Here is a 127,062-nt window from a genome sequence, read left to right as displayed (position 1 = left end):
TCGGAACTTGGGTTGGGCCCGGGTCTGATATAAAATTTTACAAACCATACCCGAATTCTAATGGGGCCTTCTTATTTATCACTATAGGGTTTGGTACGGGTCAAACCCGACCCATTGAAAGCCGTTGCCGACCCATGAAACACTGTTCTCAATTGCAGACCCGTGTTTCATGGGTGTGATTTTCAATCATTCTGATTCGAAATCACAGGGCAACCTGTGAAAAAGTGATTCTCAAAGCCTAAAATCTCACGTTCGGTTAACATGAGATTGCAGTTTCCTTTTGGAACCCTTGAGAGAGTGATTCCAAAAGGATGTTACCCAACGTGCCCCTTGGTGAGAGAGTCTTACTTTCTTAGATTGTTGCTGGAGTTTTTTTTTTTCGGGCGACTCCTCCTCCGACTCTATCCATCCGTTTAAGAAGGGTACAATAGTAATTTCACTGGTCACATGCTGCTTAACATGGATGAGCGGCCATTTGTGAGAGAGTTTCCTATGTAATTTTGAAACATTAGGCATGTGTTTGTAAATACGCCAAAGGTTGAGCGTATTTTTGTAAATTGTTCAAAAAACAACTAATCCGACTTAGATGTGTGAACTTGACTTTGCAAATTGATTTTGAATTTTCATCTCTTTAAAAAAAAGACTTTGTAGAGTGATGATGCTAAAATAAAAGAAAAAGAGGATACCTAGCCTGATAAACAATTACCGTTCAGATTTGGTCCTTCTTTAAGCCCTGCCGATTGATGGGCTGGTAGGCCTGGTCAAAACAGTCCGGGCCCAGGTGGGATGAGCCGCAGCTCAGTCGTCCAATGACAGCCCTGATATAAGCCTGCCAATTGCACACCTAACCAGGTATGGGCATGAAAAATGCTGACCCAAATAAGCTCGGCCTGAGTCATATGTGGGTCGCATTTAGATTATTATTTTTTGCCAGATATCATATGATGTTGTCAAAATCATATCGGCTATCAAATCGTTTGGCCAACTATTCAGGTGAATTGGCGGATACCAACTCTCAAGTGAATCGTTTTGAATTGGCTAAAAATAATAAAAAATATTCTGTGTACATCAATACATGCACGTATTAAAACCATTAAAATACTAATAAAATAATATTTATTTTAAGCAATGTTTACATTTATTAAAAGATAGCCAATTCAGGTTAGTATCGTATCAATTTTCTACTCGATACCATACGAATCTGCCAATTGAGGCCGATTCGCACTGATACTGACAACATTGGACTTAAGTGTTTTATATGTATTTCTAGTGAAAATAAGCTGTTGAAATTATACGAATCTTGGTTTGGGATTTCATTTTCTTGACCAAACCTGAACCCGGACCCAAATCTGACAACGTATTAATAGATTTGGGCCTGAGTCGGATATGGTCGCAGCTAACCCTGTGGGTCCAACTGAGCCCGACCATACCATTACTAATCATATGGCAATAGACGAGAGAGAGATTGCATGCCTGGTCAAGCAGATGCAATATGCCTCTGTTCTTGCCAGATTGACTCTCAGTCTCTCCCTTCTTGCTTTTTGAAAAAGCTGGTGCACTTGTTGAAAATTTTAACTCATTTTTTTTTTCAAACGCACCTAACTTGCCGAGAGAGCAGATCAGGTCCAAGGGTCCTTGGACAGAAAACTGTTCAAGGTACCCTGGATGTCATTTAAAGATGGTCCCCCTCTTAGATGGGTCTAGGGATGCAAACCCGAATCCGACTTATCGGCTTTGGTATTGAATTTTGCAATGAAACCCATCCTGAATTCGATTAAAATCTGAATCCCACTAAAACCTGAACCCAATTAAGTGTAAATATCGGATTTTAAGCAAGTCAGATCTGGAATTGGTTTTAACTTTTCCATCCAACTCCAACTCTGAATCAGAAACTGATTAGGTCAGATCTGATTCCGTATTAGCTTTTTCCATCCGAATCCTACCTGTTGACATCCCTATATGTGTACGCCCAGATGCCGTTCACATTCTAGATAATGGCATCAGTGGTTAAAAAATAGAAGGTTGAGATTTGTTCAAAACAAGAAGTTTTTGATGGTTCTTGGGTGCCATTCTATTTTGATTATGTACAGCATTCAAGGTATTTTGGACGGTTTTCTGTCAAAAAACAGTTGAACCTAATATGCTCTCTCTCTCGTGGAGGATACTTAAAAACATCCATGTTTTATTTGAATTTTTAAAATGGTGCCCAAGCGGATCATCACCACCTCTGAAAGCTACCGAAACACCTGTGCGGCAGCAGGATTTGATCAGGAACAATTCAGTATTCCTTCATGTGAAGTCTAATTACCACACGATGGCTTTGCCATGTTTGGCCAAAAAAGGGATGATTTTGGAAAAATGAGATGGTTTGGGTTTGCCTTCAAAACAAGAAACGGTTATTGAAAAAAAAAAAAACGAAATCAAAATTTTGACATAGCTGATTGTCAGCTGAAGCAATGGTGTTTGATGACTGTTGCTTCAGTCAGTCTTCAAATACACCTTTCTCACGCAACCAGACCAGCATATATATAATGTTCACTACAATATGAGAATTAGAAATATGGGCATTTTCAATATTTTTTTGCAAATCTAACCATGTAGATGTGCATGGTGAATTTGCTAGTAATCAACCATTGGATCTTGTATTTTAGATGAAAATTTTCAATTTTTGAATGCTTACATGAAGATTATGAGCCATTGATTTTAAAGCCTTAAGAAATTTTATTTATGCATCAAAATCGGATTATTCAAGAGCGAGTTTTTTATAAAACCAAACATGTATATCACATCCATGCTGTTAGATTCAAGAGAAAAGAAAAGAAAAATCCATGAAAATAGTGGTTCACACATTAGTGTGTGCACATATTTCCCGTTATCATATTCTAGTGATTCTCTCTCTCTCTCTCTCTCTCTCTCTCTCTCTCTCTATATATATATATATATATATATATATATATATATATATATATATATATATATATATATATATATATATATATATATATATATATATACGCGCTAAAAAATAACCCGTCACCTTTACACACACAAATCAATCATAACACACATACACTGATCAAACATGATTTTTTTTATTATAATATTTGCATGCATTTTTTTGAATAAAAACAAAGTTTTTAACTTTTAATTGCAATTCAAACTCATGTTGTCAGTCCGTTCGTACCCGCATCATTGTGACATAGGCACTTGCAAGGAAACCAAACCAGCTGCAAGATATAGTAAAAGAAAACAAGGTTCTGTCTTTTAAATCAATATATGCCTTCTGATTTAAAGCTTCCACTAAATTCAAAGAAAGAGCTGATGCACCCACTGGCTGTTGTACACCAACATAATTTATCGTGCACTGGTTCTCTATGAGCGACTTCCTATTTGGTAGCAATTCGACGAGATCACTGAATCTTTTTGGACTTGGGTGTAAGACCTAGGTCCATGTGTAGGCAACAAGGTAAAGTAGCGTTGGGCTGGGTTCCTGGAAGACATAGGTCATGCCTCATCCCCTCAGTGCTGTTTTCAAACAATGCAGCTCCTCTGTGTCATCTGGGTATGGTACGAGTACACAGGGTAAGACAGTAATTTCAAAAAAATGTAGATAAAGGGATACGGTTATGTATATAATATATCGTATAAATATGAAATAAATTTAAAATAAACTGAATATAATCTAAATATATATGTTATATACTGAAAATATAATTATAAATTATAAGTTGAATACAAACTTGTATATACAAGGGTAAAATGGTATGTCAAGGTGTCCACTTGTGTTGACGCAGGAACACGCATGTCCAAATGGGTAAAGAGGGCAAAAATGGAGTGTCCAGGTGCCATAATATCTTCTTTGTATACTTATGACATAGGTAAAGTAGTGTTTGTGACATGTGAATTCTAAAATTTTAGAATTCCCTTCAAAAATTTATGGAATCCAAACAAAAGAACTCTACAAAATTCACATGAATCCAAATGCACCTCAAATGGTTTAGTTTATCAAAACCAAGGATCTACGTCAGGGCAGAGAATTGTAAAATCTACACTGAAAAAATTAATCAGAGGGCTCACCCAATGTCTGGTCTCCGAATCCAAAATATCAACTCGGTTCCACTCATTTTTTATGTCATCCTCATCATCATACTCCATATGGAATCTCATTGATGCAAGTTGTTTAGATCTAAACTGACCTTGTAATACCTGCAAAATTTTCATAATTATTTAATGAATATGAATGAATTTTATGTCTCAATTGTGGGCTGAATTTAATTTGAATTTATATTAGAATTAGAATTTACATTTGAATGTGAATCTCAAGTTAATTTAAGTTTGAATCTCAATTTGATTTGAATTTTATTTAAAAATTAGTTTCAATTTGAAGTTAATTTCATTTGAGATTTAATTTCAATTTGAGGGATCCCGCTGCTGCAAAGCACAACCTTGCCAGAACGGTGTTTAGAGGCATCTCGCTGCAGCCTGCTCTCGTTGCAGCACCATCTCACCGCGGATACATCACCAGAGCGCTGTCTTGCTGCAGCGCCATCTCGAAATTTACTGTATGGTTTTTGCCCAAACAGTCGGATCCTTTGATGATTCTTGCGCAACCTTCTCTTCCGTCGACTCTTTAGCCTGCGTCTGCCATGTCCTGATGTGCGTTGGTCTCATTCTTGAAAAGACCATTTTGGGTCAACCCCAACAGAAGAGTTTAGAGTTTTTGGGTGCTTGTGAAGCGAACTCCCCTTTCACTCATCTTTCGTGGTGGTCGTCCTGAACGTGCACTGCCGTGGAGATATTCTAGGTGGGGAGTGTTGACCTACCTGAGGTGGGAAGTGGGAAATAAAGGAGAACCTGCATTTGCCAACGTAGCATCACCGGAACTAAGCGGCTTCTTTCCTTGCTTATATCTAATATTTGTTGTTCGTCTTTCTATTGATTGTTGAATCTTGAACTGTTGCATCTCTGTTTTTCTGATTCTCTCACGGTTCAAGGAAAGGAAAAAGGTCGAAGTTGTGTATACTCTTTGTTGAGCTAGAGAATCTCAAGGGTTTTACTAGCTCGAGGTCACACAACACTGCATAAAAAGAGGGCTCTCTTTGGGTCTCCGACTAACAGTGAAGCAAAACCCTCGACTACCGGATACTCTCTCTCTCTCTCTCTCTCTCTCTCTCTCTCTCTCTCTCTCTCTCTCTCTCTCTCTGGGCCGTGTTTCAAAAATTTGGGACCTATCATTCAAAAGAATGGAGAAATTGATGAAGATGTAAATCATATGATTAAGGTTGGGTGGATGAAATGGAAAAGTACAACTGGAGTGTTGTGCGATCGTAAAATGCCATTGCGGTTGAAGGAGAAGTTTTATAGGATGACAATTAGACTCACTTTACTATATAGTACGGAATATTGGGATGTCAAGAGACATCATTTTTCAAAAATGAGTGTAACTGAGATGCGTATGCTTCAATGGATGTGTAGAAAGACACTAAAAGATAAGATTCATAACGAGAAAATACGTAAGAAGGTAGGCGTTGCACCCATTGAAAATAAGATGAGTGAGAATCGTTTACGATGGTTTGGGCATATTCGACGAAGGCCTAATGATGCTTCGGTTAGAAGGATGGAGAAATGGGAAAATATATTAGCTAAAAGAGGTCGGGGTAGGCCTAAGAAGACATGGATGGATTTGATAAGAAAGGATATGAAGGCTTTGAACCTCACCGAGAACATGACATTAGATATAAATAATTGGAGGATAAGGATTCATGTGAAGGACCCAAAATGATTTTCTTTTTGGTTCATATCGCCGACCCCAATTGTTTGGGATGAAGGCGTTGTTGTTGTTGTATTTAATTTCAATTTGAACTTGAGATTTCATTGAATTTAGGTTTGAATTTAATATGAATTTGAAATTGAAATTTATTTGAATTTGAATTTGATTTGGAAGTTAATTTGGATCTAGATATAGTTGATTTTATAATTAATTTAAATCTCAATATGAAATTAAATTAGAATGAAAATTGATCTGGAATTTAATTGGATTAAATTATGAAAAATAAAATTAATTAAATAATTAAAGAAACTTGACTCTATAGGGTGGGACTAGGGATGGCAGTGGATCGGAGCGGGGGCAGGGGACAAGGTCTCCACCCCCACCCCATTTCAAAATCATAACCTTCATCCCTGCCTCCATCCCCGCACGGGGATGGATTTTAACCTCCATCCCTGTTTCATGTCCACCATCCCTAGTCCAAACGAGGGTGAGGCGGGGCGGGGCTCCATTTCCCCTCAGTCTCTAGTCATTTCTTAAAGGATTGGGGATGGGGCGGGGGAAAGCGTAAGTCCATCCCCGCACGGGGATGGATTTTAACCTTCATCCCTGCCTCCATCCCCGTTTCATGCCCTCCATCTCCGGTCCAAACGGGGTGAGGCGAGGCGGAGCCTCGTTGTCCCCTGGTCCACTGCCATCCCTAGGTGGGACCCCCCACCCCCGCTTTGTGAGCCCTCTTGTGGTTAGAAATAGATATGACAAGGACTCTAGTAGGTTCCCGAAATCTCCTATTTTGTATTAAAGTCAAAATATCTAATAAGTTTGTTAATTCAAACATAAGTCTAGTTAGTTAATGGGTTAGAAGTTTTCTAATTGTTTTAGAAGTTCTAATTAGCCTAGGACGTCTTAAATGTACATGAGATACAATTAGAATTAATTGGGATAGGATCTAGATGATTTTTTTATTGAGAATAGAAAATATCACTAGCGCTATAAAAAGGGAGACTCAAACCCCATCCCTTTTGAACTCACTTTCGTTTCTTTCTTGTTCTCTATCACGCGCCCCTTATTGGGTGGTGTTTGAAGGTATTTGAAGGTTGCATCTTGAAGTTGTACATACATAGGAGAAGGTTTGTTGGTATTCACGATTGTAAGATAACTTGTTTTTTATTATTTTTTTTTGAATCTGAGGTAGGTGCACACTAATTATATGTGTATATATGATGCTAAGAAGTATGAGCATGTTGGGATATGATTCCCATATATATATATATATATATATATATATATATATATATATATATATATATATATATATATGTCATAATTGGTGTATAAGTGATGTTATACAATCTATGAAGTATTAAAATCTTTAAAACTATTTTTACGAAAATTGTTTTTGAAAGTTGTAGCATACAACAAGTGATGCCTTTGAAAAATCGTTTTATATGATTCTTGATCTATGCATTGTGTTAGATTGATTCATGTATTAATTTATGTTTATATCAGACTTGATATTAATTTTTATGACTGGTTTAAAATTCAAGAATAAGATCCACTTATATGAAACCAATTATTTTGGAGAAAAATGTGTTTTTCTAGATATGTACATTGAATCTTGTATTTGCTTTATGATATGAATTAGATTTTTGTAACTCCAACATGCTTAGATGCGTACATACATGTATATGATATATTTATGTTGAATAAAAAACATTTAATGCATATTTTGATGTTTTTTTTTGTGAAAATCACAAAATTCTTTATGTGCTTTTTAAAAATGTATGTTCTCTAGCTATATTTTATTCTAACCAGTTTTGAAGAAAAGTAAGGTTGGGAGATACAACCTCTGTAAGTCAATACAAATTTTTTGTCCTAACAAAAATTCTGTGTAGGTTGCACATTTTTATAAATTTTACTTCTCCCAAACTATTTAAGAATTAAGGTCAATATTTTTATGTATGTTAGTTTATATATTAAAAAATACATGATAAAAAATCTTGCGCACTGGTTCATTATGGTTTGAAAATTAAAAATCATAGAAGTTTGATATAGTACTTGAAATTTCTAAAGAACAATCTATTAAATAACAAGAATAGACTGTGATGCGTGATTTTTAATTTTTTGTTGGGGTGAAGTTTAGTTCTATTTTTTTTTAAGCTTATGTCAGATACGTCAAGCTACCTATAGTCAAAATTATATAATTTATTTCATTATGTATAATTATTAGTTGATGTTTCTTTGAAAATAATGAACCAGTCAAGTCTATTTTGTTAATAGAAAGTAAGTTTCACTTACAAAATTATTATTCTCTGGTCCAAAATGAATTTGGGTCTAGGTTTTTCCTGTGGACAGTTAACATGTACTTGTGTATACAATAAAAATTCTAATTTTTAATTCATTGTATATAAGTCATAACAGAACTTTTAAGGACTCAGAATTTTTGTCCGTACAGTTCCAAATTTGGAACTTGTTGTTGAAAGCATGTCATGATTTTAAAAATGAACCTATGGGACATGGTTGAGTTTTAGATGTGAACCGAATGGGTACATGATTTGTAGGTGTACCATATGCATGCCTAATGCGGTTGGACAAATATGCCATCATTTATGAATAATTATTGAATGTTATGATGAAATTTTATGTTATAATGCTCTAATAAGTTGCATGATGTGGTGATATGCATCATGATATGTTAAAATATAACATAATATGTTGATAATGTAACATGATATGATGGCATACAATATGATGTTATATGTGGTTATGTAGTGCTATAAGACATGTATCATATGTATGTACTTGATGCTCATGAATGAACTTGTGATTCAAGGAACCAATGTGGTGCCTTGAGTGCACAAATTTGACATATTGTATATGATGTGTTTGCAATTCAAAGAAACCAATGTGGTGCCTTGAGTACACAAATGTGTATATTGTGTGACACATGGTGATGATGTGTTATAAAGCATTTAAATCATGCATGCATTAGGATTGCTCATGAATGAGCAAGGGGTTGATGAGAACTTATGGGGTGATAAAAGTGCACCAAGTTATATAATGAATATACATGTACACATAATAATTTGGGGATATACTTCACAGGCAAGATGCTCAACTGATTTAAATGTACTTGAATATTCTAAATAGGTTATTAACATGTATAAACTAATATATCTGTATAACTACTCTGAATGGATTGTATGATGCTCATGTCATGAATGACAATATAAAAAGCTAACCTGGAAGAGTACTTGAGCTATTGAGCCTATAGTGATGAATGATAGTTGCACATGTGATAAAAAATAATAAACATTGTTTTAATAAAAATACTCAATAACCTATTTAGACTAGGCTTACCTTAGAGATGATAGGTGGTACAAATTCCGTTAGACCATTATTATGTTTTGAGAGCAAGAGCATCTCATTAGTCTTCAAGTCATTAGAGTTAGGAGACCGAACCATTAATTATGTTATAGGTGGTAGGTTCATGTCTTCTGTAAAAGTATTAGGATACATCATATTTGTTGTCGCTTGTGGGATCTTTCTTGGTTATTATATCGCCCTCAGTGAGAACACGCCTGAGTAAGTCACTCGTGAAAATTAAAATACATAACATAATAAATACCCAAGTGGTCTTTTTTGTTGTGACTCGCAAGCATGGTAAAAACAAAAACAAAAACCTCATACTTAGCACATTTATTCTATGAAAACTCCTGTGAAAACATGCCCTAATAATTCAGATGCATATTCATATACTTGTTCTTATTATGTGACACGTTGTATAAAAGCGTTGGCTATGCATGTTCAGTTTAATTTCTTGTAATGATTATGTGTAGTATACATGTTTTTAATGATGTTAGTATCATGTATTCTTAGTTTCTATGTATTGATACATTGTTATTGTGTTCTTACTGAGATTTGATGAGTCTGACCTTTATTATTGCAATTTTTTAATTAACTAGAGCGATAATGGAATACTGCAGGTAATGGCCAAGAACCAACAATTTTGGACATGAGATTAATCATGATTTATAAGGACTTGTTAATTTGTCAAACAATTGTTTAGAGACAATTCATTTGATGTATGATTTAAATTGATTTATGGAGTGTGTGCATCTTTTATGTTTCGAATTTGGATTCTTGAGTTAGAACCAAATTATGTGTTGAACTTGGACTTAAGTCCAATATAGAAGTTAGTTCCAGTCCTATGCTAAGTCATCATACTTATAACCTGCCCGAAGTTTTTAACCAAAACAAAAAATAGATGTTTTCAGTTATATTTTGATTTTTTTTTTTTATAAAAGGTTTTTTATCTTTCATTGTCTTTTTCATGAACTGATTAAATGCTAGTTCTTTTGTATACAGTGACTCTCCGAAACTTAGTCCGGTTGGAGCAATGTCATAGATAAAGCCTTGCATAAAAAATTACATATTTTTGGGTTAAAATTTTACGGCGTTACATACCCTATACATGGATTCAATATGCCCCGTTTAATCAAATTGATCCATGAATTGCATATTTTGACAAATGTTGATATTCACTAAAAAGAACCATGTAAATCACATTTATCTGGTCAGATTTGATCAAAACAACTTACGCCAATGAGATTACAAGATGAAATACGGTGATAGGGAATACAAAGAATGAATGGAACCCAGTCGTTCAAGACTCAACCCTTAAGACAAAGATGACCCTGCACGTCTTTGGATGCTATGTGCGTCCATGCGCACCCACACAAATGCAGGATGCATGTACGCTTGCTGAGTGCGTCCTGCGGATGCTAAAACAACATCCTCCACTGTTCTGTGCAGGATGCGAGTAAAAAAAAAATCGAGGGTGCTGGACAGCACTTCCTGTCCTGTCCACGCACGTCGGCAAGTTAACGGCCCCTATCTAACTTGGTCATGTTTGTCCAAGGGGTCAATTGGGTTGGGTCCTCCTGCCTACCCTACTCAGGCCGGTTGATGTTGAGCTGCGTCGATTCATTGAAGGGTGTCATCTCGAGCCTAGACCCATCCCTTCGCTTTAAACCCCAATCATGCAAACGTTATGCTGCTGGGTTTCGCCGCTTGGCTTCCGTACGGGACGCGCAATCCGTTTGATGAAATGCCACAACGAAAAAAACTCGGCGCAGTTTTGGCTCCTTTCGCTCACTAAGTCACTGGATGTCGTGCACATTCTGCGAAAAATTCTGTGACAGATTACCGCGGGTTTTCATCCAGAGATCTTGTAGTCTTCACAGAAGTGAGTTTCTATATCGATTTTGATGGTCTTCTTCCTTTGAATAGGCCACAATCTTCATGATCTGACTTGATGGGTAAGCGAAAACATCACGACCTTCTCCACTTTGAATCGATGGGTGTGCTTAAACATCACAATCTCTAAGGAGAAAAGAATGGCGAGTTCAATTACTAGAGAAAACGAAACGCATTTCATTAGGTGCGTCTGTTCTGTGTTTTTGAAGGGTAACTGGAGCGGTTTATCCCATCCCCACATCAGCTCTAGGTTCACTCCCTCAGTGGTGAACTGCGTTTTGCTTAAACTTTCCAAAGATGTCTCTGACTCTTCAGGGGCTTTTTTCAAGTGGGTCGAATCGCTTCCAAACTATCAGCACTCCATACAACCATGCTGGACCATGATTCATATCCTTACCAAGAGAAAACACTTCAAAGCGGCACAATCATTGGTGAAAAGGATCATCTTCAAGGATTTTCTTTCGTCGCCGGCTGTTCTGAACTCTTTGTTGGGCAGTAACAGCGATCCTGAGTCCAACTCTGAGATTTTGAGCTGGCTCATCATCTTCTATGCTCAATCTAAAATGATACAAGATGCAATTGAAATCTTTCATCAGATGGGGAGCCATGGACTTAGCCCGCATCTTCACGCCTGCAGCGCACTGTTGAGCGCACTAGTGAAGGATAGAGCTACGGCCGCAGCCTGGAAAATGTACCGTGAGATGCTGCAGATTGGAGTAGTTCCAAATATTTACCTTTTCAATGTAATGCTCCACGCTTGTTATAAGTCAGGCGATACGGAGAAGGCAGAGAATTTGATGAATGCAATGGAGCGAAGGGGAATTCTTCCGGATTTAATATCATACAATACCTTGATAGCATTGTACTGCAAAAAGGGAATGCATTATGAATCACTCTGCGTACAAGATAGGATGGTGAGGCAAGGTATTAATCCAGACATTATCACATACAATGCACTTATTTTTGGGTTTTGTAGAGAAGGCAGAATGCGAGAAGCATTGAAGCTCTTTAAGGAAATCAAAGGCGCTGTACCCAACCAGGTGAGTTACACGACATTAATCGATGGTTTTTGTCGAACCAACAATCTTGACGAAGGATTAAGATTGCGTAAGGAAATGGAATCAAAAGGGATTTACCCAGGTGTTGTTACTTATAATTCAATTATTCGTAAGCTGTGTCAAGAAGGGCTGATGAGAGCTGCACATGATCTTTTGAATGAGATGAGCGACAAAAGTGTTGAACCTGATAGCGTTACTTGCAATACATTGATCAATGCATATTGCAAGAGGGGGGATATGGGATCGGCATGGAAGGTTCGAAATAAGATGTTGGAGGCAGGTCTTAGCCTTGATACATTTACTTACAAAGCACTGATTCATGGGTTCTGCAAGGTCCAGGAAATTGATGAAGCTACAAAGACCCTTCTTGAGATGTTGGATGCAGGTCGGTAAAACTGACCTGGAATTGAGTAATTGACGCAACACAATTTTGAGTCGTTTGTTATTTTTGTGTTACAATTCACAAACAACTCCTTTCAGGTCTTCAACCAACCATAAAGAACTTGTTTGAACTCTTAGCATGATATTTGTTGCAGTCCTTTCCTTCTTTGTTTCATACGAACTGTTTAGGGGTCCAACTTCAAAGTCAAGCATTGGACATGACGTCTAGAGAAGCTTGTCAAACTTGCTTATGAACTCAGGCAACCACATAGTATTAAGTAGTCGATTTTATAGTTTTAAGTGTAAAAATTGCCTGGAAACGTGCCTAACATGAGAAATCAGTATTATATTATTGATCATTTACTTGCTTCGAATGCAGGGCTGTCTCCAAGTTATAGCACCTATGCATGGCTTGTAGATTGTTACTGCAATCAAAATAATGCAGAGGCAGCCTTAAGGATACCTGATGAGATTGCTAAGAGAGGCATAGTGGCCGATACTTCCGTTTATAGGGCAATCATCCGAAGATTCTGCAAGAAAGGAATGTTGGATTCTGCGCAGAGAGCATTTCGTCAGTTGAAAGCAAGAGGATTAGCCAGTGACAGTCTTCTGCATGCTCATCTGGCATATGCACACTTGAATGCTGGAAAACCTCTGACTGCTTCAGAGTTTCTTAATGACATGACCAGAACAGGGATGGTGATCACTGTTAAAATATACACCAACCTCCTTGCTTCATATGGTGGTGATGGTGATCATGAACTGGACCTGTTTTGGAATCATGCAATGGAGAAAGGCGTGCTTGCAAAGAAAGTCTGCAGATTGTTGCAGAAACCCCAAGTCTAAAGATGTATGAAGTTTATTAGGAAGCAAACAACAAGAGTTTTTTGACCTGAAGACTTATCTTACCAAATGCCAATCTAACTGTGCTTCTGATTAGGTACTTGTAGTAAGAAGATAATTGAGTTATGCATATTAAAGCAATACCTTCAATTTCTCATTGTATTGCAGGATGGATACATGGACATGTTCATGACTCATCATCTTGTTACTTTCTTGAAGTGTCCAACCAATTGGTCAAAGTCGTTGGAAATTGCAACCCTTGTCTGCACATGCTTAGTGGTGGTGCATTTTCATTGGATGAAGTGTGAGACTGAAAGAAAAGCCTCTTGCTAAATCCTTTTTTCAGGGAACTCGCGTTCATAGTGTATCTGTGAGGTTTAATTTTCTTCTCTTCACTTTTTTTTTTCTCCCCCACTGCTTTCTGCCATTTTCTGATGGTGGCCTTATTTCTCTGTCAACAGGCATGATCTCAGCTTTTGCAGTGTCCATGTGAATGGCAAGGCAACGAGTTGTAGTTTCTTGTTTGTAATAACAATGAAGCCAACCGAGCTGATGAACCTTCACGGTGTGGTCTCTAGCATGTCTTAAAGTAGTGACTGCAGAGAAATGTTACAGCTTCATTGTCCGTTTCTGAATGTAAATATAGTGCTTCCAACGATGTTTTGTTTCATGGCTTGTGCTAGTGGCCACAGAAAAGTTAGCTGGTTATGTTGAAAACTTACAAAGGTTTCATGTTCTTTAGTAATTTTGTGTTCTCAGTGTCTATGTTTGTCCTTGCAGTACTTTTCTGGTACTTGTCATTAGCGGGCATTCATGTTCGTGTTGTGTCAGCTGCATGTCTCAACAAAGGGGTTCTCTGTGTGTTGCAAATGATAATCAACCGACTAAGAATATAGGTTTGGTTACAAAAATAATGTTGACCATAAACTCAGATATTATGTATTTAATTAGAAACTCTTGTAGGAGCCACAGGGTGGGCTACCTGGTATGACCATGAAGTCGCCAAATTGTCTGTATTGATATATTATGCAGGAAAACATAAGTGGCCTAAAAGTGGGGCAATCTTTCCACTCTTCTGATCAAGTCCACTCAATACTATAGTATAGTGCGAAAGCGAATTTGAAGTGTTGTATCTCATCTCTTTAATTTGAAGCTTCAAGTGCAATCTCTTTCTTGAATCTCAAACTTTTGAACCAGCAGCAAGATTTCAATGAGGCTGGAACTTGCAGCAAGTTAAGCATGTTCATCCACACACACACACAGCCCAACTCTGGGTCTCAGCATGGATCCAAATTCTGGGCCAAAGCCTGATTGATTTATATGAGTCTACAACCTCCACCATGTAGATATATGATTGGACCAGGCTTGCTCGGTCTCAGTCTGCAGCTGTCGACTCCACCATGAACAAATAATCAATGGTGAGATGCTACATGGTTTGGGAAAGGCCACGGCACATGTATTGATCAGATCTATCACTTTGTTGCAGGGGCATTGGCGTGTCCAGAATACATTGCCACAGGGTTCTTGTTAATCCTATTGGGAATAATAATCACAAAGAGATTCAAAATCATGCAGACTAGCTGAGTTCCACAAAAGAAACCACAATATAAGGTTGTGCTTTGAATCTCATTGGAGCATATCACAGATGAACATCAAACAAAAAACAGAAACAGAGTGAAAGGCAGTAACGACTATGGAGGAACATATGAATTGACTGGTCGCACTTCTTAGAGGATGTCATGACTCATGATCGGAAGGCTGAGTTGAAGGTCGACAACCCCGGCTGCTTCCCGCTTGGCATTTCCCTTTACGTGTATGTGTCTTGCATACAGCAGAATTAACTGGCTGATCGAATTTGTTTCGAGCAGGTGATGATGATGCTGGCGGGAGGATGCTGGTGCAGTAGGTGTCTGCTTATGATGAACAGGAGGAGCCAGCGGAATCTGTGCTTTCCCTGGTAGTACATCAATCTACAGGACAGTTAAAACTGGTGAATGAGATGATTCATCGGACTCCGGCGCAGGTGATGTGTTTCTGGGTGGGGGCATTAACAGCCAGCCTATTCCGTGAACAGCCAATTTTCCATAAACAGGTGATGTGTTTCTGGGTGGGGGCATCAACAGCCAGCCTATTCCGTGGACAGCCAATTTTCCATCAAAGTAAAGATTTGGCAAAACTACAACAATGTCGTTGATGGAGGCCTTTGAATGGGTTCTAGATACAAACGCTGGTAACAAAATACAACTCGGCAGAAAGGATAAAGTTCAGTATGTTAAAAGATAAAAACAAAATGAGTGCAAGGGAGGGATGAAACCGAATCAATGTGCAGTAAATGTGAAATGGAAAAGGAAGAGGGTCAGGATGAGCTTTCTAAAATGAAGGAGAAGGTTAGTAAATGTGAAATGGAAAAGGATCAGGTAAAACTTAAGACCACAAAAGTCAAATCAATGGAAACCTGATCAACTTTATCATGTTTCGCAGGATGAGCTTCCTAAAATGAAGGAAATGGTTCTGGAAGTCAAGGATAAACTGATTCTTTCATTTTGAATTCAAATGTTTTGGCGTCATCTGTTTTGACTGCCTCTATTGTTGTATTTATTTGGGCCATTTTCTCTGAAATAATACCTGAAGAGTGTGAGTGTTAGCCGTGGACGTAGGATCTATCAATTTGAACTACGTTAATCTTGTGTCAGTTTTCTCTTTTTCTTTGCATTTCTTTTCTCTTTATGATATCAAAGCCATCAAGGTGATTTTGTTGTCTTGTTTCTGTGGCTTTCACTGCGTCTAAGCCCTTAATCAATGCTACACTGAATGTGTTGAATTTTGTCTCTTTGAAGCTATTTCACTCCGAGTTTCTAACCATGATGCATAATATAAAATACAATTAGGCATTCATACATGTAATAATGTATAAAATTTGGATCTTTGTTAACTTGATTTTGGAAAACCCACAAAAATTCTCAGGAACCAAATTTCACACTCTCAATTTTACTAAGATTGCCCACATATCTTCGAAACATAGTTCAAGAAACAAAACCGAAAAATTCATTATAATAAAATAAAAAACATTTCAGGACTAAACATTGTTTAGAAAAAATATAATATAGATCCTGTCAACTGTAGAAATCCATCCCGGTTTGGAGAATTTCTCTGGATCTACAGAAAAATCTTTTGACAAAACCTTTTTTATAGGATCTTCTTATGCGCGTTACCTTTCACCAAGAGTTTTTCAATTTATTTTGATTAGTCTCGGTTGGGTCTTTAGAACCATCGAAATCATTGGTTGTAACGGTTCTACGGACAGAGCAGAAAACATGTGCTCTATTGCAAATGACGTTTTGACCTCAATACTGATCCAAACAAAACAAAACAAGATTCTAAATTCAAGTCCTAGATGCGTAGAACATTTCCGTATTTTTATTTTAATTTATTGATTTTATTTTTGTAGAAATATTTGTTTTTTTCTAAAACAGGTCAGGATAAAAAAATAAAGACAAAAAAGCCAATATTCAAACTCATACAAGATTCATTAAGCAATAACAAGATTCAAGGTAAAAATTCACACAATTACAATTTTTGATGCTTTAAATATATTCTCATCATTATGTAATACATATTTGCTCGATTCATGTTAATATTGCTAAAATAATAGCATACATCATCCAAAAATCATAAAACCTTCAAGAAATATCTCAAATATGATTTCATTTATGCAAAAATTATAAGAAACCCTAAATAATTATGAAGATATGATTTCTTTATACAATAACATGTTGTTTAATCATGCTAAACATGAAATAATCTACCCTATATGCTCAAATCAACTTTTTTTATCAAAAACATCAAAACCCTAAAAACGTTTTTTACCAAAACCTTTTTTAAAATAGTTTTTCACATACAAGAACATGAATTTAAGCATATATCAATTTTTTAGAATTTATAAAACTTGTATTTCAGCAATATAACCTAAGATTAATATATTAAACATGTTGGAACAAATACGATCTAGCAAATAACAAGAAAAAAGCTTTTCCCGAATCATTTTTCACAATAGAATCATGAAATCATCCAGTTTCGAAAAACATTTTTCTTTTTTATTCTATGGTAACAATGATCCATAAAAATGCGTTCTCCAGATTGAAACTCAATCTTAGAGAGGTATTTCAAGGTCTCATCTATCATTAGTTTAAATTTGAAAATTGTCTCACGCATATTTCATGCATTTGAAAAAATCTATGCCTATGCGATTGATGTACTTATATTAATCGAGTTCTCAAATGTAGATCGACCTTATTCTTCAGGTTTCAATGATTGAGGAAAGACTCTAAGAAGGAAGAAAGAAAGAAGAGGAAGAAGAATAAGAAAAAAGAAGAAAATAAGACTCATCTTTTTTTTCTTTTTATATTAGAAAAACCCACAAAGGAGGAGGGGTGTCCCCAACTTGGAGTCCAAAACCAACCTCATACTAATTAAGCTGATCCTTAAAAGTCCTATTCCAAAAATATTATAACTAATTCCTTAATTAATTAAGTAATTAATTTGATTAACTAATATTTTTAATTAATTACTAATTAACCAATTTAATTGTGGGATGCACTAGGGGGGCGTCCCACCCTTTCTAGAGCCCTCTAGGGTTTAAAGACCCTTTTAATGAAGTCTCTAGAACCTAAAGTGGATCTTATTTGGGTTCAAATTCGAAAACGATCTTGATCCAAAACCTCAATTCATATCCAAAACCCAATTCAGATTCAATCCTTAGTTAAGTTGGATCTATAAACCAAACAAAAAGATCTAAGTCTAAAATCAAATTAAAGATCCACATTTAAACACAACATCCAAAATAATACTGGATTTAAACTCAAGTTTGGATCCTAACTAAACCCATCAAAGATTCAAATAGCCCTGAGTCATCCTTGAACCCCTACGAGACACCTTAACTATACCTGGCACCCCACTGGGCTGGGTGTGACCCCTCTGAGCCTTTCATGGACCCTAGTTTAAGTTCAAAACACTGCTTAGTCAACTTAGACTCTCAATTTTTGCTTGAATTAAAAGTCGCTTTCAACACGAATTTAAAAGTTAAACTAAAATAAAATTGCAGATCTTACAAGTTGCATATTGACAACATTTCTAAATAGTTTTTTTGAATTCATAGGTTCTTTTAATGAAAAATGAAAAAATGCAAAAGAATAAATGAGATCCAAGATGGGATCCATTTTTTTTAATCATATACCTGACCTGATTTCAATACATATAGCCAACGGGTAGCCCGTTAAACTGTGGGCTGACCTGGCCTGACCCGAGATTTTGTCGGGTCGGGTTAAGTACAGTTTGGGTTGGGCCTTCTTCAAAAAACTAAGCCCAAGCCTGACCTGTTTGGGCTGGGCCATGGGCTACCCGCCGTTCCATTGCCCAGCCACACACACACAAATTGGGCTAGCCTGGGCCAGCTTTTCAGAGCCCGGCCCAGCCAACTGGTTCACTATTAGATCCCGTCTCCAATAAATTGTTTTGTTCCAATGCCGGTTGGACATCGGGTCGGGTCACGACCCATGTTCCCAATCTCATCAGGACTTTGTCCATTCGCACCCAGTTGGGATTTTCAGACATGGGATCACTCATTTTACTTGCAAAGAAAAGGAAAAAGAAGAGGGCCGTTTCTGCAAATTGGACAAGCCGCTGCCTCACGCATGTATCCGACCGAATGCCACGCCAGTGATGTCTTTCGGAAGACCTGAAATAGGAGAATGAAGATGAATAGCGTTCCTTCTCTCTTCTATTGCTAGGCGTAGTACAATTCAAAAGCTACAAGCGTGACTCGTTCTCTCTCTCTCTCTCTCTCTTTCGCATGGCTTCTACGCAGCTCAATCTGTGGGGTACCCTTCATCCAAGGTTCCTGCCAAAGGGTGGTAATCCTACCAAAACCCCATTTCCTCTGAGTCCATCATCGGTGGAAAGGTCGCCTGCCCATTTGGTCTTGAGAGCTCGCAGGAAGGATGAAGATGCATCCCTTACTTCCAATGCCAACAAACAGCAGAAGGAAACGAAGGGAGTGGTTGAAGAGGAAGAGATGGAGGAAGTTGAGGAGGACCTTCCGTGGATACAGGAGAAAGCAGCGAACCTCGTGGAGTTCACCGGAACGGTGACTCAGGCGATTCCGGGCCCGAGAGTTGGGCAGAGCTCGCTCCCGTGGTTTCTGGCCGTGCCCTTGGCCTACGTCAGCGTCTCCTTGGTCGTCGCCGTCGTGAAGACGGTGAAGAGATTCACTTCTCCGAAGGCGGAGAAGCGTAGGCTTGTGAGTCTCCCTTTCTGGCCTTTTTCTTAACAAGGAATTGATGGGAGGTACTTCATTTCTGAATAGCAATTTATTCTTGTTCTTATGTTGGGCATCCTTTTCTTTCTTTTTTTCTTCTTCTTGGAATTTGTTGCTTTCTGCTATTTGCAATGGTAGGCTGGGTGGTGTTTTTTGCTTCTGTTGTGAGATTTCTGTGTTATCCAATTATACATTTTACGATTAGTGATCTTTTCTGTAACGAAATAACAAAAGAAATGACGAGAAAAATGTCGGATATCAAGTACCAATGCAATGGTAGGTTTAGATGATTGAGGTCCATAATGCATATAGGATTCTTATAGGTTCTCTCAGATGTGAAAAAATTTGGTTTCCATAATAGTCCATGATGATACTATCAGATCTTGGTCTTTGAACTGGGTATAAGTTTTAACACCTCGTGCAATTTCAACCTCTTTTGCAAGTGAGTGTGATTGGTACTACATTTCACATGGAACTCAGCCGAGTTCGAATTGTTTCATCTTGTCCAGAGAACTTGATTTTGATTGGCACTATTTCATGTCAATTTGACGCGCACAAGATTTATTCTAGGCATTTCACTTGAATGGTGTGGAAGGGCCTTCTATTTAGTATCAAGAACGGTCACTGTTTGTTGTGGTTTATCAATACTTTTAACTTTTAAACCCAGATGTACACCTGATTTTTCTTATGTTCTTTTGTAGGTAAACAAGAACGCTATGTTATGCAAATCAATTGATGAATATTTTGTCAAGGGAAGGAATAAACTGCAACATTCAGCTTTAAAGGACCTAATGAAAAAGGTAAATTTTGTAGGATTTTGGGATCATTTCATTCCCCATCTTTTTAGCTAGGCTACTGAGAGTGAGATTTCACCGTATGTATGTGTACATGAATATATCCGTGCAGCTTGTATTCTGTTTTCTACATTTATTTCATTCTCCATTATAGTTGACTGTGAAATCGTGAGGAATGCAAAGGAAGGGAGAATGGTGCTATACCATATCTCTTAACACTTGACCATTTATGTCTAATACTAGCCTTTGGGTAAGGATTAATCAATTATAGCCGTTTCATAGTTCATACACAAAATCACAAACACCTACTGATTATTGTAAGTTTTGCAATTGTTCCGCTAGTACCTTTCTAACACTGATTTCATATTAATGCTGTGGATAGCGCTATTAAAGTTCAATCTTGGGAAGGCCTATTCACGTGAGGTGGATTGCCATGATACTGAAATGGTTCCTGAGCCTTGAGTTGCTAGTTTTCTTAAGTGGATATGTCTTGGGAACGGTTCCATCGAAAGGGGATAGTGCTTCTCTTAGAACCATCCATCAAATGAACATGCATGTGCATCGGTAGCAACTGTAGAGCCAGTTATGGTGAATGAGTTAACCTGACATGTTTCAATTAGGAGATGTGTTAGACTTGTATCTGTCCATGGCTTGGGTTTTGGTTGCAAGTGCTTAGTATGGTGTTCGGACTATGTGGCCTTAATGTTCAATTGATTTTGGCTAGATCATTGTTAGTTAATTTCTCTCATGGTGACCTGTTGTTTTAGGAATTCATCATCTGCTGTCTGTTTATTATGCTAGGCAATTTGTTGGAATAGGATTGACCGAGAGTTTCCTGGTGCTAAGCTGATGGTTTTAGCCCTTTATGAGTCAAACTTGTATTTTTGGAAATTGAATTTTGAAAAGAAAAACTTGGTGTATCTTTATTCATATTTATAATAAGTTTGCAGAAATGGATTATTTGAATTGTTCATTGGCGTATCCATATCTTTTGATGAATGATGTGAAATTTGTGTGTTGCATGTGGTGTGTATTTTTCTGTGATCTGCTCCTCGCATGAATTCCCTCCCCCCCCCTAACACGCTTCTTTAGGCTGATCTTACTGCAGTTGATGTGAGTTTTTTCTTACTTTGTGGGAAGTTATTTCTTTGTTTTCTTATGCAATTTATAGTCTTATTGGAAGAATCTTATTGTATATGCTGCAATAGAGTCGTGATTCTTGAAGTGTAGACATTGTTTTTGTTGCCCAAGTACCGCAATCACAATGAATATATTTATGAGCAGAATTTTATTTTAAAAATTAGCTTCATATCCTTATACACAAGACTAAGACAACAAAGTGAGGAAAAAGGCGATGGATGATGTACTTGCTCCTCAATATAACTCTGGTTCAAGTTAGAGATGTGAACTGTTAAAATATGTATTTTGGTGTATATATATACTTATACATATATATATATATATATACATATATATATATATACATACACATGTATATGTATATGAATACATATATTTTATGTATATATAATATTATATTTTTATTTTTCTTATTTTAGAATGTATTTTTTTAGGTTTTTTGTCCTTTTATTTCTGGTTAAGGGCATAATGGTCATTTGACCATTATAGCTCCCAACGGCTATAATGGGCTTCTCTCTCTCTCTCTCTTGTTTTGTGTATAAATATGGGACCTATTGTCCCTTGTATTTTATGCATTTTAAGTGCATTTCAATATTATTAAAATGATTTATTTTTAATTGTTTATATGTCCTCTTGTTGACCCTTAGCGGCTCTTATGCTTATGCCCATTTGTGGCTTGTGTTTGTGCCTCTTGTGAGGTGTGTGGGCCCATATCCTACTTCATTACATGGTATTAGAGCCTTGGGCTCTTGATTCTTGTGGACAAAGTGCTCGTGTGGGTGTGGGCGTGAGCTCATGGATCGTGTGATCGTAAGTTCGTGGTGTTCAAAGGAGCTTTGTTATCCACTACTCTTTCTTCCTCTACCTTGTTTTTTTGTTCATCATCATGGAGGAGAACCATGAGACAATTACCACCATTCTCGTAAAGCTAAATGACACCAATTATATGATGTGGGCTTATATTGTTAATAGGGGTGTCAACGAGTTTGGTTTACTCGAACCTGACTTGGACCAAACCCTATAGGGTCCAGGTATGGTGATAAATAATAAGACCTGATTAAGACTCGGGTCCGGACTCGAAGGTTCGATCAATACATGGATTTGGGCATAGTTTGTGAAATTTTATACCAGACCCGGGCCCGAACCGAGTTTCGATTAAGATTCACAAATTTTCAATGTAAAAATGATAAAAAAATATTTTTTTACCGAGTATGGTCCGGGTCTGGTTCATGTAGTTCTTATCGGGTTCGGGTACGATTTCTCTTATAGTGGGACTCGATTAAACCGAAGTTTGGACCCGATACCATACCCGAAAATTGGGCCCAAGTTTGGTTCTACTTGGGTCCGAACCAAACCCGACCCATTGACATTGTAATATTTTGTATTTTTTCATGATTTTAAAGTCAAAAAATATAATTTTTAAATTATATATTAATATAAAATTGATAAAATCGTGGGAAAATACCTAGAATAGAGGTCATGTCAGTTGGGTCTGGGCATGGCCCAAAGTCCACTGACCAAATTGAGTTAAGTATAATTTGAGAAATTTTCAGTTTTTAACCTTTAAATTCGAGCAAAATTCAGGTTAAATTCAGGCGAAATTCGAAAGCAAAATCCGTGTATGACCACCATTAGATTCACTTCGGAATGTAGATCACGTAGGCGACCTGTTTTTTCCAAAATCAGATTACGGTTGACCCAAAAAATGCATTTTTCAAAAACGACCGGCCTCTATTTTGGAACTTTTTCTAGATTGTATCGGACTGAATCCACTCCATTTGATCCAAGTTAGTATGGATCTAGACCTAGTCCAGGATCCATATTAACTGGGACTTGATCCAGGTCGAGATTCATATAGATTTGGATCTTGGATCCAAATCTGGATCCGAATTTAAATAGAGTGCGAATGAGGTAGAGTTCATAAGAGCCTTCCGGAAGGGTGCGTCACCCCCCGGAATATTCTTTGAGAATATAAGATAATAATAAAAATAAAAATTTTAAAAGGATAAAATTATGTAGATGAGAGTGTCGAGTTCTACACATAGTAGAACTCTACTCTCATAAAGGATCATCTAGAGGGGACATCACCCCCTCTCTAGAAGACCTTAAGAAAATATAAAATATGGCCTAGAGAGCTCTCTCTCTAGAACTCATGTTCTAGAGAGAGAGTGTGATAGAGAGAGAGAGAGAGTTGAGAAAAGGAAAATCGTGAGAGGGAAAAGAAAGAAAGGAGAGAGAAAGGAAAGAAAAAGAAAAAGAAAAAGAAAGAGAAAAGAAAGAGAAAAGAAAGAGAAGAGGGAAAAGAGAAGAAGAAAGGAAAGAAGAAAAAAATACATTCAAGCGTCCATCAATTTTTCTAGTTTTTTTCTGATCTACGATTCAAGGTATGAGTTTCTCTCTCAATTTGCACGGGAAGGAATATGTATAAACTAATTTGGGCATAGGTTTAGAGGGGGAAAAAGGAGAAAATCTGATTTCAAAAGCGATATATGTATACATATCTATACATATATATATTTAATGCTTTTATGATTGTCTATTTTCCCTTGTGTATCTAATCTGAAAAATATGCATGTCAATGTTATAAAGCATGCATCTAAATACATATCAATTTTCTTGATCTTGCATCTGAATATGCATGTAGTTCAGGTTATCGATTTTTCCTGCTTATGCATACTGAATATATATATATATATATATATATATATTCAGTTTTGTCGATTTCCCTGTTCCTACACTCTGAATATATACACATATATTTCAGGTTTGACGAGTTTTCCTGCTCGTGCCTCTGAATATATATCTATGTATATATATTTCAGGTTGGTCGATTCTTATAAATCAGAATATATTTTGTAATTCAGATTTGTCGATCATGCATCTAAATATATTTTGTGGTTCAGATTTGTTGAATTCCTTTTTCTCATGCATACTGCATATATATGCTATATTCGGGTCAATTTTGTTGAGTTTTCATGTTCACGCAATCTGAATATACATGTATATATATATTCCAGGTTATCGAGTTTCATGCTTATAAAATCTGAATATTTATTCATGTATATATATTTCAGATCTGTCTATTTCCTTGTTCATGCATCTAAATATACATGCCTGGTTCAGATTTGTCTATTGTTCATGCATCTGAATATATATTTGTTATTTTCAGACGTATAGAGTTTTATACTCATGCATCTGAACATATATTTGTTGTTTTTAGACTTATGGAGTTTTAGTACTCATGCATACCACATATATACATGTTTATATTTGCAGCCAGCATGCTGTACATGCTAGGACATGTTTATTTTTGGTTTGGCCGACCCATTTACATGATTTTGATCATGTACATAGATCAGCCAGCATGCTATACATGTTGGTATATGCTTATTTTTGGTCTGTCTGACCCATGTACATGATTTTGATCATGTACATGGATCAACCAACAAGCTGTATACATGTTTGTACAGGTCTGACCGACCTATGTACATGATTTTGGTCATGTACATGGATTAGCCATACAACTGTTACATGTTTACTTTGGTCTGGCGACCCATGTATATGATTATGATCATGTACATGGATTAGTCTAGCTGACTGCATACATGTTTATTCAATATGATCGACCCATGTACATCTTGCTAATCATGTACATGGATCAAACCAACTGCGGTTTATGTGTGCATTCTTGTCTGGCCGACCCATGTACATGATTCAGACCAATTGTGATTTGTTTACCTTTTAAGTGGTCGATACATGTACATGATTCTGGAGTCATGTACATGAATCTGATCATGTACATGAATCTGACTAGTAGTAGTAAATTTACTGCAAAGTCGATTGTGTACATAAAAATTGAGTATGTACATAAATCTGGTTGGCACTTGAATTTTTTTTGCATAGTCAATTTGCGTACATGAAGATGGTTATGTACATGTTTGTGATTGAAATATGTATTTTCTGAGCTAATACATAAATCTGATCCTATATTGATTAGTTTGCAATTGTGCACATCATACGCGTGAATCTGAAAATAATTTGATGTTTACATGACTATGATCATTTGCATGTTTGGTTGATTATATGCATGAGATTGATCATGATTTGTGTGGTCTGTGAGCATCGTATTCACATGCTTATGTACTTGGCTTAATGTGCATTCATTTTTGGGTTTTAAATGTGTATTGTGAACATGTTTGAAAACTGTGTATGTTGTATGTTCACTGAAATTTTGCAATTTGCATAAATCACTTTTGAGATATGGTAGTGGTCAGATGTGAACCACTGTGGGCCGTGTAGGCCAGGAACATGTGCTGCTCCAAATGTTGTTGATTTTATTTATGCATTGCAAAATCTATTTCTGGAAATTTATTGGTTATCCAAATTTAATTACACTGTTAAATTGTGAGGGTCAGAGCCTGAGATTTGTTTTTGCATGTTGATTTGTAAAGCGGTTCTTGTGTAAAAAACTTAAAATTTATTTGAAATGATAAAAGAGACCAAACAATGTAATTAATCTCTTCCTTAATGTCCCTTCTACAGTGGGAGAATCTTGGATGACGGTTATGAGGTATCGTGAGGATATTAAAACTTCGTATGTGATTGTGCCCCAGAACCCGATATGGTGGTTTACCTCCCGACCATGGTTTTAGGAAGATTTCAACCACTTTTCCTTTGGGTGTTGTTGTTGACTCAACTGTAGTTATATTTGTATACCAAGAAAAGTGTGGATGTTGATTTTCCTGATGCCCCAACATTAGATGTTGATTTCTAATATTCCGATGGATGATGTTGATTCTTGATATTTGTCGAGGAACACGTGTGGAACCTAGTAATAAAATACAAGTTGTGTGTTAAGATACGACTGAGAACCTAACGTGAACTTCGAGAATTGTGCCCGTTTTGAGTATCCGCGGGTTTAAGGAAAAGTTAAAATTAAATTTATGTGCATTTAATAGGGACATGCATGCAAAAGCAACTCTGATAAATAACTTAATAAGTTATTATGCAGGTGCATTGAATCATGAATATTTTACTCTTCAACATTAGTTTATGCATTTATGCATATTTGGTTTTGCATGATATTTGGTTGAATGCTTGAATAGTAAAATAATTGTGGTAAGTTATTGCTTGTGATTCCTCTGAAATTTATGCATGAATTTGTTTATGATATTTCCTTTACTATTTGGATTTTTAGAGGAATTTGTACGAGGACTTCATTTTTTACCCTTTTTCTTAAAACTGTTTTATAGGTACATATGCTCAGTGATGTCTTGGACTGGCGGGAGACTGCGAAACTTGTGACTGGTGTTTGAGTTCTGACAGAATATCATGGATTTTGATATAGTCGATTTTTGTGTTCTTAGACCTTTTAACTCTTTTGATAATTTAATAAAGTTTGATTTATTACTTCAACTTGATTCGATACATGGAATGGTGTATGGTTTGGTATATTAAATCTGTGATGTGTCCCGGATCCTTGGGAGAGTTTCCGTAATTGTTAAAAAAAAAATAAATTCAACTATTTTTACGAGGGTCAGTTGGGGTCGTTATAGACACCTCTAATTGTGAAAAACCATATTTAGAGCAAATGGCTATTGGTATTGGTTGATGGCTCTGAAAAAGAGCCAAAATTTGTTCTCACCAAGAATGGCAACAAAAAAGAGGTTGCACTTTAAGGAGAAGATATGAACAAAGCCATTGTCGATTATGAGAAGTGATGGAAAGAATGAAAGATTCTAAAATCATGGCATGACTCATCCATAGTATGAACATCAAAAAGTGTGTTTAAGCTTGGCGAAGTTTGACTATGCAAGTTATACATGAAAATACCTTCAAGATATATATTCCTTAAAAGATATTGCACATGTATGCAATGCTCAAAATAAAATAAAGACTATTACCCAAGGGGATATGACCATACGTAAATATTATAATGTTTTATCCCTCTTTTGGGATGAACTAGCCCTACTTGAGCCCAATTGGCATTGTCCCATGGACATAGAGCTCCGTGAAAATCAAGTAAAGGCAAAGCATTTCTATCAATTTATTAATGATCTTAGACTCTAATTTGAGGGTACTAAGTCCGTTATCCTCCATAGATGTGGTGTTCCCTCTAATGTTGAGACTTTTGAAGAACTAACTATGGAGGAAAATAGGCTAAAAAATCATACCTCCAAAGATAGGATTCTGTGTTAGCCATGTCTAGGCTCGAAAAACATACAGGAACCTATGAGCCTCCTCATTTTGGAAGATCTTTCAATGATTATGAGACTAAGAAGAAGATAATTTGTCATTTTTGCAACAAACTCGGACACATCAAACCCTTTTGCCCAACAAGGAAAAAAGAAAAGAAATGAGAAGGAAAGTGGCGTTTGTAGGTCCCTCATTTGAAAAAAATGAGATTAACGAAGGCTCCAAAAGCATTGGATTAATGTTTCTTTCTCAATTAATGGAGGCTTTATAACCACTCTTCAAGAATCAATCATCTTCACTCTCCGATGCCGAGGTATCCACATGCGTGGATCTTGGTAAGTCTTTTTTGATTCTTGATTTCGATGCTTCTTTTCATATGACTTCTAATGTAACGACCTCAACTTATCCTCGTGAAAAATGATTTTTTTTAAATAATTGCTGAAACTAAACCCAATGATCCGGAGTCTCACAAATTTAATAATTACCAAACCACAAGAGATAGTGCATTGAATCAATTGAATGAATAATCAATTTTATTAACCAATATAATAAATGTCATAAAAGCATAAATAAATAAATAAATAGTCTATAACATAGAGTTACTCTGTCAAGAACATCAGAATATGGCATACAAACTCGCAGGCTCCATGTAGCAGTCACCCCATCACTGAGCTCTCGGTCCTGAAAAACATTTTGAAATAAGGGTAAGAACCAGAGTTCTTTGTACAAAGTCCTCTAAAAATCCAAACAGAAAAGAAAAAGCATAAACCAAATTCATGCATAAATTCAGAGGAATATAATAACAACAATTTTATAATCAATTTACCATTCAAGGATTTAAAACAAGTACCATGCAATAACAATTTTCATGTGAGACAGTAAGTATGAATGCATGAACTAATGCAGAACAATAAAGATCCATGATTCAATACACATGCATGAATAACTTATTAAGTTATTATCAAAGTTTCTTTTGTATGCATGTCTCTTTTAAATGCACACAATTTTAGTTTCACTTTTTATTAAATTCGTGGATACTAAAAAAGGGTACAACAATTCTCGAAGTCTAAGTTAGGTTCCCAGTTGTAGCTTAACACACAATTTGTAATTTATTACTGGGTTTCACACTTGTTCTTCAACCGATATCTTGAATTAACACCATCGATCGACACATTAGAAATCAACATCTAATGCCGGAACATTAGGAAAATTAACATCTATTGACGTCACTTTCTTGGTATACTAATAACACCACCACCCCTAGGCAAAGTGGATGAAATCTCTCTAAAACCGTAGTCGGGAGGTGAACCACCATATCGGGTTTAGGGGCACAATTGCACACAGAGTTTTAGTATCCTCACATTTTTTCCAAAACTTTCATCCAAGATACCCACACTGTGGAAGGCCATCTAGGAAGAAATTAATTACATTGTTTGTCTTTTTAAACAAATTCTAGTTCTTAGCACAAGAACCATTTTGCAAATCAACATACAAAATAAACTCGGGCCCTCGTCCGTCATATTTTAACAATGTAATTAAATTGAAAAACCAATAATTTCAGAATAAATTTTGTTGTATAAAAATAAATTTTGGAGCAACATATGCTCCTAGCTCACATGGCCTGCAATGATTCACAATTGACCACATAAGCATCCCAAGTGATATATGCATCTCATGCAAAATTCTTAGCGAACATGCACACACTTGATCCAAACATGTCCACAATGCACATTCCATTGCACACAACAAGAATATACATATAAAACAATTTGCATACGCGTGCGAAATATTCCATCACACACAACAAGAATGTACATATAAAACAATTTGCATACGCATGCGAACAAATGCTTGCAACATTCATTAACATGGTCCAATTTATGCATAAACTCTTAAACATGCACATGATCCTATTCATGCGAACATCAAAATGAATTTCTAATTTTTCAATGTGTATGACATGAGCACTCACAACATGATAATTGAATGGATAATATATTCAACATAGGTACCTTGCAATCCATACCAATCAAATCTGAACATAACTACATTGTTTAGAAAAACATAACATACCGAACATTGCCAATCCGATCAAAATCCATGTGCCACACACCATGGAAATCTAATCAGATTGCACAATAGTCGAGAAGGGGCAATCCGGTCCAAATTTTTACCGGATCGAGCACCAACCAACAGGCCCTACCTATGTCGCATTATATGCGCAGCAGCATGCTGCCGCTGGGCAGTGACATGCTGTTGACAATATGTTACTGCTACAGAAATATGCGGCAACATGCTGTGGACAGCGGACAGTGTTGCACAAAAATGTGCATCACTACCATGCCCTACAACAATCTACATTAACACATAAGTACAACATATTTTTCAGCATTTATGACAGTTCATATGGCAACATCGAGAACAGTTTAATATTCAGCCAACATGACATCATAAAAAGTATTCCAACATAGTGTTAGACAGCAGTCCACAAACACAACATCAAAACTGTTTTGATGCCAATCCACATGGCAGCATCAAACAGTTATGATATCAACCATATCATTGATGAAAAAGGACATCAACAGTCTGCTCATAGCCCTCACAGAGGTCAGTTTTATGAACTCAGGCTGTCAGGCAATAACAACAGTAATTTAGGAAATCAGCTCTAATGACAAGTATAAACAGATTTCTTTTTCTTTTTCTTTATCAACAGTCAACTGATTCACCTATATACAAAATTTTGAACAGTCCTCGTACAGGGAGAGTTCAGGTGGTCAAATTAGATTAGATTTCCTAAAACCAGATCTGATGAGAAACACACATTAATGACAGTCGGGCAAACATCATATTTAATATAATCTGATTAAATCTAATATCAGCCAAAGATATGACCAAAAAGAATAAGTTCTACAACGGTCCACGGATGTAGGTAGCATATCAAATCTGATTATCAGCTAATGTTATGACAAAAAGGACGCGTTCAATAACAGTGCATAAACAGTTTGGTAACTCGTAAAAAAAACAGGATTCCAGTGGTCAATGTGTCGACATCAAAAATAGTTTTGACATACATAACGGCATAAAAAACAGTTTTGATATCAAACAGTTTTGATAGCATCAAAACAGCTTTAATGTCAAACCATAATAATGCCGGGAATTAAATTTGATATTCGTCATAACAGAAATCAGATTTTGTTTTTAATAGCCAATGATTTCAGCATATATATATATATATATATATATGTCTTGAAGGCAAATTTAATCATAGTCTTGTGGTAGGTCTTAAACAACATACTAGGGCCCTGCGGCAGGTCTGGTTTGGATCAAATCTGATCCCAAACTATAACCATCTATATTTCTATCAAGAATCTCGATGGATCATCCAAATTCATGGTCTATCTATCTATCTATCTATCTATCTATATATATATTCAGCATGCTTTGCTAAGAAGAAGAAATCAACTGGTTAGACATAGGTTTATACATGCTTGTTGAGAATAGGTGGTTTTTGGTTAAGTTCTCCTATATTAGAGGTTTTCTGAAATATTATTTTCATAAGGACTTAGATGTAATTTTTCTGTTTTGCCTCTCTCTATTTAATATAGAGAGAAGCCCTAATCTCAATTAACGAATTCTATTGTGCAGCCGTCTCTCTCTCTCTCTCCCTCTCTCTCTCTCTACACTCACAGGTGGCTGTACAACCCCATCTCATTCTACATGGTATCAGAGCATTCGATCGTGGGAGCGTGATTTTCATCAAAAGGTTTTTATTTTTCATCAACGAGGAGCAACAACCCTACGCCTTTTTAAATCAGGTTCGGTGGGGTTGACTGGGGAAGATCTGATCACAGATCTGGGATGTTACCCAGATCTGTCGTCAGATCTAAGGAGAAGATCCACTGCGACCGAGTGTTGCCGAGACTTGTTTCTACTATGACGTGATATTTTTTTTTCGTGAGTTGTCGAGGTGTGTTCCTGCTGTTACAAATTTTTTTGTGTTGCCGTGATTGCTGAGTTCTTGTCGAGGTGTGTTCCTGCTGTTTGGGAGCAGCAGAAATTATTTTTTTTGTGTTGCCGCCTATGCTGATTGCATGTTATCAGAATTCTGCCGTGAATTCAACTTCCTTTTCTGTGCTGATTTCTTGTGATATTACTGGATGTCGTGCCTTATATGTTGGAGAACAACAAGTGTAGTGAATACTTTGGTTTGCAACTGCAGTCTCTCATTTATCGTGATGTGTTTGGGCCATTCAATGTTCGTGATTTCTGTGCTATCAACAGGAACTGAAATTTAGTTGTTTCAATGGATTGGTTTATTTCAGAATGTGGCTGCTGTGTCGAGTTTTTTTTTGGAAACATGGTAGCTTAAGTTTCTGTGTCGTGGAAAGTAGCAGGTGTGATTTCCTGCTGGACTGAATTTTATTTCGTGTGTGGGCTGCTGTTTGCTGTGGAAACAGCAGGTGTGGTTTCCTGCTGAGTTGAAAAAAAAAAAATTCCTCTTGAACACTTGCTGTTCAAGTGAGTTATTCTGTTTTTTTTTTCAGTATGGCTGAAAATTCGAAATGTGATTCCAAACTGGAACATATTGGGGTGTATAAGGCTTTTGCCAACCCATTCTCATATGGCTCTTCCGTAAGGTTGAATGAAACCAACTATGCCAGGTGGTCCAGAACTTTTATGATGTCGGTATCTGGACATCGTCGAAAACATATTTTGTTGGAAGGCGAACCCACTGAGAAATTGGGAAAATATGTCACTTGGGATGAAGATAATGACATAGTTATGTCATGGATCATGAATAGTGTCGAACCCCATATTGCCGATGGATTGATCTACTATAATACAGCCAAACTAATGTGGGACAATCTTCGTGATACATACTCACAAGAAACGAATGTGAGTCATATCCTGCAAGTTGAACAAGAAATATATAACTTGCAACAGGGAGATCAAACCTTGGCCCAGTACTATGCCTCTGTCAAAGCTGCGTTTGAAAGACTTAATGCTCACAGGCCTCTTTGTTGCTCGAAGCAAAAGGATCATCAAGAACAAACCATGGTTGCTCGTTTTCTTACAGGTCTTTCTTCAGATTTCTCTGTTGCAAAAGTTCAAATGTTGACTGGTTCAGATGTTCCCACTCTTGCTGATGCTTACAATCGTCTGAGTAAACTTGCGATCTCTTTGCCACAATCTCAGCCTGTGACTCAGTGATCTGCTCTTGTTGTCCCATCTAGTTATGGGCGTGGAAATATTCAAAATATCAGAGGATGAGGACGTGGACGTGGTATGGGAGGCAGAGGAAAGCTTCAATGTACATTCTGTGGAAAATCTAGACATTTAGAAAATCGTTGTTGGGATAAGCATGGTCGGCCAAACTCTTCTTCATCAAAGTCATATAACCCTAAAGCAAATGTTACTACTATTGAGGCAACAAATGCACCAGAGACTATCACTGCAAATGAAAGTAGTATCACCCTTAGTCGTGCGGAATATGATGAGTTGATTGCTCTTCGACCTTTGAGTTCCCCCACTCCTATAGCTGGGGTTGCCTTTTCAACCGGAAATCATCTCCATCCGAATGATAGTAAGTGGGTTATTGACTCTGGTGCATCCAGACATTTGTGTGGAAATTCACGTGTTTTCTCAGATCTAAAGGTCATTAAGGCTCAACTTGGAGTCTCATTAGCCGATGAGAGCTCCTCCCCGGTTGTTGGTTAGGGAAATATTTCTATATCCTCCTCATTACAGTTGAAAAATGCTCTTCATGCTCCAAACTTTCCTCAAAGTTTACTTTCTGTTAGTTGCCTTGTTAAAGAACAAAACTGTAGAGTAATATTTGATCCAATGGGTTGCCATTTTCAGGATTTGCTGACGGGGAAGAGGATTGGTGGAGGCTATGAAGAAAATGGACTTTACTACCTACATCATCCAATGGGTTCTGTTCATGCTGCAGTGGAACATTCATTCAGTCCTGTTCAGTGGCATCATCGTCTTGGCCATCCTTCATTGTCAAAGCTTCGGTCGGTCTTTCCTTAGATTCCTTCCACCACATCATTTCAGTGTGAAGCATGTCAGTTGGGCAAGCATCATCGAAGCTCGTTCCCTTCGAGTCAGAGTCAGTCTAGTAATAAAGTTTTTGAACTTCTTCATGCAGATGTATGGGGTCCTAGTAAGATTCCTACTAGGACTCAGTGTCGTTATTATCTTGTTATTGTTGATGATTTCTCTAAGTTATCATGGGTATTTTTAATAAAAGAACGATCTGAAGTTCCAAGTCTTATCAAATCCCTAATTCTTGAAATAAAAACTCAGTTTGAATCTATTGTCAAGATTGTTCGCACTGATAATGCTCTCGAGTTTAAATCAAAAGGTCTGTTACAATTTTACCAAGATCATGGCATCCAACCCCAAACTTCCTGTGCCTATTCATCTCAACAAAATGGGGTGGCTGAGCGAAAACATCGGCACCTCCTTGATGTTGCCCGAACCATTATGATTCAATCAAATGTTCCTGCCTTATACTGGGGTGATGCGATTACCACTGCTTGCTATCTGATCAACCGCATGTCTTCGTCTTCTGTGGGTGATCAAATTCCATTACATATCCTAAAACCTGATGCCCCACTTTTTTCTTTCTCACCAAAAATATTTGGATGTGTTTGTTTTGTACACAAACTTGGCCCTGACCGTGATAAATTAGCCTCTCAAGCTACAAAATGCATATTTATCGGTTATCTAAAAAATCAAAAGGGCTATCGATGTTATGATCCTATTTCTCGCCGAGAGTATATCAGTGCGGATGTATCTTTCTTGGAATCTTCTCCATATTACTCTAGTTCCGGTTCCCCGCTGCAGGTTGATCCAGCTGAATCTTTTCCATTACCTATCCCTCCTTTTCCTTTGGAATCTGTGCCCTCCTTACCGGACCAAACTTTATCCTCTTCCAGATTTAATAATCCGCCATTGGTATATGTGCGTAGAGCTCCATGTCCGCAAGAGCCTTCATCTTCTTCTTCTCCTGAGGTAAGTTCTACTGACAATAGTGATCTTCATGATGATGATAGCAGGCCTATTGCTCTACGAAAGGGGACAAGACAATGCACCTTATATCCCATATCTCATTATGTCTCCCATGCCAGAATTGGACATCAAATGAAGTCGTTTATTTCAGCCTTGTCTGCTGAAACCATTCCTCTGAACTATCACCAGGCAACACTCGATAATCGCTGGAAGATAGCTATGCAAGAAGAAATGACAGCTTTGGTCTCTCAGCATACCTGGGATCTAGTTGATTCCCCAGCAGATGCCAACATTGTTGGATGTAAATGGGTATATACAATAAAGTACAAATCTGATGGTTCTATTGACAGGTACAAGGCCAGATTAGTCGCGAAAGGGTATACTCAGACATATGGAATTGACTTCTTTGAAACTTTTTCTCCTGTGGCACGGATGAGTACCATCCGTCTTGTTCTCTCAGTAGTTGTTCAGCATGGTTGAAGCTTGTGTCAATTAGATGTGAAAAATGCATTTCTTTATCGGGATCTATCTGAGACCGTTTACATGCAACAACCTCCAGGTTTTGAGGTTGAGGGGGAGTGTCAGAAGGTGTGCAGATTGAGAAAGACGATTTATGGCTTGAAACAAAGTCCTCGTGCATGGTTTCAAAAGTTGTTTGAAGTGATGTCAAGCTTTGGCTTTAATAGATCGGCAGCAGATCATACACTTTTTATAAAGAAAACTAGCTCTGGCATAGTTGTTATGGTGGTATATGTGGATGACATCATTCTTACAGGAGATGATGTGAAAGCTATTGAAGCCACAAAGGCTCATCTTCATAAACACTTTGTTACAAAAGACCTTGGTTCACTCAGGTATTTTCTGGGTATAGAAGTTGCTAGAAGCCGTGAAGGGATGGTTTTGTCTCAGCGGAAGTATGTTCTTGACTTATTAAAGGAAACGGGCATGTTGGGAGCTAAACCAACAAATATTCCCATGGACCATAAAGTTCAGTTGTTTGAAGAAGGGTCAAAACCTGTTGATAGCAAAAGCTATCGCTCCCTAGTAGGGAAGTTATTATATGTAACTGTGACCAGACCAGATATTGCTTTAGCAGTAAGCAAAGTTAGCCAGTTCATGGACAAACCAACTGAGGTACACTGGAATGCAGCCATAATGATTCTCAGATATCTAAAATCCTCTCCTGGAAAGGGGTTACTGTTCAGGAAAGGTGAAACTCTGGAGATAGTAGCCTATTCTGATGCTGACTATGCTGGATCTGTAGTAGATAGAAAGTCTACCACAGGATTCTGTGTATTTTTGGGAGACAACTTGATCTCATGGAGAAGAAACAAAATGTAGTTTCCAGGTCGAGTGCAGAATCAAAATATCGAGCTGTGGCCCAAACAACTGCTGAATTGATATGGGTTCACACTGTTCTTAATGATCTCCAGGTGAAGGTTTCCTCTCCAATGACCATGATGTGCGATAACAAAGCGGCAACATATATAGCAAACAATCCTGTCTTTTATGAGAGAACAAAGCACATTGAGGTTGATTGCCACTATGTAAGAGATATGATTCAAGCTGGTCATATCACTACAAAATACCTAAAGTCTGAAGACCAAGTTGCAGATATGTTTACAAAGCCTCTTGCTAGGCCAAATTTCTCCAGATGTTGTGACAAGCTGAGCATGATAGATATCTATGCTCCAGCTTGAGGGGGAGTGTTGAGAATAGGTGGTTTTTGGTTAAGTTCGCCTATATTAGAGGTTTTCTGAAATATTATTTTCATAAGGACTTAGATGTAATTTTTCTGTTTTGCCTCTCTTTATTTAATATAGAGAGAAGCCCTAATCTCAATTAACGAGTTCTATTGTGCAGCCGTCTCTCTCTCTCTCTCTCTACACTCACAGGTGGCTGTACAACCCCATCTCATTCTACAATGCTTAAATAGTAAAAACGAGTAAAAACGATGGCATGCTTTCATCAAATCAAATTACATGAAATTGTAAATCAAGGCATGTGTTTGAATGTTTTAAAATCAGTTTTTTATTTTTCCATCTAGAATTTCACATGAATCTGATTTAAAACTGTTTCTCCCCATTCAAATCTAGAGAGGAACCCGTACCTTAGATTGGATGTGGAAAGACCGAAAAACAATGGATGATCGGTGAGAAAGATGGATTCTTTCTCTCATTCCTCTTCCTTTCTTTTCCCTTTTTTCTTCTCTCTCCCTCTAAAAAACGAAATTTAGAGAGAGAGACGAGTTAGACCCTTATAATTTTTTTTAGGATCCTCTAGAGAGAGGGTAACATCCCCTCTAGAGTCCTTTCTATAGGCGATAGAGTTCTACAAAATGTCGAACTCTATCTCTCTCTAACTACTATTTATCCTCTTATTATCTTATATATATATTAATTAATTAGATATCTATCTAGAACACCTATCTAGGTAGAGTTCTACTCCATGCAGAACTCCACCTATCCAATAAATATAAATTTCAAAATTTAATTAATTAGTATTTTTTATTAATTATTAATTATTTAATTATTAAATGATTAATTTTTAGAATATTCCAGAGGGTGTCACCCCCCTCTGGAAGCCATTTTATGTCAGAATTCTCTCTTAATTTAACCTTTAAATTGATTTTAAAGTGTTAAATTGGTTGTACTTGGATTTCAGATTCGAGTCTGTTTCTAAGATCCAAAATATATATCCAAAATCCATATGGATCCAACCTGGATCAGATCTTAGTTAATATGGGTCCTGAACTGGGTCTAGATCCATATCAACTTAGATCAAACATATCAGATCCGATCCAATCTTAAAAATGTAAAAATAGAGGCGGGTCATTTTTAAAAAACGCGATTTTCGGGCCAACCGTAACCTGATTTTAGAAAAACAAAATACTAATGTTCTCAAAATTACAAGACACATCTAACGTTTTACTTACATGATTTTTGTTTCCAAATTTCACTCAAATTTTACTTGATTTTAAAGGTTAAAAAAGAAAAGTTTCTCAAATATTATTCACCTCATTTTGGTCTTTTTAGTGGGCCCTGGGCCACTCCCAGACGTAGCTGACGTCACTTATAATCAAAGTTATTTTCCATGATTTTTACCAACTTTATAAAACACTTAGCCATATTTCACAGTTTTCGAATTTAAAAAGCCATGGAAAACACACGATATTACACCTAATGGGTCCATACTATTCAAATATTATGATAACTCAAGGTTGCCAGACTAAGAAGCAGAAACGAGAAATGCTATGAGAAGCTGAAGCTAGAAGCAATTTATTTGAAAATGTATAGGAAGCGGGAAGCGATAGAAATAAAAAAAAAGTAATATAAGAATTGAATGAGAATCAAAATGATACAGAAATAAAAACTCAAACAAAAGTGACTTCTTAAATTTCATGATTTCTTAGTGTAATTAAATTTTAAACAAAATCTAAAAATGATGACTGCCGGTTTAGAGAAAACACATGGAAGTGAGTAAGAAGCATGAGAGGAGGATACACATAAAAAACATGAAAAGTAGAGTTAGATAATATATAAGAAGAATAGATGAAATGTGTGGAAAGCATAGGAGAAACGTGGGAGAATCAAGATTCTCATCAAGTGTCAGAAGCCAGTTTCCGAGAAGCGGGCTTTCCACCTGTCTAAGAAGCTTCCGGTAACTTTGTGATAACCCTAACGGTGCTTATGCATCTACCACCGATGAAACTTCTTTAAAAAATCAAAAGTTTATGATTTTTCTAAAAATACTCAAAACTTTATTTTTCAAATGTTAGAATAGTAACACATTTAAATTTAAATCTTTTATCAGTTTCTCAAATTATCAATCATGGATGTAGGATCTCCGTTTTATCTAGTGGTTGCTTGGTGCAGGATCTCCAGTCTGGAAGGCCGATTAGGCGAGGCTATAGAAGAGGGGATCTCTACTTCATGGACAATCTGTACTTACCAAATCAAACTTTTTATAATTTTTTTGAAAAGAAAGGTATAGAGAATTGGCATAGGAGATTAGGACATCCCAGTATGTCTAAATTACATTTGTTTTCAATTCTTGAAAATTGTAGTGAAAATGATTTGATTTGTAAAAATTGTATTATTAAAAAAGTGCAATCCCTACCTTTTGGATCTAGCAATTTTGTCTCTAAGGAATCTTTTGAGTTAATACATTTGGATGTCTAAAGGAGTCTCATATTATGTTATATTTGTTAATGATTATAGTAGACACACATGAATATATTTTCTTATACTCAAATCCGAAGTATTTGTTTATTTTAAAAAATTTCACAAATTTGTTAAAAATCAATTCAAAGCTAACATTGAAATTTTTTGATCAGACTCTAGGGGGAATTTTTGTCAAATGATTTCAAAAACTACCTTGACCATTATGAAATCATACTTCAAAGATCATTTTCCAAAACTCCACAACAAAGTGGTCTAACCGAAAGAAACATTGTCACATTATTGAAACTACAAGGACCTTATTTCAAAAAATGTTCTAAAACCTTTTTGGGCTGAAGCCGCTCTTATGATGGTTTACTTGATTAATAGCTATGTCACAGGGATTCGGCTAGCAGGGTGCCGCACCCGCGTCGACGCGACTCGACGCGGGTGCGTGTGCGGGTGCGGCACCGGGTGCGGTCAACCCTATCCTGGGTGCGTTGACCGCACCCAGGATCATTTTGGTCCATTCTTGTTTTGGATTTATTTTTTTTTAAAAAAAATTGCCCAAATGGGCTGCGAAATTTTTTAAAAAAAAAGTAATGCTGACAGCTGCTGACAGCAGCAGCAGCTGTCAGAACAGCTGCAGCAGTCTGCTGACAGCAGCTGCTGACAGCTGCTGTCAGCCGCAGCAGCTGCTGACAGCTGCTGTCAGCCGCAGCAGCTGTCTGTCAGCTGCTGACAGCTGACCCCCTTGATATATATATATATATATATATATATATATATATATATATATATATATATATATATTTACATTTTTGCCCCTGCCGCACCCCCGCACCCGGGTTTTTTGGAAGTGCCGAATCCCCGCACCCGCACCCGCACCCGCGCCCGCACCCGCACCCATGTGACATAGATTAATAGAATACCTTCAACTACTCTTAAAAATATTTCTCCTGTAGAAAAATTGTTTAAAGTTTCTCCTTACTACAAAACGTTAAGGATTTTTTTGTTGCAAATGCTTTGTTATTACTAATGTTGTGAAAAGCATTTAGGCGTAGCGTCGCGCTCCACCAAAAGCTGAAGCGAGGCGTAAGCCTCAAGGCATAAAGCGTAAGCCTCATTTTTTTAAAAACTTAAAAAAACCTTTAAAAATATCTACAAATAAAAGAAATAAAACAAAACAAATGCTTTATTGATGAAGCAACAACCAATAAGAAATAAAAAATCTCAAATAAATACCAAAAAATATGAGATTAACATATAAAAGTAACATTAGTGCAACAACTTGATCTATGTAAGTATATTAGAAATAAAATATGAGCATTCAATAAAAAATAAAGTAACAAAATCACTAACAATCAAATTTCTTAACATCATGTCATCATCAGAAAATACATATTAGCATTAACAACCAAATGTTAGTGTATTTGTCCAAAACTCTCCGTAATGAGAATATTACATATTTATAACATTTACAAGTGCAAATGAAGGACCAAAAAAACATAGTCATATAATATAAATTAGGGCCTAGGCTTTTGTGTCTCATCATCATCATCAATATCCAAGCCTTCAATGTCATCATCTGGGGAATCTATATAAACAAGTTCTCCTTCATCCTTATTATTTTTCTCTTCGTCATCTGCACTTTCTTCCTCTATATCTTTGATCACTTCTTTTCCTTTAATCTTTCTTCAATAAAAAATTATATATTAAATACTTATTGCATATAATAAAAAAAGTATATTTATATTCATAACAAGTAAAAAGAATATAGCTTTACCTAGAGCTCTTGATGACTGATCTTGCTTCGAACCACTTTGTGAATTATGATGTGAAGTGGCTTCTTCAATAGGCACATGCTCAACGACGTTTATGTTGAAGTTCGGGTCCAACTATGAATCCTCCAACCAATTAGGGTCGCTAGGCAATACTGGATCTTCCTACTCAACTATCCACTCATCATCCAAGTCTATATGATCTAAACATATAGGGTTTTTGGTAGCCTTTCTTCTTATATTTTTTTTCCTTAACTTCATATGATACATGACAAAAACCAATGCATTCATCTTCTTTTGTTCAAGTCTATTCCTCTGTTTTGAATGAACCTATAATTCTAAATCATTGATAATCAATTATAAAATAATTGAACTTATAAAAATATATTTCAAAAACAAAATATAAAGTCATATACCAATGAGAAGGTACTCCAATTTCTCTTACAACCCGATGCACTACTTGTCAAACTTAGAATTCAAATTGCAAAGTTCATTAATTCAGGATTTTCGTGCCCAAATTAACTCCATAAATCATTTGCATTCAAACAAAACAATAAAAGAATGATAAAAACATTAAAAATGTCACAATCTCTTTGCCTTTTTAAATCCATCGATTTAATAAAAAAATGATAAAAACATTGCAAACTCACCAAGACTTTTTAGTTTCCTTGTTGTAATGACGACCTCTCTGCCAAACAACCCCTTTGCTTTTTTAAATGCATCGATCGTGTTATAATTTTCAATCGAATATTTGCATCATAAACCAATTTTTCAACATAATTATAAAAACCACTCATAACTTCTCCATCTGAGTTAAGTTGTCAGCATAATAAAATAGATGATTTAAATAATAGGCAACTACGTGGAAAGGTTTATGGAGTTGCAAGTCCTATCATCTGTCAATCATGTCCCAAATAGGTTTATATTTGCTTTTCACATTACTAAGATTCAAAGCAATTTCCTCCTTTGCTCTATCCATTGCATCATAAAAAAAGTTTCATAGTAAACTCATCTGCATTCACTAATTGCAACACTTTTATGAGAGACTGTGTAACTTTAATTGCATAAGATATGACAATTCAAAACTTATGATCATTAAAAATAATATGAGCAATGTTTTTAACATCTGTCTTCTTACAATAATTAGATGATCTAAAATTTGAAGACAAAAACATCGATTTCAACTCTTTCTTGTAATATCCAATACTATGAAGCGTGAGATATGATGTGGCAAAACGAGTGATGGCTGAACGTAGTTATCTTTTTTGTGAACTTTCTCATTAAATTCAATACCCATGCATGACTATAAATATATCTTGTAATTTTCTTTGACTTTTCTATTGTATCTTAAAAAAATGATATCTTTCCAATATCAGATCCATGCAATGTGCTGCACATGGTGTTCAAAATTATGTTTTACTTGCTGTCAATATTTTTTCAGCTGCCACATAATTTGATGCATTATCTGTAATGAATTACACTACATTCTCTTCATGAACTTCTTTAACAACTTCTTCAAACAACTTACACAAATTGTCAGCTATTTTTGCCATGTCACTGATGTCAACTGACTTGAAAAATACTGTCCCTAATGAGCTGTTCATAAGAAAATTAATTAAATTTCTTCCCTTTCTGTCTGTTCAACCATTTGCCATAATACTGTAACCAACTTTAGGTTATTCTTTTTTAAACTCTTTTAACATTTCTTGTGTAGAGTCTACCTCATCCTTCAAAATTCATGTTCTGATCTCGTACTAAGAAGGTGATTTGAATCCTCACCCATAATTTGCAACACTTTCTAACATTGGACCAAAATATGTACGGTTGCAAAGATTGAATGGTAGCGCATTGGCATAAAAATTTTTCAATGGCAGGACATACATCTTTTCTCTGATCCCTTTTTATGTCATATTAATTATGGTTTGTCATGCTTCTTAGTTCATAAATTGGTCAATGGGAACATCTGTGCATGTTCTTGCCAAAGTATTTAATCCACTGACATTCACATTATCGGTTGTTGATGATGTCAAACCAAAATAAACACTCCTTCCCATCTCTAACTTGCTTTGTTCCTCTTTTTTTTTTTCCTTATGATCCCTTAGATGTTTCTGAAAAGCCTTACCACATCAGGTAAAGCATCATGTCATGTACTTACACCATGTTTTGTGCAAGCTAAGTGATGTTTTAGTCTTGAAATGCTACCTGAAGTCTCTCTTTTACAACATTTGCAAATTACATATCCTACAAGTTTGTAATCTTTAGTAGGATTTGGAACTTTAGTTCCATGATCCCATCCTACATCTCTTCCCATTGTTCAACTGCAAAAATTGCATATAAGAAAAAAATAAGACAAAGAATCAATTACAATTTACATATAAAACATAAACAAAGAGTTATAAAAATAAACAAATGAACAATCAATTACAATTACATATAAAAACACAAATAAGGAGGTAGATAACAAAAAATAAATTAAAATTAAAAAGAATTTCATATGCTCAATATTTCATAGGCCTATAGAGTCAAGGAATTCAAATATCACAAAATAAAACTGATAACAAGGCTGCCCAACAATGGACCATATCAACCAAAAAGTTTTGGGGCCAATGCCTCGCTAGAAAACTATCAGATATAATTTTTTTTTTTAATTTCGGGTTTTTTTAACAATAAAAAACCAGAATTTCCTAGTTTTTACAACAAAAAACCAGGTTGTCTTGTTTTGGGAATCCACACACACAAAATATAAGCAAATGTCTTTTCAACCAATAGGTGATGTAAATATAAGCATCCAATAGCAAAAACCAGTGAGCAAATGAACTTGCAAAGAAAAAAACTGTATATACACATCTCACAGAGATAAGTAGGCGCTAAACAATCTTATCTCATAATCTGCCCTAAACAACTTCAAAGGGCAAAGTTTTTTGGAATTTGCTTAATTTGAACTCACAAATATATTCTCTATATCTTAGCAGGAAACATGTATTAGTTTAGGCATTTTTCATGCATATTATCTTACATGAAACTTGCAATTCCAGCATTGCTAACATAAAAAAATTGGCTAATTGTACTTGTCGATGGAGAGAGAAAGTCGAGTTTTCACTTCTTCTTCTTAGAGACGAGATGTGAGAGAGAGGGAGAGTCAAGAGGCAAGAGAGGATAGGGAGAATCGAGATGCAAAGAGAGAGGGAGAGGCGAGAGAGAAGAGGCAGAGTCGAGATCCAAAGAGAGAGGGAGAGACGGGATGCAGAGAGAGGGAGAGTCGAGAGGTGAGAGAGAAGAGGGAGAGTCGAGAGGGAGAGGGAAAGAGAGAGGGAGAGGGAGAGGGAGAGGGAGAGGTGAGAGTCGAGAGAGAAGAGGGAGAGTCTAGATACAGAGAAAGGGAGATTTGAGAGGCGAGAGTCATTTGTAAAGCCATCTTCTTTTAATGAAACTAATAACCAACAAGAATGAATTGAAGCTATGAACAACAAATTAGAAGCCCTGGAAAGAACTAAAACTTGGAAAATTCAATCATTACCCATAGGATGTAGATGGGTCTACAAAATTAAAACCAAATGTGATGGATCATTCGAAAGATACAAAGCTAGGTAAGAATATGAAATAAACTATGAAAAAATATTTGCCTCGGTAGCTAGGATGATTACTGTTAGAACACTGATAGTCATAGCATCGATTAGGAAATGGTTTATTTATCAAATGGATATAAAAATTGTCTTTCTTAATGAAGAAGTTTATATGAAGCCTCCTTCAAGACTAGAATTGATACATGAAAAGGTCTTTTGCTTGTGCAAAGCCTTGTATGGCTTGAAACAGTCTCTTAAGGCATGGTATGATCATTTTAGCAATGTAGTGATTCAATTGAGATTTAAATAATGTTATACTGACACAACCTTGTTTGTTAAATCCTCTTATGTAGGTATAGTGATTCTACTACTCTATGTTGATAACATGATCATCATAGGGGGGTGACAAACAGGGAGTTGGTCGTATCAAGGATATCCTTAAGGCTAGTTTTGATATGACAAATATTGACTTTCTTCGTTATTTTCTTGGTATTCAAGTAACATATTCTCCTTGTGATTATTTCTTGTCATAAACTAAGTGCACAACTGAGATAATAGCTCGATTGAGAATTACTGATGAAAAGAGAGTTGATACTTCAAAGGTCATAAACGCAAAAATGAAAGAAGACGATGGAGAACCTGTAAAAGATCCAACTTCATACAGACAAATGATTAAAGCACTAACTTATCTTTCTATTACTAGACCCGATACTGCACACATCATTTATTTTGTTGGACAATTTCATCATTCTCCTAGTATAGTACATATGAGTGATGTAATGAGGATTATTAGATATATTAAAAATACTATTAATCATAAATTATTTTTATCATCTTCCTCCCCATTGAAAGTAATTGCTTATTCAGACTCTGATTCAGGAGGAGACGTGAATGACTAACGCTCAACCTATGTCACATGGGTGCGGGTGCGGGTGCGGGGATTCGACACTTCCAAAAAACCCGGGTGCGGGGGTGCGGCAGGGGCAAAAATGTAAAAATAAATAAAAAAAAAAAAAATATATATATATATATATATATATATATATATATATATATATATATATATATATATATATATATATATATATATAGAAGGGGGTCGGGGTTCAGTTTTTTTTGCTGGTGTGTTTGTTTGAAGACTTGTTACCCACGTTCTGCTTGTTGTGTACTTTAGCTCAACGGGACAAAATTGATGAACCAAAAGGATTGGCAATCTGATCGACCCAGCCTGCTGCGTTCTGCTGACTGTCATGATTCAATCATGTCTGAAACTCCCTGGTCTTCACGAAAAAAAATATAAGCGAAAGGTTTGATGTGGTTTGTTGGAGAGAGAGTCTTCACGAGGCCTACGGCGCCACTGCCTAGGGTTCTTCAAATTTCATTTTATATACAGTTGCACACAAATGACAGCTAAAAAAAATTTATTGGATTTGACATGTGGAAAAGAGAGGTCTACACAAGGCTACGGCTAGAGCACCCATCTCGTCAGGAGAAAAGTGAATACTAATAGCCACCAAGGCTCTACTCTACCACTACCATTATCATTTATTATGGAGAGAGAAAATCCTTGACGAAAAAGGATTTGGTTGGTTGAAGCATAAAGACTTTAAAAGGCTCTTGAATTTTGGTTTTAATTTTTGAGGAAGATGGATCATCATTTCCAAGTTACCAATATGTTTTCCAACACTGTGAATTAATTGTTTGGAGGCAGGAATAGCATGGGATGCCAACAAAGCTCGTCAGATGTTGTGGACACAAGTGCCCCTTTATAAAACAAGAGCAGCAGCAACAACAAGCAACTGTCCAGAATTTTTTTTTTTAAAATTCTGCAGCCCATTTCGTAGGGCAATTTAAAAAAAAAAAATCCAAAAAAAAGACCAAAATGACTCTGGGTGCGGTCAACGCACCTAGGATCGGGTTGACCGCACCCGGTGCCGTGTTAGAAAGTGAGTTGGAATACATTGGGTTCAATAATGAACCCATACTTATGCACGTGAAGTGCAAATATACCCATTAAAGGGAAACAACACAAGCACATAATGTGCTAACCCATAAAACCCATAAAAAGGGAAAAATATGACATAAAGTCATAAGTTGCATATCATTGAAGAAACAATGGACAAGGGGTAAAAACCCCATTACAATGGAGCATAAGCTCCCTCAAGAAGTAAGAAATACAAAGGGGAGAGCCCCTATTTATAACAACAAAAAGGAGCCTTGGAGGGGCTCCACACATAGACGTTGGAGCCCCTCCAACGGTCACAAATGTGACCGTTGGAAGGGGCCCAACGTCTATTTGAGTGGGTCCCCCAAGGTACCTTTTGGTACTTGAGAAAAAAGAAATAAAAAATAAAAGAAAAAGAAAAATAAAATAAATTACAATCACATTCATAAAGTGAATGTGCGTAAAACAGAGGAAAAGACTAAAATACCCCTACGGCTAAACAAAATGAAAATATATATATAAATAGGAGGATACATATACATATATACCATATATGTATATGTATCATCTTTTATATATATAAAATATATCTAATTACAACAATAGATGGGTACATTTTAACATGCCGTACCCGCGTCGAGTCGCGTTGACGCGGGTGCGGCACCCTGCTAGCCGAATCCCTGTGACATAGCGCTCAACCATAGGTTTTTGTATCTTTGTAGGTGACTCCTTAATATCGTGAAAATGCAAAAAACAACAAAAGGTGTCCCTATCCTTTACAAAATTAGAATACTGGGCTATGACAACTACTACTTCTGAGCTGATGTGGTTGAGACAACTGCTAGAAGATTTGGGAGTTCACACAGTAGAACCTTCAAAATTATACTGTGATAACAAAAGTGTAGTTTACATCACGGGCAATCACATGTTCCATGGGAGAACAAAGCACATAAAAATGGATTGCCATTATGTTCGAGAAGAGTTTTTGAAGAACACCATTACATTTTCATATGTGACATTTGGGTATCAATTGGTGGACTTGTTCACCTAGGCTCTACCATTTCCTAGATTTCAATTTCTTCTTGGCAAACTCTTGATTGTGACACCGTGAGTTTGAGGGGTGGTGTTAAAATATGTATTTTGGTGTATATATATACTTATATATATGCACATATGTATATGTATATGAATACATATATTTTATATTATATATAAATATAAATAATTTTATTTTTCTTATTTTAGAATGTCTCTTTTAGGTTTTTGTCCTTTTTATTTTTGGTTAAGGGCATAATGGTCATTTGACCATTATAGCCGTTGGGACCTCCCAAATCTAGCCGTTGGGTGCTCCCCAACAGCTGTAATGGACCCCTCTCTCTCTTGTTTTGTGTATAAATATGGGACCTCTTGTCCCTTGTATTTTATGCATTTTAAGTGCATTTCAATATTATTAAAATGATTTATTTTTAATTGTTTGTGTGCCCTTAGTGGCTCTTGTGCTTGTGCCCATTTGTGGCTTGTGTTTGCTTCTTGTGAGGTGTGTGGGCCTATATCCTACTTCATTACATGAACATCCATAATTTCTAGTTTCCTAATGAAAAAGAAAAAAATCTCTTTCATGTGGTCACAGCGATGCCTTGGCTCTCAATGAGTGGGTATTGATTAATTCTTTTATCCCTGAATGTAGCTGTATACTTCCATTATTGGTGTTGCCCCCTTAAGAGTTGAATTTGATGACTGATATTGCAAGTCAAAGCATTTTTATGGTGGGATTGTGGAAACAATTCCAGGTAATATTTGTAACAATTACTGTGTATCATAGATGCAGTTTGTATGTGCACATTTAGAACAATATTGAAGTATTAATATTTATAACATCATCTAAATGTATTTTCTTATTATAAATATATCTGTGCTTAATTTGAAAATTTGTATGATACTAGTTAACATTATCAATGAGGGTGAAATCATTGGTGAATGTAAAGAATGGTCCATTATTAGTTCACCAAAAGTGTATAGCTGATCTTAAATTCATTTTCAATTTCAACATATGGAGCTAGGTTTCTGTAGTTTGTAATTGCATACTTCTTTTGAGTTGTACTGTTGCTCTCCATGTTCAAACATTGTAGAAACTACATCTTTTAAAGTATGAATATATTTTCAAATATCTTCCTTTCAAAACTCCGCCTGTGTAGTTATACACTGCCGGTCCCAAGCCCGGATAAAGGAGGAGGGTTGCGGTAGGCCTGTGACAGCCAGCATAAAAACTGTCATATCCTATGAAAATGAACCAATATGAGAATTTCGTTGGGGCGTTCCCTACTGAGCGACGCGCTGTACTCTCTAGGCCCGGAGGCAGTGATAAATGTGCAAGGGTTGCTAGGTCGTCGCCCAGAAGCGATGCGTCACACCGGCGCCCGGGTGTGGTGTCAAATAGGCAAGGGTTCCCTCACTTTGTTGGACGGGTGGGGGTAAAGAAGTTAGTCCAAGACCATAAAATTAGGTTAGCCACTTGGAACATAGGGTCTTTAACTGGTAAGTTGGTAGAGTTAGTAGATGTTACGTGTAGGAGAAAGATTGATATTTTATGTCTTCAAGAGACCAAATGGGTAGGTGAGAAAGCTAAAGTGATAGAACCTTGGGGATATAAGATTTGGTATACAGGAATAAATAGGAATAGGAATGGAGTAGGGATTGTTATGAGTCGTCAGTTTATAGATAATGTAGTTGAGGTCCGTAGGAAGGGTGATAGAATTTTACTTATTAAATTAGTATTAGGTACGGATATTATTAATATTATTAGTGTTTATGCACCTCAAGTAGGTTTAGATGATTCCATTAAGCATCAATTTTGGGAAGATTTAGATGGAGTAGTACAAGAGACATCTTATGGAGAAAAGCTTTTCATCGGCGGTGACCTTAATGGACATGTAGGCATTAGTAGGGATGGATTTGAGAATATCCATGGAGGCTATGGTATAGGAGAAAGAAATGAAAGTGGAGAAAGGATTTTAGATTTTTGTTTGTCCTATGATATGATCTTAGCAAACACTTGGTTTAGGAAGAGGGAGTCTCACCTAGTAACATTTAAAAGTGGGGTTAATACGAGTCAGATAGATTTTTTCCTACTTAGAAAGAGAGATAGGGGTTGTTGCATCGATTGTAAGGTTATACCAGGAGAAAGTGTAGCTACACAACATAGAGTCTTAATTTTAGATCTTAGAATTAGACAATGCCGCAAAAGGGATAGACATAGGATAGATCCTAGAATTAAGTGGTGGGCACTGAAAGGAGCTAAACAAGGAATGTTTGTAGAGCAGGTAGTTAAGGAAGTTGATTGGTGTCTCGAGGAGGATTCAGAATCAATGTGGAATAAGATAGCGGGTGGTATGAGAAAAGTAGCTAAGGAGGTATTGGGTGAGTCTAAAGGCGGTGCACCACTAGGTAAGGATACATCATGGTGGAACGAGGATGTCAAATTAGCTATTAAGGTTAAAAGAGAGTGTTATAGAAATCTAAGTAAGAGTCGTGATAATGAGAATTTGGAGAAGTATATGATAGCAAAGAAGGAAGCTAAAAAAGTTGTTCGAAACGCGAGGGCTAAGGTATATAAGGAGGTTTATGACGAGTTGGATACCAAAGAAGGCGAGAAGGATATTTATAGGCTTGCAAAGATGAGAGATAGGAAATCGAAGGATTTGGGTATGGTTAGATGTATCAAAGATGAAACACAAAGGGTTTTAGTCAAAGATGAGGAGATTAAGGAGAGATGGAAAAATTATTTTGATAAGCTATTTAATGATAGTCATGCTCAAGATCTTGGAGACTTCTCCATTCCTTTTCATGAGATAAATCGTGACTTCATGCGCAAGATTCAAAAGAAAGAAATTGCAGAGGCTTTGAAGAAAATGAAATCAAGAAGGGCAGTTGGCCCAGATGGTATACCTATCGAGGCTTGGAAATGCTTGGGAGAGAAAGGTTTAGAATGGTTGACAAATCTTTTTAACTTGATTTGGCGAACAAATAAGATGCCTAATGAGTGGAGGAAGAGTACTTTGGTGCCTTTATATAAGAATAAGGGTGATATACAAGATTGCACAAACTATCGTGGTATAAAACTCATGAGTCATACTATGAAACTTTGGGAGAGGGTGATTGAGTCTAGGTTGAGGAAGGTTGTCATGATATCGGAGAATCAATTTGGTTTTATGCCTGGAAGATCAACTATGGAAGCTATACATCTTCTTAGACAACTTATTGAAAGATATAGGGAGAGGAACAAAGATTTGCATATGGTTTTTATTGATTTAGAGAAGGCATACGATAGAGTACCTAGGGACGTTCTCTGGTGGACAATGATGAAGAAAGGTGTTTCTCTCAAGTACATTAGTATAATTAAAGATATGTATGAAGGAGTAGTAACCAATGTCCGCACTTGTGGAGGGGTGACAACCAATTTTCCGATAACGGTTGGGTTACATCAAGGATCTGCTTTAAGCCCTTTCCTATTTGCGATAGTGATGGATGAGCTTACGAGATCAATTCAAGAAAATGTACCGTGGTGTATGTTGTTTGCTGATGATATTGTTTTGATTGATGAGTCTAGAGCTGGGGTTAATGCTAAGTTAGAATTATGGAGACAGACATTGGAAGCTAGAGGTTTTAAGTTGAGTAAGAGTAAGACTGAATATATGAAATGTCGGTTTAGTAAGCAACGAAGTAGTGATGGGAGTGTAGTGAAGCTTGGTGAGCAAGATATACCGGTGAATGATTATTTCAAATATTTGGGATCCATCATTCAAAAGTATGGAGAAATTGATGGAGATGTAAATCATAGGATAAAGGTTGGGTGGATGAAATGGAAAAGTGCTACTGGAGTGCTGTGCGATCGTAGAATGCCATTGCGGTTGAAGGGAAAGTTTTATAGGACGACTATTAGACCCGCTTTACTATATGGTACGGAATGTTGGGCTGCCAAGAGACATCATATTCAAAAAATGAGTGTAGCTGAGATGCGGATGCTTAGATGGATGTGTGGAAATACAATAAAAGATAAGATTCGGAACGAAGAGATACGTAAGAAGGTAGGTGTTGCACCCATTGAAAATAAGATGCGAGAGAATCGTTTACGGTGGTTTGGACATATTCGGCGAAGGCCTAATGATGCTCCAGTTAGAAGGTTGGAGAAATGGGAAAATATATTAGTTAAAAGAGGTCGGGGTAGGCCTAGGAAGACTTGGATGGAGATGATAGGAAAGGATATGAATGCTTTGAACCTCACCGAGGACATGGCGTTGGATAGAAATGATTGGAGGAAAAGGATTCATGTGGAAGACCCAAAATGAATTTCTTTTTTGGTTCATATCGCTGACCCCAATTGTTTTGGGATGAAGGCGTAGTTGTTGTTGTTGTTTGTTTGTTCCTTCAAAGGCAGTGGGGAAATTGAAGGGACGATGCTGGAAATATCTACAGGAGAGCCAATCAACTAAGCTACCTGGTTTAAGAATAACTGGTGAATCATAGATAAAAAAATGGAGCTAAAAACATAGCTTGGCTTCTATGATTGTAATGATTGATTGGCACTGGTCGAAATTACCATTCCAGATTTCTTGATACCTAGTATTGTTGCATTGTCTGAATTTCATTCTATATATTTTGCAGACTGTCTGTTCACCTTGTCTTAGTCCAGGGTTCCTTATATACCTACAAAGTATGCGGCTTAGATCTGGTGTCAAGTTTTATTTTTCAAGGTCCAGATTCCTTGCCTGGAGTTCATGTCTATCAGGATGTAAAGAGCTTGTACTTCTTACACTGCTTGATGGATCAGTCATCGTGCCCTGCTAAACATTTGGAATACACTATTGCAAGTTTTTTTATTGTGAACAAAACATGATATGCTTGTATTTGTTGGAACTTTAATACTTAAAGCATTTGTTTTAACTTTTAATTAGGTTTTACTGTTAAGGGTTTTATTCATGATTGAAGTCCAGTTTGTGTCAAGCATGACAGAGCTTGTTCTTTGCTTTGGAACTTCAAAACTGTTCTTGTTAAATCTTTATATTTTTCCTTTACATAATCAGACAGGCTTTAACATGGATGAAATTCTGCGGAAGTATTTGCGGTATGCATTGAATGAGAAGCCATTCAATCCTGATGTGGTTTTAGATCTTATTCAGTTAAGGAAAGTGTCAATGCTGGAGGATGCTCAAGTTGCAGAAGTTTTGAATGAGATTTCAAGAAGAATTGTGAGGGAAAAAGGTAAATTCTGAGAACATCTCTTGTTCTGATTTGTTATGTGCGCACATCATGTAACTGCCTCGCACTGATGCCTTCTTTAAGTTGATGTATTTGCTGCTTGACAAGATGATGCCTTTGTGTTAATTCTCTTTGGACAAATCTGCTTTGATTTAATTCCCTTATAAACTTGATGCTGGGAGCAAAAATTCTGGTTTGCTTTGGTAGCTTATGGTGTTGAGAAGTAATAGATTGAGGGACATTTTTGTCTTTCAAGTTTTAACAATTGCTTTCTTGTAAAATTTGTGTTCCTAAGGCCGTATGGGAATCTCACTGGTTCTTTTGTGTTATTATATCAAATGTGTGCTGCATTATAAATTACCCTGATAAGGATCACTAAAAATACGCACGGTAGGTTTCTTCAATCTTTTTACTTAAAAAAAAAGATTTCTTTCTCTCTCTCTCTCTCTCTCATGGTTCCTTTTCTTCACTATTTCTCCTGCTTTTCTTTCTTCCTTATATTCTTGTCTTCCCTTTCTCTCTCATATTTTTCTTTTCTTCTCCCATTCCTTTCTTATTTTCTTTCTTCTTCCTTCCTCTTCCCCATTGGCTTCTGGTTCCTCTACCTTCACTATATCTGAGTTGTTTTTGGCCTCTGCTGACACCATCTTATGGTTCACGTTTCAGCCTCCTTTCATCAGGTCATTTGGTGCAAGATGGAAACATAATTTTGGAAGACTCCTGCCGCAAGGCACTATCTTGAGTTTTTGGATGTTGAATGTTTTTGTGAATCAGCAAGGGAGATTTGAGGCTTGGTTTAAGTTTGGAATGAGAGGTAAAATGTGTGAATGACTATGTCACATGGGTGCGGGTGCGACACGGGTGCGGCACAATTCCAAAAAATTTGGACACGGGGACTCAGCTATATATATATATATATAAATATATATTATAAAAATATATATTTTAAATATATATAATTATATATATAACAATAAATTAACACATAAAATTGTAAATTTTAAAGCAAAAATAAAAAAGCAATTCTTAACAACACAAACTTACCAAAATATTGAAAGTTTTTCACCTGTAGAGAAAAGTGAGAGAGAGGAAGAGAGAGAGAGAGAGAGACGAAGAAGAAACGCAAGGCCTTTTTCAGCTGTTACGCTTTCTATTTTCTCATACTTAGAATCGTGACCTAAAAGGTGTTTTATAATGTTACAACACAGTGATATGGATCCGGGTCTGGTGTATCCAGACCCGATAGTCTAAGTGGGTTACAATGCATAACTATGGATATGTTATATGGCTGTACACAATCCATGGATCGACATGGGTCGGGTCGGATCCTTTCCACCTTTTTCACCCCCCTCAAGTTGATCATGGTTTTGGACCATGAACAACTTGCCTTTAAGCATCCAAAAACGATCCTTTGTTAACTCTTTGGTAAATAGATCTACAACTTGTCTTTCAGTGTTGACGAACTCAGGCTCAATCTCTTTTTCTTCAACCTTCTGTCCCACAAAGTGTTGGTCGATCTCAATGTGCTTGGCACGACTATGATGTATTGGATTGAATGACATGTTGATAGCACTTTGGTTGTCACATAGCAAAGTATTGTGGGAAATCTTTTCTCCTACTTCGGTTTAGTAGATGCCTGATCCATGTGGCTTCGGCAGTAGCAGCAACCATAGATCTATACTCAGCCTCAGTGCTTGATCTAGCGATGGCCTTTTGTTTTCTACTGCTCCAAGAGACTAAATTTTTTCCGATGAAGACGCAATATTCCGATGTAGATCTTCGTTCATCAGGATCTCCTGTCCAGTCTGCATCACAATATACAGTGAGTCTGTGCTCATCTTTGCCATATGACTGTGGTGAATATATCAATCCATCCCCAATAGTCCCTTTCAGATATCTAAGGATCCTCTTGACCGCTTCCATATGTCCAGTACGTGGCGCATGCATAAATTTAGACACTTGATTGACTGAATAAACAATATCAGGTCTGATGAATGTGAGGTACTGTAACATTCCTATTATGCTTCGATACCTGGTGGGGTCATCACACAGATCTCCATCCTGACCGCTAAGTTTTTGATGAAGCACACTCGGAGTTCCTAGAGGTTTGCAGTCTTGCATGCCTGCCTTGCTGAGAACGTCTACGGTGTATTTGTGCTGAGTGAGTGTTAAGCCATGAGCCTGGTTATCAACTTCTACGCCAAGAAAATAACGTAGAACTCCAAGATCCTTCATTTTGAACCTCTGACCTAGTAAGTCTTTTACTTCTTAGATGTGGGTCGCAGAGTTTCCTGTGATGACAGTATCATCGACATAAATTAATAACAGAGTGCTCACAGTCTGACTTCTAAAGATAAATAATGAGTAGTCCAACATGGAACGTGAAAATCCATGTTTCTGAATCTTTAGCGAGAAGCTATCAAACCATGAGCGAGATGCTTGCTTCAGACCATAGATAATTCTTTTTAACCTGCACACATGAGTTTTACAATTTTGTTCTTGATACCCAGGGGGTTGCTCCATGTATACTTCCTCCTTTAAGTCCCCATGTAAGAATGCATTTTTTACATCAAGCTTACTCAACTTCCATCCATGTTCAACAGCCAGGGAAATAATAATTCGGATTGTTCCCATTCTTACAACCGGACTGAAGGTCTCATCATAGTCTTGCCCTGCTTCTTGAGTGAATCCTTTTGCCACAAGCCCTGCCTTGTATCGTTCAATAGTTCCATCTGGCTTGTACTTTATTTTGTAGACCCATTTACATTCGACAACATTTTTGTCAGGTGGTCTGGGAACAACTTCCCAGGTTCCACATTCATGCAAGGCTTGCATTTCATCATTCATGGCTTCTACCCACTTGGTAGAAGTAGCTGCCATGTAGTACATGGTGGGCTCATTTTCCTTATTGAGAGCAATTAAGAAGAGTTGAAAATCCAATGAGAAGTTGTTATAGCTAACCCACTTGTCAATGGGATGTCGTATGCGGTTTGATTTTCTGACCTCAAGAGTACGAGAATGAGTCGGATTGCCGTCTGAGACATGATCTGAATGGCTTGATGTTGTCGGTCTCTGTCTAGAATAGACAATGCCTTTGTATCTGCCTGGTACTTCTTCTGTATTCTGTGATCCCGACGTCCCAGTGTCTTCAAAACTCTCTTCTTCTTGCTGCACGCAATCTAAAGAGCATGCTTCATTAGAGTCAACAAAAAGTTCTGAACTCAACCAAGGATAGTAAACTTCAGTTGGCATATTCGTTGCATCAGCTCCGTCATCAAAATTCTGTTCATCAAAAACAACATTTCTTGAAATTCTGATACGTTTGTTGGTGGGATCATAACACCTATATCTTTTGTAGTCATCTGCATATCCCACAAACTTACATTTCTGGGCTTTGTCCTGAAACTTGTTTCTCAGAGACTGATCAATATGCACATAGCAAACACAACCAAAGACACACAAATCATGATAACTAGGATGAGCTCCAAAAAGACAATGATAAGGAGACTCATTTTTCAGAACAACCATGGGCAGTCTATTTATCACATGCACGACAGAATGAAAGACTTAAGATGACTATCTTGAAGCATACTCATGGCACTTTCAACAATATGTCTATGTTTTCGTTCAACAATCCCATTTTGTTGAGGGGTGTGGGGGCTTGACACCCTTCTTCCTATTCCATTATTTCGAAGAAAAGCAACAAAATCACGGGATGAGAATTCCCCACCTCCATCACATTGGAAAAATTGAATGGACTCAGAAAATTGATTTTTGACCAAGGAAAGAAAATTTTGAAACAAAGAGAAGACTTCCGACTTATTCTTTATGAAATATATCCAAGTGTATCGAGAATAACTATCAACAAAGATTAGATAGTATCTGCTCCCAGATCCAGAGACAATTGGGGCGGGTCCCCATACATCAGAACAAATAATCTCAAAAGGTTTTGAAGCTCTCTTATTAATGGAATGGAAAGACAATACATGACTCTTACATGAAAGCTAACTGAAACACTTATGACTGCTCTCATTCCCATTGAGACTTTCTTTTGGAATGAGATGATTAGAGACAACTTTCTTAATGAAATGACTCCCACAATGTCCTAACCGACTATGCCATAAGAACGGCTTATTACATTCAGAAATACTAAAAACACTGGCAGAAGATGATGAACACGACTCTAACGAAGGCTTCGAATTCAGATGAGCAGGGCGGACAACATGACATGGAGCTTCTTCAAAGACATACATATTGCCTCATCTTTTTCCTTCAGCGAATGTTTCCATCGTGCGTAGGTCCTTGACCTGCATAGAGAAGGGAGTAAGTTCAACTGAAGCATTATTATCATCAATAAGCTTGGAGACAGAGACGATGTTTTTCTTAATGTCAGGAGCATGAAGAACGTCAGAAAGAGTAAGAGTGAAATGTGACATGGGAATGACAGTTTTTCCAACATGAGAAACAGGATGGTGGGATCCATCTCCAGTAACAATCTTACTTTTTCCAAAATAAGGAATAGGATTAGAAATCTTACCTGCATCACCTGTCACATGAGTCGTTGCTCTTGAGTCAACAAACCAAGTGCCTTCATCACTCTGCTTCAATTTTAATTTTGACAAGGCAGATATTAGTAGATCTTTGATCTCTCCACTATCTCTGGTATTTGTGAACTTTCTTTTCGTTTCTGTCTGTGGGCCCTTTCTTTTATTGTCTGGATTGTGCCAACAATTCGCCTTGATATGCCCCTTTTTGTTACAAAAGAAGCAAGTGGGGACGGATCTTGATCCCTGCGCATGAGCAAACATATTTGGAGTGGGGAGCAGACCACACCCTCCGTATCCATTTCGCCCTTGTCCTCCTCATCCTCGTCCTCTACCATAAGTCACTCATGTGGCAAAAACTTCTTGAGAATTTGTGTGGATGTGAGTTTCTTCAGAGAATCCCTTCAGAGTCATTTCATACTGAATCAATTTCGCCCGTAACGCATCGAAGGAAGGAAGAGTAGGAAGACACAATAGTGAAGTGACTATCATATTGTAGTCAGATCCCAATCCACTCAGAGTTTGTTGCACCATGTCATTGTCGCTTACGACACATCCTATAACTGCAAGCTGATCTGTGATGGTCTTTATCTTGTTCAAATATTCCATGATGGACATGGATTCTTTTCTTAACAACTGAAATTCCCTTTTAAGGAAAACCATCCTTGCTTGAGAAACCTGCGAATACGTCTGAACCAGTCGCTCCCAGAGTTGTAGCGCTATATAATTGTCGGGAACGACAACTAGAACTTCTTGAGACAAGGTTGAGGTGATGTATGCGACAACTGATTGATCTTTCCTTTCCCAATTGAGAAATTCTACATTTTTAACATACACGATCGAACTCGCCCCTTGATCATCTTTCTCTTTTCTCGGGACAAATTCTGGTGGAGCAAGAGTGGTTCCATCCAGGTGACCTAAGAGACCTTGACTCCTTATAAAAGGAATAATTTGTCTCTTCCAAATAAAAAAATTTGAGGTATTCAACTTTTCAGAGACGAGTTGGTTGAGGAAGCTTGAAGAAAGATTTGATTGAGAGTGATAAGGGTCCATTTGAAAAAAACAACAACGAGAATGTCGACCAGAGTGTTCACAAAAAGTTCAGCCTGCTTTCCTTTTTATTTTTTAAGGATATAGAATCGCAGGCTGTCGGATGCAGGGAACTCAGTTTCTGAACCTTTTCTATGCAGTCCAGAAACTGAGATTGATGAGATGAAGAATGCCTTCACACGTTAAAAGAACCCCCTTTTTTGATAAGAATAGAAATATATAATCAAAGAATAAGTTTCACAGCACAGCAGTAAAGAATCATAAAAAAAATATTCTAATATGCAAAGACAGACTTAGAGGAGATTAGGTAAGGAAGATCAAGAAAAAAAAATTAAGGAGAGATTCGGTGTTTCACGTGAATCAATTCACCCACAGTCTGTGTTCACGTAAACAGGGTGCACGTGAATCGCAGACTCACCAAATATGAAACCCATGTGAATAGAGGTCACGTGAATCACAGTTTCACCAAGAAAAGAAACCCACGTGAGGTGTGGGTACACAGTAGATTTCAGAAAGAGGGGACGAGTGAGCAAAGAGGGGAGGAAATGGAGAGGAACAGAAGAAAAGGGGAAAGGAGGAACAAAAAAAAGGAGAAGGGGAAAGAAGAAAAAAACCTCGATTTTCCGAAGTTCACTCTTGCCAGAATCCTTCTCAGCCTTAGTCGGATCTATGCTCTGATACCATGAAAGTTTTTCACCTGTAGAGAAAAGAGAGAGAGAGAGAGAGAGAGAGACGAAGAAGAAACGCAAGGCCTTTTTCAGCTGTTACACTTTCTATTTTCTCATACTTAGAATCGTGACTTAAAAGGTGTTTTATAATGTTACAACACAGTGATATGGATCCGGGTCTTGTGTATCCAGACCCGATAGTCTAAGTGGGTTACAATGCATAACTATGGATATGTTACACGGCTGTACACAATTCATGGATCGACGTGGGTCGGGTCAGATCCTTTCCACCTTTTTCAAATATAACACATAAAGTAGCTTGTGAGTGTGAAAAACAACAAAACTTATCATAAATCTGCCTTATCGTCTGAATTAGAGGGAAGAACATGATCGAAGTAGTCCATGTTGAGAGTATGTAAATTATGTTCACTCCAAGTCAAAATCTTCTGGATTTACATCCCAATTCTTGGATGGTCCACAACTGCATCAAAAAATGACTATATTAGTATCTAACTTAAAACTTTGAATACAAATATTTAAATACAAACTTTGAATACAAAGAAAAAAAAATATCTATACTCTTCTTTGGTGCAGCGAGAAATTAATCGTAGATTTGAGTGAACATAAACCAAATCCTCCGCTCTTTTACTAGTGAGTTTTTTTCTTTTAATGTTGTGAATTCGAGCATATGTACTCTAATTTCTTTCACAACAAGATGATGTAGCAGGTTGGGATAACAACTTCATTGCAAGACGTTGCAGATTTGGTGTCTCTGATCCATATGTTGCCCATCAATTAAGGGGATCTTCCTCGTCCTTTGCCACAAGTGCTGCTAAAGAATCAAATCTCCCAGTAGAAAACTTGCCAAACTCACTATTTACAACCTTAAACATGTGAGAATCATTAAAAAGTTTTCCCAAATATATCATTCTATTTCTTGATATCTCAGGATCTTTATTTGGAGAAACACAACCAACACCTGCTGTCAACCATTTTTTTGCATAGTATTTTGGATTGAGAGAGTGTGCCATGCAATGTAAAGGTGTATTGCTTTTATCCCATTTCTCACTAAAACTGAATGTACATGATTGTAAAATTCTGAATCATCAAGTGCAATATCTTTCTTCTCATGTTTAAAAATGATACTTTGAACTTTTTCAATCATATTGTCCCACATTTCATAAATTCTATGAAGCATGGGTACATCTCTGTCAACTTCTCTCAACATTTCCCAAATAGGCTATGCAAATTCAACAAAATATATAATTTTATCCCACCAAAAATCATCACAGATGCATTTTTTGATAGCTTGAGCCTTGACATCATCTTCAGTACGATAAAAGTCCCAATCTTGATCAACCACCATCGTCATCAATGCATTTTTGAGTTGCTTAATTCTTTTTATCATAATAATGAGAGAAGCAAAACGAGTTTCAGCAACTTTCAGTAACTTGAGATCAGAATGCCTATTAAATATAGAAAGGGCATGATGCTGATTTACAAAAAAATTTCTAATATTTCGAACATCATGCTCTATTTCCTCAATCTATAAGCACATTTCATGTGCATGTGCATTATCTTTTGATGGATTGCATATACTCTTAAGTGCTAAATTTAAACTGTTTGTTGCATAAGGAGTCCAAAAAATATGTGAATATGTATCTTCACTTGCCAAATTCATTCCTGCACGACTGCAAACTGGAGCATTGTCAGTAATGATTTGCACCACACTTTCTTCACCCACTTCTTTTATCACTTCGACAAATAATCTCTTTAAATATTCAGCATCTTTATACTCTCCAGATGCATCAACAGTCTTAAAAAAGATTGACCCATTAAGTGAGTAAGCAATGAAGTTTATCAGTGGTCGCCTTTGTATATCAGTCCACCCATCAGAAACAATCGACACTCCATGTCGTTTTCATGCAAATTTTTGGGTCTCTAACAAGTCTTCAATTCTATTTTTTTCCTCTGCAAGAATGACTGTTCTTAGTTTTTCTGAACTAGGAGGCACATAACCACTCAAATTGCAATTAGCCAAAGATGTAATCATATCTTTCCAGTATGGACTTCTAGCTACATTAAAAGGAATTTAGCTTGAGTAAAAGAATCAACCAATCTTTTTATCAATTTCTGCTTTTGCCATTCTTTTGAATGACGCTTGTATTGTTTTATTGCTTTCCATCTTTCTTTTCTTTAAAAGCTCTTCTTGTATATCACTAGCAGTAGGAAAAGACAAATTAATCGAATCGCTTCTCATCTCTGCAATTTTCTTTTTTTTTCAGCTTCCTCTTGTTCTTTTTTTAATTGCTTTAACATGTCTTTGTCAACCCCAGAATATGCCCTAATTCATTGACCACGAATATGCAAAAGATGTGTTTTCACACGCGTATAAGAACCTGTGAAAACAGTCTTACATAGATTACAATGAAACTGCACATTCCCACCACCACCACTACTAGCTTTTTACCCCTTTTGTCACAAGCCTCCAAAGTGGTTGAGAAACTTCTAATTCAGGGTTAGAACTTGAACCAAATGTATTGACACTACCGCTAGAACTCGCCATTATATCTGAAAAGTGAAAACTGAAAAGAAAATAAGTAAATAAAATATAGTTAATAAACACTTCAAAATAATAGTAATAGGAGCTCCAGGTTCGTTCCCCCTGTGCAAATCAGGTTCAAACCAGGCCCTCCTCTGCAAACCAGGTTCGAGATAGGGGGCCTACCCCCTATCTAACGCAAAAAGGAGGGGCAGGGCAAGCCCCTGCTGAACCTTATCTGTGCCAGGGGCTTCGCCCTTGCCAAAAAGCCAAAGGCAGCAGGGGAAATGAGGAGGGGCTGAGCCTCTCCTCATTTTCCTTTTGTTCGGCAGGGGTAAGAAGGAGTGGGGGAAGGAGGGGGCTCGGCTGACAGGCCGAGCCTTGCCACGCCGGACAGAAGGGAAACGAGGGGCCGAGCCCCTCTTCTGTGAATCGAAGGCAAAGGGAGGGACCGAGCCCCTCTTTTGCGAGCAGAGGGTGCAGGGAGGGGGGTGGCTCCTTCCCCCACTCCTTCTTACCCCTGCCGAACAAAAGGAAAATGAGGAGGGGCTCGACCCCTCCTCGTTTCCCCTGTTGTTCGGCGGGGCAAGGATCGGCCTGTCAGCCAAGCCCCTTCCTTCCCCCACTCCTACTTCTTACCTTTGTGATAAAAGGGAAACGAGGAGGGGCTGAGCCCCTCCTCTATGAATCAGAGGCACAGGGAGGGGCCGAGCCCCTCTTCTGCGAGCAAAGGGTGCAGGGAGGGGGGGCAAGCCCTTCTTCTGCGAGCAGAGGGTACGGGGGGGGGGGGGGGGGGGAGGGGCCTGCCTGACATAAGTGAAACGAGGAGGGTCCAAGCCCCTCCTTTGTGAATAGGAGGCACAGAGAGGGGCCGAGCCCCTCTTCTGCGAGCAGAGGGTGCAAGGAGGGAGGCTGCGAGCAGGGGAGGCTGCGAGCAGAGGGTACAGGAGGGTCGATCGACATACCTGTTGAGTGTTGACGGAGGGGGAGACGGTGGTTGCCTGTGCGTACCGTCGTCGGAGTCTGGATCGCCGGCGTGGGTGTAGGAGAAAGCTGCAGGGGCTGAGGGGGAGAGGCAAAATCGAGAGGGTAAGCCCCTCCCCCTGTCGATAAACCCCTTTTAGGGTTCAACTGCAGAAGAAATTTAGATCTGGGTCGGGTCCAGACCCGACTCTGATCCAAAACGTAATTTAAAAATCAAAATGGACATTTTTGGACTCGATCAAAGTTGACCGAGTCCAAAATGTGGACGAACTCGGCCTCGACTCGTTGACCGAGTCCGACTCAGCATTGACCGAGTCCGACTCAGCGTTGACCGAGTCCGACTCAGCGTTGACCGAGTCTGACTCGGCGTTGACCGAGTCCGACTCGGCGTTGACTGAGTCCAAAGCTGCACCCGAGTCCGCACCCGTGTCGGGGCGTGTCGACTCGGGTGCGGCACCTCCTTAGCCGAGTCCGTGTGACATAGGTGAATGACCATAGAGTGTTGATATATATATATATATATATATATATATATATATATATATATATATATATATATATATATATATATATATATATATATATATGACTGATTTTTATTGTAATAGGTTTTGCCCATTGGGGGCACTTTTGACCTTTTTTATTTTCTGTATTTTATTTTTTTTTATTTGTTTCTAGCTGTTAGGAACTAGCCCAACGGCTAGATAGCTAGCCTCTCTTGTGTATGAAACTCTATAAATAGTATGTCTGCCAGAGTAACGATAGAAAATATGTCTGCCGAGTGAGAGAGACAGAGAGAAGAGACAGTGAGAGATAGAGAGCGAGTGAGAGTGAGAGAGCGAGTGAGATAGACATAGTATGTCTGCCAGAGTAACGATAGAAAATATGTCTGCCGAGTGAGAGAGACAGAGAGAAGAGACAGTGAGAGATAGAGAGCGAGTGAGAGTGAGAGAGTGAGTGAGATAGACATAGAGAAGAGAGGCAGGGAGAGTGAGAGACGGAGAGCGAGTGAGAGAGATAGAGAAGAGAGGCAGTGAGAGTGTCAGAGAGCGAGTGAGAGTGAGAGAGAAGAAAGAGAGAGAGCGAGTACCTGAGGAGGAGGGGTGAGAAGGAGTTGTCGGATAGCGTTGGCGTCTGCGTCGTGGTCGGGGTCGTCGTCGACTTCAGGAGGAATACTCGGGCAGGAAGAAAACTCGGGTGCCCTAATCCTCCTCCCCTCAGACCTTTCCATTGGGCCTTTTTTTTGTCCAAAACTTGGACACAAATGACCCTAGGTGCATTGACCGCACCCAGGGTCTGGTCGACCACACCGGGTGCCGCACTCGCACGCACCCGCGTCGCATCACGTTGACACAGGTGCGGCACCCGGTTGGCCGAGTCCCTGTGACATAGTGAATAACATATTTATTCTCTTTGTAGCCTTTGTATGCACTTTTGTGCTTGTGTATTGGCTTTGCCTTTTCTATTGTCCCTTAGTGGACTTGTATTTGTACTTAAGCACATTATATATTTTTATTTTCGCTTGTTTCATTACATGGTATCAGAGCTTCTTGGGTTCTTGGACCTTGAAACGTGTTGCTCATGGTGATCAAGGGAATATGTGCTCGTGGTTAGAGTGTTCGTGATCATCTTCGTCCCTCTCTACTACTCCCTCTTTCTTTCTCCTCATTTTCGCCATAGAGCATGAACCAAAGATTGAACTCTCCTTCAAGCACAATAGAACCAACTATATGGTGGGGTTCGTCGCAATGGGGAACTATCTCAAAGGGAAGAATCTTTGTAGGTACGTGATGAGCACCACTCTTGAGCCTCTACTAAAGCTCACCAAACTTGGAGGCATAGAAAAAGCTCTTGAAGGAGAAGATCAAACCAAAGCTATTTATGATCATCTATCACATAGGTGCGGGTGCGGTGATGTGGCACTTTAAAAAAATTTGGGTGCGGGGAGGGTATGTATATACTTTAACAGTTTTAAGTTATCATTACTAATGAAATAAAAATAATTATCATATTATCAATTCATCATGCATAAATTCATGCAATAAATCAAAGTAACTACAAAGTACAAGTCAAGTCAAGAAGATTGCATGCCAATCAAACAAGTCGAGCAAAAAAGAAGCAAACAAGTCAAGCATAAAATAAGCAAATTATACTAACAAAAGAAGCAAACAATGCATAATTATATAGCAAAAGTACATCATACATAATGTATATGATGATAAGGTAATGATCCTAATAATTTTCTTCTTCTTCATTAATTTCATCATAAGGAAGAGCAGACTCAGTTAAGTCCATGTTTTCTATGTTGAAATCATGCTTCCCCTCAAAGTCATACTCATTTCGATTTATATCCCAAAATTTGGATGAACCTGGTCTGCATTACAATTAAAATTTAAAAATGTTAAATATATGCATATTTAAATAAAGAAACTATGACATAGTCAAATAACTAAGAGAAAAATAAAAAAAAGTACACGTATTGTTCATTGGTTCGTGAAAGTAATTGAAGATTAGAATGAACAAAGACTAAATCCTTTGCACGCTTGTTGGTGAGTTTGTTTCTCTTGATGTTGTGGATTTGGGCATATGTGCTTCAATTTCTTTTACAACATGATGATGTAGCAGGCTGAGATAACAATCTCAATGTAAGACGCTGGAGAAGAGGTGTTTCTGATTCATATGTTGACCACCATGTGATATGATCTATATTCTCCTCCTCTCTTGCAAGTAATGTTTGTGCATATAACCTTCCAAAGCAAAATTTTCCAAACTCTTGTGTGACTTGTTTTATAATATGTGGTTATTGATAAAGTCTTGCTGTCCACATATTTCTATGCCTTCATAGCTCTGGGTCTAAATTTGTTGGGACACGACCAATACTACATTCCTACCACTTCTTTGCATAATATTTGGGATTGAGAAAATGTGTCATGTAATGTAAATGAGTGTTGCTCTTATCCCATTTTTTAATTAAAATTGAATGCATATAATTAAAAAATTCAAAATTATCCAGTGCAGGATCTTTTTCTTCATGCTTGAAAATTGCAACTTGATTTTTTTCAATTATATTATCCCATATTTCATAAACTTTGTGAAGCATGGGCTCATCCTTGTCAACTTCTCTCAGCATTTCCCAAATAGGTTGCATAAACTCAAGAAAGTACATAACTATATCCCAAAATTCATCATCAATAATGCATTTATTAATTTGTTGGGTTTTGGCAACATCATCAACACGATAAAATGTCTAATTATCATCCATCACCATGTTAGTCAAAACATTCTTGACTTCCTTGATTATTTTCACCATCACAATGATGGATGAAAAATTTGTTTCAACAACCTTCAATAATTTTAGATCAGAATGCCTATTAAATATGACATCAAATGTTGGTGGTTGACAACAAAATTTTTAATATTTTTGACATCTTTTTCTGATTCTTCAATCCATAAACATAGAGTATATGTAGGCGAATCTTATTCCTTTTTTGGGTTGCGGATGTTCTTGAGGGTCAGATTCAAGCTATGTGCTACATAAGGAGTCCAAAAAATGTAAGGATACTCACTGTTCAAACTCAATGTTGCAATTCTACAAATTGGAGCATTGTCTATGATAATCTGCACTACTTTCTCATTACCCACTTCTTTTATTATTTCTATAAACAACCCCTTCAAATACTCAACATTTTTATATTCTTTAGATGCATCAACTGCTTTCAAGAATATTAACCCACTAAGTGAAGAAACAATGAAATTAATCAATGGACGTCTTTGAATATCCGTCCACCCATCAGAAACAAATAGAAACTCCATTTTGTTCTCATGAAAAATTCTTAATCTCTAGCAATCTCTTAACATTTGTCCTCTCTTCTGCAAGAATTGTTATTTATAGTTTTTCTGAACTTGGAGGTACATATCCTCTCAAGTTATAATTTTCTAAAGAAGTAATCAAATCCTTCCAATAAGGATTTCTAGCTACATTAAAGAGAAGTGAACTAGAAAAAAAGTATCTCCTTACTTTTCTATCCATCTCCTCCCTTCCATGTAGGGATGCACACGAGCCAAGCTTGGCATGTTCAAGCTCTGCGCGCCCAATTAAAATGGTGCTTAGGCTCGGCTTTAGCTCGGCCCGAGCCTAAACCATTGGTGTTCAGGCTTGGCTCGTGTCGAGCCTGGGTTGAGCTCGGCTCGTGTCGAGCCCGGGCTGAGCTCGGCTCGGTTCATTAACCTTGTCCCGATCACAACAGACTGAGCTGGCCCAGGCTCGGTCCGGGTAGAAAGAGAGTCTTCTCTCTCCTTAATAAAAAAGAACGAGAAATAGAGAGGGGAAGAACGAGAGAGAGTCTTCCCCTCAACATGGAAGAACAAGAGAGAGAGAGAGAGAGAACCGTCTTCGCCGCACTCCCCCGCCGAGAGAGAGAGAGAGAGAGAGAGAGAGAGAGAGAGAGAGAGAGAGAGAGAGAGAGAGAGAGAGAGAGAGATTTAAGAAGGCGGGTCTTGAGACAGGTCTGAAATACTCATGAATCGAGCCTATCGGGCCTACCGAGCCTTATCGAGCTCGGTAGGCCAATCAAGCTCGGCTGGTTTACTCGGTCCGAGCCTAAGAGCTTGTACACACTCAACTCATTTATGGCCAGAGTCGATCCCGACCTAAGCTTAACCGAGTTGAGCTTGAATAGGCTCAACTCGTTGTGCATCCCTACTTCCATGTGTATTGAATGGTTTGTATTGTTCCTCTACCTCCTACAACAATTTTTCTTTTTTTTGAGCATCTTCTTGATGGCTTGAAAGGGGTACATTGATTGCACAAGATTCAGTCATGGTCTTATTCTTCTCATATTCATCTTATATTTTTTTGTATTGTCTCCGCATTGTCTCATCAACTCTTTTACATCCAGAAGTCCCATGTCTTGATATCTTCAACAAATAACCCTTAACTCGTATAAGACCCAACAAAACTTACTTTACAAAGATTATACCGAAATCTCACATTTCCATCACCCCTCCAACTTTTTCAAGTCTCTCCACATGTGCCCATAGTGGCCCATCATCACATAATACAATTGGAGAACGAGAACCAACACTACCACTACCGGCGACACTAGCGTTCGGCCTTTGCGACAATGAAGGGAGGAGGAGAAGCAAGAAGAAGAGAGCCCGCCGTTGCCGTAGGAAGAGGAGACCGGTGTCATTGCTGCTGCAATTGGAAGAGGAGTGGGGACGGGAGGTGGAGGGGGGGTATGCAATTGTGCCCTAACCCCCCCTAAAAAAACACGATTTTCATTTTTTTTACTTGGACCGAAATGGTCTCGGTCATAGTTGACCGAGTCCATTTTTGGACATTTTTAACCTTGGGTGTGGGTTGACTGCACCCAGTGCGACTGATTCTTATGGTAGCCGCACCCGCACCCGCACTCGTGTCGCATCGACGTGGGTGTAGTGACCCTTATGAAGAGTTTGTTAAAATACTGTGTATATATTCATACCTGACTGATATACGTATATTTAAGCAATATACGTATATCAAGGGTATTTTGGTCATTTTATAAAATGTATTTTAGTACTGTTCATTAAGGATTGAAAAGTCTTTTTTATTTTTGTTTATTTAATGTGTACAGTCAATATGACTGTTGGAGGACAGTCCAGCTAGTCGTTGGACTACCTCTCTTAGACCCCTTGTATTCCTATTCTTTTCTAAAGCATTTGATGAAGTCTTAATACAATATTTTTTATTATGCTCTTGTGAGCCTTGTGCTTTTGTGATATTGTGGATTTCATATTTTTGTGTATCTCTTTTATGAGATTGTTATCGGTCCATTAGAGACCATATTATATTTGTGCTCTAGTGTAGCCTTTTGTTAGCATTGTATTTGTGCTCTCTTGTTTGGTTACATGGTATCAGAGCTTGGCTCTTGAAGTAGTGAAAGATATCTTGGGATTATCCTTGTGGTGGTGCTCTTCAACCTTTAGTTCTCATCCATTCCGTCTACACAAGAATTCTTCATTATCGGCGAAAGAGATTCCACCTCCGTCATTTTCTATATGCTAAACGAAAACAATTATTTGATGTGGGCAACCGCTATAGACAATCACATCAAAGGTAAAAAGCTATGGGGTTTTGTTAGTGAAACTATTAATGAACCCCAACTCAAATTGACAAGAGAAGGAGATCAAGTTAAAGCTTTATCCGAAGAAGAAAAAGAGAAAACTTTGCAAGAATATCAAAACAAGTTGGAGGATTGGAAAGATATCAATATTCAAATTCCCTCATGGTTCATAAATACCATGGAGTTTAAAATTGCTACCAACATCATCAAATTTAAAAAGCGTGTGCACCTTCATCCAAAAAGATATGGCTAGGCTATATTATCTTCAAGACAAAGTACGTAATACCAAACAAGGAAATAAAAATGTAAGAGACTTTTATGGTATTTTATCTCCTAGTTGGGATGAACTAGTCATGTAGAACCAAAATGGAAAGGTTTGGCTGAGAAGATCACAAGTAGAAAGAATTTTTTTTTCTCTTTTCTTTATGGTCTTCGACCAAAATTTGAGCAAGTTAGGTCTTCTTTGCTTCATAAGGCTTCGACTCCTATAAGTGAGTCCCTTGCTCAAATTTACCAAGAAGAAACAAGACTTAGAATGCACAAGTCTAATAATGAGGTTCTTGCCATATCAAGACCCAAAATTTTTGTAAAAACATATAAACCACCTCACTTTGAAAGAAAATTCAATGAAGAAGGATATAATGGAGGATGATACAAATGAGGACACAAAGGTAAAATCATTTGTCATCATTGTAAGGAATCCGGGCATATAAGACCAGATTGTCCAAAGTTCAAGAAAGTGGCCGCCATAAGTGAAGAACCTCAAGAATAAAAAAAGAGGGCAACTTCAATGATTTGATAATTACCCAAATAGCAGAGGCCGTCTTACAAATTCTTAAAGTCACTCCTACATCCGGCGCTACCATCTCCTCCGGGTAAGTCTTCTTGGATTTTGGATTCGGGTGCCTCTTTTCACATGACTCAAAATGAGTCTCTATTATCCGATTGCACTAATTCATATTTTTCATGCGTATCAACCACATACTTCTTTAAAAGTTAAAAGTATAAGAAACTTCAACAATATTTCACAAAACTTCTTTGTTCCAAATGTGAGGGTTATTCTTGTTAAAAATTGTAATCTCATATATAAATATCCCATAATATGTAATCTTTTTTTTTTCAGTTTAGTTACAGTAGCATAGGTTAGTTAGATTTTTTACTTTTAGTTTATTTTTCAATTTTGGACAGAGCATAGACCTTTTGCTTTTTGACTAAGTCAAAAAGCAAAAGCTATTATTTTTCAGTTTTGGACATAGCATAGACCTTTTGCTTTTTGACTTACTCAAAAAGCAAAAGCTATAGAGAATCACTGGACACTCCAACGACTCTATTTAGAGCCATTGGAGTGTCCAACGACTCTCCCTTGCCATCTCATTTCATGTATAAATATGGGGTGTTACTGTGAAAGTATCTTCAATAAGATAGTAGAGTCAAGATCACAATATTCTTGATGACAAACACGTGCACATAAGCACAACAAGAACACGTAGAACACTTGTGCACAAAAGCACAATACAAAAACACTCAAACGCTCAAAGGCATTCAAATGAACATTAAAATCTCATAGAAATCACTATTGGGCTTTGACCCAAAGCCTTGCATTTACAAAGGGGGAAAGCCCCTATATATACACATATGATGGCCTGGGGGGAGCAACATATAGCTCTTGGAGCTCAACAGTCACAATTGTGACCGTTGGAAGGGCCCAACAACTATATGGTTGGGCCCCTAAGGTTTGGTCAAAAGTAAAAAAAAAAGACAAAAATACAAGGAATAAAAAATGTAAAAATTTACATACATATTCATAATGTGAATATGCACAAAATTAGGAAATACCTAAACTACCCCTACAACTAATAAATGAGGAAATGCATATTTTATATATATAAAAAGTAAATACTTGTACACATATATATATAATATGTATATGTAGTACCTTATATATATATATAAAATCTATATTGGATTACATGTTCTGAGTGGACTGGGGCCAGACTATCGTGTTCTGACGACGACTTTATTGTGTCTCCCAGAGATTCTAAAGTTTGAAGACCTTCGTGAAAAGCTGTTACAATATGAAATGAATCTGAAAGGATCTTCTGAGAACACTCATGGGTATTCAAGAACCCAAGATGTGCTGGCCACAGGGATGACTTATGGTAAAGGTCGAGGAAACTTCTTTCGAGGAAAGGGAGGACAAGGAAGAAATAATTTTGGGGGTCGTGGTATACTTCCTACGCCCAATATACAAGGACAAAGGCCCATTCCCACCTGCTTTTTATGTAATAAGAAAGGACATGTTAAAGCAAATTGTTGGTTCAATCCTCAAAACAAGGAAAAAGCTCCACAAGCAGAGGCTAGGAAGGATGGAGAAGTAAAAGAGTTGTTGCTGGCAACCTTGGCAGGGTTGAACATGAAGCAAACTGATAAAGGCACTTGGTACGTCGACTCCGGAGCAGCGACTCATGTCACGGGTGATGCGGGTAAACTCTTGAATCTCACTCCTTATGTTGGTAAGAATAACATAGTCACGGGAGATGGCTCACATCACTCCATCTCACATATTGAAAATGCTATTATACCCATGTCCAAGTCCTCTCTTAATCTTTCAAATGTTATTCATGCTCCTAATATTCAGAAGAACATTGTTTCTGTCTCAAAAATTGTTGATGATGTTAATGCCTCAGTTGAATTTACTCCCTCTTCTGTTTATGTTAAGGATCTTCACACGAGAAAGACATTCACTGAGCGAAAAAGATGAGGGAATATATACGTCTTTCAAGAAGATCCTTCCTCCATTCATTATACCTGTTCATCCTTGAAGCCTCACCAACACCAATTTTTTGCTCCTTCTGAGTTTGTGTTTGCCATTTCTGAATGTAATAAGACAATACTTTGGCATAGTCGTTTGGGTCATTGTGGTCATCATTTTATTGAAAAGCTTGTCTCAAATAATCTCATTCCTAAGTCCAGTCTGAGTTCAGAAGACATTGATATAAAATGTTCTAGTTGTCATTTATGTAAGAGTCATGTCTTGCCATTCAATTCCATTAATAAGAGAGCTTCAAGGCCCTTTGAGGTCATATGTTCTGATGTCTGGGGTCCTGCTCCAATTATTTCTCTTTCTGGCAGCAAATATTACCTCATTTTTGTTGATAGTTACTCACGCTATACTTGGATATTTTTCATGAAGCACAAATCAGAAGTTTGTGGATTGTTTCAAAATTTTCATTCCTTTGTTCAAAACCACTTCTCAACCAACATCCTCAATTTCTAATGTGAAGGAGGAGGTGAATTCTCCTCTAGTGACTTTGTTAATTTCCTTCAACATAATGGGATAAAGAGAAGAGTGTCTTGCCCACATACACCTCAACAAAATGGGATTGCTGAGAGGAAGCATCGACATATTGTTGAAAGTGCAATGAGCATGATGCACAAGAGCAATCTTTCTGTAGCTCTATGGACTGAAGCTTTTCACTCCACGGTTCATGTGATAAATCGACTACCCATGACCATCTTAGAAAATAAGTCACCTTATTTTTCTCTATTTGGTGTTCAACCCGATTATCATGAACTACGTGTGTTTGGGTCTATTTGTTATGTTCACATTGACAGCTCATTGAGACATAAGTTTCAAGACAAAGCCTTAAAGTGTAGGTTTGTGGGATATGCTGAAGACTACAAAGGATATAGATGCTATGATCCATTGAGCCAACACATCAAAATATCGCGAAATGTAGTTTTTGACGAAATGAATTTTGATAATCAGCCAACTAATTCAAGTCTTCATGTTGTTAACTCAAGTCCCAGTGTCGAGGTATACTATTCATGGTTAAATTCAGGACTCTTCTCCAATGCTAAGGAAGACTGCCCAACAGACTGTAGTGAGAAGGAGATATATGAAGAATCAACAAATGCAGCTCAAACAGAAGAGAGAGCCATACAAAACCTGGAGCCAATAAGGTATAAGGGTGTTATATACACCCGGCGTGAGAAAGAGCCTTCATCCATTCCTTGTACAGATACGGGTACTTCTGATCCTGCTCCACAGACACTGGATATCAGAAGATCCTCACGGACTCGACATCCACTTGACAGATGGATAAGCTATAAAAATTTTTCATAGGATTTTCAGCTATTCTTGACATCCATAAATAAAGAGGATGAGCCTCTCATGTTCTATCAAGCTGCAAGTTCTGTGGGTCGAGGCGATGAATGAAGAAATGGAAGCCTTACATGAATGTGGGACATGGGAGATTGTGCCTAGACCAGTAAATAGAAATGTCGTTGGGTCAAAATGGGTATACAAGATAAAGTATAAACCAGATGGGAGCATTGAAAGGTATAAAGCTAGACTTGTAGCCAAGGGATTTACTCAAGAACAAGGACAAGACTTCAATGAAACCTTCAGCCCTGTTGTTAAGATGGGAACGATTCGTATTGTGTTGAGTCTAGCCATTGAACATGGATGGACATTGAGCCAGTTAGATGTAAAAAATGCATTTTTACATGGGGATTTAAAAGAGGAAGTCTATATGGAACAACCCACTAGGTATGCAGAACGAGACATCAAGCAGTATGTATGCAAGCTAAAAAGGGCACTCTATGGATTGAAACAAGCTTCTCGTTCTTGGTTCGAGAGTTTTTCGCTAGAGATACAAAGGCACAACTTCTCTTGGTCTTTTCTGGATCATTCGTTATTCATTTACAATGTGTTGAATATAGGTGGTTTTTAAGTTAAGTCCTTTTATATTAGAGTTTTTTTTGGATAACCTATAAATATGCATTTTGTAGCTTGAGCAGTTAATTTATCACGGTCAGGGCCAAATTTGTGTACAAAACAAACACATCCAAATATTTTGGGCGAGGAGAAGAGTGGGGTATTGGGTTTTAGGATATGTAATGGAATTAGATCACCCACAGAAGACGAAGGCATGCGGTTGATCAGATAACAAGCAGTGGTAATCGCATCACCCCAGTATAACGCATGAACATTGGATTGAATCATAATGGTCCTGGCAACATCAAGCAGGTGCCGATGTTTTCGCTTAGCCACCCCATTTTGTTGAGATGAATAGGCACAGGAAGTTTGGGGTTGGATGCCATGATCTTGGTAAAATTGTAACAAACTTTTTGATTTAAACTCGAGAGCATTATCAGTGCGAACAATCTTGACAATAGATTCAAACTGAGTTTTTATTTCAAGAATTAAGGATTTGATAATACTTGGAACTTCAGATCGTTCCTTTATTAAAAACACCCATGACAACTTAGAGAAATCATCAACAATAACAAGATAGTAACGACACTGAGTCCTAGTAGGAATCTTACTAGGACCCCATACATCTGCATGAAGAAGTTCAAAAACTTTATTACTAGACTGACTCTGACTTGAAGGGAACGAACTTCGATGATGCTTTCCCAACTGACATGCTTCACACTGAAATGATGTGGTGGAAGGAATTTGAGGAAAGACCGAACGAAGCTTTGATAATGAAGGATGACCAAGACGACGATGCCACTGAACCAGGCTGAATGAGTGTTCCACTGCAGCATGAACATTACCCATTGGATGATGTAGGTAGTAAACTCTATTTTCTTCATAGCCTCCACCAATCTTCTTCCCCGTCAGCAAATCCTGAAAATGACAACCCATCGGATCAAATATTACTCTACAGTTTTGTTCTTTTATAAGACAACTAACAAAGAGTAAACTTTGAGGAAAGTTTGGAGCATGAAGAACATTTTTCAACTGTAATGAGGAGGATATAGAAATATTTCCCTGACCAACAACCGAGGAGGAACTTCCATCGGCTAATGAGACTCCTCGATGGGCATTAATATCCTTTATATCTGAAAAAACACTTGAATTCCCACATAAATGTCTGGATGCACCAGAGTCAATAATCCACTTACTGTCAGTCAGATGAAGATGATTTCCGGTTGAATAGGCAACACCAGCTACAGGAGGGGTGAAACTCAAAGGACGAAGAGCTATTAGCTCATCATATTCAACACGACTGAGAGTGATACTACTGTCACTTGCGGAGATATTTTCCTGTACCTTTGTTGCCTCGTGAGTAGTAACATTTGCTTTAGGAGCATATGACTTTGATGAAGAGGAGGTTGGTCGGCCATGCTTATCCCAGCAACGATCTTCTAAATGTCCAGATTTTCCACAGAATGTACATTGAAACTTTCCTCTGCCTCCAATACCTCGTCCACGATCTCGTCCTCTGATATTCTGAAGATTTCCACGCCCATAACCAGATGAGACAACTAGAGCAGATGACTGAGTCACAGGCTGAGATTGTGGAAGAGAAACCGCAAGTCTACTCAGACGATTGTATGCATCAACAAGAGTAGGAACATCTGATTCAGTCAGCATTTGGACTTTTGCAACAGAGAATTCTGACGATAAGCCTGTAAGAAACCGAGCAACCATAGTTTGTTCTTGATGATCCTTCTGCTTCGAACAACAGAGAGGCTTGTGAGCATTGAGCCTTTCAAACACAACTTTTACTGATGCATAGTACTGGGCCAAGGTCTGATCCCCCTGCTGTAAATTATATATCTCCTGTTCGACTTGCAGGATACGACTCACATTAGTCTCTTGTGAATACGTATCACGAAGATTGTCTCACATCTGTTTGGCTGTATTATAGTAAATTAAACCATCTGCAATATGGGTTTCGACACTATTCATGATCCATGACATAACAATGTCATTATCTTCATCCCAAGTAACGTATTTTCTCACCTTTTCATTGGGTTCATCTTCCAACAAAATATGTTTTCTACGATGTCTAGACACCAACATCATAAACGTTCTGGACCACCTGGCATAGTTAGTTTCATTCAACCTTACAGAAGAGCCGTACGAGAAGGGATTGGCAAAAGCCTTATACTCTTCAATATGCTCAATTTTGGAATCACATTTCGAAGCTTCACCCATACTGAATATTTAATTCTATTTCAGCCAAAACAAATCAAATTTACCCACTTGAATAGCAGGTTTTATAAGCCCAACAACCACAACAGATATACAATCTTGACAGGCTTCAAGCAACACATACGATAGCGTATGTGACGATCACGCATCAGCCAGAACCGACGACCAGCATCTCCAGCATCTATACTCAACACAAAATCTCTCGACAATAATAAAAAATTTCACATAAGCATGATATTTTCCAACACAACAGATATTTTCCAACACAACAAAGAAACAATCTTGCTGTTTCCACGACAGAACTTCTGAGAAAAAAAATTTCAAGACAGCATGTCTGATACCAAAACTAATATGCGTCTTTCACAGCAAAGAAAAACATCACAACAGCAGACAAACATCACGACAGCATGAAAATATACCCAGCAGGAATCACGGTATCACGAGATGCTGAAATCACGGCAGCAGTTGTTGAAACCATATTGGCTTATGCTGGAAATCACGACCGCTAAAAACAGGATGCCAAAAAAAATCACGACAGAGACACGATAAACAAATCACAGCAGCAACACATCTCTATCCCAAATAGCGTAAACAAATCCCAGCCGTAGCACATCTCGATCACAAATAGCCACATGGAAAGACATCTGTTATCGGCTGCCACACCCAGAAATCACGGCAGATGGAACTCAAGAGAAAAGGGGTACGACTGCCGAACACACTCCCACGATGCTCCTTAGATCTGATAACAGATCTGGACCAGATCTGTCATCAAATCTCACAAAAAAATTAATACACACCTGGTTCCAATATAATTTTTTGTTGGTGTAGATCGATTGCAGAGGAGATCACGATCTATCACGTTCCTGAGATCGTTGGCTTTGATACCATGTTCGAGAATGACAGAGATGCACCGAACCCTAGGAGGAGAGAGAAAGAGAGAGAGAGAGAGAGAGAGAGAGAGAGAGAGAGAGAGAGAGAGAGAGAGAGAGAGGGACAACTGTAGAAAATAAAACTCGTTAACTCTTCTTAGGGCTTCTCTCTATTGTTAAATAGAGAGAGGCAAAAAGGAATAATTACATCTAAGCCCAATATAAAAACATAATTTCAAAAAAACCTCTAATATAAAAGGACTTAACTTAAAAACCACCTATATTCAACACAATGAACGAGATGTTACTACTTTTCTATTGATATATGTAGATGATATCATCATCACAGGGAACTGCAAAGGTCACATTGAGGAAGTAAAGAAGTTGTTAAATCAGAGATTCAAAATGAAAGACTTAGGGGAGCTGCGATATTTCCTTGGAGTGGAAGTTGATAAAAGATGTGATACACTCACACTTACTCAACATAAATACACGTTGGACATTCTGAGCAGGGCCGGTATGAAAGATTGTAAGCCGTCAGCAACTCCAAGTGTCATCCATCAGAAATTGAGTTCTAAAGAAGGGGATATATATGGAGATCCTACTAAGTATCGTAGCATAGTTGGGATGCTGCAATACCTGACCTTCACTAGACCTGATATAGTATATTCGGTTAATCAAGTGTCTCAGTTTATGCATGAACCCCATACATCGCATATGGAGGCAGTCAAACGAATACTTCGTTATCTGAAGGGTATAGTTGGCGATGGACTGGTATACAAGAAAAGTGAATTAGATCCATGCGGCGGTCATGAGATCATTATTTATGTTGTTGCTGATTGGGCGGGTGATCCAGATGAACGACGATCAGTATCTAGTTATTGCAGCTTCATTGGCTCGAACATGGTGTCTTGGAGCAGTAGAAAACAAAAGGTCGTTGCTAGGTCGAGCACTGAGGCTGAATACAGATCAATGGCTGCTGCCACTGCTGAGGCTACATGGATAAGACATCTCCTAACAGAAATGGGAGAACAGATTGCTCGGTCACTGCTACTGTGTGACAATTAAAGTGCCATCAATATGTCTTTCAATCTCATTCATCATAGTCGAGCAAAGCATATTGAGATAGATCAACATTTTGTTAGAAAGAAAGTTGAAGAAAAAGAGATTGAGCCCATGTTTGTGCGAACTGAAAAACAAGTTGCTGACATTTTTACCGAAGGGCTGACAAATGACAGATTTTGGTTTCTGAAAGGCAAGTTGTTCATGGTCCAGGACCATGCACAACTTGATGGAGGCTGAAAAGAAGTCATCAGTTTTGGACCAAACTTATATATATGCAGGACCCGATCCGATCCATGTTCCAGATCGGGTCAAGATCCAATTATACAATGTAAATTAAGATGTCATTAGAGGGTACTTTCGTACCCTAGATTTGTATATTGTATATATGTTTAATAGAATGAAAGACGCGACTCTTGGACGTCTTTTCCCTGCACATCTTTCTCTCCTTTTGGCTCTTTTCTTTTTCCTGCACAGGCACAGGTGAACATGAAACGTGAAGACCTCCCCTTTTAAGACCTATCTCAAGATCATTATTATTGTGTGACAATCAAAGTGCGATAAATATTTCTTTTAATCCCATTCATCACAGTCGTACTAAACATATCGAGATAGATCAACATTTTGTTAGGCAAAAGGTTGAAGAGAAAGAAATTGAGCCATACTATATTCGCACTGAAGATCAAGTGGCTGATATGTTTACAAAGGGACTGACCAAATATTTTTTTTGGTTCTTAAAAAGCAAGTTGTCCATGATTCAAGATCATGCACAACTTGAGGGAGGCTGTTAAAGATGGCGTGTTATGGTTCTGGATTTACATCTGGTCCAGATCCATACTTTAGTTTCTAATTTGCACATGTGCATATACTTGTATTTTGTATTTATAATCAGGGACATTATTGTCCATAGTATTTTTGTAAAACAGTGTATATAAACATAGTTTCTCTAGGTCACGATATTGACCTATTCTGTGCAGCAACCTCCTGTCTTTCTCTTCCTCTTTCTCTGCTGAAGGTTGACGTGGCTGGAAATACAAAGTCTTACACCCCCCTTCTCTCTCTTTTGTGGTTATAAATAGTGTTTTTTCCCCCTTTGTATGCACTTTTGTGCTTGTGTATTGTCCCTTGGTGGACTTATAGTTGTGCTTAAGCACATTATATTTTGTATTTCTGCTGGTTTCATTACAACTGCTATATGACATATCTTTCTCATACCGCACAGGGCAACCATGTTTCTTTGCATTTTTTTTCTGGGTCATGGATTATAGTCTTAGGGGCTACTGATCATATGGTTGCAGAGACTCTCACAATATGCCTCATCCTTGCCTAGTTATACTGTAAAACTTGCTAATGGATCTACCACTCCTATGCTTGGAAAGGGGAGTGCGAGGGCACTTTGGTTCCCCTTTTGTGTTCTATATTCCTAGTTTTTGAATTAATTCACTTTTGGTCAGTTCTTTAACAAAAGACCTAAATTGCTCCATTGCTTTCTCTCCAAATAAATCTGCTCTTCAAGATCTAAAGGCGAGAAGACTTTTCATCATGGTAGTAAGAACCAAGGATTATATTTTTTGGATGAACATCAGACTGTCTTTGATAGAAGAATCAATTCTGACCCCAATTTTTGAAGCAGACCAGTTGTGGCACAATAAACTAGGTTGTTTTTCTTTATCTAAATTTCAATGTGTTATGCCCAGTGTGATCAAAGTAAAGAATTTGTGCTAGAATGTGATGTCTGTCAACAAGCCAAGCATCATTGAGTCTTGTTTCCTAGTGGTATGTCTATAAGTTGAAGTTTTTGCGCTATGATGTATGGGATTGCTACTAATGCTATTTGTAGAAAGTCCCGAGATATATTATATCATCTGTAGATGATTGAACTAGAATAATTATGGTATATTTAATGAAATCCAAGAATGAAATTGCATTTATCTTTTCTGCTTTGCACATAGGGATGTCAATGGATCGGGTTTGTATTGGGTACCTGACCCGAACCTGGATTTCCGGGTATGGGCAAAAAAACTGCCGATCTGAATAATATTGGGGTTGACCTGAACCCAACCCGAGCAAATATGTGGGCCGGGTTTGGGTTATGATTTTTGCCGGTTTCCCAATTTGACCCGAGTGTTTTATATGTATTTTTAGTAAAACTAAACTTCTGAAAGTATATGGATCTAGGTATGGGATTTCAGTTTCATGACCCTGCAAAACCCAAACCCGACAATTTGTTATTTGGGCAAGTTCTGGTACACCTTGATGGGTCGGGTACCCGACCCGTTGACAGACCTATTTGCGCAAATGGTTGAAAAATCATTGCTATATCTTTATTGGGATACTATGCTCAAATAGTCGCATACATATCTCAGCATCTAAGATACTAGGTCAAAAAACATGGGGTTGGACCCAAAACTACTTGCCTCCATACACCTCAATAGAGCAAGTTTGGAGAAAGAAAAACAAACACTTAGTATGAGTCATTAACAGTCTTCTATAAAGTAAGAATATACCTAAATGCTATCAGGGATGCTCTTCTTACTGCAGCCTATCTAATTAATAGAATGCCTAGCGATATGCTTAGTGGTAAAGTTCCCCTTACTATTCTAGATTTGAAGACCAAAGAAAGTGCTATCCCCTACATTGTCTATCAAAGAAACAAAAAGATAAGAAAAGCAAAGTGCATGGAAGTATGGTGTGTTCTCAAGGGGCAAGTTTTTTGTTTTGTTTTTTTCTTATATACATGGCAAAAAAGCTAAGTAACATCTTTTCAGCTCTTTTTTACTCTGAAAACATTCATATTGATATAATTCTTCCACACTCGGGAGACAGGGTACAGGTAGCCTGGCTTTTCTTACTAGTGTTGAAAATTTTAAGCTGCACCATGTAATTGCTGTGTTAATGTGTTTCAGGTCCTGTTGTCATGGATGTTTCGGGGTTTACTGAGAAGGGTTTCAAGCGAAAACTAGCTGTTCAGGCCCTTTTTGGAAAGATATTTTATCTGTCTGAGGTAAGCTGCTCACTTTTCCTTCAACTCTCTTACAAGTTGCATATCCTTAAACCCGTTTCTTGGTTTTAGTATTGTACGATATGCTTTCTAGCCCTTTGTTTCATTTAATCATGACTTTCATATGAAGTCAGAAATCAAAATCACAAGAACTATTTCATGCAACTAAAAGAAATCAATTATTATCAAATTTTAGGTTGTATAATTCTCCATTGTTGATATACATATCCATGTGAAATTAGTTACCTTTTCTTATTGACATCTTGTTTTTCACACGTTATTAGCTCCAAGAGTTCTGTGCCAGGGATAGCTCTCTAAGTGTCAAGGAAATATTTGGCGTCACAGAGTTAGTACCTGTTCTCGATTATTTATTCACCTTATTCTACATTCTGTTCTCCCTAAATTTCGGACATACCATTCTCTTATTTGATTGTTTTCATTTTTATGCTGCTCAGTGAAGATGCAGACACTCTACGAATCCACACACTTTCAGAAGCTGGGGACATGGATTCTCTCCAGAAGATGGTGGATGGTTCAGATCCAGAACCAACCAGTGAACCATCATAATCGGATACAAATTCCTGAGACACTGAAATCTTAAGATGAGCTTGGACACAGAGCTGTTTTTAGTAAATCCGGCTGCTAAACCTTTATACACTTTTTTGTCTAATTATGTTGTTGACAAGAAGCATTATTGCTTGAGGTTTAATATGCGAGAAAATTTTGGTAAATATTGGTTATAAGTTTTAACTGATATCAGCATAGTAATAAATGTTTAAAATGGCAATATACCGACCATTAATTTCTCATGAGAATTTCATTTTTTTTAATTTGCATGTTTTATTGGTAATAAAACTAAAATCAAAATTATGTATGAGTGGTTGTCACAAAAGCCAAAAAACTATTTATGTACCTTGAAAGTGGAGGAAAATACTGTGCTGCTCTATTTATAGAGGGCATCCTATGGCTTGAAAAACAAGTTACTGCCAAAAATTGACCAAATTCCAAAGCTAAAGGTCATACGCTTTGTAAATGGCACATTTATTTACAGAACATAGTAATTGAGAGTGTTATATTATAAACAATTGCATGCTCTGTTTATCAAGATGATTTATCGTGATAAAAAAACATGAACACTGTGATAATACTATAAAGGACATTGACGCTCTCATGATTAATCCCATGTATGCTCCTTATTTTGTGATGTAAATACTAATTTTATGAAAATGATAATGCTATAATATTTGGATGATATTTTCAGCAATTCGCAACATTTGTCAACTATATCATAGGTTCAGATGCGGTACTTAAAAAAATAGAAAATGACCATACTGTATGGTAAAAATGGAGTATTTTCCTAAAAACCTCTTAATTTGCCAAAATCTGTTGGATGACCAAAACCTCAAATAATAAATATAAAAGAATCATTTTAACCTTCGCATGTGCAATTTTTTTTCAAATATGTGAATTTTCTCTCAAATATGTGCTTAAGTATTGCATACAAGATCTGTGATAAACTTTGTCATTGATTTTTTATCTAAAAATGAAGGATTTTGAAAAAATATAAAAAAGAATAAATAAACTAGACACAAATACTTTTTCAACAATACCTAATTGGCTGAAAAACGATGAATAGGCGTTGAGATACAACCCCGACAACATTCATAAAATAGGTGTGGTTACGTCTATCATGATTATTTTATATTATTTTTTGGTCATCTGTGTCAAAAATTTGGAAAAATAATAAAAAGAATAAAGACAGATTGAGCATTAGATTTTCAATGCCAACAAGATCATCTTATTCTGATGAGTGGTTGAGAAAAAAAGTTCTCTGGAAGATAGATTGTTTGGTTGTTCCTGTTTGTAGAGCATAATTTTGTTTCGGCTTTAAAACTTAAAAATGAAAACCCTAAAGTGTTTTTTGGTTATGACTCAAAATAGTAGAGTTATAGGTCTATATCTCAGCTTTTCAACGAATTAAAAATAAAAGTTTTCAACATCGGATCAAAGAGATACAAATATGAGAATAGAGATTGTTCTACAAAAAAATATGCAAACATGCAAATTTTCTTATATATATGCGAATTTCTTCATATATATATGCAAAGTTCCTCGTAAACATGTGAATTTTCTTATATATATACATGTAGATTTCCTCCTAAACATGCAAATTTTCTCTTAAATATACGGAAAGTTTATCTTATATATGCAGATTTTCTCCTAAACATATGACCCCCCCCCCCACACATATATATATGAACTTTGCATATATTTAATAGGAAATTCACTAATTTTAATCATAAATTCGCATGTTTAAGAGTAAATCTGCATATATAGGAAGAACTTTGCATATATTTAGGTGAAAATCTATATGTATATGAAAAAATTCACATGTTTAAGAGGAAATACATATATATAAGGAACTTTGCATATATTTAAGAAAAAATTCGCATATATATATATATATATATATATATATATATATATATATATATGAGAAAATTTACATATTTGCATTTTTTATGAGAAAATCTATATATAGGAGGAACTTTACATATATTTAAAAGAAAATCCATATATGTATAAGAAAATTCACATGTTTAGGAGGAAATCTGCATATATAAGAAGAATTTTGCATATATATGAGGAAATTCACACATTTTCATATTTTCTGGAGAACAATATATGTTCTTAAATTTGTATCTCTCTGGTTTGATGTCAAAAACTTGTGTTTTTAAAGTCATTAAAAAGCTGAGACATATGCTTATAACTCTACTATTTTGAGTCATAATAAAAAACCCTTTTAGGGTTCCCGCTTTTTAGTTCTAAGGCTGGAACAAAAATATGCTCTACAGACAGGAACACTCGAACAATATATCTTTCAGAAGACTTTTCTTTTCAGCCGCTCATCAGATCAAGGTGATCTTGGTGGCGTTAGAAAGCTAACACCCTGATCTATCTTTGTCCTTTTTATTATTTTTTTTAGATTTTTGGTGCACATGGCCAAAAAATAGTATATAATAATTAGGATAGGGACAACCACTCATGTTCATCTCTTGTTTTAAGAATGCTGTAATGGTTGCATCTCAGTGTTCATTCATCATTTTTCAGCGAATCAAGTGTCATTGAAAAGATATTTCTATATAGTTTCTTTGTTCTTTTTTGTTTTTTTCGAAATCCTTCATTTTCTGGGTTAAAAATCAATGACAAAGTCTGTCACAGATCTGGGATGCAATACTTAGGTATATATTTGGAAAGAAATTCGAATATCTGAAAGAAATTCACACATGCGAAGGCATTGTGTGAATTTTGGCAAATTATGGGTTTTTTTAGAAAAATATGTCATTTTACTATACAGTACCATCATTTTCTATTAAAAAAATTGGGTGTGGGAGTGTGTGTGTATATATATATATATATATATATATATATATATATATATATATATATTAACAATTTTAAGTTAACCCAAGCTTGGGTTCGATTGGGTTTGATCCTTGCACGAAAGACGAAAGAAGAAAGAAAAAAGAAGAAAGAAGAGGAGGCAACAAAAAGAGAAGGAAGAAAAAGAAAGAGAGGAGGAAGAGGTGGAGAAGGAAGAAGAAAAAAGACGGGAGGAGGAGAAGAAGAAGAAGAGAGGAGGAGGAACATAGAGAGAGATATGTACCTTCATCATCACCGCTATCAAAAGAGGAGAGGAAGAGGCCATCATCGCAATGAGTTAGGGTGGGGGGGGGGGACGAGTTGTGCCCTAAATACGTGCCGCACCCGCATCTCATTGATGGCAGCCTATTTGGCAAGTCCATGTGACATAGTTTGTCATTATGAATATAATTGATTATGGTTCATTATTTTAATTTCTTGTGCACATGCTTGTCGCTATTCACATTTGAGTGATGATACTACAAAGGACATGAAGTTATTGTGGTAAAATCCTAGATCGCTTATCATTTTGTGCTCGTGGTACAAGCAACACAACTGTGCTGAATTGAGTAGACGTAATTGGTATATGGTTCTGTTATAATCAAGACTCTCTCTCTCTCAGCTGCCAGCATTAGCTTCTGCGTACTCTTATGTTTTCTGCAGCTTGAGTTGCATGGTTGCTGGTTGATAAGATGGTGAATCTTCCCAATTCCACGAACAAAAAAGCCATGCTTTATTGCACTTCCCTATTCGCTAAATGCCCAACTTCCCTTTACATATTGCAATCAAACATTGACTATGAGACTTGTAGCCTTTATTCAAGTGGCCAAGTGTAATATTCTGAACCTAGATTATGACTTGAAATTTTATTGAAAAGCTGCGAAGATAGTTATAACGGTGGATCTGATGCATGACTAACGGCATTTAGAAATGAATGATATAGCTCAAATTTGAAATGTTAAAATAGAAGTATTGAACTACAATACAGATAGCCTTCAGGATAAAACTACCTACCTGTTTAGCATTTTTGTAGGTTTAGATGACAGCTGAGAATGTTGCTGTGCATCAGTACAGTTCTGGACCAACCACTACTAGGATTTCAGCCCCCATGAAAATGATAAAATGCCCCCAGTATTGTGTGCAGCCACAGCAAATGCTGAAGATTTTATAACAGTTGTGTTCCATGGGGCATGTTTTGTTCTCAAAGACCTTGGATGAGCAATGTATTTTGCTACATTACAAAAATACCACAGATATGGTTTCTATATGTGCATGCATGAAGAAGCCGTCGATAGAGGATAACACCACTACCAGTTAAATAACCTGCATTTGTGAAATATAAGCACTGAATATTGTCAATTGATTAGAATTGTGGTATCATAATCAGATGCCTTGTGCAGCGCACCTTAAACAAGCACTCCCCCAAACCAAAAACTACAAATGGAGGGAGACGGCGTATATATGTTACAAAGGCAACATGGCCATCATAAACTCAGAACAGCATACCATGCTGGATCCTGCGGAGTAAATAAGAAACCCACGACGATTTTGGTCACTCAACCTGTTTCTAGGACAATTGAGTAGATGTGCAGATGCTGATATGGTCTCCCTGCTTTTGTCACTCATCTATTTGACTGCTGGGAGGGCGAAAATTAACCATGTACATGCCAACCAGAGTTACTGCAGCACCAGCAAGTTGCACAGTCGAGAATGTCTCATCCAAATACAAATATCTATTTACCAAGTAAAAGAAAATTTTAGAACACTAAATTAAGTAAAGCAGTAGAATATAGAGCTTCTCCATATAGGTAATTTAATATTTTCCATAGCCAATATCATACCCGAAGATGGATGCAAACATTGGTGTTAAAAATGTAAGTGAGCTGAGTTTTGTCAAGCTACCTGCAGGCACATATATTATCCATAAGAATTTCATTTTACATTGAATAAATTTAAAAAATTTGATGAAAAAGGAAAAATAAAATCCTAAGAAACAAGGTTCAAAGAATATATCAAACTTCATGTCATTAATCATGATTGACAATTGTAGGAAACATTTAGCAACAAATGGCTCATTTCCATATACAGACGCTTCAAATAATTGTCAAATTCATGTGAGGACGATGATCAACAAATGACACTCAAATTAATAAATGAAAAAGAGATTATGGATTACTCAGACCGAGCATGTTGATTATATTAATCAATTGGAGTTGCATTCATGCACAATTTAAATTCTTCACCCAAGACTGATAGGAAAATACTAACTATATCTTTCAAACTTCAATGCAGATCCTGCTCTTACACAAAAACAAGAAACGTACTGAAATAAAATTGCATAAACTGAACCAACTTAGACACGAGGCAATCTTATTTCAAAGTTAGAAGAGCAAAGATATCTATTAAAAAAAAGATTGAAGAATGAAAATATGGATTTGACCTTTAGTTGCATTGTAGAAGTACACCCCATAGCTGATGGCGCTTCCAAATATAGATGTATAGGCAAGTGCTAAAAGATCATTGGATGTAAGGTCTCTAAAGCTTCCAATGATCGCTGGATCATTATTTAGTATAGAGATCGCCAGAAGGGGAAGCCCTCCAATAACCATGTGCTGTTAATGACAGAAATGTCAACTTCTCTCACTACTGAAAGCACCGCTAAATCATGCAATAATGCCAACAAAAGAAAATATCATATGAAATACTTGCCAATGCTTCAAATAACACATCCTTGCAATCACCATACTTAATTCAAAAAACAAAAGTATCTCAAATGCTTAAAAAAAGGTATAGTTTCACAATAATTGCCCATACCATTGTGAAACTGAGTTCTAGCATAAAAGCAAGTTCTTGAAGCTTTTGAACCTGGTGACACAGAAGCAACTGTATAATAAACATATATGCACATGCACTGGCTGTCAATGGCTCGGGTTTGTATCGGGTACCTGACCCGACCTGAACACGAATTTCCAGGTATGGGCACAAAAAGTGCCAACCCGAATAATATTCGGGTTGACCTGAACCCGAAACGAGCAATATGTGGGCTGGGTTTGAGTTATGATTTTTGCCGGGCACCCAACCTGACCTGGCCTTTTTGCCGGGTACCTGACCCGATCCAAGCATTTTATTTGTATTTTTAGTAAAAGTAAACTTCTGAAATTATACGGATCCGGGTTTGGGATTTTATTTTCATGACCGGGCAAAACCTGAGCCCAACAATTTGTTATTTTGGCGGGTTCTAGTACCCGACCAATTGACAGCCCCTACATGCACACAGACAAATACGTGTACATTTTCAAGAAAAAATTGATGTGAGGTTGCCTATTGTATACAAAGATTCCAGCCTCACAAATGATGCTTGAGAGGCAAGACAGAAATCACCCATGAAATGACTGTTGGAAATTCATAAGAAATATGTGAAATTTACATAAATATGGAGATTTAAAGGAAAAAAAGATAATGAAGTGCAACAAATTATGATCTTTAGTAATTTAACCTTAATAAGGAAGGAACTTTACATGTAAAATAGTTTTCACCCACAAATACGGGAGTAATTTGCACAGATATTTCTAGTGTAACTTTTGAAGTTTCACTCAAAAGTTGAATTTCGGTTGTGTGTGAAAAGTTACCGACTCACAAAACTGTGTCAAAAACAAATTTTGCAGCCTCAGACTTTGGGGGTACAAGTAGAAGGCTGAAGTCTCAGAATTTGGCTTGATAAGTTGCTAAAAACTAAACTAAGCTCAATAAAGTATGGAAGAGACATACCCATCCAGTTGCCATGACTGGATCAGAGTACTTGGACACCCAGCGCACCATTATCGTTCCTATTGCCATGCTTTGGGCAGCAAGAAACATCCACCATTCTCCACTGCCCCAGATAGTTGAACTACCATCAAAAGTCAGTGCAGGAACCTGTGCAGACAAGTCGTGAGATATTGATAAAAGTAACCGAGCAAAAGAAAAAAACTGTTATCTATGCCATGCTTTCCAGTTAAAACTTAAAAAAGATGCTTTATTTTGCCCATGACAACTAAAATTGTTAATGCTTTACGTTACTAAAACAGCCATAAATTTCAGAGTTCTTATTATCTAAAGTAGAGAAGTACCATTTTAGGTTTTGTAGATCAGTTTTGGATTACACCATTTGAAGGGAATGCCTAAATGCAGCTTCTGAAACAAGGGAAAAAGAAAAAGAAAAAGAAAATAAAAGCAATTATAGGTTATTCTCTACTTCCACTGACAAATTTTGCTTAACTTCACATCTAGCATGTGAAAAATGAAGCATGCCACCCCAAGAGAAAGGGATTGCTCCGAAAGAAATTTCATGCCAAAGGTGTTAGAGAAAATAGAACCAACCTTGTTAAAACTAAAAAAGAAAAAGAGTAGGAAGAGCTAAAGTAGGCAAAGAGATTACAAAATTAAAGAGAAACTTAACCTCAAGAAGTAGAAGTCCGATAACACCAAGCACAAGGCCAGCAGCTCCAACCCCACCAATGGTCTCTCCAAACAGAATGGATGCAAGGATTGAAACTGTCAAAGGCTGTGAATCAATGATAACCTGCAAATATAGTATAAAAAGGCTATATTGAACTGTTTCTATGAAATTTGAACAGGAAACAAGCACTTCAGTCTCAGCGGGTCATAAGCTCATACCGAATTTGATGCCAATTCTTAGAGAAAGATGGTGCTTTAAGCTAATTTCAGCATCACTAGCTAGAACTTGAAAGCCTCAAGAAGAGAGCATTACTTAACTATGTAAACACAAAATCTCAACCAATCAGATTAAGCATTACAAGGTATCCATGCTGCATGTTTCTCTCACATCAACAGCCAAGAAATGCAATAGCAGAAGAACCCGCTGGTTTTGCAATGATAACACATTTCCAAAACTCAGAAACATTGTTCCACCAAATTCAAGCAGCCTGCTCTAAGAAGCACTAGAGGCTTACTAAGGAGAAATGCAGTTGATCCTAAATTAGCATGATACTTGAAGAGTGATGGTGCCTCTGATCTCTGAAGTGTGAAAGAAAACCTCCAATCCCTAGAAAAGACGGAGGGAAGCTTAGAAAGGCCACCTTACACAAACAACAATGAATTTACCAAGAAAGAGTTGCATCTGTCTTTTTAATGAGAAAATTGGTTTAAACCAAGTGATTGTCCTAAATTCAAAATTTTCACGAGATGAAATGCTGAAAACTAGAGAACCTCTTCAGGGTCGAAGACTCCCCGTACGTCAATAAATACAACTTTTTAGGAGGAGCTATAAGATCTTTCATAAACATAAATTGTACACTTTTTCCAGCTAAATCCTTACACTTCAAATTAGCAACATACGCAATATCATAACAACGATATTAACAAAAAGAACAACAACCAACGAAACTTAACTCATACAGAGCAAAACCAAAGTATTTAAAAAAGAAAAATCAACTTACACTTCCCAACCCAGCTGACGTCCTCTGCAACCCTTCAGCAAGAAACCCCTGTTTTTTTTTTAATTCAATCCCCACAAAACAGAAAAGAAAGTAAAGCAAAAATCAATATCTATCCACAAATCCCCCTAACAAAAAAACCACGCAAAAAGGACAAAAAACTCAAAAACTTAGAAATTCTTCTTCTTTCTTCTCCCTTTCCTGTCATCCTTTTATTGGTCCAAAACTTCATGGGCATCTACCTTTATGATCCATACCCCATCCCTCATGATTTCAAAGGTTTCCTTGGTATCTTTGCAATGCCCACCTGAAAACAAGCGGCGTCCACCAATGCGAAGAGTGCGATCGATACCCACGCCATCAAGCCGGAAGGGGACCTCCTCTCGGTGCAACTCGCATAGCCCAACAAAAGCAACCCCGAAGGTATCAACCTGACCGCCGCTACGAAGAAGGGCCCGGCCTTCGGAAGGACCTCCTTCATCGCCACCATCGCCGTTCCCCAGAAGAAAAACGGCGAGACCAAGACGGCCCACTCCAAGGCTCGGGAGAAGAGACCGGTATCCGACTCGTTCTCCGATCCCTCCACATCGACACACGATACCAACTTCGTCTTCTCGTCGGAGACCACGCACTCGACGTCCAGGCCGGTTCCGATGCAATCGACGGGTGGGGACTCCATTTCCGAGGTGGGTTTTCTGCACTTCGTGATTTTAAGAGTTCTGGATCCGTTGGGCCCTCTTGGAATTTGCAAGTTCTTGAGTTTGGTGGAGCTTAGTGTGGCCCATGATCGCCTTTCCCACGGCTTGTGAGGGACTGTAGTGGAATTTCTTATGCGTGAGAAATTCAGGGAATGGCGAAGGAGAAAACTGCTGGTAGTAGACATGGCGTGAAAGAAGGAAAATGATAATAATAATTTTACAGTATTTTCTTATGTTTCATTTTCTAGGAATAGAATATAGGCATAAAAACTTTCATTCCCATGAGAGCTGAGCTTCATTCTGTGGTTGAAGCAGGATAAGTAGTTAGGTACTGAGTGATATTTGCTGTCACAAAGACGAAAATACCCCTTATCCTAAGTGTCACCAAACAGGGGTTTGGTAGCTAACCCAAGGTTTTTTCACAAGTGAACAAGATTCAAGATTCAAGATTCAAGGTGTTTATTCAATATCAAATTTACATGAATGGAAAATAAAAGCTTCTTTTCTTTTCTTCACCATATGTCTATGGCTCTTTTAAGCAGCTGATCCTTTTTTAAGAAGCTTGGCAAAATCTTTTTTCTTTTTTCTTTGGAAGGAGGAAGAGACTAAACATTTGACCCTATGTAAACACCACTTCCAATCCAATTTACATGTCTTCATAAAGCAGCCAACGTTCATTCTCAACTAGGATCAATTTCTCTATGAAATTCCTAGTTGAATTACTTTATAGCTTCCTTTTTCATAGTAAAACTGATATGGAATTGTCTTTCATTCTAAAGCATAACTTGTATTCATGCATTTTATATTAATACAGAGTTTGCTTTTAATAATATAGCCATTCCTACCCTCTTATGTCAATCCCGAGCCTCTTATCTCGGTGAAATTAAAATAGAAAAAACTCATATTGGGTTTAGGATAATCAAAACTCGACTTCAATCACATCGAGGTGACATTTTACCGCAGAGTCATGTCCCTTCCTTACCCCATCTCAAATCTTATGGTTCCTTTGAATGAACATGAATGAAACTCCGTGAGCCACGTGGTTTTTTCCCGATGTTTCAAAAATAAAATGCTAGCATATAGGCATTTAGGAGTCCGAAGGTTCGATTGGAAATTAATTACTAAAGAAAGTTGTGTTTCAGCTCAGTAGGTCAGACCACTCATTTAAGACAGTGCAATGACCAACAAAGTAATTGGTAAAGATATTTTATGGTAATCTAACAAAGTACGGCTGTGGTAGATGCCTGTGTGATAGAGTAGGAGCCATATTAATTAGCAAGATATTTCATGGTTGATGCTTGTGTGATAGAGTAGGAGCCACATTAATTAGAAAGATATTTCATGGTTGATGCCTCTGTCATAGAGTATAGAGTAGGAGCCAGTGCATTCATCCACTAGGAAGGTTGGTGATAGGTAAATTTGTAAGACACAGACATGCATTTGGTCTTTTGCAGATGGTTGCCCTTATATATATATATATATATATATATATATATAAACCTAAATACCCATCAAGAGTATTTCAGTTTTTTCATTGAATATACGTCTGATATTTTTATTTCTTTTGTATTTTGTTTTTTTTACTTTATTCATGATAGAAACAACTCCATGTAGCTGCTGCCCCCAACCCCCACATGGGGCTGCCTCCTTTGGCCCTTCATTGTATTATAAATAGGCCCCTTTGGCCTTGTATATTTTTATCTCTTTTCAAGAGAGCCTCTATGCAATAACAAGTTATTTGACCCTTGTGTGGGCGATATGATTATTTAATCAAGTATGGTACCAGAGCTTTGGTGGTTCAAAAGCAATTTTTTAGAAAAAAGATTGTGATAACATTAAGAGGAGGATCGTAAGCCTGATGAATACAATGAATCATAGATTATTGTATCGAGAAGCACATCATCTCTTAAGCAAGTCTTGTATTACATTTTTTTCTCTTTCTCTTATTCTCTTTACTCTCTTTACCTTTTCTCTTCACATTGTAAAGAAATAGAGAATGAGAGAGAAGTAATAATCGTCATTCTTGCACGCCTAAATGATACAAATTATGTGATGTGGACATCCATAGTAAAATACAAAATATGATAAACAAGACTATGAAGTTTGGTGGACGATATCGAAAAAGCGCCAAAACTCATTCTTACAAAAATTGAAAATAGAGAAAAAGTTGCTCTTCAAGGAGGGAAAATGGGTAAAGTCATTTTCAATTATGAAAAAAAATGGAAAGAATGAAGGATGGGTTATTCCAAGATAATTGAATGACTCATCAATAGTGTGGACATCCACAAGTGTTCTAGTTTGGCAAAATTTGATTTCGCTAGTGATGCATGAAAATATCTTAAAGACAACTATAGTCTTAAAGATATTGCACATATGTAATGTTCAAAATAAGGTAAGAACCATGACTCAAGAAGAAATGAGCATTAGAGAATACTATAATGCACTCTCTCTTCTTTGGGATGAATTGACTCTTCTTGAGCCAAAATGACATTGCCCACAAGATGTAGAACTCTATGAAAAATAAATTAAAATGGAGCATTTCTACAAATTTATTAATGGGCTTAGATCTGAATTTGAATGAACCAAGTTGGCTCCCCTTCATAGAGGAGGTATACCATCCATAGTAGAAACTCTTGAAAATTTGACTATGAAGAAAAATAGATTGAAGAAGCCTTCCGCTTCAAAAGATAAAGAATTCGTGCTTGCCATATCAAAGTTTGGTAATCACACTAGAAGCTACAAACTTTCTCATTTTGTAAAAAATGAGAATGAAAGAAACCCCAACAACTATAAAAGGAATGAAAAGATGGGTGACCATGAATAAAAAAAGGTAAAAAAATAATTTGCTATCATTGTTATGAATCGGGACACATCAAACATTTTTATCCCAAAAGAAAGAAGGATGGTCATAAAGAAGACAAAAGAGTTGCTTCGGTTGAAAGAAGTGATATAAACGACTCCAAATGCATTGACTCACTCTCTTTGGCTCAACTAACGGAATCACTACAACTCATGCTTAAAAATGAAGCTCTCTCTTTTTCAAGAGCGACCATATCTACAAGTGGTGACCATGGTAAGACCTCTTGGATCCTAGACTCTGGTGCTTCTTTTCATATGACTCCAAATGAGTTCATATTGTCCGAATATAATTTTAACCCAAATGACTTTTATGTTTCAACTGCCGATGAAACATCCTTAAAAATCAAAAGTTTTATAATTTTTCAAAAACCCTAAATCTTTCACATACCAAATATTAGAGTAGTACCAAAATTAAATTTAAATCTTTTATTGGTTTTTCAAATTACGGACCATGGTTGCAAAGTATTGTTTTCATCTAATGATTGTCTAATAAAGGATCTTCAGTCCGAAAAGCCGATTGGGTGAGGCCATAAAAGAGATATCTATGTCATGGACAATCTTGAGTCACCAAAACAATCGTTTTCTAATTTTATGAAAAAAAAAGATATAGAAATTTGACACAAAAGATCAAAACATCCTAGTGTGACTAAATTACACTTGTTTTTATTTCTTTCAAATTATAAAGAAAGAGATTTTGTGTGTGAATATTGCTTTCTTGGCAAAATGAAGTCTTTGCCCTTTGGATCAAGACATTTTATAACTAAGAACCCATTTGAGTTAATACATTCGGATGTATGGGGACCGACTCTAGTTGTATCCAAGGGAGGAGTATCCTATTATGTTGTGTTTGTAGATGACTATAGTAGACATTCTTGGATATTTTTTTTAAAACAAAAATCAAAAGTATTTGATTGTTTTAAAAAAATTCATTATTATATCAAGAATCAATTTAAAACTAATATTCAAATCTTTAGAACCGATAACGGGGGGAAATTTGTGTCAAAAGAATTCAAAAATTATCTTAGCCTAAATGAGATTGTTCACTAAAAATTGTGTCCATACACTCCTCAACAAAATAAACTAGCCGAGAGGAAACATAGACACATTATTAAGACCACTAAAACACTTTTTGTGTCTAAAAATATTTCAAAAGTATTTTGGGCCGAAGTCGCCCTTATGACAGTCTATTTGATAAATAGAATGCCTTAAAAAAATATTGAAAATATCTCTCATATTGAAAAACTTTTTAAAACATCTTTCGATTATAAAAGGTTAGGGGTCTTTGGATGCAAATGCTTTGTCCTTACCAATAAGAATGACAAACTTTCTCCAAAAGCAATCTCTTGTATCTTTCTAGGCTATGTCGAAAATCAAAAGGGATATAGATGTTATGACATTGAAAGAAACAAATTGTATGTTTCTCGAAATGTCACTTTTCTTGAAAATAAAATTGGTTTTAGCAAGAAAAAAATCCAAGAAAGTTGTAACTACTTGTTTCTTTTTTATCTTGTCATAATGCAAATGAGAATGTGAATGGGGGTCTTAATAATATAGACATATCTCACAATAACATACAAACCTATGCTCGACGTATCAAAGATTATTCACCATGTGGATTAGAAAGATATGCCCAAAATCAAGAAGTAAATTCTTCTAGTCTTAAAAAATTCATAAGAATTTCAAAAGCCCCTAATAGATTTGTATCCTATGATTCTTTTAAACGTAGGCATAGATCATGCCTAATGGCCATACACTCATATTCTGAACCACAATCTTAACATGAGGCTAAACATCATCAAGAATAGATTAAGGCTATGAATGATGAATTAGAAGCTTTGAAAAAAGCAAAAACTTAAAAAATTCAAACATTACCTAAAGGAAGAAAAACTATAAGATGCAAATGGGTCTACAAGATAAAAATCAAATGTGATGAAACATTAGAACGATACAAAGCCAGGTTAGTAGTTAAGGGATACAATAAAAAATATAGAATAGACTACAATGAGACGTTTGCCCTAGTTGCTCGAATGACCACTGTTAGAACTCTCATTGCTATAGCATCAATTAAAAAATAACCTATATTTCAAATAGATGTAAAGAATGCATTTTTGAATGGTAATCTGGACGAGAAAGTTTACATGGATTCTCCACCAAGCTTGAATTTAACACATGGAAAAACTCTTCGGTTGCGCAAAGCCTTGTATGGCTTAAAACAAATTTTCAAAGCTTGGTATGATAGGTTCAGTAATGTGATGTCACAGCTTCATTTTAAATATTGTTTTACTGACACTGCATTGTTTGTTAAGTCTTTCAATGCAGAAATGATGATCTTATTACTTTATATAGATGATATGATAATCATATGAGGTGATAAGCAGAGAGTTAATCATATCAAAGATGTACTTAAAGTCAACTTTGATATGACAAATCTTGGTTTTTTGTGATATTTTCTTAAAATAGAAGTAGCCTACTCACCTCGTAGTTATTTTTTGTCACAAACTAAGTACGCAGTAGAGATCATTGAACGATCAGGACTCTCGAATGAAAAATATGGTGATACTTTAGAGCTCATAAATGTCAAAATGAAGAAAGATGATGACGAGCCTTTATAAGATCCAACTCCCTACAGACAAATGATTGTAGCTTTGTCTTATCTTTCTATTACTCGTCCTGATATATATCATGCTATTCATTCTGTTAGTAAATTTCAGATGCCCCCAGTATAGTGCATATGAGTGTTGTAATGAAAATTGTTAGATATATTAAGAAATCCATTAATCATGGATTGTTTTTATCATCTTTTTTCTCATTAGAAGTCATTGCATATTTTGATTCTAACTTGGCAGGAGATGTAAATGATAGACGCTCAACCACTGGTTTATGTGTGTTTGTAGGAGATTTCCTAATTTCATGGCGATGCAAAAAACAATATAAAGTGTCACTTTTCTCTACTGAAGTTGAGTATCGTGACATGACAACAACCATATCGAAATTAGTATGGTTGCGACAACTACTACATGACCTAAGAATTCACATTGCAGAACCCTCTAAACTATATTGTGACAACAAGAGCGCAGTGTACATTACAAGCAATCATACATTTCATGAGAAAACAAAACATATTGAAATGGATTGCTATTATGTTCGTGAAGAATTTCTGAAGAAGACCATTACATTGCCTTACGTTTCTTCAGAGTACCAACTAGCAGATTTCTTCGCTAAAGTACTTTCGTCACCTTGATTTCATTTTCTCCTTGGCAAACTCTCGGTTGTTCCACCATGAGTTTGAGGATGGGTGTATATATATATATATATATATATATATATTTCTGAAGAAGACCATTACATTGCCTTACGTTCCTTCAGAGTACCAACTAGCAGATTTCTTCTCTAAAGTACTTTCGTCACCTTATTTCCATTTTCTCCTTGGCAAACTCTCGGTTGTTCCACCATGAGTTTGAGGATGGATATATATATATATATATATATATACCCATCTGGGGTATTTTAGTCTTTTCATTGAATAAGTGTCAACCCATTAGAAGATGATATTTTTATTTCTTTTATATTTTCTTTTGTATATTTTTATATTTTTTATTTTTTACTTTATTAACGATAAGGACAACTCCATATGGCTGTTGAAGTTGCCCCAGCCCCAACAGCTACATGGGGCTGCCCCCTTTGGCCTTGTATATTTTCAACTCTTTTCAAGAGAGTCGCTATGCAATAACAAGTTATTTGACCCTTGTGTGGGTGGTGCGATCAAGTATTCTTCTTTTGAAGTGCATGTTTATTGAGTTGAATCCATTTTATTACACCCAGGACCAGGTGAGTGGTTTGAATTTGCTCCTGCATGGATATTTCCGGTGGCACGTTTGTAAGTTTTCATGCTCCCCATTATAGCTGTATCCGATTGCGGTGGATCTTCACCCAAATCCGATTATGATGTACTGATTGGATCTTGGTTCGGATATGGGTAAATAAAAAACATTAAAATAATATAGCCAGGCAAACAGGATTAAATGATCTCTTAACTCATCTCCTATGTGCTTTCGGTACTCCATGGCCACGCAGCAATAGAATTGGGGGTTGGGGGGGGGGGGGGGGGGGCAACTAAAAAATGCTTTCATGTGATTGGTTGTGACCACATTGAAGTTGAGTCAAGAGATCATTGGGTTCGGGTTCATGCTCAACCCATTGCGATGGAGGTATTTTAAAATGGGCTTTCCTGTCGACTGGATAGTCTTGGGATTCGGAACACAACCTCGGGCCTTGGACTCGGATGCGCTAATCAGTAAGGGTCAAGTCTTGTTAAATTATGCTTGCTTGGGTTTTTCTCTAATGGGCAATTGGGCTATACCTGGGTAGGGCTAGAAAAACTGAATCAGGTCAAGTCCATGTAGGTAGCAGATGCTGCCTACCTGATCGAATGGGCTTATTTTGCTTGCTATGGTGGGTCCACTTATAATTTTCATTTGGCTATGGGTCCATATATTCGACATAAAAATATTGTTTCAAATCAGAATTCAAATCTAAAGATTATGATCAGATAAGTCCGAACTCAGATCTTATTTTGCAATCTGTATCCAACAAATATGTGGAGTCTTTTTACTTGCACTAAAAAAAAAGTGTCACGTTCTGATCAGAGGTCTCACCCCTTATCCGATGTATCTTATCGGATACAGACCCTAAATAGGATCAGTTTGAAATGTTCGGATTGGACATGGGCCTCAAATTGGGGCTCAAACTTGAATCAGTTTCAACATTTTAAAATCGAACAAGTAAATTATCTCAATTCAGCTTATGGAAAAAAATTACCTCAATTCAGGATAAAAACAGGAGACCATTTATGGTGTCATCAACAATTTGTTGGATGAACAAGGTTTTGATAATGCCAGCTTCTCTCCATTGCTGCTTCGACAGAATGTCACCATGAGCACAAAGTAATCTCTTGGTATCCTTGATTAAAATCAAGACATGAATCAGCTGCATTACACGGATTCTCCAAAGCTCATTGAAAATGTATGTTTGGGCACTCATGACATCGAGTAGATTGATTTTAACGAATTGGTTCTCTATAATTCCGAACATTATCTGTTCAAATGCTGTGATTTTTCGTCACTTGCAGGTTTCCTGTGGTGTTAATGAAACTGTTCAAAAAAATGGATCTAGGACTTTTACACGTGATAAGCCACCACGTTTCAAGTGGTACGACGAGGTCACGTTCAACAATCATAAACGCATCCACACAATTACCAGATGAGTCTCTCATCTCCATCATATGTGCGTGTGGAGAGAGAGAGAGTGTGTGTCTGTGTTGATACAACTGAAAGATTCAGTACATAATCACCTCCAAAAATACCGTGACTCCCTCTCAGAATAGATTCCAGTCAAGTTTCGTCATAAACCAACAACAGTATGATGATTACAAAAGGACTAGTAAAGAAACAGAATTGCACATCAGCAACATTGTATGAATCGGCATATCAGCAACAGTTGATGAGAAATCCTTATCAAGTTTCAGTGCTATTTTTTTCACACGGAGGCCAATTCCACCATTTCCCTGGCTTTCACACCTCGTTCTGTTCATAAACACCAGCAATCCCATCTCAACCGGAGAATACTTGATCAATCTCATCCACTTGAAAATTCATGTGAAAGCTAGCCATTCTTCTGTTTAAGAGTTCCTCAGCTCTGGGAGAAATTTCCGTGCATGACAAAAGTGTAAGCCAACTTTGTAACCCATGCAGAATGGCAGGATAAACTTCTTAAACGAGGAAGAAATAAAAGAAGATTATCCATTGAGAATGGTTCTCTTGAAAAATTTCTTTTGAGAAATGGTTTCTCCAAAAGTATATCAAGATATATGCAGAATTGTATAGTAAAAAGGGCTGTAGGGGCACAAAGGAGAGATACCTTAGGTCATAAATTTTCCTCTTATGGATAAGCACCGTCCAAAGTAAATCTTAGGCAAATAGTGACCAGCTATTTGTGTTGTCTACATCAGCCATCCGAATTATTATATAAAAATTTACTGCATCTTTTGCCTTTTCTTCAGTCTCTCAAGAGCACCAAGAGGTTTATCCTCTTTACCATCTTCAGAAGCAATATATTGAGCCTTATCAGACTCCACCTGTTTTGCTAAATCCCCAAAAACAGCAGCAGGAACGTCTTTTTGTGCAACTTCAACCCTTTCATCAAAGTCCTCTTCTTCACCATCTTCCTCTAATTCAATATCTTCCGGATTTGTTATTACCTGTCTTCCTCCACCAGCCCCAACCTGAGCTTCCACCCCAGCACTGACAAAACCTAATGCTCTCATGCCATCCTTAGGAGCTGTACCAACAGTTGGAGAACCTAACTGTCTCTCTAAAGCTGCCATCTCATCACGCTTAAGTGCATCAACAGTTTGCTCGAGAGTTTCCCTCTGATCCTTTTGCATCAAATACTCAGGAAGGATAGAATGTCTCTGAAGGCAAAATAAATTAAAAGTTTATTAGATACACTCTTGAATTTATTATTTATTTTGAGAAGGTAAAAAGGTCAGGAGAACAGCGCCAAAAGAAGAAACAAACCTGGCTATAGCTTGCGGAAACAGTACGTTTCACACGGAGCATCTCACGGAATGTGTCCTCATTACCATGCTGCACCTCAAACTCATGCCATATGTTCCAGAAATCAACATCAGATCGTGGATCAGCAAATTGTGCAGCAAAATTGTATACAGCACGAGCACGATCAATCTCCCCTAGACTTTTTTCAAGATCAGCGTATTTCATGCACATCGTTTTCACATCCTTGTCTGGAAGTCCAGATTCAATTGCTTGCTGCATATGCAAGAGCGAGTTGAGTATGTAATTCTATAATAGAATTCTACAGAAAACACTTCTATAATTGATATATGAAGGTGGCCCGGACCATTTGTACTCTCATATATATCACCATCCACTAGTGTGAAGCTCCAACCACCACGCCTCTCTCCCACCCATTCTTGAAGTCCCTCTCTCCTTGTTAAATTCAACATCAAAGAAGGGAGAATTCGTAGATATCACCATCTACGTAACCCAACATCCCTTATGTAGTGTGAAGCTCCAACCACCACGTCTCTCTCCCACCCATTCTTGAAGTCCCTCTCTCCTTGTTAAATTCAACATCAAAGAAGGGAGAATTTGTAGATAGTCTGTTGTGGCAGTGGATAGCCGGTGGTGGGAAAGGAGGAAGAGGAGGTCAATGGTGGTGGCTGTAGGAAAAACAGAATGGCAGTTGGCAGGCTGTAGTGGATGGTAGTGGGCAAAAGAGAAAAGATGGGCAGCAGTGGTTGCTGGTGGTGGAAAAGAAAAGACAGGCAGTGGCATTGATCACAGCTGTAGAACGGTGAAAGGGGAGAAGAGGTGGATGTTGGTGGGTAAAGGAAGATAAAGTGCATGGTGAAGGGAGAGGGAGAGAGAGAGAGAGAGAGAGTCTTTAAATAAAATAAAATAAAAAACATTTTATGGCAGTTTGGATGAAAGAAAATTCTGGGTTTTGCCTCATTATCTATGAAAAAATATGTGCTGCTTTTCAGATTTCGGAGAACTTAGTTGCCTTCTTTATTATTGCCAAAATTTAGGTGCATTTTGAAGACTTTGACCCCAAAAAATTATTTCAGCTGCACACTATTGGCAGTCACACATGGGTTTTGGGGCTTCATCCGCAGATACAGACACAATTTTGTCATAAATTAGGTACATCAAGCCATCAAGGTCAATCCATATCCAGCTCCATCCCCAACCAATTTATGTCTTATACTTTTCTTTTATATATTTCAGAAGATATACATGGAACCTCCCAAATTGCAGTTGGACACAGTCATGTCTGGGGTGGAGGTTGGGTTCTGCTAGCATTTGCAAAAACCAAATGCATATCAGTGTCCAGTCAGCTACTGCATGATACATTCATATTTGATCCATTTGTTACATGGATATTCAGATGAAGATCCACTTTCTTGACAATGGATATGACCAGTCAGGGATAACTGAACCATATCCTACTCACTTACAGACAATAAATGACATGACAAATATTTTAATCTTTACAGCAGTAATGCAGTTTACAATGATAAAGTTAGCACATGCACTCATTCATTGATGAACATGAACGAAAGCACCAAGATCTTTCATAAACAAAAGTCAGAAACATGGAGCTAACCTCATAAATCTGCCTTGTCTTAGGAACACCAAATATTTCAGCCGCACGTGCAATATATATTTCATACATCTTCATTTTCTCATGATCTGGAACAGCTTTTGTTGCTTGATCATAGACTTTCATTGCACTCTTTGCTAGACCAAAATCCTCCTCCAGTTTTGCATATTGAAGATAAAGTGGCTTCACATCTTCAGAAGGAGCCTGAAGAATCACACAGTATAGGAAGATGTTAACAAATGGCCCAGAAGGAAAGAGGAATTGCAAGCATCATAACACTTTCTAAGGCACAAGATGTAAAAGACCAAACACAAATGCAAGGAAGCACAAGAATAGGCCATGCTCGACTACATGGCACTCAGAAAATAGTAACAATCACTGCTAGAACCACAGACAATGAACTGAAAAAAGCAATATGTAAATGTTTCATGGCACAAAAAATCAATGGCTGTGAAATGCCAATAGTACAATAGCCCTGCAACAGAAAATGACTGGTGGCTATGAAGTGTCAATGGTAAGATAGTTCTGTACCTCAAAACCCCCTTTTCATATCTCAAAAGCAGTCCCAATGATTATGGACACTTCATATGGTGCTTCCTGTGTTGATATAGCACGAGATTACAAACACAAACATCAGCAGTGCCAGAACAGCTCATGGGCACAGTCAAAGCTGTGTCAGAGACAATTGACACCCAGTCCTCGTTTTATCTATGTTGCTCTATGATCTTGATCCTTTGCTTTTTCAGTTAACTGCATTCTTTCTTAAAATCCTTGATTGATCACAAACATGCACTTTTTCGACTTAGATTTATTATTTATGTTTGGCATGTATTCTTGTTCAAGAATTTGCAAACTTTGAAGATGAGAGTGATACTATTTTTTTAGATTGTGAATTTAGAACATACAGTCATACATTCTATACATATAAACATGCATGTTTATTTTAGATTTAGTCAAAACAACTTGCATTGTAAGATCCCAACTAGATTGTAAGTACAATCGACTAAAGCAAATATATATCCATATATATGTCCCTTGTTAGGACCCTTCAAAAATCATACTTGCAGATATTTTTTTCTTGATCTTAACCACTGTCACCAATATCGCGATATTATTGGCAAATCCAGGTCAGCCAATAATATCGGCAAAATATCACAATATTTTTAAAATATCACCAGGAACAAAAATAACGTGATATTATCGCAATAATATTGTGATATTCAAGCAATATTTTTGAAAAAAAATGTTTTATATATTTTTAGCCCAATTTTTTTTTGTTTCTTTTTGTATTTTAAAAGATTTTCAAAGTACTTATTTCCTTATATTTTTTCAAGAATACCTATTATTTTCTTATATTTCTTATTGTTTTTCATATTTTTTGCATTTTTAACTCCCAAGATTTTCCAACTTTTGAAAATCTCTCCAAAAAATACCCCCGCTGAGAAAATATCTTGAACGATGTAGGTTGCCATGATATTAACATATAGAAGTGCCTGGAATGATTTACTCACTAAAAAACATGTATTGGTTACATATTTTTCATCCTCAGATGTGTTTCAGAGAGATAAAGGTTTAATGATTGATAACACACTAAATTTAATGATAAAATATTAAAGTTTTTTCATTAAATGAATTCAATCCAAAATATGTTTTTTTAATCACATAAGCAATGATAAACACATATACCAGTTCAGATCAAGCAGAAAACACCTAAGACATTGATTTTTAAAAGGTCCTAATGAGGGAGCTAATAGAAAGGGTCTTAAGGAATGCATTCCTCTCTCTCTCTCTCTCTATATATATATATATATATATATATATATATATATATAGATGTCAAATTTGTTACAGGAAAAATACCCACCTAGAAACTTCATAGCAACCCCTGTTCCAAAAGCAACCTTAACAAACTTCAATATCGAAAAATAAAGTATTAAACACATCATATCAAATGCATCCAATAAGCATGATTACAGCTACTAGGTTCTCTACTTCGAACAGTGATTGCAACCACAACCTAGCATTCCAAGCACACAGGAATCCATTCCCTATGTACCGGTGCATACATTTAGATGCTAAGGTTATCTCTATGACTGTTGTAATGTTGGCTCGTCATTTTGGGCCATTGTTTTAATAAAGGAATGTTGCTTATAATGTGCACTCCTTAGCTTGTAGCCTCTTGACCCTCTTTCTTGTTTTTGCCTTCATGTGCTTATGTTTGCTTGGTGTTCCCACATAGATGTGCTTTCCCACAGCCAGCTTCATAGCTCATAGGGGCTTGTGATTGCTTGTTGCCTTTATGTGCCTCACTTCCCCGCATTAGGCAACCCTCACTATTGAATGACCCTCTTGCCAACGGTGCCTGCTGGAATCATCATGCCTCTTTGTTCTGCACTACTTGTCACATGTCCTCATGTCAATTTGGTGTCCTCACATGAACATGCATCGCTAGCGACCTGTTGTGCTTAATTTGAAGCATAGTTTGAAAACTTGCCGGGTCAACCCGGTGACTCGGTTGACTCAGCCTGGATCGCTCAAGTACTGGTCAAAAACCAGTACAACTCGCCCATGTACAAAACTCGGCCGAGTTTTCCCATGACTCAGCCGAGTCATGCATATATATACATATATGACATATTATATATATATAATTACATATATTATATGAAATATAATATAAATATTATGTATATTATATATAAAAATATAGTTATACATGCATTAATAATATTATACATTATTATATAAACTTAACATGACCAGGCCGAGTCACGAGTCACTCAAGGATGAGCCTAGTGCCGAGTCACTGGGTTTTAAAACCATGATTTGAAGGTTTGTCCAATGCTCCTAATGCTTAAGACACTGCATGTGGCTTGCTCCAAAAAGCAAACCCATGAAAATTTTGGTTCAGATAACTCAGCATACTAGGGTTTCTGGGCCTTGGCAAACCTATGATCCACAGTCAATGAACCTGGTGAATATGGGCATGATTGCTTCTGAAGAAATCGGTGTCTCGATAATTCCATCTCTAAGACACATTCAAACTCACAATCACCAAATAGCACACACAAGAAAAGTGACCTATTATACAAACAGGTTTTCAGTAAAGGAAGCAGAAGTGGGAAAGACTTTTTTTCTCTTTTACATGTGAAGAGGGAAGCAAAAGTGAAACAAGCATAGGTATATTTGGGAAACTAAGCTGGATTTTTAGATTTCTAAGAAGCTAACGATCATAAAAGTAATAACAGAATAGTTTATCATATTGACATATTGTATCCTATTAGCAATATGCTTCTATTTCAAATGATTGGAATACTCTTAGTTTCTTTGAGAACGCTGCATGTTGCATATGAATAACAAAAATTAAAATAAGAACAGAAACAAAGATACACTAATGTCATTAAAGTAATGGTAAAAAAACGTTTGTCATTACGTCATTTATTTTTTACATTTTCAATCGATTGCATCAGAAACACCCTAGAAGCACTCTATGAAGAGTTGTATTTTAGTAATTCTTTAGAGATTTTCCCATTCCCTAACATTTTCTAGTAATTTTATTTAATTTTCTCTGTTCCCATCATCTACATATATGTTAGCAAGCCAAAAATTTTATTTTAGAAAAAAAAAATTCATGCCACTCTTTTGATGTGAAAACATGGGAATCATGATTGATCAGGAAATATATATGGTACTACAACTATCTGACTGAAGCATGTGAAAGATTAACTTGGCCAAAGTAGAAACAAGTTGCCAAAGTTAGCATGCAATCCTACACTCATTGGCCTAAATAGCTTTCTTATAGGAAAATTCAGAGGAAAGTAGCACACAAGAATGAAATAAAGCCACATACTGTGCTAACTGCTTGCTCAAATAACTCCCTTGTTCGTTCTAGTTTTGACTTCCCATATCTCTTCGCAAACTTAGATAAATAGGTAATCCAAATATCTTTCACATGTGGATACTTGAAAATCTTGACACCCCTCTCGTAGACCTTAAATGCATCTTCAAAATATTTATGCTCCTGGGGAAGTACAAAACAACAAAGAGATACATAAATCAGCAAAAAACAACCATATTTAAAAGTTTTCTAAAAATTGAACATGAGAATACAATACTGGTCAAATATTTACCTCCAGAAGAAATGCATAGTTTATTATAATTTGTGGGGTTGCTATTCTCAGATCAAGTATCCGTTCATACACTTCTCGGGTTGAATCCAGAGTCCCCAAACTTTCTTCTATATCAAGGTAAAATGTCCACAACTTCAAAGACTTGTGGAGTCTCATTTGCACTGGCTCATTTCCATCAGAAGCAACTGCAAACATAGGATAAAGGGAAATTTCTCAATGATGAATCACTGTACAACCATTTGTAAATGTAAATGGGAGATTTCCATGGATGTTAAACATTTGAACAAATTAACTGATCAACAGTTTCCAAAAGGAATAAACATAACTCAGCAATTACTAAACTTCTGATGTTCTATCACTCCTTACATGTTTTACAATGCACCTAAATACAAACATATTTATAAACCTCTAAAGCCCTTGAACTTAACACAATAGATTAATATACTTCATATCTTGTGTCAAACAAAGATGGGAATAATTGAAGCACAAATTTATACATGAAAACAGTCCACATATTCAAAAGCTAGATCACTTGAGCTGTATGATTTGCAAACATGGGCTGACAAATCATAAACCATAAAGAGAGAGGAGGCGTTGGGGAAGGATGCACTATGCAGGAACCAGTTGTAGCAGCCCTTTGACATTGAAGGTAAATCAATACAAACACCAACCATTCAAACAAGATCAACAACTGTTTTTGCTAAGAAAAGAAAATGACGATCCAGCTGAACTAGTAATTATTGCTGCATTAGCATTAAACCCACTATTTCACAAGAATAATTATTTCTGTCCAGAGTTAGATGTTTAGGAACCTCTATTGTGGCTAAGAAGAGGAGGGCTAGGGTTGTGGACTGTCAACTGGAAAGGGGGGATTGGGATGTGTCTGAAAGGAACCTTATCTGGGAAGAACTTCATGAAAGAGAAAAATCAATGGAGGAAATCACCAGTAAGAGGCTTCCAGATGTGGAGGACAAAGTTTGGTGGAACCACAATTCTTCAGGTGTGTTCTCAATCAAATGCTGCTGTTATTCATTGCCCGAGCCTATTTCATTCCCTTTAGGGGTTCAATTTGGGGTTGCAGTCCAAGTGAAAAAGCAACTATATTCTCATAGTTATCTCTCTCTGTCTGTGCCTTGACCTGATTAAGCTCGCAGAGAAGGGACTCGTTCCTAGCAAGCATATAACACTTTTGTGGGAAGCCAAAGACTCGGCTCTATGCATTTTGACAAAGCTGCAGCCAATAGAGATCTAGGATCTGTTCAGAAGCAATAGCTTCTATTGGCCTCATTATTGATGTTAAGGTCAGGAATATTCGGTGTTAGCCAAATACACAAGGATACAAGGATAAAGTTGCTTCCTATCACGTGTAATTTGTGCAATTTTGTTATAGAGGCAGGATTGTAATAATTACATGCAGCAGAGGTACATATAGTATTTTGACCATAAACCACCAGAACACTAATATACGAAAAACGTCCCAGCTAATGTTGGCTCATTAGTTTTACCTTCTATAACTGTTTTTCCCCCTTTCTCATCATTCTTCTCAAATTCACATGATATTAGAGTGAAGTTCCTTGACGAGCTGCCCGGCATTGATCCAAACCAGTAAGTTATTTTCTTCCTATTATTCTTGCTTCGATGTGAATCTTGCTTGGAGAAGCATACTGACATCTAAGTATTTGTACCAGAAACCTAGTTGGTTCTTCCAGAAATTGAATTGGGACTCATGGAGTTGTGAGGGCATAGTGTTGGGATTGTAATTACTTTACCGGATGTTAAAGTTGAAAGATGGCAATGGTGATGTTGCAGTTTTGGAAGAACTTCAGCTTAGTGATCCATGCCTTGTGTAAATTTTTGTAAGTTGACATTCATTATTTACTTGTAGCTAACTACCAATCCCCAGCATTGACCATTTAAAAAACAAAAAGAAATAAATCTCATATTATCAAAGAAATTCTGACTAGTAAGTAGGCTAAAAGCATTTTGCAAAATTCCTAGTCTTTCTAGTGTCAAAGCTAATGGGTCAGATTCAGGAAGCCAAATTTGCAAAATTTGGCTGTCCCGGATCCGAACCGGTCCGACTTTCCAATGTATTTTGGGATCTGAAATCTGATCCGTTTGCATCCCTAGTCAAGGCCTGATATTCATAGCCTCTACAGCAAAATGCCAGTCAACAGGAAAAAGAGATTAAGATCCAAAGCAGGGAACCTGGAACAGTCGAATTAGTTAACTAAAGGTGGCTACAGTCAGATGGCCATGGATGCCTCGACCAATTAGTTCATGTCGTTGTATAAAACGATGATAAACTGAACATGTCACCTCATCTTTTTTGTAAAAAGGGCTTATATATCCTACCAACTGATCCCAAAAAGTGAAACAGCACAGAGCCAAGAGTTAGGAAGTCTAAAGGAATGATGGCCGACTCAATGACCACTTCATCTTATACAAGTTGATAAATGAGAGAATTACCTCTCCCCTCTGATCAAAATGATCTATTACGCCTACCAACAGACAAACCATGAAAATGCATCTTTAAACCAACCAACAAACAAACCAAAGGGAAAGAGACTGTCTGGAACAAAATAATTACCTCTCCTCTTGATCTCAACAGATGGCTCAGCTGTTGCACGTCTAAGAAGCGCTAAGGCCCCTTTGAAATTCTTATGCCTAAGCTCCATCTCTGCCCACTCGCACCAAAGGCTTGCGAGATCATCAAGAGTCTTGTAATTCACCTGCACGGCCCTCTCAAACACCAGCCTTGCGTTTGCCAAATCTTTGTGACTCTCGTACAACTTAGCAAAAGCAACCCAGAGCGTATGAGGCTTACCCACTGCCTTCATTGGGTCCACAGTCTTAACTGCCTCCGTGAATGTCATAATCTGCCGCTCCGGGTTATCCTTGAACAGCTTCACCCTCTTATGCCACTCATGCACATTGTGCGGGTTCTGCCGCAGCAGGACGCTGCTAACAATCTCCGGCCTGCGGTCCATGAGGTGTTCCAACCTCGCCAAACGGAGGTCGATGTCGTTCTCATCCGCCAACCAGAATCCACGAAGGTCGGTTACGTCGCCGCCACCTTCCTCTCCACCCATCTTCTCAGCAGCACCATCATCCCCATCATCATCAAGATCATCAACATTCAGGGTCTCCATCTTCGCCGCGAGCATACTCTCTTCATACTGGGTATACGAATCAAAGATCATCCCGAAATCCCTGACTGTCGTCACTGTCCGCATCCCCTCTTCGTACACATCCCTCGCCTTCTCGTACATCCCCCTGCGAATGTAGTAGTCAGCGAGCGAAGTCCACAGGCGGCCAACCTCATCAGTGAATTGCCTGATCCCGCCCCGAATGATGGCGTCCACCTTCAAGCCGGAGACCTCGCAGGCGTGCTTGGTGAGTAGATCGCAGAGCTCGAGCCAGAGCTGGTGCCTGGTCTTGCCCTTGATGGAGGCGAAGCTGTCGTCGTTGAGGACCCCGGCGAGCCGCTCGGCGGTCTCCTGCCAGAGGTCCGAGTTCAGGAGGAATTCGATGAAGTCCTCGATGTGGGCAGGGTCGAACTTGAGGTACCGGCGAAAGACGCGGAGGGAGGTCTCGACGGGGACGCCGTTCTGGCTGACAAAGGGAAGGTAGAGCTCCCAGATGCGGTCGTGCTGGGTGACGGGGAGGGAGCGGAGGGCGCGGTCGAAGGCGTGGCGGGTGCGGGTGAGGTACTGCTGCTTGATGAGGAAGTCGAGGTACATGAGCCAGATGCGGGGCATCTTGTGCATGGTGACGAGGGAGCGTTCGAAGGTGTTGTTGAGGGTCTGGTACTGTGGGTGGGTGACGGGGAGGGGGCGCACCTGGCCCAGCCGCTCCCGGAGGTAGGCGTGCCACAGCTTGTAGCTCCCCGGCAGGGCGCGGAGGGCACGCTCGTAGATGACGGAGCGCTTGCGGAAGGGGGAGTCGGCGTGGGCTATGAGGTAGCGCCACCACAGCTTCAGGGTGAAGGGGTTGCGCTGGATCTCCTCCTCATAGAGGAGGTCCTTGTCTTCGGGGTACAGGATCTTCTCCCGCTGCTGCTTCTGCAATTCTTCCTCCTTGCCTCCTCTTTCTCCCTCTTCTTCCCCTCCTCCTCCTTCGGCACCCATCTTCTTCTTTTTCCTCCTCCTTGCCTTCTTTTCGTTCTTTTCCTCCCTGTTCTTCGGGAACCAAACAAGAAGCCCTGGCCTCCTCCTCCTTCTTCTTCTTCGGATAGGATAAAAGGGGGAGAAAAGAAATCCTAGGTTGAGGTGGTGACGAAAAACCCTAAACCCCCAACTGAGATTTCTCGTTCGTCTTCTTCTTCCTCTTCCTCCAGCAGAAGCCCTAGAGTTAAGGTTTCTCTGATCCGGAGGAAGGAGGGAAAACCAGAAGAGAAATAAAGGAGAAGGGGATTGGAAAGCCTCTCTCTCTCTCTCGCCCTAAATCTATGCAACCCTAACCTGTGTCCTACCTTCTTACCTCTCTATCTGACCCTGTTCGGGTGGAGCCCCAACGTTTTCCCAATGAATATATGATCTTGGGGCCTGTTTCGTGGTGGAGCACCCAGAAGACACAAGCTCCCCCGAAGCTGTTATCTTTTTTTTTATGATAACAAAAGAAACATATCACAAGATTCAACTCTGAGATACCTACTTAATACGCCTTAGATCCCTAGAATAAATTTACACATAGAGCTTCTACAGGGGGTGTTCTCTAAAATGTATGTACAGCATATGTTTATCCATATATGATTTGATAAACTCGATCAATCTTCTACTTGCACTTTGAGTTTCTTTTTTTTTGTTCTGGAGTCTTCTTTTAGATGGAATTCGATTTGTTATTATTATAATTTGTAAAAAAATGTTAATAATTCATTGCAGCTCTGCTATTTATACACGGTATGAAACTATTCTAAAAATATAAAAACTTAATAATTATATTGGTTTGAATATCAGATGAGGGCATTTCATAGTTCATATCAAATTTCTTAAATCACTTCCCGCCATACTCCATTGTTCGGAGGAGCCCCTTAAATAACTATATATTTTCCTTCAATTTATTCTATGTTGGGTAGACTTCTCAGTTTTGGCATCCAACTGTTTTGAAGAGATGCCTCAAGTGAACATCTTATGTCATTTCCATTTCATCTAGAAAATACTACAAAAAATGATGGTAAGGTACAACAAAATTGATGTGTTTTTTTTCAAGTGTCTAGCAAATTTTGAAATTCACCCAATGTTCAATATAATACCAACTAATTTTGTTTTAACTTTTAAATTCAAGCAAAATGTAACTTAAATTTAAGTTAAATTCAAGCAAAATTTAAGAGTTTAAATTAAACTAAAACTCTAGTTATGTTCATTGCGATCCGTAGATCTCGTAGGATGTCATATTTGGTGATTTCGGTGATGGGTTGATTCAAAAAATATGATTTTTAAAATTAACTTGCCTCTATTTTGTGTTTTTCAACTTGGATAAAGTTCAAAATTTGGTTATTTAAAATTGATCAGACTGTATTTTAGATCCAACAAAATTAGATTGGATATAATTCATGACATTTGAATCTAATTATGAATGGATTAGATTGAATATAACTCATGATATTTTGGATCCAATCTCATTGATTGGACCCATTAGGGTTGGACGCTTCGAACAATGTCATTATCATTTTGATAAAAATTTTGGTTGATCGGTGGCTCACTTATTAAATCAGAGTCGACCTTAACATTTATCATTTTGAGAGCATCGAAATCGACTGTCTACACGCACAAATAGGTGTTGATTTGAGCATTTTATCATCGATCGAAGTTCATGCCTAATTATACGTCAAAAATTAACGTTTGTCAGTATCAACTAAATTGGCTTGTTGATCCGTGCACATACGATAAAATTTAGGACTACCACAATGATCTAGATTTTGAAGGTTATCGAATCAACTATTTAAACGCCGAATTATGTTGAGTCTTTAGGCCTCCTAGAAGGTTACCAGGTCACTCTAGCCCAAGCCAAGCTAAGAAGTCTTCACCTTTCTTTTTTACCTTAGTTAATTTCGAAATTTAATAAGTTATGACTTATAATTTATTTATTTATTTTATTAATAAAAAAATTTAATATATATTAACCTCTTATAATAGAGATGAAACCCTTGCTTAAGGCCATCTATAAATAGAGGTCCTCATGAGGAGGATTATTAGTTCTATCTTCCTTTCCTTATTGAAGTACAAATCTTCCTTTTTCTTCCGCCCAACCCTAAAAGTAGTCCAGACCTCCATTAAAGACATGCAACCACTTTGGTGAATGTCTAATTCAGTCCGAAATGAGGTACATGTGAAGAAAAAAGTGACAGTATCGTTGCGAAAAGTGTGTGTTCGGCAAAGAATATCTACTTTTATGTTGTTCGGTTTCGAGATGCATCAACATACTCTTTTTTTGATCCAGGGCTTGAATCTATATGTAATCTATGCCTAGAACATCTATGGCTATTAGATCTGCATAAAAAAGATTTTTGAAAATCCAAAATGATATTTTGGAATAGCGATTTTGAAAAAACTATTTAGAAAAAACTAGTTTTGAAACCCTAAAAAGCAAAAAATGTGTGAATAGATAGATTTGTATTTTATTTGATTATTCACCATGAATAATGAATATATAAGCATGTTTTCAGTGTTTTTCTATTGATTTTGATGCTATAAATATGTTTCATGTATAGATCTTGATTAAAAATATGCAAAAATCGTTTTAAAGATGGTTTTGCCAAAAAATATTTTAGTGTTTTGATGTTTTATGATAAATAAAGTTAATCTGATCATATATGGTAGATTGTGACATGTATAACATGATTAAATAACATGTTATTGCATAAACAATCCATGATTCAATGTTATTTTGATGTCTCTTATGATTCTTGCATAAATAAAATTGTATTTGAGATATTTCATGAAGGTTTTGTGATTTTTAGATTATGTTTGTTAATGTTTTAGCAAGATTACCATAAATACAATCAAATAGGTGTTGTATGATGTTGTAAATGTGTTTAGAGTATCCAAAAATCATGATTATATGAGTTTCACCATGATTCTTGTTCTTGCTTAATAGATCTTGCATGAGTTTAGATCTTTGTTACTATGTTCTCAATTTTGGTTCCGACTAGTCTCAGAACAAAATTGATATCTCTATAAAAATAAGGTAAATAAATAAAAATGAAAATAAAAATACTGGAGTATTCTACACATCTATTAGAATCTTGTTGCATCCCATTTGGCTTAGTTTTAAGGCCAAAACATCCATTGCAACAGAACACAAATTTTATGTCCTTTCAGTAGGACTGTTCTGACCAAAGATTTTGAAAGCCCTAAAACCCTAATCAAAACTGATCCAAATAAATTATGAAAATCTGGGTGAAAGATAACATATATAACAAGATTCTGTAAAAAGAATTTTGTTAAAATATTTTTCTGTAAATCTTGAGAAATTCCTCAATCTGAAATAAATTTATATAATTGACAGAAACTGTCTGATATTTTTTCTAAACAGGGTTCAGTCCCAGAATTTTCTGATTTTATTATAATAAATTTTTATAATTTTGTTCTTGTACAATGTTTCTAAGATGATGGGGAAATCCTAGTAAAATTTTGAGAGTTAAATTTGGTTTATGTGATTTTTGATGGGTTTTTTAAAACCGAGTTAACATGGATCCGAACTGCACAGTATAACATGTGTTAATGCCGGGTTGTATTTTATTTTGTATAGCATGTTTATTGATGTTTAAATGAGATATTGGACTGATATGTATATTAACTGAATATATTTCATTATTGATTGTATTGGGCATGCCTAAATATCAATGATTAGCTTACCTTGACTATGTACACGTATATTGATTACATTATTGTATTGATTTTATAGTAGAGACTAATCGAAAGCATGCATTGAGTGCCATAAATATTGTTACATATGAAACCTAAATGGGGTTGCATGTTTGCATCAACACTATTCAAGGAAGTTAATTAAGAAATAAAAAATAAAATTAATTCTCTTGTGTCTTATTGTGAGAGTAAGCTTGGTAATGGCAGTTATGTAGAATATTAGCTTAGCATGAAAGGTTGCTTTTGTCCCCCATCCATAAGACCCATAACCGGAGGAACTACCATGATTTGTCTGCGGTGTGCTAGGTAAGACTCATAAGAAAAATTTGATATATCGAGTTGCAGGAGTTGAGAACTCCTTGTATAAAATTGTATTTCCTCTTTAGAGTAATTATAGTTGGGATGTCATACACATAAATAAGACACAATTGTTTAAAAATACAAACCTGGGTCATACCTCAATCTGGAAGAGTCTGTGTTGTACCTACAAACATATATTGGCAAGTGAAACAAAATTGTGAATTGTATATACATAAAACATGGCATGCATCATTTAGGCAAGAAAATAATAAATAAAGATAAGAATTTACTCATGCATGAATGACTCACATCATTACAATGGTAAGTTCATGCATTTCGTAAATGTTCATGCATTTTGTAAATGTTCATGCATGTGCATAATGTATTGTATTATTGCAAAACTTAGCATGAATGAATATACATTAAATTGCCTTTCTATTTTATTGCTAGCATGATTTTATATTTATTGCCTGCTATGATATGCGTTACATGATTGATATATGAGGTTATATTTAAATATATTTTGATATCATGCATTTATTGCAAATATGTTATTTTCTACCAGACTTTCATGAGTCAGACCCATTTTATGTGGTTTCAGGTAGATTATGATATGCAACTGCGGAGCGAATGCATAATGCTTAGGCGACATTGAGAACCAATATTTTTCTTTTTCAGAGATAATTTTAGAAAAATAATTATTGTTATCAAAATACTCAGTGATATGTATTTTAAATTATTAAAACTGAATTAAATCTTAATATTTATATTTTAATTCAGTTATGATGATTGATTGTACTGTAACCCACCCAAAATGTTTAACCTAAAGAAAAAAATTATCTATGTTGTTTTAAAAAGAAAGAAAAAAATTTAAAATTTTAGGGTTACAATTTTGGGGCGTTATATTCAATTTTGCATGTTTTTGGCTTTTTAGGACCTTTTTACACATAACATGAGCAGATCTCTCGATTTTTATGTATTACTTCGCAACACTCTCTCGATCTTATTAAATCTCATTAAAAATAAAATTTATACGATGTTTCTGCATAAATCATAAATTTTACACAAATAGTATAAATATCGCGTCACTGTTTGCAAAAATCCTTTGCGAATTTTGTTAAGAGTTTTGTATTGGTAGTTGAAAAAGTCTTCCTTTCAACGCAGAAATCATAAAAAGTTTGTGGAATTCATGGACTTTTGCATGTTGTCGACTTAGAGCGATGCAAAATTATGTTTTAGCATTTGAATTTACATGTATATGTAGGCAATTAGTGTGTGAATTTTGTCAAGAGTTTTGCATTGGTGGTTACAAAAGTACTTTCAATATAAAATTCATGAAGAGTTTATAGACTTCAAAAACTTTCACATGTTATCGATTTTAAGCGATGTGGGATTCCATTTTAGCGTGTGAATTTACCTGTGTTCATTTTTTTTTTGTATATGGAAGCGGTAACCCTTTTTCCTCTAGAACCCTAACACTTTTTCTTATACCTTGGCAGCGATTCCTCTAAAAAAAATTCACTTCATTTCGACACTCATCGACTTCTCCTATTAGTTTTTCGCTTCATTCTGGTGATTATCATTGTTTTTGAACTTTTTTTATTTTTCTATAGATACGAGTAGTTAATAGCCTTATAGTGTTTTTGTTTGGTTGTTGTTTTTGATGTATTATGTATGTTTTTCTGTTATTGAATTTTTATTTATGTAATCCTATGTTTTATTTAATATTTGGTACCAAATTTACCGTTTAAAGTTTTTTTGCATATATATATATATATTGTCTTTTGTAGTCAAGCTGAGGTTGGGCAAACCCCAACCTATTCATTGACCTAATACTTGTTGTGTAATACCCTAAATTTTTAAACAAAAAAAATTAGATTTTTTTAAAAATCCTTTTACATGATTTTTTTAAGAACACAACGAAAACTCTTTTCAGATTCGGTTCAAGCCTTGGACAGTTTACAGTTACCAGCACACACTTGTAAAACTAGAATAACTAAATCAAATCATCACTTGAATTATAATAAATCAAATATTAGTCTTTCAAATATCAGAGTTTACAGGACTAAAAAAGAATAAAGTAAATAAAATGATTTAGTCTATCCAACAACCTAAGGGACTATGACCCTCTTGATGCCACTCTAAGTCTCCTGTCATCGCTCTCTACCTTATTTGTTACCTGAAATATTAAAATCTAAGAGCATTAGACACAACCTTAGTAGGAAAATACCCTACACACATGCATGAAAAGAATGCAAATACACAAAGCATACATCTTTGTCAATGCCACCAAATCATAACATGTTATAGCTTATAAACTCAACACAGTTAAAGATCACAACAATAATAATTTAATCACGCAAGATTACACAATAATTCATTCTTACCATTAAGTAATGTACCAACATCATACTGTTAGTAATCAAGATAATAATCAAACAGATTCATGCATATGCATGAACTAAAAATTATACATGACATGCATATAAATTTATGCCAACATTCTATGAATCATTTAACCACTGATGAACCTAATCTAATTCATTTTTTTTCTTTTCTTTCCTGAAGGGTACACACTTAGAGATTTATTATGCTATGTATTTTAATTAATCCATCGATTCAAAGAGTCAGGTCAAACATCTATTGAAGCGGTATTTAACTGAGAGAGAAACTTAATAGTAGTCTAGGGAATTGATTCCTACTCCGCAGAGCCTGACTACCTACCTAAGATAAATTGATAACCCCAACCCCCTACACCGATGACTCGGGGCCCAAGTGGTGTTAATGTCCTCAAAATGTGTCACTCGACGAGTTTACCTCTTACCCTCTCTAAAGTAGGCTACTAAAACAAATAAACTATTAGGTATTATTTACAATAAGTTCAACTACACACTAGGTGCACTCTGCACCAAGCTCAACAACCCTAAGCTCTACTATGAGCAGCTCAAACTACGGCCTCACAAGGCAAGAACCTACACCCCCTATAGTCACTGAGGTATCTTAAAATAACTTATTTGAATCAAATTCAAGGTACGTGCTTTCTAGTAAGGATCACTCAAGAGTCCAGTTAAAATGTGTGTGTATATGAACATGTTTAACAAAGCCAAACCAAGTACTCATAAGTACTTGATTGGTTCCATCGAACCTGACTCACATTTGAACCCTATGTATGCATGCCTCACATGAGTTACAATATAACACATGACACATACCACACTTTATGATGCATGAGACTCATTTTAATTTAGCATGAACCATAAACTTTATAGAATAACACATGCATGACTATGCATACCACTTAGTCTAATTATAATGCTTAATTCTCATGTTTAACATGCAGTCTCATATGCCATCATGCACAAATAATCTACATTCATACATACAACATATTCAGGACAAATCATACATCAATATATACATCATTAGCATCTCATAGTATAATTAAGCATATGCTTTTAGAAAAATAAATTCACAAGTCAAGATATTATCTAAAATCAAGAACTGTATAACATCAAAATTTGCATAAATGAACACACACACACACACACACACACACACATATATATATATATATATATATATATATATATATATATATATATCCATAAAAATTTATAGTAATATAAGAGGCTATCATTTCAACTCTAAGTGATAGATCTTAGAAAAACAATTTTGTTTGCCCATAAAAATTCATGGAGCCAAGACTATTTTTTTATTCTGATAGAACCTGTCAAAAACTTGCTTCCCAAAGAAGCAGTCACTAGACCCAATCCGAGAGGGATTTTGTCCTCCCAATTTATGGGTAAAAGGTATTCTTGTTAGCTATTAGAATCATCTGAGTTTGTCAAAAAACTCCATCATATGAATTTTCTAAATTTTCTAGACCAGTCTCTGTCTGTGACAGTTCCAGAACCAGATTTTTTATAGAATCTTGAATTTTATATGATTTGTTTGGGTCTTCAAGATTTACATAAAATAAAACTTATTTTTCTTAGATCTATTCATATGATATACATAACATATCTACAAATCAGTCATGAATTCAAAACTATTGATTTATTAGATTTTCTGTAAAATCGACTATCAAGAATTGCTATGCACAAAGGATAAAATTTGTGTTGGGTTGCAGTAGCCATAACCCTCACTTTTGTACCACCAATAAGGCCCAATTTTTTTCTAAGACACCTTCCAGATATCTGAATGGTCTTCATAAATGGGTTTGGCCATTGGTAATCCGATTTAAGAGGTATATTTATTTTACCGTAATGCATCGGTCAAGAAAATCAAGATAAGATAAAAAATATAATATAAATCATGATAAAAATAAGAAAACTTAAACAAAAATGTGAAATATCTATTTTTAATCATGCATAAACACATGAAAAGTATTTAAACATCATTTACAGCCATAAAAAGACATCATATGATCACAACACATGCTTTGGAATCAAAACTATCAAAATAAATCATGATTTTTGCATAGAATAACTAGTTTAAGATGCTAGCATGCGAAAACACTATGAAACACATGAAATAAAATTATAGGAACATGATTCATATTGTAAACACATGTAAAAAAGAAAATATATCCAATCATGCTGGAAATAAATATTTAACCATATAAAATTACGTAGGAGCACAAAACTGTGTTTCAGATTACCCAATTTTCTGGTTTAGCCATCCGGGCATAGATTTACCAAAAATGATTTTGTAAATCTGTTTTAAAGCATGATATTGAATTAAAAACCCTTTTAAAACCTTTTTCAAACCTATTCCAGATCTGATCCACCATGGATCAACTTATAGAATCGGCAAGACGTACGATTTATGTGTTTGCATCCGATGTATGTTGTGCGTAGAATGAATCCTACCTTAAACGTGTTTTTGGAACTACCAACACCTTTGTCTACCATCCTAACACCTTGAAGTAGCTTAAATGGCTGATGGAAAAGCTCTAAGGAAGAAGAAAAGGTAATAGGAAGGAAGAAGATAAGAGAGAATTTTCTCTTTTTTATTTATTTAAATTAAAATTCCACCAAGGTGGGTGGGTGGGGGGGGGGGACGTCTACTCCTTATAGTCCCAATCCCCTTGATATTATAACCTAATCACATTACTAAGAGTCATATTCATAATTTTCTCTAACTAACTACTTAATTAAATAAATAATTAATTTAATTAGCTATTATTTTATCTTAATTTACTAACTAATTAACCTAATTAGGTATGGGGTCTACTAGGGGGGTGTCCCACCCTCTCTAGAGTCCTCTAGGGTTTTAAAGACCCTCATAATGAGGTCTCTAGAACTTGGAGTGGATCTCACTTGGGTTCGGATCCAAAATGATCCAGATCTAAAAACCTGATCTAGATCTAAAACCCATCAAGATCTAAAAGTTTTATCTAGATCCAATCCCCTAGGATCTAGAAACTAAACAGAGAAATACAAATTCAAAATTAATTTAAAGATCCATATCTAAACATAAGATCCAAAACAACATTGAATCCAAACTAGATTTGAATCCTAACATAACTCATCCAAGATCCAAAACCATGAGTCAACCCTGTGGGGCACCATGGCCACACTTGGCACCCCACTAAGTTGGGCGTGACTCCTCTGAGCCTCACATGAAACCTAGTTTGAGTCTAAAATACAATTCAGTCAACTAAGACTCTCGAATTTTGCCTGAATATAAAACTGATTTTAACCCAAATTTAAAAGTTAAAACTAAAACAAAATTATAGGTGTTATATGTTGTGATTTGTATAAATACTTGTTGTTTTATGTATACAAAAAATCACTCTTATGTTAATGGGTGTCAGCCTAAGGGTTGATATTTTCAAATCTTGGCCATTCCTCATTTCGCTAATTGTCTTATGTTTTTAACCAAAAAATGTGCTTTACAATAACTATAAGTATTGTTAATCCTATCAAAATTGTATCAAGTATGTAACCGGTCTATAGACAACTCCTCTTGGATCCCTTCCTTCCAATGCTTGTAATACTCGATAGTAGATGTTTATTCGAGTTGTTTCTATGATGACCTTTCCTTTCACTCTTGCATTCTTTAGGATTTTTGACCATGCTGACCATTTTCTATTTTTTGACTTCTCATACTTTGAAAAAGTATTTAACTAGTGTTTTTTTATTGAATTGCTTCTTTGTAATTTATGTAGTGTTTTTCAATGAACTACTTCAATATTTCATGTCTGTTGTGTATGTCTTAGGTATCTCACGAAATGTATTATATATAAACATGACACAAGAAAGACTTGCAATCTCAGGCCACCGACTTTAATGCCACCTTCATCTCCACCCACAAGGAAGGACACAATTGAGGTAGCTGAGGTATAATTATTAACATCCCGAGTTATGTGTGTATACAACCAATAGTACTTACGTGTACGTGTTGATATTCAATTTCAATTAGTAATGAAAACATAATGATGAGAATGAAGAAAGTATGCAGCGGTCAAAATATAGTGAAATGCTTCTATTTAAAAAAAAATATTGATGGTCAGTAAAATGAGTATATCACATGTTGTTTGGTTTATTTGTTATGTTTGTATGTGAACTCATTTAAATCTAACATGAATGTATCACTTATTTTAATGGTACAACACCTAGAAAGATTCATAAAGACTCTAAAAATATTTTATAGAACAAATTAAAGGATACAGATGAATAAAGACTATTTATAGTACATTTTTTTTTAGTCTAAAAAATGATGTTTATGTTGTTTTTCTATTATCTAATAAAAACTAATCAGTAAACATTAACATTTACAGTAAATGCTCTAAATGTCAAAATATTGAAAAAGAACTTATAATTGCTCTAAATGTCAATCGAGTTTCTTTTTTTCAGCTTTCTTTTGTGTCATAGTTGAATGCAAAATATAGATCCCATCATTTGAAATAAAATGGTTTCCATCATGAAGTCAATCATAACCATTGAGCAGAACCATCTAGTTGTTGATTGGTTGACTGGATTGAATATATGATGGAATTGGAACCCATCCCGTTTCAAATGATGGGATCCATGTTTGTTGAATGTATGAGTTGATCTTTATCTACAATGAAGGCAATGGGATGTTCTATTCAATTGTAGTTCATCCGAGGGGATTTTCAAGTTGGAATGAAAGAAAGATCTCATACATATAAGCATATGTTGTTTCGTTTCAGTTACCTGAAAAGATGGGTCTAATTTCTCATTAGAGCATTTCATGATTGTCAAATCAATTAGTAACTGCGTAGGCTGCAAGGTACCAATCAAAACACGGAGGCTTTGGATTCTTGATATGCTTGACACGTATATGAATCTTAGTTTGTTTATTATTTAGTCAAAGATCTTGTTTAACATCCCCAGCTCGTTAAATGTGATTCAATATTATATGGGGACTCTTTCAGGCTGAACCACGGTATGTGGACATATTGGGCCATTTACTTTGTACTTCAAAGCTAGTTGCTCGGAAGGAAGGGCTGTCAAATGGTTACCAAGTAGTCATCAACAATGGCCTTGCATCATATGAAGAAAATCTTGCTAAAATAGCCTTAAAAAAATACCCTAAAGTTAAAATCGGTATTTTTTTTGTGATATTTTCAATTTCTCATGAGTTTCTTGTCAAAAACATAAATATCATGATTTAAATACGATATTTATGTTTTTACTGGTTATTTATCATGAAAAACTGTGCTTTTTATTTTTAAATTTTTTTATTTATGTTTTCTTATAAATTTATTTTTTATTTTAAAATTTATCTTTTATTGCCAAGATTAAAGATTAAAAAAATCAATTTCTTGCGAGTTTTTGGCTGCCTATATTTTGTCGGTTTTAACTTTTTGTCACTATGATCATATGTAAGTCATGGGCTATGGCCACATGTAATAGACGTCCCCCCTTATCTTTGTCTTATAGTTGAACAATGAAAAACCAACCCTATCTTGGTCTTGTAGTTGAAGAGTGAAAACCCAAAGATTAAAATGTAGGAATTGCTTAAAAATGGTATATTACTGGCAAGTAATTAAGCTGACAAGGAATTGGTTGACTCATTGATTAAGGCACTAGGTTAAGAACACTAGCAGAAGTCCATCAAGTTTGAGTGACTTGGCCAAGTCTTTATATAGCAGACTTGACGCAGTTGACCGAGATTTTGCATAGTGAAACTACTCATTTGGATGGCCTTCTAGTCGTACTGTATGACAAATTTGACATATTTTTTAAAATACTTTACAAATTTTGATATTATTTTCATGTACCCAATCACAAATATTTAAATTTGAAAAGACCTTTTTACTTTTCGCACATGCAAACTTCTTATATATGCGATTTTCTCTCTCAAATATGTGATTTTTTTACAAAATAATCTTTCTTTTTATATTTGTATCTCGTTGACCTAATGTCGAAAGCTTGTGTTTTTATAGACGTTGGAAAGTTGAGACACAGGGCTATAACTTTCATATTTTGAATCAGAATCGAAAGCCCCTTTAAGGTTCTTTTTCTAAGTTCCAAAACTGGAATACAAACAAAATCTACATAGTGGAACAACAGAACAATCTATTTTTAGGCGATGTTTCAACTAATAAAATGAAGGATTTCAAAAAAAAAATTTAAACAAAAATACCTTTTCAATGACACTTGATTCGCTGGAAAATGATGAATAGACGTCCAAATAAAATATATGCAAGGATGAGAAAGTTCACATAAAATATACACGAGGATGAGTAAGCCCTAATAAAATGAGAATTTTCGTAAAAAATATACACATAATATGAGAAAATCCACATAAAATGAGAAACTTTGCATAAAAATTTAAACCCAAACCTTAAAACTTCGTAAACATCTAAGTTCACATAAAAATAGGTGCAAACATCCTGTTAAACTTAAAAAATCACACATATTTAAGAGAAAATCACATTTTTAGGAGAAAAATCACATATATTTAAGAAAATATATATATATTAGAGGAACACTCTCTCTATATATAAGAGGAACACTCCCTATATATATATATATTTAAGAAAAAATAACATATTTAGGATGAATAAAAAAATCACATATATTTTGAAAACAAATCACATATATAAAAGTAAAATCATATATATAGGAGGAAAGTCACATATATTTAAAATAAAATTCATATATATAGGAAAAAATCATATATATTTAGGCAAAAAATTGCATAATATATTTTCTGTAAAACAGACTTTGTTCTTATATCCATATCTAGATTATCCGATGTTAAAAACTTGCATTTTTAGAGCCCTTGAAAAGATATATTTCTATAATTTTCATGTTTTGAGTCAAAACTAAAAACCCCTCTAAGATTTCCATTTTTGAGTTTCAAAATTGAAATAGAAGCATGTTCAGAAGACTGGAATAACCAAAGTGTCTATTTTTTAGAGAAAGTTTCTCCCCAACTACTCATGATATCAAAGTGATCTTGATGAAATTGAAATTATTTTTTTTTGTTTTTCTTGATTTTCTGAACTAAATAGAACTGAAAAGACACAATTGTGCCTGTTCTACTCTGCAGGCTTCAGGAGCCTTAAAAGAGTTTTCGGTTTTAACTACTCAAAACAGAAAAGTTATAAGCCTCTCTCTCAGCTTTTCAACTATAACAATGCAAGATTTTGATGTCAGTATAGAGAAAGTACGCATGTTTAAAAGGTAAAAAAGACTTTTAAAACCTAATATTTGTGATTTTGGATATAAAAAGAATAGCAAAAATTGTAAGATATTTCAGAAAAACGTGTCAAATTAGTCATAGTCATACGGTACGATCATTTTTTGTTAATTAAACTTTTATCTTGAGATTTTAGATGAGTCATTGGACTCTCATTGAGTCACCCATGGACTAAGTCGCAACCGGTGAGTGTCGATTCATTCCTCTTCTCCTTGTAGAACTCTCGAAGCAATTGATAAGCTCTTCAAAACTTTATATGTGTGCTTAAACTATGGCACACAATGTTCAAACACAATTATGCAAGTGTTAAAGGAAAGCAGGCTAAGTTGCCTCTATGTCCTTTCAAATTGAGTTGTTTGGGAATGAACCAAATGGTCTCGTTAGTTTGCTTTCTTGTGCCACTTGAACCGAGTAAAAACTTTGGTCACTTGTAGGGGGTCTTGAGACCCTTCATCAAGTTAACATGCCTAGACAATTATGATGATGGGATCTGGAACCGTAGATGAGGGATCCAACCTTTTATGTTCTGAAAATCATCATCAAGTCAAATAAACACTAGTGTAAAAATCTTATGATGGAACAGAATGAGCAGAACACTTGGATTTGCAACTACAGTTTTTTTTTTTTTGAAGAAAAAGAAATTTACAAAGGTATGGAAAAAAAATTAGCTCAAACTTACAAACAGCAGGGTGAATCTAAATCAATTTAAAGCATGTCCTCCATCCTCCATAGAATGAACTGATGTGAAGTGAATATAAACCTAAACTGAGCTGAAAGACAACTCTCCATAAGAAATCGCCAAATAGTCCATGTCGACGATAACAATGCAATAACAGAGGCCTATCCTTGAGCAGAATAAGACACCATGTGGGTTGGTAGGCTTCTCCCAGGTTCAGAACTATAAGCTCTGCCAACACCATCTGAAACATAGAAAACATGCACCTCTCGCAACACACACACACACACACACCAATCATGAACTGCTCACTCTACCAGCAGCCATTCTTTAAACCAAAACTACGAACCACTAGAACTTTCAAAACTGACTCACAAAATCAACAAAGAGGATACGTTATTAATCTAAAAATCATAGAACTCATTCTCTTGTTCAATTTATATAGAAATTTAGATGCAAATAGGTCAAATGAGATAGCTGCCCACCTGGCAGAGCAAAAATTTACATGCAAATACTAATAGTGCACAACACCCAGTCATTGCTGATCAAATGTCCCAATAAAAGCTGCAATTGATGTTAAGAGTGGTGGTACATATAAAACCACCTTTTTGACCTTTATGCCATAGGTACAAAAGATTTTGTTAAAAGCTTTTCAAGTCTAAATTAGAGAACATTAATTTAAACAATATATGAGCACAATACATGATATTCATAGCAGTGAATGACTGAACTGCCAATTTCAACTTTGCTAGTAAAAACACCAGTAGAACTAGAACCCTACAGATGGTCTTCCATAGCCTGCATGAATGAAGAGCGTCTGGTAGGGAAACAATCATTAGATGTTAATAAGTTACTGACATATTGAGAAAACAATGAAATAAAATTATTAAGAAAAAGAAAATTTTCCATAGTTGCACCATAGACATACAAATCTTAAAGAAAATATTTGAAAGATGAAAACAAACAGACAAAGTGAAATTGTAGGAAAGTATGAAGAAGAATAACATACTAACGTAAAAAGTCCATGGAACAAACAGACAAAGTGAATTTATCACAAACATAAAGTGATTTTTGTTATTACAGCAGTAGACATTAGGAGGGATACTACCTATGAACTTATGAACAGCAGATGGGTTATTTCATTCATGGCTACAGCCAAGTAACAACCATGGCATGGTGGTGCACATGAACAGGCTGACTTTTAAACTTTTTATTGGATCTGACTGTATCTATTAAATCGGGTCAGATATCCAGCCTAAACCCGTAATTAATTATATCATTTTCATCATGCACACAATTACAAGGGCTAGCACACGGATCAGATGATATGCCAAAAGACAAAGTTTTTGTGTTTTGAGATAACCACCGTCCTTATCATTTGGCTGTGTGTAATGATGACATCAGCACTTTTGGTGGGTCCCACTGTTTGGAAGAAGGCCAGGCCACGGACGGTGGGATTTTCAAAACCCAAAAACTTCATGTTTTGACATATTACCTGATCTGACCACATCTTGCACTATGCCAACGCTCACAGAATTGCATTCAAATTTGTAAACTGGGTTTCCCTTTCCCTCGGATCCAACGGTTCCCGAAACTTCGTGTTTTGACATATTACCTGATCTGACCACATCTTGCACTATGCCAACGCTCACAGAATTGCATTCAAATTTGTAAACTGGGTTTCCCTTTCCATCGGATCCAACGGTTCCCGAGGGATATCTCCATGACATGTAATTTTACAGTTTGGTACGAATCCAATAAAATCAAACTAGATACTTGATTATGGACACCACGACCAACAAGCATGCATTACACGCTTATCATTGTATTGACCAAGGAAGAAAAAGCAAAGGAACGGAATACGAAGATACACCACGAAGCATAGGAGATATGCTTTATTCCTCGTGAGAGTAGTCACGATGGCACGTAAATATGTACAGCAGCACTCCACACGGTGGTGCATGGAGGTCTAGTAATCTTCCGGAGCGAGAGGCTGGTGCGTGCGCGGTGGCTCGGTAGGGATCATGAGAAACTCGTAGATGAGCCCAGCAAGCCCCCCACCTATAAAAGGCCCAACCCAGTAGATCCAGTGGTTCCTCCACCGCCAACCCACCAGCGACGGGCCAAAGGCACGGGCCGGGTTCATCGACGCTCCGTCGAAAGGACCACCAGCCAGGATGTTGGCGCCGACGATGAGGCCAATGGCTAGCGGCGCGATCGTCCCCAGGTGCCCTCTCTTTGGATCAATGGCCGTCGCATAGAACGTGTAGACGAGCCCAAACGTCATCACTATCTCCAGCACCAACGCATGGAACTCTCCTTCACCGGATGCAACCGAGAACCCATACGGTCTCTGTAACAATTAGCAATGCGAGTTCAAGATAAACGGACATATTTCTTACAACGTGCAGCGATTTTCTGTGTGTTTGTGCAGTCCCAGTGCTTTGATATGCGTATGTGCAGGCGCTTGGTTAGGAAGGTAAACATACCATGCCATTGGTTGTAAATCTGAGCAAGAGAGAAGCGACGATGGCACCCAGAAGCTGAGCGACCCAGTAGAGAAACGCACGGAAGAGGGAAACTCGACCACCCACAAGAGCTCCAAAGGTGACGGCCGGATTCACATGGCCGCCAGAGATGTTGAATCCAACGGCGACCGCAACAAAAAGCGCCAGGGCACTGGCTAATGCTACACCCACCAGCCCCGCCATGGAAGACGTTCCCTTGGTTAATTTATCTGCACATAAATCGATCACCACGAAAAGACGATCCTTTATTTACAAAGTCGGAAAACCAAATCTTATTCTTACTCTTTCGAGCATTTAGTCTGGTCTAGAGTTGAATGCGTGCAAAACGCTGGGTCTTACCATGAGCGAGGACGGCTCCTTCACCGGCGAAGACGAAGATGAGGGTAGAGATGAACTCGGACAGGGCAGCACGCATGGTGTCAGGGTGGGTGGCTTCATCCGCCCTTCCAACCGCAAACCGGCGCATGTTTGAAGCCTTGGAAGATCAGTTGCAATCAAGTGTTTCTCCCGGCCGCTGATCTTGGTGTATAGGGAACTTGGGTCGGCTCCTCGATCGAGTGTATATGCAGAGGCCGAAGAGGGGGAGAGGTGGGGAAGGCGAGGGCCTTCGCATGTACGCTTAAAACGAGATGGGGGGTAGGAGATGTTTTGGACATGTGGGTGTTGCCTCTTCCAAGTGCACGACACGTAGTGACAAGGTGTAAGCTACATAACCTGCATTACTTACACTTAGCTGCGTCTTGTTCTTATCTTCTTTGTTCATAGCCTGCTGGTTTGTTTATGCACGGCAACGAATCTCTCAGTCTCTCTCTCTCTCTCTCTCTCTCTATATATATATATATACATAAAGTAAATTTATTGAGTAAAAATATTTTCATTTCATAATTTCATACTTTTATTATTTTTGTAGATCATGATATAGTTAAAAAACAAAACAAAATGGACACGAGAAGCAATGCGCTAAGCTAAAGCAGAAGCAGGAACCCAAGTGTTAAAAAGTTTAGAAGCAAATAAAAAACGACATGAACAC

At 36.8% G+C, this 127,062-nt stretch overlaps 4 protein-coding genes across 5 annotated transcripts; 1 reads left to right on the top strand and 3 right to left on the bottom strand.

Moving 5' to 3' along the window:
• Window positions 1-18,939: 18,939 nt before the first annotated feature.
• LOC149835714 (uncharacterized) lies at window positions 18,940-81,025 on the top strand. Its single transcript, XM_090008701.1, has 6 exons — window positions 18,940-19,603; window positions 20,323-20,421; window positions 52,300-52,477; window positions 80,159-80,256; window positions 80,538-80,599; window positions 80,709-81,025. The coding sequence occupies exons 1-6, from the start codon at window positions 19,157-19,159 to the stop codon at window positions 80,818-80,820; spliced, it is 996 nt and encodes a 331-aa protein (XP_089864827.1). The 5' UTR covers window positions 18,940-19,156; the 3' UTR covers window positions 80,821-81,025.
• Window positions 81,026-85,004: 3,979 nt separating this feature from the next.
• LOC149835713 (nodulin MtN21 /EamA-like transporter family protein) lies at window positions 85,005-90,122 on the bottom strand. Its single transcript, XM_090008700.1, has 7 exons — window positions 89,419-90,122; window positions 89,115-89,162; window positions 88,115-88,237; window positions 87,445-87,591; window positions 86,117-86,288; window positions 85,518-85,578; window positions 85,005-85,409 (listed from the first exon to the last, which is right to left on the bottom strand). Exons 1-7 carry the CDS (start codon window positions 89,992-89,994, stop codon window positions 85,295-85,297), a joined length of 1,242 nt encoding a protein of 413 aa, XP_089864826.1. The 5' UTR covers window positions 89,995-90,122; the 3' UTR covers window positions 85,005-85,294.
• A 7,905-nt stretch (window positions 90,123-98,027) lies between these two features.
• On the bottom strand, window positions 98,028-109,569 carry LOC149835712 (Tetratricopeptide repeat (TPR)-like superfamily protein). 2 transcript variants are annotated; one of them, XR_016432358.1, is made up of 7 exons: window positions 107,573-109,569; window positions 104,983-105,167; window positions 104,703-104,873; window positions 100,856-101,056; window positions 99,244-99,495; window positions 98,585-99,137; window positions 98,028-98,362 (listed from the first exon to the last, which is right to left on the bottom strand). XR_016432358.1 is itself a non-coding variant. In XM_090008699.1 (6 exons), the coding sequence occupies exons 1-6, from the start codon at window positions 109,110-109,112 to the stop codon at window positions 98,700-98,702; spliced, it is 2,787 nt and encodes a 928-aa protein (XP_089864825.1). In that variant the 5' UTR covers window positions 109,113-109,558; the 3' UTR covers window positions 98,028-98,699. The 2 variants fall into 2 exon arrangements, 1 of the variants encoding a protein (XP_089864825.1); XM_090008699.1 differs by having other exon boundaries at window positions 98,028-99,137; window positions 107,573-109,558.
• Window positions 109,570-125,473: 15,904 nt separating this feature from the next.
• On the bottom strand, window positions 125,474-126,498 carry LOC149835711 (aquaporin TIP3-1-like). The gene is made up of 3 exons (XM_090009638.1): window positions 126,372-126,498; window positions 125,994-126,241; window positions 125,474-125,857 (listed from the first exon to the last, which is right to left on the bottom strand). Exons 1-3 carry the CDS (start codon window positions 126,496-126,498, stop codon window positions 125,474-125,476), a joined length of 759 nt encoding a protein of 252 aa, XP_089865764.1.
• Between the last annotated feature and the right edge of the window lie 564 nt (window positions 126,499-127,062).

This window comes from Nuphar pumila, chromosome 6 (genome assembly GCF_984573655.1).
Source record: "Nuphar pumila chromosome 6, dmNupPumi1.hap1.1, whole genome shotgun sequence".
Taxonomy (NCBI): Eukaryota; Viridiplantae; Streptophyta; class Magnoliopsida; order Nymphaeales; family Nymphaeaceae; genus Nuphar; species Nuphar pumila.
Note: the sequence above shows the minus strand (reverse complement) of the source record. Positions and strands in the feature narration are given on the sequence as shown.

Excerpts from the sequence above, each read along its gene's own strand:
- LOC149835714 (XM_090008701.1), top strand. The coding sequence starts at position 19,157 with ATGGCTTCTACGCAGCTCAATCTGTGGGGTACCCTTCATCCAAGGTTC. Across the intron at positions 19,604-20,322 it reads AGGCGGAGAAGCGTAGGCTT|GTAAACAAGAACGCTATGTT; the intron begins GTGAGTCTCCCT and ends GTTCTTTTGTAG. Across the intron at positions 20,422-52,299 it reads TAAAGGACCTAATGAAAAAG|ACAGGCTTTAACATGGATGA; the intron begins GTAAATTTTGTA and ends TTACATAATCAG.
- LOC149835713 (XM_090008700.1), bottom strand. The coding sequence starts at position 89,994 with ATGTCTACTACCAGCAGTTTTCTCCTTCGCCATTCCCTGAATTTCTCA. Across the intron at positions 87,592-88,114 it reads TCGGACTTCTACTTCTTGAG|GTTCCTGCACTGACTTTTGA; the intron begins GTTAAGTTTCTC and ends TTGTCTGCACAG. Across the intron at positions 86,289-87,444 it reads CAGTCATGGCAACTGGATGG|CACATGGTTATTGGAGGGCT; the intron begins GTATGTCTCTTC and ends TGTCATTAACAG.
- LOC149835712 (XM_090008699.1), bottom strand. The coding sequence starts at position 109,112 with ATGGGTGCCGAAGGAGGAGGAGGGGAAGAAGAGGGAGAAAGAGGAGGC. Across the intron at positions 99,496-100,855 it reads AGACAAGGCAGATTTATGAG|CAAGCAATTGAATCTGGACT; the intron begins GTTAGCTCCATG and ends TTGCATATGCAG. Across the intron at positions 99,138-99,243 it reads TTTCCGCAAGCTATAGCCAG|AGACATTCTATCCTTCCTGA; the intron begins GTTTGTTTCTTC and ends TTTTGCCTTCAG.
- LOC149835711 (XM_090009638.1), bottom strand. The coding sequence starts at position 126,498 with ATGCGCCGGTTTGCGGTTGGAAGGGCGGATGAAGCCACCCACCCTGAC. Across the intron at positions 126,242-126,371 it reads AGGAGCCGTCCTCGCTCATG|ATAAATTAACCAAGGGAACG; the intron begins GTAAGACCCAGC and ends ATTTATGTGCAG. Across the intron at positions 125,858-125,993 it reads GATTTACAACCAATGGCATG|AGACCGTATGGGTTCTCGGT; the intron begins GTATGTTTACCT and ends TAATTGTTACAG.